Consider the following 129,495-nt stretch of genomic DNA (forward strand, 5'->3'; position numbering starts at 1 on the left):
AAGCTTATTTTCTTATGGGCAAGTGGGAACTGCTTTGTCCTTCATATTTATCAATGTGTAGATGGATTTCAACTTCTTCTACTGCAAAGTCCAATGTTTTTCTTTGTTGAAGTCGATCTAGACATTGATGAATATGGAAGGACAAAGCAGTTTTAACTTGGTTTGAGCAAAGCAATTCATTTTATAGCAAAATCCGAAATCGTGCAGAACTCAGGAAATCAGGCTTATACTCGGATTCCTGAAACTTTAGATTTGCTCTTTCTTTTACTGCAAAGTCCAATGTTTTTCTTTGTTGAAGTCGATCTAGACATGGTAAATATGAAGGACAAATCAGTTTTAACATAGTTTGAGTGAAGTAATGCATTTTATAAGCAAAATCCCAAATCATGCAGAACTCACGAAAAGCTTTTTCTCGCTTTTCACTGCTTTTTACAAACTTTGGTCGGATGTTCACACCTTCTTGCATCCGAACACCTCCGCTTCCGCTTTTGATGATGTATATTCGGGCATTCGAACCTTTTATTACCCGCTTTTTACAAACCATTGTCGGACTTTCACACCTTCTTGCAGCCGAACACCACCGCTCCCGCTTTTGATGATGTATGGTCCAGTATTCTTACCTTTTCTAACACATTTTTCAGCAATTATGGTCGGACACTCACACCTACTCAAAGCTGGACACCTCCGCTCCCGCTTTTGATCATACAATGTCGGGACATCGCTCCTTGTCTTACCAGCTTTTTACAAACTTTAGTCGAACATTCACACCTTCTTGAAGCTGAACACCTCCGCTCCCGCTTTTGATGATGTATAGTCGGGCTTTCGAGCCTTTTCTTACCCGGTTTTTACAAATTATGGTTGGACATTCAGACCTTGCAGCCGAACACCTCCGCTCTCACTTTTGATCATACATTGTCGGGCATTCGCACCTTGTCTTACCCGCTTTTTACAAACTATAGTCAGACATTCACACCTTGCAGCTGAACCTCCGCTCCCTGTTTTGATCATGTATGGTCTGGCAATACTACCTTTTCTTCCCCCGTTTGTGAGTAATTATGGCTGGACATTCACACCTACTTGCAGTCGAACAGCTCTGCTCCCGCTTTTGATTATGTTTGGTTGGATATTCGAACCTTTTCTTAACTGCTTTTTACAAACCATGGTCGGACTTTCACACCTTCTTGTAGCCGAACAACTCCGCTCCCGCTATTGATTTTGTACAGTCGGGTATTTTAACCTTTTCTTACCCGCTTTTTGCCAACTATGGTCGGACATTCACACCGTCTTACATCGGAACACCTCCGCTCCCGCTTTTTATGGTGTATAGTCGGGCATTCGAACCTTTTCTTACTCGCTATTTACAAACTATGGTAGGACATTCAAACTTTCGTGTATCCGAAAACCTCCGCTCTCTCTTTTGATCATACATTGTCGGACATTCGCACCTTTTCTTACCCGCTTTTTACAAACCATGGTCGGACTGTCACACCTTCTTGTAGCCGAACACATCCGCTCCCGCTATTGATTGTGTACAGTCGGGTATATTAACCTTTTCTTACCCGCTTTTTACAAAGTATGGTTGGACATTCACACCTTCGTACAGCGGAACACCTCCGCTCCCTCTTTTGATGGTGTATGTTCGGGCATTCAAACCTTTTCTTACCCGCTTTTTCCAAACTATGGTCGGCTATTCACAGCTTCCTCTCCACCATACTTGTATGGTGGGATATTCACACCCACTTGCATCCGAAGACCTCCGCCCCAAATTTTGTTGATATTTAGTCGGACATTCGCACCTTACCCGCTTTTGGCAAACTATGGCCTTCTTGCAGCCAAACAACTCTGATCTTGCTTTTGATGATGTAAGGTTGGGCATTCAGACCTTGCTTCACCTGCTTTTCACCAAATATAGTCGGACATTCACACCTTCTTGCAGCCGAACACTTCCGCTCCACCTTTTAGTGTTCTATCACACCTTTTTTTTCACCGCATTTTATACATTATGGTTGGAAATTTTCAACCACTCTCATCCGAAGACCTCTCCTCCCGCTTTTGTTAATATATTTGAACTTTAGTTTGACATTCAAACCTTCTTGAAGCTGAACCACCTCCGCTCCCTGTTTTGATCATATATGGTCTGGCTACTACCTTTTCTTACCCGTTTGTGAGTTATTATGGCTGGACATTCACACCTACTTGCAGTCGAACACCACCTCTCCCGCTTTTGATGATGTATGGTCCAGCATTCTTACCTTTTCTAACACATTCTTCAGCAATTATGGTCGGACATTCACACCTACTCAGAGCCGAACACCTCCGCTCCCGCATTTGATGGTGTATAGTCGGGCATTCTCACCCTTTCTCATCAGCTTTTTACAAATTATGATCTGACATTCACACCTGCTTTTGATAATGTATTGTTAGGCATTCGCACCTTTTTTTTTACCCATTTTTCATGAATTATGGGTGGACATTCACACCTTCTTTTAGCCGAACACCTCCTCTCCCGCTTATTTTCATGTGCGGTTTGATATTCGAAAATTTACTTTCTTGTTTTAAAGCAATTATTGATGGACATTCAGACCGTCTTGCAGCTGAACACCTCCGCTCCCACTTTTGATGATGTATAGTCGGGCATTCTCACCCTTTCTCATCAGCTTTTTGCAAATTGTGCAATGGTCGGAAATTTTGACATCTGCCTTACATGTAACAGATTAGCGGTTTAGCAGTTTTAATTTAGTTTGAGTGAAGGAATTCATTTTATAGCAAAATCCGAAATCGTGAAGAACTCATGAAAGTAAGCTTATTCTCGGATTCCTGAAACTTTAGATTTGCTATTTCTTTTACTGCAAAGTACAACGTTGGTTTTTTTGTTTAAATCTTTCAAGACATGGTAAATATGATTTTTATATATATAATAAATATATTTATTTCTGTTTACAATATATGACATGTAATAGAACTGAACCGGACCGGGGGACAAGGAAAGAAGAAGAAGAAGAAGAGGAAAGAAGAGAAAAACAGAACATACATCGCATACAACACAGCTGTGGATATAGATGACCTGAGACGACATGATAATACATCAACTGCTTAGCGACCATGCTACTGGACTAATGAATGTGGTTGTGTGTGTGTGAGAACATGCAACACCCATGGCACAGGACCTACATGATAACCGTGCTTAGTTATGAGTGTATAAGCGTAAAGGGCCACAATCCACAGCCCCCCCAAGCAATCAGAAGCAGGCAGAGAGGGCCACAAGACCCAGGCCACCAGCAGCCCCCACAGAGCACAGAACCCAGGAAGCCCACCGCAGGGGCAACCACGCATCCACCCAGAAGACTGCAGAGGAAGCCCCCGGAAAGAGCCCCCATAAGCATAGGGCAGAGGCCTTCCGGGAGCCAGGGGCAACAGCCCACCGACGTCGCCAGGCCCCAGCCGCCCAGACATGGGCCGTGCACTGGATCCGGGCCCCAGGAGCCCGAGCGCCCCCAAACCCCCCGGCAGAGGCCCCACCCAATACCCAGGAGGGCCAAGCGCCCCAGACAGCCACACAGTGGGTCAGTGCCTGCCCCAGCACCCCTGGCCAAGTGCCCTGGGAGTCAAGACGTGCCCACAGGTGGGTGAAGTCGCGAGCAGCGGAGAGAGGCCACGCCGCCCCCCCCATCGGGAGAAGCACAGGCAGGCCAGGCGACAGCAAGTCCAAGATCCAGGCCCAATCATTACCACACACACTTTCATGTCCCATACATCCACACGTCCTCCCTCCCTCGACTCCGCTGGGGTGTAGTGCAGCGGGCACACCAGGGGGCCAGCAGCCCCCCAGCCACCACAGACCCCAAACCAGCAGAACAATTAATTAATCCTCCTGGCCCCTCCCGCCCCGAGCAGCAACCAGGAAGCAGGGGTGTGCGAAGAAGACCCCTCCCCTCACCCTTCTGGCTCTTCAATATTTTCTAATAGTGAGCAATTAAAATTGAGGGGCAGCCAAACTTGTAGAACTGGGAGCGTGGCCCTCTGGGCAGCCTACATACCCAAAGAGCCCCGCCCACCAGATGCCACTCAGTGTAACCACCCCCCAAGACCTAATGTGTGTGTGTGAGTGTGTTTGATAAGTAGTAATGTCTAAGGTGTAATTAAAACAGGGGTGGGAACTGCAGAGGGCAACTACTGCAGAGTCCACTACACCCCACCGAACACACACGCCCCCAAAACCCTTCATGTGTGAGTGTGTGCTGTGTACAGGAGCCAGAAGGGAGAGGGGTATGGGGATATACACTGGGGGCAGCCAGGGACTGGCTGCAATAGGCATCCCCGCTACCAGGGAGCCAACACAGGACAGGAGGGCCTGATGTCCACCAGGCTCGGGGCCTGCAGCGACCATATTCTGGGAGCTACTGTACCCCCAGAAGGTACCCATCCCGCCCCACCCCACTCAACCCAACCCCACTCCGGAGGACCTCTACAAAAAACAAAAAAACAACAACAAAAAACAAACAAACAAACCACCCGGTCACACCAGTCGCAGCAGCCCGGGCCTGAGACGCACCATCACCCAGGCCCCCCCAGGCCCCCCCTCAACAGGTGCGCTCTTGTGAAAAAGCAAACAGCGGCAGCAACAAAAACACAACGGGAACACCGTATTGAGGCTTTGTTCTGACCGCTCATTTGGTATGGCATTTCTTTCAAGCAATTCTCCCGGTTAGCCCGCACTCGGCTCGCTCCCAGAGCCGTGTTAAAGTCTACTTCGCATTCACTCTCTTTTCTCAGCAGACTCTTGGGATTTTATCTATAAAATGAGTTCCTTCACTCAAACTATGTTAAAACTGCTTTGTCCTTCATATTTACCATGTCTAGAAAGATTTAAACAAAAAAAAAACAACGTTGTACTTTGCAGTAAAAGAAAGAGCAAATCTAAAGTTTCAGGAATCCGAGAATAAGCTTACTTTCATGAGTTCTTCACGATTTCGGATTTTGCTATAAAATGAATTCCTTCACTCAAACTAAATTAAAACTGCTAAACCGCTAATCTGTTACATGTAAGGCAGATGTCAAAATAGGATCTAAGGGTATTCGGCCAATCGAGCTGTAGCAGCTTTGGTAAAAGAGTATAAGTTGAAGAGTTTGTGAATAAAGGTGTGCGCACACATAGTGAGCTGTAGGAAAATAGGCAGGGAGCAATGCCGGCTGGGGTATATGTTCTTGTATGTTGTCTGACTGTTTGATTTGAATGTGTTGTGTAAGTGTCCTGTTGAATGTTACATGTTTGGGCTTTGACACTTCACTGTGGTTGTTAACTGTGTGGTGTGTCCTGAAATGTTATATGTTTGGGCTGTGTGACATGCTTAATGCTTGTCAGTAGCTACCCACTTATTCATATATAGCAACTGACAACATAAGAAGTCTGGACATACTTTGATAGTAGTTGTAGAAGTATCCTTATTGATAATAGATAAACTAATTCATAGTGATAGAACAGTAGATGAACAGGTGCCTGCACATGTCTCACGAAAATAAAATGGGTGTATGATTGCTGACGGCAGAGCAATACTGCCAAACTTATGAGTTCTTGTGGCAAACTTGATTCAGTGTCTTGACGTGTATACGCTGTTTCGCTGACTTGATTGTCACAAGAAACAAAGTGTGTTTGATAAGATCCGACCATTTTATTACGGGAGGATCAGTATGTATGGATTCTGATGTGACTGATAAACCCATTCGTATCGTAAGCACAATCTAATACGTGAGACAACGCCCTGGCACACAATCAAAAAAAAAAAGAGAGAGCGTATTTGTGTCCCCACAGTCCATAATGTAGAAAAGAGAGAAACAAGCCTTTCTGATTTGGTGTGTGTGCTCATAGTGCAGAGTGTAGAGAAAAGAAAGCCGTTTTGGTGTCACGGGTGTTGTGACTTACACACACACATTTCTAAATTGAGAAAGGAAATTATTTTAGAGGAAGCACTAGAGTTTAGATCCCACATTTGTTGATAGGCATTCATTTATTTCTTCACTTCTGATGAAGTTTCAACAATAAACAACAAACTTTGTATTATGAGAAAGAACCAGACTCATTCTTCAGGAATCCGAAAATAAGCTCTATTTTATGAGTTATGCACGAATTCGGATTCTCCTATAAAACGAATTCATTAACTCAAACCAAGTTAAGACTGCTTTGTCCTTCATATTTATTCATGTCTAATCAAGTTTCAACGATAAACAACGTTGTACTTTGTAGAATGAGAAAGAACTTCTTCAGCAATAAGCATCTCTCGACATATGACGAAATACAGATTTTGCTATAAAATTAATTCCTTCTATCAGCCTGACTTAAAACTGTTTGTCCTCCTTATTTATCCACTTCAAATCAAGTTTCAACAATTAAAAAAAAATTGTAGTTTGAGAAAGAACAACTTAATCTTCAGCAATCAGTATAAAAAGAGGTGCAAATGCCAACCATACATACCTAAAAGGTGGAGCGGAAGTATTCAGCTGCAAGTAGGTGTGAATGTTCGACCATAATTTGTAAAAAGCGGGTAAGAAAAGGTTCGAATGCCCGACTATATATTAACAAAAGCGGGAGGAGAGGTCTTCGGATGAGAGTGGGTGAGAATTTCCAACCATAATCTATAAAATACGGTGAAAAAAAATATGTGAATGCCTCATAGAACACTAAAAGCGGAAGTGTTCGGCTGCAAGAAGGTGTGAATGTTCGACCATAATTTGTAAAAAGCGGGTAAGAAAAGGTTCGAATGCCCGACTATATATTAACAAAAGCGGGAGGAGAGGTCTTCGGATGAGAGTGGGTGAGAATTTCCAACCATAATCTATAAAATACGGTGAAAAAAAATATGTGAATGCCTCATAGAACACTAAAAGCGGAAGTGTTCGGCTGCAAGAAGGTGTGAATGTCCGACTATATTTGGTGAAAAGCAGGTGAAGCAAGGTCTGAATGCCCAACCTTACATCATCAAAAGCGAGATCAGAGGTGTTTGGCTGCAAGAAGGCCATAGTTTGCCAAAAGCGGGTAAGGTGCGAATGACCGACTAAATATCAACAAAATTGGGGGCGGAGGTCTTCGGATGCAAGTGGGTGTGAATATCCCACCATACAAGTATGGTGGAGAGGAAGCTGTGAATGGCCGACCATAGTAAAAGGCGGGTGAGAGAAGGTGCGAATGTCAAACCATACATAATCAAAACAGGGAGCGGAGGTGTTCTGCTGTAAGAAGGTGTGAATGTCTACCCATAATTACTGAAAAATGGGTAAAAAAAGGTGAGAATGCCTAAACATACATCATCAAAAGAGGGAGCGGAGGTGTTCCGCTGTAAGACGGTGTGAATGTCCGACCATAGATGGTAAAAAGCGGGTAAGAAAAGGTTAAATTACCCGACTGTACACAATCAAAAGAGGGAGCGGAGTTGTTCAGCTGTGAGTAGGTGTGAATCTCCAACCATAATTGCTGAAAAATGTGTTAGAAAAGGTAAAAATGCCGGTCCATACATAATCAAAATCGGGAGAGGTGGTGTTCAGCTGCAAGAAGGTGTGAATGTCCACCCATAATACCTGAAAAATGGGTACAAAAAAAGGTGCGAATGCCCAACCATACATCATCAAAAGCAGGAGTGCATGTGTTCGGCTACAAGAAGGTGTGAACGTCCAACCAAAGTTTGTAAAAAGCAGTTAAGAAAAGGTTCGAATATCCAACCATACATAATCAAAAGCGGGAGCAGAGCTGTTCGACTGCAAGTAGGTGTGAATGTCACATCATAATTTGCAAAAAGCTGATGAGAAAGGGTGAGAATGCCCGACTATACACCATCAAATGCGGGAGCGGAGTTGTTTGGCTGTGAGTAGGTGTGAATCTCCGACCATAATTGCTGAAAAATGTGTTAGAAAAGGTAAGAATGCCGGTCAATACATCATCAAAAGCGAGAGAGGTTGTGTTCGGCTGCAAGTAGGTGTGAATGTCCAGCCATAATTACTCACAAACGGGTAAGAAAAGGTAGTATTGCCAGACCATATATGATCAAAACAGGGAGCTGAGGTGGTTCAGCTGCAAGAAGGTTTGAATGCCCGACTAAAGTTCAAATATATTAACAAAAGCGGGAGGAGAGGTCTTCGGATGAGAGTGGTTGAAAATTTCCAACCATAATGTATAAAATGCGGTGAAAAAAAGGTGTGATAGAACACTAAAAGGTGGAGCGGAAGTGTTCGGCTGCAAGAAGGTGTGAATGTCCGACTATATTTGGTGAAAAGCAGGTGAAGCAAGGTCTGAATGCCCAACCTTACATCATCAAAAGCGAGATCAGAGGTGTTTGGCTGCAAGAAGGCCATAGTTTGCCAAAAGCGGGTAAGGTGCGAATGTCCGACTAAATATCAACAAAATTTGGGGCGGAGGTCTTCGGATGCAAGTGGGTGTGAATGTCCGACTATATTTGGTGAAAAGAAGGTGAAGCAAGGTCTGAATGCCCAACCTTACATCATCAAAAGCGAGATCAGAGGTGTTTGGCTGCAAGAAGGCCATAGTTTGCCAAAAGCGGGTAAGGTGCGAATGACCGACTAAATATCAACAAAAGTGGGGGCGGAGGTCTTCGGATGCAGGTGGGTGTGAATATCCCACCATACAAGTATGGTGGAGAGGAAGCTGTGAATGGCCGACCATAGTAAAAGGCGGGTGAGAGAAGGTGCGAATGTCAAACCATACATAATCAAAACAGGGAGCGGAGGTGTTCTGCTGTAAGAAGGTGTGAATGTCCAACCATAGTTGGTAAAAAGCGGGTAAGAAAAGGTTAAAATACCTGATTGTACACAATCAATAGCGGGAGCGGAGTTGTTCGGCTACTAAAAGGTGTGAAAGTCCGACCATGGTTTGTAAAAAGCGGGTAAGAAAAGGTGCGAATGCCCGACAATGTATGATCAAAAGAGGGAGTGGAGGTTTTCGGCTGCAAGAAGGTCTGAATGTCCAACCATAATTTGTAAAAACCGGGGAAGAAAAGGCTCGAAAGCCCGACTATACACCATCAAAAGTGGGAGCGGAGGTGTTCAGCTGCAAGACGGTCTGAATGTCCATCAATAATTGCTAGAAAACATGAAAGAAAATGTTCGAATATCAAACTATACATGATCATAAGCGGGAGAGGAGGTGTTCAGCTGCAAGAAGGTGTGAATGTCTACCCATAATTACTGAAAAATGGGTAAGAAAAGGTGCGAATGCCTAACCATACATCATCAAAAGAGGGAGCGGAGGTGTTCCGCTGTAAGACGGTGGGAATGTCCGACCATAGATGGTAAAAAGCGGGTAAGAAAAGGTTAAATTACCCGACTGTACACAATCAAAAGAGGGAGCGGAGTTGTTCAGCTAAGAGAAGGTGTGAAAGTCCGACCTTGGTTTGTAAAAAGCGGGTAAGAAAAGGTTTGTATGCCCGAATATACACCATCAAAAGCGGAAGCGGAGGTGTTCGGCTGCAAGAAGGTGTGAACGTCCGACCAAAGTTTGTAAAAAAGCAGTTAAGAAAAGGTTCGAATATCTAACCAAACATAATCAAAAGCGGGAGCAGAGCTGTTCGACTGCAAGTAGGTGTGAATGTCAGAGAATAATTTGCAAAAAGCTGATGAGAAAGGGTGAGAAATCCCAACTATACACCATCAAATGCGGTAGCCTAGTTGTTCGGCTGTGAGTAGGTGTGAATCTCCAACCATAATTGCTGAAAAATGTGTTAGAAAAGGTAAAAATGCCGGTCCATACATCATCAAAATCGGGAGAGGTGGTGTTCAGCTGCAAGAAGGTCTAAATGTCCATCAATAATTGCTAGAAAACATGAAAGAAATTTTTCAAAAATCAAACCACACATGATCATAAGTGGGAGAGGAGGTGTTCAGCTGCAAGAAAGGTTTGAATGTCCACCCATAATACCTGAAAAAATGGTAAAAAAAAGGTGCGAATGCCCAACCATACATCATCAAAAGCAGGAGTGCATGTGTTCGGCTACAAGAAGGTGTGAACGTCCAACCAAAGTTTGTAAAAAGCAGTTAAGAAAAGGTTCGAATATCCAACCAAACATAATCAAAAGCAGGAGCAGAGCTTTTCGACTGCAAGTAGGTGTGAATGTCAGATCATAATTTGCAAAAAGCTGATGAGAAAGGGTGAGAATGCCCGACTATACACCATCAAATGCGGGAGCGGAGTTGTTCGGCTGTGAGTAGGTGTGAATCTCCGACCATAATTGCTGAAAAATGTGTTAGAAAAGGTAAGAATGCCGGTCCATACATCATCAAAAGCGAGAGAGGTTGTGTTCGGCTGCAAGTAGGTGTGACTGTTCGACTAAAGTTTGTAAAAAGTGGGTAAGACAAGGTGCGAATTCCTGACAATGTATGATCAAAAGCGGGAGCGGAAGTGTTCAACTGCAAGAAGGTCTACATGTCCATCAATAATTGCTAGAAAACATGAAAGAAACTTTTCGAAAATCAAACCGCACATGATCATAAGTGGGATAGGAGGTGTTCAGCTGCAAGGTGTGAATGTCCACCCATAATTCCTGAAAAATGGGCAAAAAAAAGGTGTGAATGCCCAACCATACATCATCAAAAGCAGGAGTGGAAGTGTTCGGCTACAAGAAGGTGTGAACGTCCAACATAAATATGTAAAAAGCAATTAAGAAAAGGTTCGAATATCCAACCAAACATAATCAAAAGCGGGAGCAGAGCTTTTCGACTGCAAGTAGGTGTGAATGTCAGATCATAATTTGCAAAAAGCTGATGAGAAAGGGTGAGAATGCCCGACTATACATCATCAAATGCGGGAGCGGAGTTGTTCGGCTGTGAGTAGGTGTGAATCTCCGACCATAATTGCTGAAAAATGTATTAGAAAAGGTAAAAATGCCGGTCCATACATCATCAAAAGCGAGAGGGGTTGTGTTCGGCTGCAAGTAGGTGTGAATGTCCAGCCATAATTACTCACAAACGGGTAAGAAAAGGTAGTATTGCCAGACCATATATGATCAAAACAGGGAGCGGAGGTGGTTCAGCTGCAAGAAGGTTTGAATGTCCGACTAAAGTTCAAATATATTAAAGAAAGCGGGAGGAGAGGTCTTCGGATGAGAGTGGTTGAAAATTTCCGACCATAATGTATAAAATGCGGTGAAAAAAAGGTGTGATAGAACACTAAAAGGTGGAGCGGAAGTGTTTGGCTGCAAGAAGGTGTGAATGTCCGACTATATTTGGTGAAAAGCAGGTGAAGCAAGGTCTGAATGCCAAACCTTACATCATCAAATGCGAGATCAGAGGTGTTTGGCTGCAAGAAGGCCATAGTTTGCCAGAAGCGGGTAAGGTGCGAATGTCCGACTAAATATCAAAAAAATTTGGGGCAGAGGTCTTCGGATGCAAGTGGGTGTGAATATCCAACCATACAAGTTTGGTGGAGAGGAAGCTGTGAATAGCCGACCATAGTTTGGAAAAAGCGGGTAAGAAAAGGTTTGAATACCCGAACATACACCATCAAAAGAGGGAGCGGAGGTGTTCCGCTGTACGAAGGTGTGAATGTCCGACCATAGTTGGTAAAAAGCGGGTAAGAAAAGGTTAAAATACCCGACTGTACACAATCAATAGCGGGAGCGGATGTGTTCGGCTACAAGAAGGTGTGAAAGTCCGACCATGGTTTGTAAAAAGCGGGTAAGAAAAGGTGCGAATGTCCGACAATGTATGATCAAAAGAGAGAGCGGAGGTTTTCGGATACAAGAAGGTTTGAATGTCCCACCATAGTTTGTAAAAAGCGGGTAAGAAAAGGTTCGAATGCCCGACTATACACCATCAAAAGCGGGAGCAGAGGTGTTCCGCTGTAAGACGGTGTGAATGTCCGACCATAGTTGGTAAAAAGTGGGTAAGAAAAGGTTAAAATACCCGACTGTACACAATCAATAGCAGGAGCGGAGTTGTTCGGCTACAAGAAGGTGTGAAAGTCCGACCATGGTTTGTAAAAACCGGGAAGAAAAGGCTCGAAAGCCCAACTATACACCATCAAAAAGAAGGTTTGAATGTCCATCAATAATTGCTTTAAAACAAGAAAGTAGATTTTCGAATATCAAACCGTACATGATCATAAGCGGGAGAGGAGGTGTTCCGCTGTAAGACGGTGTGAATGTCCGACCATAGTTGGTAAAAAGCGGGTAAGAAAAGGTTAAAATACCCGACTGTACACAATCAATAGCGGGAGCGGAGTTGTTCGGCTACTAAAAGGTGTGAAAGTCCGACCCTGGTTTGTAAAAAGCGGGTAAGAAAAGGTTCGAATGCCCGAACATACACCATCAAAAGAGGGAGCGGAGGTGTTCCGCTGTAAGACGGTGTGAATGTCCGATCATAGTTGGTAAAAACCGGGTAAGAAAAGGTTAAAATACCCGACTGTACACAATCAAAAGAGGGAGCGGAGTTGTTCAGCTAAGAGAAGGTGTGAAAGTCCGACCATGGTTTGTAAAAAGCGGGTAAGAAAAGGTTCGTATGCCCGAATATACACTATCAAAACCGGAAGTGTAGGTGTTCGGCTGCAAGAAGGTGTGAACGTCCGACCAAAGTTTGTAAAAAAGCAGTTAAGAAAAGGTTCGAATATCTAACCAAACATAATCAAAAGCGGGAGAAGAGCTGTTCGACTGCAAGTAGGTGTGAATGTCAGAGAATAATTTGCAAAAAGCTGATGAGAAAGGGTGAGAAATCCCGACTATACACCATCAAATGCGGTAGCCTAGTTGTTCGGCTGTGAGTAGGTGTGAATCTCCGACCATAATTGCTGAAAAATGTGTTAGAAAAGGTAAGAATGCCGGTCCATACATCATCAAAAGCGGGAGAGGTGGTGTTCAGCTGCAAGTAGGTGTGAATGTCCATTAATAATTGCTTTAAAACATGAAAGAAAATTTTCGAATATCAAACCTTACATGATCATTAGCGGGAGAGGAGGTTTTCAGCTGCAAGAAGATGTGAATATCCACCTATAATTACTGAAAAATGGGTAGGAAAAGATGCGAATGTCCAACCATAAATCATCAAAAGCAGGAGTGGAGTTGTTCAGCTACAAGAAGGTATGAAAGTCCAACCATGGTTTGTAAAAAGCGGGTAAGAGAAGGTTCGAATACCCGAATATATACCATCAAAAGCGGAAGCGGGGGTGTTCGGCTGCAAGAAGGTGTGAACGTCCGACCAAAGTTTGTAAAAAGCAGTTAAGAAAAGGTTTGAATATCCAACCGAACATAATCAAAAGCGGGAGCAGAGCTGTTCGACTGCAAGTAGGTGTGAATGTCAGATCATAATTGCTGAAAAATGTGATAGAAAAGACTAGAATGCCGGACAATACATCATCAAAAGCGGGAGAGGTGGTTTTTCGGCTGCAAGTAGGTGTGAATGTCCAGCCATAATTACTCACAAACGGGGGAAGAAAAGGTAGTATTTCCAGACCACACATGATCAAAACAGGGAATGGAGGTGGTTCAGCTGCAAGGTGTGAATGTCTGACTAAAGTTTGTAAAAACCGTGTAAGACAAGGGGCGAATGCCCGACAATGTATGATCAAAAGAGGGAGCGGAGGTTTTCGGCTGCAAGGTCTGAATGTCCAACCATAATTTGTAAAAATCGGGGAAGAAAAGGCTCGAAAGCCCGACTATACACCATCAAAAGCGGGAGCAGAGGTGTTCAGGTGCAAGAAGGTCTGAATGTCCGACCAATAATTACGAAAAAATGGGTAAGAAAAGGTGCGAATGCCAAATCATACATCATCAAAAGCAGGAGCGGATGTGTTCGGCTACAAGAAGGTTTGAATGTCCAACCATAGTAAGTAATAGGTGGGTAAGAAAAGGCTCGAATGCCCGACTATACACCATCAAAAGCGGAAGCGGAGGTGTTCGGCTGCAAGACGGTGTGAACGTCCGACCAATGTTTGTAAAAAGCATTAAGAAAATGTTCGAATATCCAACCATACATAATCAAAAGCGGGAGCAGAGCTGTTCGACTGCAAGTAGGTGTGAATGTCAGATCATAATTAGCAAAAAGCTGATGAGAAAGGGTGAGAATGCCCGACTATACACTATCAAATGTGGGAGCGGAGGTGTTCGTCTGTGAGTAGGTGTGAATGTCCGACCATAATTGCTGAAAAATGTGTTAGAAAAGGTAAGAAGGCCGGACCATATATCATCAAAAGCGGGAGAGGTTGTGTTTGGCTGCAAGAAGGTGTGAATGTCCAGCCATAATTACTCACAAACGGGTAAGAAAAGGTACTATTGCCAGACCATATATGATCAAAACAGGGAGCGGAGGTGGATCAGCTGCAAGAAGGTTTGAATGTCCGACTAAAGTTTGTAAAAAGCGGGTAAGACAAGGTGTGAATGCCCGACAATGTATGATCAAAAGAGGAGCGGAGGTTTTCGGCTGCAAGAAGGTCTGAATGTCCACCCATAGTTACTGAAAAATGGGTAAGAAAAGGTGCGAAAGCCCAACCGCACATGATCATAAGTGGATGAGAAGGTGTTCGACTGCAAGTAGGTGTGAATGTAATCAATGTCTAGATAGATTTCAACAAAAAACAACGTTGTACTTTGCAGTAAAAGAAAGTGCAAATCAAAAGTTTTAGGAATCCGAGAATAAGCTTATTTTCATGAGTTCTGCACGATTTCGGATTTTATGTATAAAATGAATTTCTTCACGCAAACTAAGTTAACACTGCTTTGTCCTTCATATGTACCCATTTCTACATATATTTCAAGCATAAACTTCCTCATATTACCCTGAATGAGAAAGAGCCACACTTGTGATTAAGCCAGAGGAGTTCTGCATGATTTAGGATTTTATCTATAAAATTAATTCCTTCACTCAAACTATGTTAAAACGGCTTTTACCTTCATATATATCAATGTCTCGATAGATTTAAACAAAAAAAAACAACGTTGTACTTTGCAATAAAAGAAAGAGCAAATCAAAAGTTTTAGGAATCCGACAATAAGCTTATTTTCATGAGTTCTGCACGATTTCGGATTTTATGTGTAAAATGAATTCATTCACTCAAACCAAGTTAAAACTGCTTTTTCCTTCATATTTATCAATGTCTAGATCGACTTCAACAAAGAACAACATTGTATTTTGCAGTAGAAGAAAGAGCAAAACTGAAGGATCAGGAATCCGAGAATAAGCTTCTTTTCATACGTTCTGCATGATTTGGGATTTTATGTATAAAATGAATTCCTTCACTCAAACTAAGTTAACACTGCTTTGTCCTTCATATGTACCCATTTCTACATATATTTCAAGCATAAACTTCCTCATATTACCCTGAATGAGAAAGAGCCACACTTGTGATTAAGCCATACCTCCCTTTTGAGGAGTTCTGCATGATTTAGGATTTTATCTATAAAATTAATTCCTTCACTCAAACTATGTTAAAACGGCTTTTACCTTCATATATATCATTGTCTCGATAGATTTAAACAAAGAAAACAACGTTGTACTTTGCAATAAAAGAAAGAGCAAATCAAAAGTTTTAGGAATCCGACAATAAGCTTATTTTCATGAGTTCTGCACGATTTCGGATTTTATGTATAAAATGAATTCATTCACTCAAACCAAGTTAAAACTGCTTTTTCCTTCATATTTATCAATGTCTAGATCGACTTCAACAAAGAACAACATTGTATTTTGCAGTAGAAGAAAGAGCAAAACTGAAGGATCAGGAATCCGAGAATAAGCTTCTTTTCATACGTTCTGCATGATTTGGGATTTTATGTATAAAATGAATTCCTTCACTCAAAGTAAGTTAACACTGCTTTGTCCTTCATATGTACCCATTTCTACATATATTTCAAGCATAAACTTCCTCATACTACCCTGAATGAGAAAGAACCACACTTGTGATTAAGCCATACGCCCCTTTTGAGGAGTTCTGCATGATTTGGGATTTTATCTATAAAATCAATTCCTTCACTCAAACTATGTTAAAACGGCTTTTACCTTCATATTTATCAATGTCTCGATATATTTAAACAAAAAAAACAACGTTGTACTTTGCAATAAAAGAAAGAGCCAATCAAAAGTTTTAGGAATCCGAGAATAAGCTTATTTTCATGAGTTCTGCACGATTTCGGATTTTATGTATAAAATGAATTAATTCACTCAAACCAAGTTAAAACTGCTTTTTCCTTCATATTTATCAATGTCTAGATCGACTTCAACAAAGAACAACATTGTATTTTGCAGTAGAAGAAAGAGCAACACTGAAGGATCAGGAATCCGAGAATAAGCTTATTTTCTTATGGGCAAGTGGGAACTGCTTTGTCCTTCATATTAATCAATGTGTAGATGGATTTCAACTTCTTCTACTGCAAAGTCCAATGTTTTTCTTTGTTGAAGTCGATCTAGACATTGATGAATATGGAAGGACAAAGCAGTTTTAACTTGGTTTGAGCAAAGCAATTCATTTTATAGCAAAATCCGAAATCGTGCAGAACTCATGAAAGCAGGCTTATACTCGGATTCCTGAAACTTTAGATTTGCTCTTTCTTTTACTGCAAAGTACAACGTTGTTTTTTTGTTTAAATCTTTGTAGACATGGTAAATATGAAGGACAAATCAGTTTTAGCATAGTTTGAGTGAAGTAATGCATTTTATAAGCAAAATCCCAAATCATGCAGAACTCACGAAATGCTTTTTCTCGCTTTTCACTGCTTTTTACAAACTTTGGTCGGACGTTCACACCTTCTTGCATCCGAACACCTCCGCTTCCGCTTTTGATGATGTATATTCGGGCATTTGAACCTTTTTTTACCCGCTTTTTACAAACCATTGTCGGACTTTCACACCTTCTTGCAGCCGAACACCACCTCTCCCGCTTTTGATGATGTATTGTCCAGTATTCTTACCTTTTCTAACACATTTTTCAGCAATTATGGTCGGACATTCACACCTACTCACAGCTGGACACCTCCGCTCCCGCTTTTGATCATACATTGTTAGGCATTCGCACCTTGTCTTACCCGCTTTTTACAAACTATAGTCAGACATTAACACCTTGCAGCTGAACCTCCGCTCCCTGTTTTGATCATGTATGGTCTGGCAATACTACCTTTTCTTCCCCCGTTTGTGAGTAATTATGGCTGGACATTCACACCTACTTGCAGTCGAACAGATCTGCTCCCGCTTTTGATTATGTTTGGTTGGATATTCGAACCTTTTCTTAACTGCTTTTTACAAATCATAGTTGGACTTTCACACCTTCTTGTAGCCGAACAACTCCGCTCCCGCTATTGATTGTGTACAGTCGGGTATTTTAACCTTTTCTTACCCGCTTTTTACCAACTATGGTCGGACATTCACACCGTCTTACAGCGGAACACCTCCGCTCCCACTTTTTACGGTGTATAGTCGGGCATTCGAACCTTTTCTTACCCGCTTTTTCCAAACTATGGTAGGACATTCAAACCTTCGTGTATCCGAAAACCTCCGCTCTCTCTTTTGATCATACATTGTCGGACATTCGCACCTTTTCTTACCCGCTTTTTACAAACCATGGTCGGACTGTCACACCTTCTTGTAGCCGAACACATCCGCTCCCGCTATTGATTGTGTACAGTCGGGTATTTTAACCTTTTCTTACCCGCTTTTTACCAACTATGGTTGGACATTCACACCTTCGTACAGCGGAACACCTCCGCACCCTATTTTGATGGTGTATGATCGGGCATTCAAACCTTTTCTTACCCGCTTTTTCCAAACTATGGTCGGCTATTCACAGCTTCCTCTCCACCATACTTGTATGGTGGGATATTCACACCCACTTGCATCCGAAAACCTCCGCCCCAAATTTTGTTGATATTTAGTCGGACATTCGCACCTTACCCGCTTTTGGCAAACTATGGCCTTCTTGCAGCCTAACAACTCTGATCTTGCTTTTGATGATGTAAGGTTGGGCATTCAGACCTTGCTTCACCTGCTTTTCACCAAATATAGTCGGACATTCACACCTTCTTGCAGCCGAACACTTCCGCTCCACCTTTTAGTGTTCTATCACACCTTTTTTTTCACCGCATTTTATACATTATGGTTGGAAATTTTCAACCACTTTCATCCGAAGACCTCTCCTCCCGCTTTTGTTAATATATTTGAACTTTAGTTTGACATTCAAACCTTCTTGCAGCTGAACCACCTCCGCTCCCTGTTTTGATCATATATGGTCTGGCAATACTACCTTTTCTTACCCGTTTGTGAGTAATTATGGCTTGACATTCACACCTACTTGCAGCCGAACACAACCTCTCTCGCTTTTGATGATGTATGGTCCGGCATTTTTACCTTTTCTAACACATTTTTCAGCAATTATGGTCGGAGATTCACACCTACTCACAGCCGAACAACTCCGCTCCCGCATTTGATGATGTATAGTCGGGCATTCTCACCCTTTCTCATCAGCTTTTTGCAAATTATGATCTGACATTCACACCTACTTGCAGTCGAACAGCTCTGCTCCCGCTTTTGATTATGTTTGGTTGGATATTCAAACCTTTTCTTAACTTCTTTTTACATATTTTGGTCGGACGTTCACACCTTCTTGTAGCCGAACACTTCCACTCCTGCTTTTGATGATGTATGGTTGGGCATTCACACCTTTTTTTTGCCCATTTTTCAGGAATTATGGGTGGACATTCACACCTTGCAGCTGAACACCTCCTATCCCACTTATGATCATGTGCGGTTTGATTTTCGAAAAGTTTCTTTCATGTTTTCTAGCAATTATTGATGGACATGTAGACCTTCTTGCAGCTGAACACCTCCGCTCCCGCTTTTGATCATACATTGTAAGGCATTCGCACCTTGTCTTACCCACTTTTTACAAACTTTAGTCGAACAGTCACACCTTTTTGCAGCCGAACACCACCTCTACCGCTTTTGATGATGTATGGTCCAGCATTCTTACCTTTTCTAACACATTCTTCAGCAATTATGGTCGGACATTCACACCTACTCAGAGCCGAACACCTCCGCTCCCGCATTTGATGGTCTATAGTCGGGCATTCTACAGCGGAAAAGACTCATTCTTATGTTTGGTTAGATATTCAAACCTTTTCTTAACTGCTTTTTACAAACTTTGGTCGGACGTTCACAATATCTTGCAGCCGAACACCTCCGCTTCCGCTTTTGATGGTGTATATTCGGGCATACGAACCTTTTCTTACCCGCTTTTTACAAACCAAGGTCGGACTTTCACACCTTCTCTTAGCTGAAAAACTCCGCTCCCTCTTTTGATTGTGTACAGTCGGGTAATTTAACCTTTTCTTACCCGCTTTTTACCATCTATGGTCGGACATTCACACCGTCTTACAGCGGAACACCTCCGCTCCCTCTTTTGATGATGTATGGTTAGGCATTCGCACCTTTTCTTACCCATTTTTCAGTAATTATGGGTAGACATTCACACCTTCTTGCAGCTGAACACCTCCTCTCCTGCTTATGATCATGTGCAGTTTGATATTCGAAAATTTTCTTTCATGTTTTCTAGCAATTATTGATGGACATTCAGACCGTCTTGAAGCTGAACACCGTCTTGAAGCTGAACACCTCCGCTCCCACTTTTGATGGTGTATAGTCGGGCTTTCGAGCCTTTTCTTCCCCGGTTTTTACAAATTATGGTTGGACATTCAGACCTTCTTGCAGCCGAAAACCTCCACTCCCTCTTTTGATCATACATTGTCGGGCATTCGCACCTTTTCTTACCCGCTTTTTACAAACCATGGTCGGACTTTCACACCTTCTTGTAGCCGAAAAACTCCGCTCCCGCTATTGATTGTGTACAGTCGGGTATTTTAACCTTTTCTTACCCGCTTTTTACCAACTATTGTTGGACATTCACACCGTCTTACAGCGGAACACCTCCGCTCCCTCTTTTGATGGTGTATGTTCGGGCACTCGAACCTTTTCTTACCCGCTTTTTACAAACTATGGTCAGACATTCAAACCTTCTTGTAGCCGAACACATCCACTCCTGCTTTTGATGATGGGTATTCAAACCTACTTGTTGCCCGCTTTTCATTAATTATGGGTGGACATACACAACTTGTCGCAGCCAAACACCTCCGCTCCCTGTTTTGATCATGTATGATTGGACATTCGCACCTTTTCTCACCCGCTTTTTACTATGGTCGGCCATTCACAGCTTCCTCTCCACCATACTTGTATGGTGGGATATTCACACCCACTTGCATCCGAAGACCTCCGCCCCCACTTTTGTTGATATTTAGTCGGTCATTCGCAGCTTACCCGCTTTTGGCAAACTATGGCCTTCTTGCAGCCAAACACCTCTGATCTCGTTTTTGATGATGTAAGGTTGGGCATTCAGACCTTGCTTCACCTGCTTTTCACCAAATATAGTCAAACAGTCACACCTTCTTGCAGCCGAACACTTCTGCTCTACCTTTTAGTGTTCTATGGGGTATTCACACCTTTTTTTTCACCGCATTTTATTGATTATGGTTGGAAATTCTCACCCACTCTTATCCGAAGACCTCTCCTCCTGCTTTTGTTAATATATAGTCGGGCATTCAAACCTTTTCTTACCCGCTTTTTACAAATTATGGTTGAACATTCACACCTACTTGCAGCCGAACACCTCCGCTCCCGCTTTTGATGGTGTATAGTCGGGCTTTCGAGCCTTTTCTTCCCCGGTTTTTACAAATTATGGTTGGACATTCAGACCTTGCAGCCGAAAACCTCCGCTCCCTCTTTTGATCATACATTGTCAGGCATTCGCACCTACTTGCAGCCGAATACTTCCGCTCCACCTTTTAGTGATGTATGGTTGGCATTTGCACCTTTTCTTACCCTTTCTTACCCTACTGATTGCTTAAGATGAAGTTGTTTTTTCTCAAACTACAACATTTTTTTAATTGTTGAAACTTGATTTGAAGTGGATAAATAAGGAGGACAAACAGTTTTAAGTCAGGCTGATAGAAGGAATTAATTTTATAGCAAAATCTGTATTTCGTCATATGTCGAGAGATGCTTATTGCTGAAGAAGTTCTTTCTCATTCTACAAAGTTTGTTGTTTATTGTTGAAACTTCATCAGAAGTGAAGAAATAAATGAATGCCTATCAACAAATGTGGGATCTAAACTCTAGTGCTTCCTCTAAAATAATTTCCTTTCTCAATTCAGAAATGTGTGTGTGTAAGTCACAACACCCGTGAAAACCAAAACGGCTTTCTTTTCTCTCTTTTCTCTACACTCTGCAGCACACACACCAAATCAGAAAGGCTTTTTTCTCTCTTTTCTACAATATGGACTGTGGGGACACAAAACCGCTCTCTCTTTTTTTTTTTGATTGTGTGCCAGGGCGTTGTCTCACGTATTAGATTATGCTTACGATACGAATGGGTTTATCAGTCACATCAGAATCCATACATACTGATCCTCCCGTAATAAAATGGTCGGATCTTATCAAACACACTTTGTTTCTTGTGACCATCAAGTCAGCGAAACAGCGTATACACGTCAAGACACTGAATCAAGTTTGCCACAAGAACTCATAAGTTTGGCAGTATTGCTCTGCCGTCAGCAATCATACACCCATTTTATTTTCGTGAGACATGTGCAGGCACCTGTTCATCTACTGTTCTATCACTATGAATTAGTTTATCCATTATCAATAAGGATACTTCTACAACTACTATCAAAGTATGTCCAGACTTCTTATGTTGTCAGTTGCTATATATGAATAAGTGGGTAGCTACTGACAAGCATTAAGCATGTCACACAGCCCAAACATATAACATTTCAGGACACACCACACAGTTAACAACCACAGTGAAGTGTCAAAGCCCAAACATGTAACATTCAACAGGACACTTACACAACACATTCAAATCAAAAAGTCAGACAATATACAAGAACATATACCCCAGCCGGCATTGCTCCCTGCCTATTTTCCTACAGCTCACTATGTGTGCGCACACCTTTATTCACAAACTCTTCAACTTATACTCTTTTACCAAAGCTGCTACAGCTCGATTGGCCGAATACCCTTAGATCCTATTTCGGTGAATTTGACATCTGCCTTACATGTAACAGATTAGCGGTTTAGCAGTTTTAATTTAGTTTGAATGAAGGAATTCATTTTATAGCAAAATCCGAAATCGTGAAGAACTCATGAAAGTAAGCTTATTCTCGGATTCCTGAAACTTTAGATTTGCTCTTTCTTTTACTGCAAAGTACAACATTGTTTTTTTTTTTGTTTAAATCTTTCTAGACATGGTAAATATGAAGGACAAAGCAGTTTTAACATAGTTTGAGTGAAGGAATTCATTTTATAGATAAAATCCCAAGAGTCTGCTGAGAAAAGAGAGTGAATGCGAAGTAGACTTTAACACGGCTCTGGGAGTGAGCCGAGTGTGGGCTAACCGGGAGAATTGCTTGAAAGAAACGCGACACCGAATGAGAGGTCAGAACAAAGCCTCAATACGGTGTTCCCGTGGTGTTTTTGTTGCTGCCTTGTCGATTGCACAGGGGCAAGCGTTTCAACCAAGCAACGCTCACCATGGGGAAGGTGGCTATGGCAACTAGCCTGATGCCCTGCTCCCGCAGTGACGGATAATCGTACTCTGGTTTCTCTTCATAACATACAAGTCTTTCGCCTTTTACTAAAGACTTTCGTGGAGAGCAGCACTAATGAGTTGTTTCTATTTTTGGCAGGCTTTACCTTTGCGGGTGAAGGCCTTTCTGTCTGTGCAAAAGAAATCTTGTTACTGTGCAAAGTGACTTCTCTGAGTAGAGTCGCCTTACTTGTTGCGATTGTGCCGATGTTCGAAGCTGGAGTGCAAAGTTGTTGCTTGAATGGTGCTTGCTGGAGCATGCGGGAGTGCAAAGTTATACCATTTAAAAGGGCTGAAGAGTGCTCAGTGCAGCGGGTGGGCGGAGGTGCAACGTGACACTCTGGCCACCTATGGCCATAAAAAGAACACTGCTACAAGTGCGCATTGTGCCAGCAAGGGCCCTCGGACCTGAAACAGTGGACAGTTATCGCTTCTCGGCCTTTTGGCTAAGATCAAGTGTAGTATCTGTTCTTATCAGTTTAATATGTCCTCTATACGAGGACTACATATTAAATGGATTTTTAAGAATAGGAGTTGAAAAAGAAGCTTGCTCCGTTCACTCCAAGCATCGACCCAGTACTGCAGTGCCGCTGGGAACGGTGCGCTCTTCTCTGCTCTTGTGAAAAAGCAAACAGCGGTGCAGGATGGAAGTTTCAGGGAGCCCAAGATTAAACTTTCTTTTAATCTGCTGAGAAAAGAGAGTGAATGCGAAGTAGACTTTAACACAGCTCTGGGAGCGAGCCGAGTGTGGGCTAACCGGGAGAATTGCTTTAAAGAAACGCAACACCGAATGAGTGGTCAGAACAAAGCCTCAATACGGTGTTCCCGTGGTGTTTGTGGCTGCCTTGTCTTTTGCACAGAGTAAAAGACAAGGCAGCCATCGAATAGGGCCCGATTGTTCCTACTTGGTCAGCCGAGGAGCAAGGGGGGGGAGCAAGCGTCTCAACCAAGCAAATCTCACCAAGTAGGAGCAATCGGGCCCTATTCGATGGCTGCAACACCTGAAAGAGATATTGATGCGAGACCCGATCAAAAGCTTTTTCAAAGTCTAAATTTAAGATGACAAGCCGGGTGTTTCTGTCTCTAGCGTAATCAATGATGTCTCGAATCAGTACGAGGCTGTCGATGAGTTGTCTCTCTGAGATGGCACAAGCCTGGTCTGGGTGAATTATCTCCTCTAAAACAGAGGACATCCGTGTCGTTAAAACCTTGCTAAAAAGTTTACAGTCAAAGTTTAAAAGTGTGATGGGCCTCCAATTCTTTACGTCAGTCTTATCATTTTTATCAGAAGTGAAGAAATAAATGAATGCCTATCAACAAATGTGGGATCTAAACTCTAGTGCTTCCTCTAAAATAATTTCCTTTCTCAATTTAGAAATGTGTGTGTGTAAGTCACAACACCCGTGACACCAAAACGGCTTTCTTTTCTCTACACTCTGCACTATGAGCACACACACCAAATCAGAAAGGGTTTTTTCTCTCTTTTCTACATTATGGACTGTGGGGACACAAAACCGCTCTCTCTTTTTTTTTTATCGTGTGCCAGGGCGTTGTCTGACGTATTAGATTGTGCTTAAGATACGAATGGGTTTATCAGTCACATCAGAATCCATACATACTGATCCTCCCGTAATAAAATGGTCGGATCTTATCAAACACACTTTGTTTCTTGTGACAATCAAGTCAGCGAAACAGCGTATACACGTCAAGACACTGAATCAAGTTTGCCACAAGAACTCATAAGTTTGGCAGTATTGCTCTGCCGTCAGCAATCATACATCCATTTTATTTTCGTGAGACATGTGCAGGCACCTGTTCATCTACTGTTCTATCACTATGAATTAGTTTATCTATTATCAATAAGGATACTTCTACAACTACTCTATCAAAGTATGTCCGGACTTCTTACGTTGTCAGTTGCTATATATGAATAAGTGGGTAGCTACTGACAAGCATTAAGCATGTCACACAGCCCAAACATATAACATTTCAGGACACACCACACAGTTAACAACCACAGTGAAGTGTCAAAGCCCAAACATGTAACATTCAACAGGACACTTACACAACACATTCAAATCAAAAAGTCAGACAATATACAAGAACATATACCCCAGCCGGCATTGCTCCCTGCCTATTTTCCTACAGCTCACTATGTGTGCGCACACCTTTATTCACAAACTCTTCAACTTATACTCTTTTACCAAAGCTGCTACAGCTCGATTGGCCGAATACCCTTAGATCCTATTTCGGTGAATTTGACATCTGCCTTACATGTAACAGATTAGCGGTTTAGCAGTGTTAATTTAGTTTGAATGAAGGAATTCATTTTATAGCAAAATCCGAAATCGTGAAGAACTCATGAAAGTAAGCTTATTCTCGGATTCCTGAAACTTTCGATTTGCTCTTTCTTTTCCTGCAAAGTACAACATTGTTTTTTTTTTTGTTTAAATCTTTCTAGACATGGTAAATATGAAGGACAAAGCAGTTTTAACATAGTTTGATTGAAGGAATTCATTTTATAGATAAAATCCCAAGAGTCTGCTGAGAAAAGAGAGTGAATGCGAAGTAGACTTTAACACGGCTCTGGGAGCGAGCCGAGTGTGGGCTAACCGGGAGAATTGCTTGAAAGAAACGCGACACCGAATGAGAGGTCAGAACAAAGCCTCAATACGGTGTTCCCGTGGTGTTTTTGTTGCTGCCTTGTCGATTGCACAGGGGCAAGCGTTTCAACCAAGCAACGCTCACCATGGGGAAGGTGGCTATGGCAACTAGCCTGATGCCCTGCTCCCGCAGTGACGGATAATCGTACTCTGGTTTCTCTTCATAACATACAAGTCTTTCGCCTTTTACTAAAGACTTTCGTGGAGAGCAGCACTAATGAGTTGTTTCTATTTTTGGCAGGCTTTACCTTTGCGGGTGAAGCCCTTTCTGTCTGTGCAAAAGAAATCTTGTTACTGTGCAAAGTGACTTCTCTGAGTAGAGTCGCCTTACTTGTTGCGATTGTGCCGATGTTCGAAGCTGGAGTGCAAAGTTGTTGCTTGAATGGTGCTTGCTGGAGCATGCGGGAGTGCAAAGTTATACCATTTAAAAGGGCTGAAGAGTGCTCAGTGCAGCGGGTGGGCGGAGGTGCAACGTGACACTCTGGCCACCTATGGCCATAAAAAGTACACTGCTACAAGTGGGCATTGTGCCAGCAAGGGCCCTCGGACCTGAAACAGTGGACAGTTATCGCTTCTCGGCCTTTTGGCTAAGATCAAGTGTAGTATCTGTTCTTATCAGTTTAATATGTCCTCTATACGAGGACTACATATTAAATGGATTTTTAAGAATAGGAGTTGAAAAAGAAGCTTGCTCCGTTCACTCCAAGCATCGACCCAGTACTGCAGTGCCGCTGGGAACGGTGCGCTCTTCTCTGCTCTTGTGAAAAAGCAAACAGCGGTGCAGGATGGAAGTTTCAGGGAGCCCAAGATGAAACTTTCTTTTAATCTGCTGAGAAAAGAGAGTGAATGCGAAGTAGACTTTAACACAGCTCTGGGAGCGAGCCGAGTGTGGGCTAACCGGGAGAATTGCTTGAAAGAAACGCGACACCGAATGAGTGGTCAGAACAAAGCCTCAATACGGTGTTCCCGTGGTGTTTGTGGCTGCCTTGTCTTTTGCACAGAGTAAAAGACAAGGCAGCCATCGAATAGGGCCCGATTGTTCCTACTTGGTCAGCCGAGGAGCAAGGGGGGGGAGCAAGCGTCTCAACCAAGCAAATCTCACCAAGTAGGAACAATCGGGCCCTATTCGATGGCTGCAACACCTGAAAGAGATATTGATGCGAGACCCGATCAAAACCTTTTTCAAAGTCTAAATTTAAGATGACAAGCCGGGTGTTTCTGTCTCTAGCGTAATCAATGATGTCTCGAATCAGTACGAGGCTGTCGATGAGTTGTCTCTCTGAGATGGCCCAAGCCTGGTCTGGGTGAATTATCTCCTCTAAAACAGAGGACATCCGTGTCGTTAAAACCTTGCTAAAAAGTTTACAGTCAAAGTTTAAAAGTGTGATGGGCCTCCAATTCTTTACGTCAGTCTTATCATTTTTATCAGAAGTGAAGAAATAAATGAATGCCTATCAACAAATGTGGGATCTAAACTCTAGTGCTTCCTCTAAAATAATTTCCTTTCTCAATTTAGAAATGTGTGTGTGTAAGGCACAACACCCGTGACACCAAAACGGCTTTCTTTTCTCTACACTCTGCACTATGAGCACACACACCAAATCAGAAAGGGTTTTTTCTCTCTTTTCTACATTATGGACTGTGGGGACACAAAACCGCTCTCTTTTTTTTTTTTATCGTGTGCCAGGGCGTTGTCTGACGTATTAGATTGTGCTTAAGATACGAATGGGTTTATCAGTCACATCAGAATCCATACATACTGATCCTCCCGTAATAAAATGGTCGGATCTTATCAAACACACTTTGTTTCTTGTGACAATCAAGTCAGCGAAACAGCGTATACACGTCAAGACACTGAATCAAGTTTGCCACAAGAACTCATAAGTTTGGCAGCAATCATACATCCATTTTATTTTCGTGAGACATGTGCAGGCACCTGTTCATCTACTGTTCTATCACTATGAATTAGTTTATCTATTATCAATAAGGATACTTCTACAACTACTCTATCAAAGTATGTCCGGACTTCTTACGTTGTCAGTTGCTATATATGAATAAGTGGGTAGCTACTGACAAGCATTAAGCATGTCACACAGCCCAAACATATAACATTTCAGGACACACCACACAGTTAACAACCACAGTGAAGCGTGTCAAAGCCCAAACATGTAACATTCAACAGGACACTTACACAACACATTCAAATCAAACAGTCAGACAACATACAAGAACATATACCCCAGCCGGCATTGCTCCCTGCCTATTTTCCTACAGCTCACTATGTGTGCGCACACCTTTATTCACAAACTCTTCAACTTATACTCTTTTACTGAAGCTGCTACAGCTCGATTGGCCGAATACCGAATAATCCTAATTCGGTGAATTTGACATCTGCCTTACATGTAACAGATTAGCGGTTTAGCAGTTTTAATTTAGTTTGAGTGAAGGAATTCATTTTATAGCAAAATCCGAAATCGTGAAGAACTCATGAAAGTAAGCTTATTCTCGGATTCCTGAAACTTTAGATTTGCTATTTCTTTTACTGCAAAGTACAACGTAGGTTTTTTTGTTTAAATCTTTCAAGACATGGTAAATATGAAGGACAAAGCAGTTTTAACATAGTTTGAGTGAAGGAATTCATTTTATTGATAAAATCCCAAGAGTCTGCTGAGAAAAGAGAGTGAATGCGAAGTAGACTTTAACACGGCTCTGGGAGCGAGCCGAGTGCGGGCTAACCGGGAGAATTGCTTGAAAGAAACGCCATACCAAATGAGCGGTCAGAACAAAGCCTCAATACGGTGTTCCCGTTGTGTTTTTGTTGCTGCCGCTGTTTTCTTTTTCACAAGAGCGCACCTGTTGAGGGGGGGCCTGGGGGGGCCTGGGTGATGGTGGGTCTCAGGCCCGGGCTGCTGCGACTGGTGTGACCGGGTGGTTTGTTTGTTTGTTTTTTGTTGTTGTTTGTTTGTTTTTTGTAGAGGTCCTCCGGAGTGGGGTTGGGTTGAGTGGGGTGGGGCGGGATGGGTACCTTCTGGGGGTACAGTAGCTCCCAGAATATGGTCGCTGCAGGCCCCTGGCCTGGTGGACATCAGGCCCTCCTGTCCTGTGTTGGCTCCCTGGTAGCGGGGATGCCTATTGCAGCCAGTCCCTGGCTGCCCCCAGTGTATATCCCCATACCCCTCTCCCTTCTGGCTCCTGTACACAGCACACACTCACACATGAAGGGTTTTTGGGGCGTGTGTGTTCGGTGGGGTGTAGTGGACTCTGCAGTAGTTGCACTCTGCAGTTCCCACCCCTGTTTTAATTACACCTTAGACATTACTACTTATCAAAAACACTCACACACACACATTAGGTCTTGGGGGGTGGTTACACTGAGTGGCATCTGGTGGGCGGGGCTCTTTGGGTATGTAGGCTGCCCAGAGGGCCACGCTCCCAGTTCTACAAGTTTGGCTGCCCCTCAATTTTAATTGCTCACTATTAGAAAATATTGAAGAGCCAGAAGGGTGAGGGGAGGGGTCTTCTTCGCACACCCCTGCTTCCTGGTTGCTGCTCGGGGCGGGAGGGGCCAGGAGGATTAATTAATTGTTCTGCTGGTTTGGGGTCTGTGGTGGCTGGGGGGCTGCTGGCCCCCTGGTGTGCCCGCTGCACTACACCCCAGCGGAGTCGAGGGAGGGAGGACGTGTGGATGTATGGGACATGAAAGTGTGTGTGGTAATGATTGGGCCTGGATCTTGGACTTGCTGTCGCCTGGCCTGCCTGTGCTTCTCCCGATGGGGGGGGCGGCGTGGCCTCTCTCCGCTGCTCGCGACTTCACCCACCTGTGGGCACGTCTTGACTCCCAGGGCACTTGGCCAGGGGTGCTGGGGCAGGCACTGACCCACTGTGTGGCTGTCTGGGGCGCTTGGCCCTCCTGGGTATTGGGTGGGGCCTCTGCCGGGGGGTTTGGGGGCGCTCGGGCTCCTGGGGCCCGGATCCAGTGCACGGCCCATGTCTGGGCGGCTGGGGCCTGGCGACGTCGGTGGGCTGTTGCCCCTGGCTCCCGGAGGGCCTCTGCCCTATGCTTATGGGGGCTCTTTCCGGGGGCTTCCTCTGCAGTCTTCTGGGTGGATGCGTGGTTGCCCCTGCGGTGGGCTTCCTGGGTTCTGTGCTCTGTGGGGGAACCGTTTCTTAACTGCTTTTTTACAAACTTTGGTCGGACGTTCACACCTTCTTGCAGCCGAACACCTACACTTCCGGTTTTGATAGTGTATATTCGGGCATACGAACCTTTTCTTACCCGCTTTTTACAAACCAGGGTCGGACTTTCACACCTTTTAGTAGCCGAACAACTCCGCTCCCGCTATTGATTGTGTACAGTCGGGTATTTTAACCTTTTCTTACCCGCTTTTTACCAACTATGGTCGGACATTCACACCGTCTTACAGCGGAACACCTCCTCTCCCGCTTATGATCATGTACGGTTTGATATTCGAAAATTTACTTTCTTGTTTTAAAGCAATTATTGATGGACATTCAAACCTTCTTTTTGATGGTGTATAGTCGGGCTTTCGAGCCTTTTCTTCCCGGTTTTTACAAACCATGGTCGGACTTTCACACCTTCTTGTAGCCGAACAACTCCACTCCTGCTATTGATTGTGTACAGTCGGGTATTTTAACCTTTTCTTACCCGCTTTTTACCAACTATGGTCGGACATTCACACCGTCTTACAGCGGAACACCTCTGCTCCCGCTTTTGATGGTGTATAGTCGGGCATTCGAACCTTTTCTTACCCGCTTTTTACAAACTATGGTGGGACATTCAAACCTTCTTGTATCCGAAAACCTCCGCTCTCTCTTTTGATCATACATTAACGGACATTCGCACCTTTTCTTACCCGCTTTTTACAAACCATGGTCGGACTTTCACACCTTCTTGTAGCCGAACACATCCGCTCCCGCTATTGATTGTGTACAGTCGGGTATTTTAACCTTTTCTTACCCGCCTTTTACCAACTATGGTCGGACATTCACACCTTCGTACAGCGGAACACCTCCGCTCCCTCTTTTGATGGTGTATGTTCGGGTATTCAAACCTTTTCTTACCCGCTTTTTCCAAACTATGGTCGGCTATTCACAGCTTCCTCTCCACCATACTTGTATGGTTGGATATTCACACCCACTTGCATCCGAAGACCTCTGCCCCAAATTTTTTTGATATTTAGTCGGACATTCGCACCTTACCCGCTTTTGGCAAACTATGGCCTTCTTGCAGCCAAACATCTCTGATCTCGCATTTGATGATGTAAGGTTTGGCATTCAGACCTTGCTTCACCTGCTTTTCACCAAATATAGTCGGACATTCACACCTTCTTGCAGCCGAACACTTCCGCTCCACCTTTTAGTGTTCTATCACACCTTTTTTTCACCGCATTTTATACATTATGGTCGGAAATTTTCAACCACTCTCATCCGAAGACCTCTCCTCCCGCTTTCTTTAATATATTTGAACTTTAGTCGGACATTCAAACCTTCTTGCAGCTGAACCACCTCCGCTCCCTGTTTTGATCATATATGGTCTGGCAATACTACCTTTTCTTACCCGTTTGTGAGTAATTATGGCTGGACATTCACACCTACTCACAGCCGAACAACTCCGCTCCCGCATTTGATGATGTATAGTCGGGCATTCTCACCCTTTCTCATCAGCTTTTTGCAAATTATGATCTGACATTCACACCTACTTGCAGTCGAAAAGCTCTGCTCCCGCTTTTGATTATGTTTGGTTGGATATTCGAACCTTTTCTTAACTGCTTTTTACATATTTTGGTTGGACGTTCACACCTTCTTGTAGCCGAACACTTCCACTCCTGCTTTTGATGATGTATGGTTGGGCATTCACACCTTTTTTTTGCCCATTTTTCAGGAATTATGGGTGGACATTCACACCTTGCAGCTGAACACCTCCTATCCCACTTATGATCATGAGCGGTTTGATTTTCGAAAAGTTTCTTTCATGTTTTCTAGCAATTATTGATGGACATTTAGACCTTCTTGCAGCTGAACACCACCTCTCCCGATTTTGATTATGTATGGACCGGCATTTTTACCTTTTCTAACACATTTCTAAATTGAGAAAGGAAATTATTTTAGAGGAAGCACTAGAGTTTAGATCCCACATTTGTTGATAGGCATTCATTTATTTCTTCACTTCTGATAAAAATGATAAGACTGACGTAAAGAATTGGAGGCCCATCACACTTTTAAACTTTGACTGTAAACTTTTTAGCAAGGTTTTAACGACACGGATGTCCTCTGTTTTAGAGGAGGTAATTCACCCAGACCAGGCTTGTGCCATCTCAGAGAGACAACTCACCGACAGCCTCGTACTGATTCGAGACATCATTGATTACGCTAGAGACAGAAACACCCGGCTTGTCATCTTAAATTTAGACTTTGAAAAAGCTTTTGATCGGGTCTCGCATCAATATCTCTTTCAGGTGTTGCAGCCATCGAATAGGGCCCGATTGTTCCTACTTGGTGAGATTTGCTTGGTTGAGACGGTTGCTCCCCCCCCTTGCTCCTCGGCTGACCAAGTAGGAACAATCGGGCCCTATTCGATGGCTGCCTTGTCTTTTACTCTGTGCAAAAGACAAGGCAGCCACAAACACCACGGGAACACCGTATTGAGGCTTTGTTCTGACCACTCATTCGGTGTTGCGTTTCTTTAAAGCAATTCTCCCGGTTAGCCCACACTCGGCTCGCTCCCAGAGCTGTGTTAAAGTCTACTTCGCATTCACTCTCTTTTCTCAGCAGATTAAAAGAAAGTTTCATCTTGGGCTCCCTGAAACTTCCATCCTGCACCGCTGTTTGCTTTTTCACAAGAGCAGAGAAGAGCGCACCGTTCCCAGCGGCACTGCAGTACTGGGTCGATGCTTGGAGTGAACGGAGCAAGCTTCTTTTTCAACTCCTATTCTTAAAAATCCATTTAATATGTAGTCCTCGTATAGAGGACATATTAAACTGATAAGAACAGATACTACACTTGATCTTAGCCAAAAGGCCGAGAAGCGATAACTGTCCACTGTTTCAGGTCCGAGGGCCCTTGCTGGCACAATGCGCACTTGTAGCAGTGTTCTTTTTATGGCCATAGGTGGCCAGAGTGTCACGTTGCACCTCCGCCCACCCGCTGCACTGAGCACTCTTCAGCCCTTTTAAATGGTATAACTTTGCACTCCCGCATGCTCCAGCAAGCACCATTCAAGCAACAACTTTGCACTCCAGCTTCGAACATCGGCACAATCGCAACAAGTAAGGCGACTCTACTCAGAGAAGTCACTCTGCACAGTAACAAGATTTCTTTTGCACAGACAGAAAGGGCTTCACCCGCAAAGGTAAAGCCTGCCAAAAATAGAAACAACTCATTAGTGCTGCTCTCCACGAAAGTCTTTAGTAAAAGGCGAAAGACTTGTATGTTATGAAGAGAAACCAGAGTACGATTATCCATCACTGCGGGAGCAGGGCATCAGGCTAGTTGCCATAGCCACCTTCCCCATGGTGAGCGTTGCTTGGTTGAAACGCTTGCCCCTGTGCAATCGACAAGGCAGCAACAAAAACACCACGGGAACACCGTATTGAGGCTTTGTTCTGACCGCTCATTTGGTGTCGCGTTTCTTTCAAGCAATTCTCCCGGTTAGCCCACACTCGGCTCGCTCCCAGAGCCGTGTTAAAGTCTACTTCGCATTCACTCTCTTTTCTCAGCAGACTCTTGGGATTTTATCTATAAAATGAATTCCTTCACTCAAACTATGTTAAAACTGCTTTGTCCTTCATATTTACCATGTCTAGAAATATTTAAACAAAAAAAAACAACGTTGTACTTTGCAGTAAAAGAAATAGCAAATCTAAAGTTTCAGGAATCCGAGAATAAGCTTACTTTCATGAGTTCTTCACGATTTCGGATTTTGCTATAAAATGAATTCCTTCACTCAAACTAAATTAAAACTGCTAAACCGCTAATCTGTTACATGTAAGGCAGACTTCAAATTCACCGAAATAGGATCTAAGGGTATTCGGCCAATCGAGCTGTAGCAGCTTCGGTAAAAGAGTATAAGTTGAAGAGTTTGTGAATAAAGGTGTGCGCACACATAGTGAGCTGTAGGAAAATAGGCAGGGAGCAATGCCGGCTGGGGTATATGTTCTTGTATGTTGTCTGACTGTTTGATTTGAATGTGTTGTGTAAGTGTCCTGTTGAATGTTACATGTTTGGGCTTTGACACTTCACTGTGGTTGTTAACTGTGTGGTGTGTCCTGAAATGTTATATGTTTGGGCTGTGTGACATGCTTAATGCTTGTCAGTAGCTACCCACTTATTCATATATAGCAACTGACAACATAAGAAGTCTGGACATACTTTGATAGTAGTTGTAGAAGTATCCTTATTGATAATAGATAAACTAATTCATAGTGATAGAACAGTAGATGAACAGGTGCCTGCACATGTCTCACGAAAATAAAATGGGTGTATGATTGCTGACGGCAGAGCAATACTGCCAAACTTATGAGTTCTTGTGGCAAACTTGATTCAGTGTCTTGACGTGTATACGCTGTTTCGCTGACTTGATTGTCACAAGAAACAAAGTGTGTTTGATAAGATCCGACCATTTTATTACGGGAGGATCAGTATGTATGGATTCTGATGTGACTGATAAACCCATTCGTATCGTAAGCATAATCTAATACGTGAGACAACGCCCTGGCACACAATCAAAAAAAAAAAGAGAGAGCGGTTTTGTGTCCCCACAGTCCATAATGTAGAAAAGAGAGAAAAAAGCCTTTCTGATTTGGTGTGTGTGCTCACAGTGCAGAGTGTAGAGAAAAGAGAGAAAAGAAAGCCGTTTTGGTGTCACGGGTGTTGTGACTTACACACACACATTTCTGAATTGAGAAAGGAAATTATTTTAGAGGAAGCACTAGAGTTTAGATCCCACATTTGTTGATAGGCATTCATTTATTTCTTCACTTCTGATGAAGTTTCAACAATAAACAACAAACTTTGTATTATGAGAAAGAACCAGACTCATTCTTCAGGAATCCGAAAATAAGCTCTATTTTATGAGTTATGCACGAATTCGGATTCTCCTATAAAACGAATTCCTTAACTCTAACCAAGTTAAGACTGCTTTGTCCTTCATATTTATTCATGTCTAATCAAGTTTCAACGATAAATAACGTTGTACTTTGTAGAATGAGAAAGAACTTCTTCAGCAATAAGCATCTCTCGACATATGACGAAATACAGATTTTGCTATAAAATTAATTCCTTCTATCAGCCTGACTTAAAACTGTTTGTCCTCCTTATTTATCCACTTCAAATCAAGTTTCAACAATTAAAAAAATGTTGTAGTTTGAGAAAAAACAACTTAATCTTAAGCAATCAGTAGGGTAAGAAAGGGTAAGAAAAGGTGCAAATGCCAACCATACATACCTAAAAGGTGGAGCGGAAGTATTCGGCTGCAAGTAGGTGCGAATGCCTGACAATGTATGATCAAAAGAGGGAGCGGAGGTTTTCGGCTGCAAGGTCTGAATGTCCAACCATAATTTGTAAAAACCGGGGAAGAAAAGGCTCGAAAGCCCGACTATACACCATCAAAAGCGGGAGCGGAGGTGTTCGGCTGCAAGTAGGTGTGAATGTTCGACCATAATTTGTAAAAAGCGGGTAAGAAAAGGTTCGAATGCCCGACTATATATTAACCAAAGCAGGAGGAGAGGTCTTCGGATAAGAGTGGGTGAGAATTTACAACCATAATCTATAAAATGCGGTGAAAAAAAAGGTGTGAATACCCCATAGAACACTAAAAGGTAGAGCGGAAGTGTTCGGCTGCAAGAAGGTGTGAATGTCTGACCATAGTTTGTAAAAAGCGGGTAAGAAAAGGTTCGAATGCCCGAACATACACCATCAAAGGAGGGAGCGGAGGTGTTCCGCTGTAAGAAGGTGTGAATGTCCGACCATAGTTGGCAAAAAGCAGGTAAGAAAAGGTTAAAATACCCGATTGTACACAATCAATAGCGGGAGCAGAGTTGTTCCGCTACTAAAAGGTGTGAAAGTCCGACCATGGTTTGTAAAAAGCGGGTAAGAAAAGGTGCGAATGCCCGACAATGTATGATCAAAAAAGGGAGCGGAGGTTTTCGGCTGAAACAAGGTCTGAATGTCCATCCATATTTTGTAAAAATCTGGGAAGAAAAGGCTCGAAAGCCCGACTATACACCATCAACAGCTGGAGCGGAGGTGTTCAGCTGCAAGAAGGTCTGAATGTCCATCAATAATTGCTAGAAAACATGGAAGAGAATTTTCGAATATCAAACCGCACATGATCATAAGCGGGAGAGGAGGTGTTCAAATGCAAGAAGGTGTGAATGTCCACCCATAATTACTGCAAAATGGGTAAGAAAAGGTACGAATGCCCAACCATACATGATCCTCACAGGGAGCGGAGGTGTTTGGCTGCGACAAGGTGTGTATGTCCACCCATAATTAATGAAAAGCGGGCAACAAGTAGGTTTGAATACCCATCATCAAAAGCAGGAGTGGATGTGTTCGGCTACAAGAAGGTTTGAATGTCTGACCATAGTTTGTAAAAAGCGGGTAAGAAAAGGTTCGAATGCCCGAACATACACCATCAAAGGAGGGAGTGGAGGTGTTCCGCTGTAAGAAGGTGTGAATGTCCAACCATAATTGGCAAAAAGCAGGTAAGAAAAGGTTAAAATACCCTATTGTACACAATCAATAGCGGGAGCAGAGTTGTTCCGCTATTAAAAGGTGTGAAAGTCCGACCATGAATTGTAAAAAGCGGGTAAGAAAAGGTGCGAATGCCCGACAATGTATGATCAAAAGAGGGAGCGGAGGTTTTCGGCTGAAAGAAGGTCTGAATGTCCATCCATAATTTGTAAAAATCGGGGAAGAAAAGGCTCGAAAGCCCGACTATACACCATCAACAGCTGGAGCGGAGGTGTTCAGCTGCAAGAAGGTCTGAATGTCCATCAATAATTGCTAGAAAACATGGAAGAGAATTTTCGAATATCAAACCGCACATGATCATAAGCGGGAGAGGAGGTGTTAAAATGCAAAAAGGTGTGAATGTCCACCCATAATTACTGCAAAATGTGTAAGAAAAGGTACGAATGCCCAACCATACATCATCAAAAGCAGGAGTGGATGTGTTCGGCTACAAGAAGGTTTTAATGTCCGACCATAGTTTGTAAAAAGCGGGTAAGAAAAGGTTCGAATGCCCGAACATACACCATCAAAAGAGGGAGCGGAGGTGTTCCACTGTAAGAAGGTGTGAATGTCTGACCATAGTTGGTAAAAAGCGGGTAAGAAAAGGTGAAAATACCCGACTGTACACAATCAATAGCGGGAGCGGAGTTGTTCGGCTACTAAAAGGTGTGAAAGTCCGACCCTGGTTTGTAAAAAGCGGGTAAGAGAAGGTGCGAATGCCCGACAATGTATGATCAAAAGAGGGAGCGGAGGTTTTCGGCTGCAAGAAGGTCTGAATGTCCAACAATAATTTTGTAAAATCCGGGGAAGAAAAGGCTCGAAAGCCCGACTATACATCATCAAAAGCGGGAGCGGAGGTGTTCAGCTGCAAGAAGGTCTGAATGTCCATCAATAATTGCTAGAAAACATGAAAGAAAATTTTCGAATATCAAACCACACATCATCATAAGCGGGAGAGGAGGTGTTCAGCTGCAAGAAGGTGTGAATGTCCGACCATAGTTTGTAAAAAATGGGTAAGAAAAGGTGCGAATGCTCAACCATAAATCATCAAAAGCAGGAGTGGATGTGTTCGGCTAAAAGAAGGTTTGAATGTCCGACCATAGTTCGTAAAATGCGGGTAAGAAAAGGTTCGAATGCCCGAACATACACCATCAAAAGAGGGAGCGGAGTTGTTCGGCTACAAGAAGGTGTGAAAGTCCGACCATGGTTTGTAAAAAGCGGGTAAGAAAAGGTTCGTATGCCCGAATATATACCATCAAAAGCGGAAGCGGAGGTGTTCGGCTACAAGAAGGTGTGAACGTCCGACCAAAGTTTGTAAAAAGCAGTGAAGAAAAGTTTCGAATATCCAACCAAACATAATCAAAAGCGGGAGCAGAGCTGTTCGACTGCAAGTAGGTGTGAATGTCAGATCATAATTTGCAAAAAGCTGATGAGAAAGGGTGAGAATGCCCGACTATACACCATCAAATCCGCATTTGATCGGAAGCGGAAGTGTTCGGCTGTGAGTAGGTGTGAATATCAAACCATAATTGCTGAAAAATGTGTTAGAAAAGACTAGAATCCTGGACCATACATCATCAAAGGTGGGAAAAGTGGTGTTCGGCTGCAAGTAGGTGTGAATGTCCAGCCATAATTACTCACAAACAGGTAAGAAAAGGTAGTATTGCCAGACCATACATTATCAAAACAGGGAGCGGAGGTGGTTCAGCTGCAAGGTGTGAATGTCTGACTAAAGTTTATAAAAAGCGGGTAAGACAAGGTGCGAATGCCTGACAATGTATGATCAAATGAGGGAGCGGAGGTTTTCGGCTGCAAGGTCTGAATGTACAACCATAATTTGTAAACACCGGGGAAGAAAAGGCTCGAAAGCCCGACTACACACCATCAAAAGCGGGAGCGGAGGTGTTCGGCTGCAAGTAGGTGTGAATGTTCGACCATAATTTGTAAAAAGCGGGTAAGAAAAGGTTTGAATGCCCGACTATATATTAACAAAAGCAGGAAGAGAGGTCTTCGGATAAGAGTGGGTGAGAATTTCCAACCATAATCAATAAAATAAGGTGAAAAAAAAGGTGTGAATACCCCATAGAACACTAAAAGGTGGAGCAGAAGTGTTCGGCTGCAAGAAGGTGTGACTGTTCGACTATATTTGGTGAAAAGCAGGTGAAGCAAGGTCTGAATGCCCAACCTTACATCATCAAAAACGAGATCAGAGGTGTATGGCTGAAAGAAGGCCATAGTTTGCCAAAAGCGGGTAAGCTGCGAATGACCGACTAAATATCAACAAAAGTGGGGGCGGAGGTCTTCGGATGCAAGTGGGTGTGAATATCCCTCCATACAAGTATGGTGGAGAGGAAGCTGTGAATGGCCGACCATAGTAAAAAGCGGGTGAGAAAAGGTGCGAATGTCCAATCATACATGATCAAAACAGGAAGCGGAGGTGTTTGGCTGCGACAAGGTGTGTATGTCCACCCATAATTAATGAAAAGCGGGCAACAAGTAGGTTTGAATACCCATCATCAAAAGCAGGAGTGGATGTGTTCGGCTACAAGAAGGTTTGAATGTCTGACCATAGTTTGTAAAAAGCGGGTAAGAAAAGGTTCGAGTGCCCGAACATACACCATCAAAAGAGGGAGCGGAGGTGTTCCGCTGTAAGAAGGTGTGAATGTCCAACAATAGTTGGTAAAAAGCGGGTAAGAAAAGGTTAAAATACCCGACTGTACACAATCAATAGCGGGAGCGGAGTTGTTCGGCTACAAGAAGGTGTGAAAGTCCGACCATGGTTTGTAAAAAGCGGGTAAGAAAAGGTGCGAATGCCCGACAATGTATGATCAAAAGAGGGAGTGGAGGTTTTCGGCTGCAAGGTCTGAATGTCCAACCATAATTTGTAAAAACCGGGGAAGAAAAGGCTCGAAAGCCCGACTATACACCATCAAAAGTGGGAGCGGAGGTGTTCAGCTTCAAGACGGTCTGAATGTCCATCAATAATTGCTAGAAAACATGAAAGAAAATTTTCGAATATCAAACTGCACATGATCAGAAGCGGGAGAGGAGGTGTTCAGCTGCAAGAAGGTGTGAATGTCTACCCATAATTACTGAAAAATGGGTAAGAAAAGGTGCGAATGCCTAACCATACATCATCAAAAGAGGGAGCGGAGGTGTTCCGCTGTAAGACGGTGTGAATGTCCGACCATAGATGGTAAAAAGCGGGTAAGAAAAGGTTAAATTACCCGACTGTACACAATCAAAAGAGGGAGCGGAGTTTTTCAGCTAAGAGAAGGTGTGAAAGTCCGACCTTGGTTTGTAAAAAGCGGGTAAGAAAAGGTTCGTATGCCCGAATATACACCATCAAAAGCGGAAGCGGAGGTGTTCGGCTGCAAGATATTGTGAACGTCCGACCAAAGTTTGTAAAAAGCAGTTAAGAAAAGGTTCGAATATCTAACCAAACATAAGAATGAGTCTTTTCCGCTGTAGAATGCCCGACTACACACCATCAAATGCGGGAGCGGAGGTGTTCGGCTCTGAGTAGGTGTGAATGTCCGACCATAATTGCTGAAGAATGTGTTAGAAAAGGTAAGAATGCTGGACCATACATCATCAAAAGCGGTAGAGGTGGTGTTCGGCTGCAAAAAGGTGTGACTGTTCGACTAAAGTTTGTAAAAAGTGGGTAAGACAAGGTGCGAATGCCTGACAATGTATGATCAAAAGCGGGAGCGGAGGTGTTCAGCTGCAAGGTCTACATGTCCATCAATAATTGCTAGAAAACATGAAAGAAACTTTTCGAAAATCAAACCGCACATGATCATAAGTGGGATAGGAGGTGTTCAGCTGCGAGGTGTGAATGTCCACCCATAATTCCTGAAAAATGGGCAAAAAAAAGGTGTGAATGCCCAACCATACATCATCAAAAGCAGGAGTGGAAGTGTTCGGCTACAAGAAGGTGTGAACGTCCAACCAAAATATGTAAAAAGAAGTGAAGAAAAGGTTCGAATATCCAACCAAACATAATCAAAAGCGGGAGCAGAGCTGTTCGACTGCAAGTAGGTGTGAATGTCAGATCATAATTTGCAAAAAGCTGATGAGAAAGGGTGAGAATGCCCGACTATACATCATCAAATGCGGGAGCGGAGTTGTTCGGCTGTGAGTAGGTGTGAATCTCCGACCATAATTTCTGAAAAATGTGTTAGAAAAGGTAAAAATGCCGGTCCATACATCATCAAAAGCGAGAGAGGTTGTGTTCGACTGCAAGTAGGTGTGAATGTCCAGCCATAATTACTCACAAACGGGTAAGAAAAGGTAGTAGCCAGACCATATATGATCAAAACAGGGAGCGGAGGTGGTTCAGCTTCAAGAAGGTTTGAATGTCAAACTAAAGTTCAAATATATTAACAAAAGCGGGAGGAGAGGTCTTCGGATGAGAGTGGTTGAAAATTTCCAACCATAATGTATAAAATGCGGTGAAAAAAAAAGGTGTGATAGAACACTAAAAGGTGGAGCGGAAGTGTTCGGCTGCAAGAAGGTGTGAATGTCCGACTATATTTGGTGAAAAGCAGGTGAAGCAAGGTCTGAATGCCAAACCTTACATCATCAAAAGCAAGATCAGAGTTGTTTGGCTGCAAGAAGGCCATAGAAGCCAAGAAGGTTTGAATGTCTGACCATAGTTTGTAAAAAGCGGGTAAGAAAAGGTTCGAGTGCCCGAACATACACCATCAAAAGAGGGAGCGGAGGTGTTCCGCTGTAAGAAGGTGTGAATGTCCAACAATAGTTGGTAAAAAGCGGGTAAGAAAAGGTTAAAATACCCGACTGTACACAATCAATAGCGGGAGCGGAGTTGTTCGGCTACAAGAAGGTGTGAAAGTCCGACCATGGTTTGTAAAAAGCGGGTAAGAAAAGGTGCGAATGCCCGACAATGTATGATCAAAAGAGGGAGTGGAGGTTTTCGGCTGCAAGAAGGTCTGAATGTCCAACCATAATTTGTAAAAACCGGGGAAGAAAAGGCTCGAAAGCCCGACTATACACCATCAAAAGTGGGAGCGGAGATGTTCAGCTTCAAGACGGTCTGAATGTCCATCAATTATTGCTAGAAAACATGAAAGAAAATTTTCGAATATCAAACTGCACATGATCATAAGCGGGAGAGGAGGTGTTCAGCTGCAAGAAGGTGTGAATGTCTACCCATAATTACTGAAAAATGGGTAAGAAAAGGTGCGAATGCCTAACCATACATCATCAAAAGAGGGAGCGGAGGTGTTCCGCTGTAAGACGGTGTGAATGTCCGACCATAGATGGTAAAAAGCGGGTAAGAAAAGGTTAAATTACCCGACTGTACACAATCAAAAGAGGGAGCGGAGTTTTTCAGCTAAGAGAAGGTGTGAAAGTCCGACCTCGGTTTGTAAAAAGCGGGTAAGAAAAGGTTCGTATGCCCGAATATACACCATCAAAAGCGGAAACGGAGGTGTTCGGCTGCAAGATATTGTGAACGTCCGACCAAAGTTTGTAAAAAGCAGTGAAAAGCGAGAAAAAGCATTTCGTGAGTTCTGCATGATTTGGGATTTTGCTTATAAAATGCATTACTTCACTCAAACTATGTTAAAACTGATTTGTCCTTCATATTTACCATGTCTAGAAATATTTAAACAAAAAAACAACGTTGTACTTTGCAGTAAAAGAAAGAGCAAATCTAAAGTTTCAGGAATCCGAGTATAAGCCTGCTTTCATGAGTTCTGCACGATTTCGGATTTTGCTATAAAATGAATTGCTTTGCTCAAACCAAGTTAAAACTGCTTTGTCCTTCCATATTCATCAATGTCTAGATCGACTTCTACAAAGAAAAACATTGGACTTTGCAGTAGAAGAAGTTGAAATCCATCTACACATTGATAAATATGAAGGACAAAGCAGTTCCCACTTGCCCATAAGAAAATAAGCTTATTCTCGGATTCCTGATCCTTCAGTGTTGCTCTTTCTTCTACTGCAAAATACAATGTTGTTCTTTGTTGAAGTCGATCTAGACATTGATAAATATGAAGGAAAAGGCAGTTTTAACTTGGTTTGAGTGAATGAATTCATTTTATACATAAAATCCGAAATCGTGCAGAACTCATGAAAATAAGCTTATTCTCGGATTCCTAAAACATTTGATTGGCTCTTTCTTTTACTGCAAAGTACAACGTTGTTTTTTTGTTTAAATCTATCGAGACATTGATAAATATGAAGGTAAAAGCCGTTTTAACATAGTTTGAGTGAAGGAATTGATTTTATAGATAAAATCCCAAATCATGCAGAACTCCTCAAAAGGGGCGTATGGCTTAATCACAAGTGTGGTTCTTTCTCATTCAGGGTAGTATGAGGAAGTTTATGCTTGAAATATATGTAGAAATGGGTACATATGAAGGACAAAGCAGTGTTAACTTAGTTTGAGTGAAGGAATTCATTTTATACATAAAATCCCAAATCATGCAGAACGTATGAAAAGAAGCTTATTCTCGGATTCCTGATCCTTCAGTTTTGGTCTTTCTTCTACTGCAAAATACAATGTTGTTCTTTGTTGAAGTCGATCTAGACATTGATAAATATGAAGGAAAAAGCAGTTTTAACTTGGTTTGAGTGAATGAATTCATTTTATACATAAAATCCGAAATCGGGCAGAACTCATGAAAATAAGCTTATTCTCGGATTCCTAAAACTTTTGATTTGCTCTTTCTTTTATTGCAAAGTACAACGTTGTTTTTTTGTTTAAATCTATCGAGACATTGATAAATATGAAGGTAAAAGCCGTTTTAACATAGTTTGAGTGAAGGAATTAATTTTATAGATAAAATCCCAAATCATGCAGAACTCCTCAAAAGGGAGGTATGGCTTAATCACAAGTGTGGCTCTTTCTCATTCAGGGTAATATGAGGAAGTTTATGCTTGAAATATATGTAGAAATGGGTACATATGAAGGACAAAGCAGTGTTAACTTAGTTTGCGTGAAGAAATTCATTTTATACATAAAATCCAAAATCGTGCAGAACTCATGAAAATAAGCTTATTCTCGGATTCCTAAAACTTTTGATTTGCACTTTCTTTTACTGCAAAGTACAACGTTGTTTTTTGTTGAAATCTATCTAGACATTGAAAAATACCAGCCGAAACTCTGCTGCCGCTTTTGATAATCTATGGTTGGGCATTCTTACCTTTTCTTACCCGCTTTTTACAAATTATGATCTTACATTCACACCTACTTGCAGTCGAACACCTTCTCATCCACTTATGATCATGTGCGGTTGGGCTTTCGCAACTTTTTTTACCCATTTTTCAGTAATTATGGGTGGACATTCAGACCTTCTTGCAGCCGAAAACCTCCGCTCCTTTTTTGATCATACATTGTCGGGCATTCACACCTTGTCTTACCCGCTTTTTACAAACTTTAGTCGGACATTCAAACCTTCTTGCAGCTGAACCACCTCCGCTCCCTGTTTTGATCATATATGGTCTGGCAATAGTACCTTTTCTTACCCGTTTGTGAGTAATTATGGCTGGACATTCACACCTTCTTGCAGCCGAACACAACCTCTCCCGCTTTTGATGATATATGGTCCGGCATTCTTACCTTTTCTAACACATTTTTCAGCAATTATGGTCGGACATTCACACCTACTCACAGACGAACACCTCCGCTCCCACATTTGACAGTGTATAGTCGGGCATTCTCACCCTTTCTCATCAGCTTTTTGCAAATTATGATCTGATATTCACACCTACTTGCAGTCGAACAGCTCTGCTCCCGCTTTTGATTATGTTTGGTTGGATATTCGAACATTTTCTTAATGCTTTTTACAAACTTTGGTTGGACGTTCACACCGTCTTGCAGCCGAACACCTCCGCTTCCGCTTTTGATGGTGTATAGTTGGGCATTCGCACCTTTTCTTACCCATTTTTCAGTAATTATTGGTCGGACATTCAGACCTTCTTGCACCTGAACACCTCTGCTCCCGCTTTTGATGGTGTATAGACGGACTTTCGAGCCTTTTCTTCCCCGATTTTTACTATTTGTGGTTGGACATTCAGACCTTGCAGCCGAAAACCTCCGCTCCCTCTTTTGATCATACTTTGTCGGGCATTCGCCCCTTGTCTTACACGGTTTTTACAAACTTTAGTCAGACATTCACACCTTGCAGCTGAACCACCTCCATTCCCTGTTTTGATCATGTGTGGTCTGGAAATACTACCTTTTCTTCCCCCGTTTGTGAGTAATTATGGCTGGACATTCACACCTACTTGCAGCCGAAAAACCACCTCTCCCGCTTTTGATGATGTATTGTCCGGCATTCTGGTCTTTTCTATCACATTTTTCAGCAATTATGATCTGACATTCACACCTACTTGCAGTCGAACAACTCTGCTCCCGCTTTTGATTATGTTCGGTTGGATATTCAAACCTTTTCTTAACTGCTTTTTACAAACTATGGTCGGACGTTCACACGTTCTTGCAGCCGAACACCCCCGCTTCCGCTTTTGATGGTATATATTCGGGTATTCGAACATTGGTTGGGCATTCACACCTTTTTTTTACCCATTTTTCAGGTATTATGGGTGGACATTCACACCTTCTTGCAGCTGAACACCTCCTCTCCCACTTATGATCATGTGTGGTTTGATTTTCGAAAATTTTCTTTCATGTTTTCTAGCAATTATTGATGGACATTTAGACCTTCTTGCAGCTGAACAACACCTCTCCCGATTTTGATTATGTATGGACCGGCATTTTTACCTTTTCTAACACATTTTTCAGCAATTATGGTTGGAGATTCACACCGAAATTCACAGCCGAATAACTCCGCTACCGCATTTGATGGTGTATAGTCGGGCATTCTCACCCTTTCTCATCAGCTTTTTGCAAATTATGATCTGACATTCACACCTAGTTCCAGTCGAACAGCTCTGCTCCCGCTTTTGATTATGTTTGGTTAGATATTCGAACCTTTTCTTAACTGGTTTTTACAAACTTTGGTCGGACGTTCACAATATCTTGCAGCCGAACACCTTCGCTTCCGCTTTTGATGGTGTATATTCGGGCATACGAACCTTTTCTTACCCGCTTTTTACAAACCAAGGTCGGACTTTCACACCTTCTCTTAGCTGAACAACTCCGCTCCCTCTTTTGATTGTGTACAGTCGGGTAATTTAACCTTTTCTTACCCGCTTTTTACCATCTATGGTCGGACATTCACACCGTCTTACAGTGGAACACCTCCGCTCCCTCTTTTGATGATGTATGGTTAGGCATTCGAACCTTTTCTTACCCATTTTTCAGTAATTATGGGTAGACATTCACACCTTCTTGCAGCTGAACACCTCCTCTCCTGCTTATGATCATGTGCAGTTTGATATTCGAAAATTTTCTTTCATGTTTTCTAGCAATTATTGATGGACATTCAGACCGTCTTGCAGCTGAACACCTCCGCTCCCACTTTTGATGGTGTATAGTCGGGCTTTCGAGCCTTTTCTTCCCCGGTTTTTACAAATTATGGTTGGACATTCAGACCTTCTTGCAGCCGAAAACCTCCACTCCCTCTTTTGATCATACATTGTCGGGCATTCGCACCTTTTCTTACCCGCTTTTTACAAACCATGGTCGGACTTTCACACCTTTTAGTAGCCGAACAACTCCGCTCCCGCTATTGATTGTGTACAGTCGGGTATTTTAACCTTTTCTTACCCGCTTTTTACCAACTATGGTTGGACATTCACACCTTCTTACAGCAGAACACCTCCGCTCCCTGTTTTGATTATGTATGGTTTGACATTCACACCTTCTCTCACCCGCCTTTTACTATGGTCGGCCATTCACAGCTTCCTCTCCACCATACTTGTATGGTGGGATATTCACACCCACTTGCATCCGAAGACCTCCGCCCCCACTTTTGTTGATATTTAGTCGGTCATTCGCACCTTACCCGCTTTTGGCAAACTATGGCCTTCTTGCAGCCAAACACCTCTGATCTCGCTTTTGATGATGTAAGGTTGGGCATTCAGACCTTGCTTCACCTGCTTTTCACCAAATATAGTCGGACATTCACACCTTCTTGCAGCCGAACACTTCCGCTCCACCTTTTAGTGTTCTATCACACCTTTTTTTCACCGCATTTTATACATTATGGTTGGAAATTTTCAACCACTCTCATCCGAAGACCTCTCCTCCCGCTTTTGTTAATATATTTGAACTTTAGTCAGACATTCAAACCTTCTTGCAGCTGAACCACCTCCGCTCCCTGTTTTGATCATATATGGTCTGGCAATACTACCTTTTCTTACCCGTTTGTGAGTAATTATGGCTGGACATTCACACCTACTTGCAGCCGAACACAACCTCTCTCGCTTTTGATGATGTATGGACCGGCATTCTTACCTTTTCTAACACATTTTTCAGCAATTATGGTCGGAGATTCACACCTACTCACAGCCGAACAACTCCGCTCCCGCATTTGATGGTGTATAGTCGGGCATTCTCACCCTTTCTCATCAGCTTTTTGCAAATTATGATCTGACATTCACACCTACTTGCAGTCGAACAGCTCTGCTCCCGCTTTTTATTATGTATGGTTGGATATTCGAACCTTTTCTTAACTGCTTTTTACATATTTTGGTTGGACGTTCACACCTTCTTGAAGCTGAACACCTCCTCTCCCACTTATGATCATGTGTGGTTTGATTTTCGAAAATTTTCTGTCATGTTTTCTAGCAATTATTGATGGACATTTAGACCTTCTTGCAGCTGAACACCACCTCTCCCGATTTTGATGATGTATGGACCGGCATTTTTACCTTTTCTAACACATTTTTCAGCAATTATGGTTGGAGATTCACACCTACTCCCAGCCGAACAACTCCGCTACCGCATTTGATGGTGTATAGTCGGGCATTCTCACCCTTTCTCATCAGCTTTTTGCAAATTATGATCTGACATTCACACCTACTTCCAGTCGAACAGCTCTGCTCCCGCTTTTGATTATGTTTGGTTAGATATTCGAACCTTTTCTTAACTGCTTTTTACAAACTTTGGTCGGACGTTCACAATATCTTGCAGCCGAACACCTCCGCTTCCGCTTTCGATGGTGTATATTCGGGCATACGAACCTTTGCTTACCCGCTTTTTACAAACCAAGGTCGGACTTTCACACCTTCTCTTAGCTGAACAACTCCGCTCCCTCTTTTGATTGTGTACAGTCGGGTAATTTAACCTTTTCTTACCCGCTTTTTACCATCTATGGTCGGACATTCACACCGTCTTACAGCGGAACACCTCCGCTCCCTCTTTTGATGATGTATGGTTAGGCATTCGCACCTTTTCTTACCCATTTTTCAGTAATTATGGGTAGACATTCACACCTTCTTGCAGCTGAACACCTCCTCTCCCGCTTATGATCATGTGCAGTTTGATATTCGAAAATTTTCTTTCATGTTTTCTAGCAATTATTGATGGACATTCAGACCGTCTTGCAGCTGAACACCTCCGCTCCCACTTTTGATGGTGTATAGTCGGGCTTTTGAGCCTTTTCTTCCCCGGTTTTTACAAATTATGGTTGGACATTCAGACCTTCTTGCAGCCGAAAACCTCCACTCCCTCTTTTGATCATACATTGTCGGGCATTCGCACCTTTTCTTACCCGCTTTTTACAAACCATGGTCGGACTTTCACACCTTTTAGTAGCCGAACAACTCCGCTCCCGCTATTGATTGTGTACAGTCGGGTATTTTAACCTTTTCTTACCCGCTTTTTACCAACTATGGTTGGACATTCACACCTTCTTACAGCAGAACACCTCCGCTCCCTGTTTTGATTATGTATGGTTTGACATTCGCACCTTCTCTCACCCGCCTTTTACTATGGTCGGCCATTCACAGCTTCCTCTCCACCATACTTGTATGGTGGGATATTCACACCCACTTGCATCCGAAGACCTCCGCCCCCACTTTTGTTGATATTTAGTCGGTCATTCGCACCTTACCCGCTTTTGGCAAACTATGGCCTTCTTGCAGCCAAACACCTCTGATCTCGCTTTTGATGATGTAAGGTTGGGCATTCAGACCTTGCTTCACCTGCTTTTCACCAAATATAGTCGGACATTCACACCTTCTTGCAGCCGAACACTTCCGCTTTTAGTGTTCTATGAGGCATTCACATATTTTTTTTCACCATATTTTATAGATTATGGTTGGAAATTCTCACCCACTCTCATCCGAAGACCTCTCCTCCCGCTTTTGTTAATATATAGTCGGGCATTCGAACCTTTTCTTACCCGCTTTTTACAAATTATGGTCGAACATTCACACCTACTTGCAGCTGAATACTTCCGCTCCACCTTTTAGGTATGTATGGTTGGCATTTGCACCTCTTTTTATACTGATTGCTGAAGATTAAGTTGTTCTTTCTCAAACTACAATTTTTTTTTAATTGTTGAAACTTGATTTGAAGTGGATAAATAAGGAGGACAAACAGTTTTAAGTCAGGCTGATCGAAGGAATTAATTTTATAGCAAAATCTGTATTTCGTCATATGTCGAGAGATGCTTATTGCTGAAGAAGTTCTTTCTCATTCTACAAAGTACAACGTTGTTTATCGTTGAAACTTGATTAGACATGAATAAATATGAAGGACAAAGCAGTCTTAACTTGGTTTGAGTTAATGAATTCGTTTTATAGGAGAATCCGAATTCGTGCATAACTCATAAAATAGAGCTTATTTTCGGATTCCTGAAGAATGAGTCTGGTTCTTTCTCATAATACAAAGTTTGTTGTTTATTGTTGAAACTTCATCAGAAGTGAAGAAATAAATGAATGCCTATCAACAAATGTGGGATCTAAACTCTAGTGCTTCCTCTAAAATAATTTCCTTTCTCAATTTAGAAATGTGTGTGTGTAAGTCACAACACCCGTGACACCAAAACGGCTTTCTTTTCTCTACACTCTGCACTATGAGCACACACACCAAATCAGAAAGGCTTTTTTCTCTCTTTTCTACATTATGTACTGTGGGGACACAAAACCGCTCTCTCTCTTTTTTTTTTTTTATCGTGTGCCAGGGCGTTGTCTCACGTATTAGATTATGCTTAAGATACGAATGGGTTTATCAGTCACATCAGAATCCATACATACTGATCCTCCCGTAATAAAATGGTCGGATCTTATCAAACACACTTTGTTTCTTGTGACAATCAAGTCAGCGAAACAGCGTATACACGTCAAGACACTGAATCAAGTTTGCCACAAGAACTCATAAGTTTGGCAGTATTGCTCTGCCGTCAGCAATCATACACCCATTTTATTTTCGTGAGACATGTGCAAGCACCTGTTCATCTACTGTTCTATCACTATGAATTAGTGATCTATTATCAATAAGGATACTTCTACAACTACTATCAAAGTATGTCCGGACTTCTTATGTTGTCAGTTGCTATATATGAATAAGTGGGTAGCTACTGACAAGCATTAAGCATGTCACACAGCCCAAACATATAACATTTCAGGACACACCACACAGTTAACAACCACAGTGAAGCGTGTCAAAGCCCAAACATGTAACATTCAACAGGACACTTACACAACACATTCAAATCAAACAGTCAGACAACATACAAGAACATATACCCCAGCCGGCATTGCTCTCTGCCTATTTTCGTACAGCACACTATGTGTGCGCACACCTTTATTCACAAACTCTTCAACTTATACTCTTTTACCGAAGCTGCTACAGCTCGATTGGCCGAATACCCTTTGATCCTATTTCGGTGAATTTGACATCTGCCTTACAAATAACAGATTAGCGGTTTAGCAGTTTTAATTTAGTTTGAGTGAAGGAATTCATTTTATAGCAAAATCCGAAATCGTGAAGAACTCATGAAAGTAAGCTTATTCTCGGATTCCTGAAACTTTAGATTTGCTCTTTCTTTTACTGCAAAGTACAACGTTGTTTTTTTTTGTTTAAATCTTTCTAGACATGGTAAATATTAAGGACAAAGCAGTTTTCACATAGTTTGAGTGAAGGAATTCATTTTATAGATAAAATCCCAAGAGTCTGCTGAGAAAAGAGAGTGAATGCGAAGTAGACTTTAACACGGCTCTGGGAGCGAGCCGAGTGTGGGCTAACCGGGAGAATTGCTTGAAAGAAACGCGACACCGAATGAGCGATCAGAACAAAGCCTCAATACGGGATTCTCGTGGTGTTTTTGTTGCTGCCTTGTCTTTTGCACAGAGTAAAAGACAAGGCAGCCATCGATTGTTCCTAGTTGGTCAGCCGAGGAGCAAGGGGGGGGGGGGGGAGCAAGCGTCTCAACCAAGCAAAGCTCACCATGGGGAAGGTGGCTATGCCAACTAGCCTGATGCCCTGCTCCCGCAGTGACGGATAATCGTACTCTGGTTTCTCTTCATAACGTACAAGTCTTTCGCCTTTTACTAAAGATTTCTGTGGAGAGCAGCACTAATGAGTTGTTTCTATTTTTGGCAGGCTTTACCTTTGCGGGTGAAGCCCTTTCTGTCTGTGCAAAAGAAATCTTCTTACTGTGCAGAGTGACTTCTCTGAGTAGAGTCGCCTTACTTGTTGCGACTGTGCCGATGTTCGAAGCTGGAGTGCAAAGTTATTGCTTGAATGGTGCTTGCTGGAGCGTGCGGGAGTGCAAAGTTATACCATTTAAAAGGGCTGAAGAGTGCTCAGTGCAGCGGGTGGGCGACACTCTGGCCACCTTGAAAACCGAGGTTACATCCACTACCAGGGGCAGCCCAAGTTCTGCTGCAAGTGTGGTGAGCATGGACACCTGGTTGAGGCTTGTACCAAGGTGTTATGTGGGAAGAGCAGAGAAATTGGGCAAACTTTTGGAGAGTGTCCAAATGGCAGGAAATGTAATCTCTGTGGAGAATTAAATCACCTCTTCAGAGATTGCCCTAAATCTTTTGCCAACAAATTAAAGACGGTAAAGCCACAGTCAAGCCAACAAAGAGAAGGACCAAAGGTGGCAGTTGGTGAACAAAGTGAAGAGGTTGACCCAATAAATTCAAACTTCCCGCCAAAAGCTTGGATTGAAAGTGAGGAGCAAAAAGGGGAGGGGCCTGTAGAGGCCTCACCACTCAGTGTTGAAGTCTGTGAGAATTCACAGGCAGAGGGTGGAGCTACGCTAAATGAGGAGGAAGAGCAGACAGGTGAGTCTAGTGAAGATACTCACCTCCCCGAAGGTCAACAGCCGGAGGACGGCATCTGAGCCTCTGATTCCCCAGTGGTATCAGAGATGAGGGGAAGGGTTAGGTCCCTTTCAGACAGTTCTTCAGTGGAAGAACCTAGAGTCTTCCCCTCCGACTCACCAAATGAGGTCTCCTTTTTAACTTCAGCTCTGCAATCAACCCTCAGGGACTCAAAGTTAAATGCAACATTGCGTCAGAGGCCAACACCGAGAGTCCGAAAAGGAAATATAGATCACCCTACTCACTTTTCACCTAAAGAAATGAAGGAAGAGCTAGTTTCCCAAGAAATAACCTGTGTGTAATTTGTTTTGATAACTTAGAAAAACGAAAATGACATACCTACTTTCCTTTATGCTTTTAATGGTTCTCACCTTCTCAACACTAAATGTGAGAAGTGTGAAATCAAAGACAAGAGCCCAGAGTATTTTATCCTTCTTAGACTCCATAAAATCAGATGTGTTTTTAATACAAGAATGTGGACTACCTTTTTTAAAAAACCATAGACAATGGGAGGAAATGTGGCCCCATTTATCGATATGGAGTGGCTCAAATCAAAATAAAAATGATGGTGTGGCCATTCTAATTAAAAATCCGCATGTTCTGGTGAAAGGTAGCACAGTGGTGAGAGACGGACGGGCACTTTTAGCACACTTGAATTTTATGGGGCAAGACTTTAACCTCTTAAATATTTATGGTTTCAATGGAAAAAATGAAAGGTATGACCTTTTAGAAGATATACAGCTTTACATGCTAGGGCAAGTACCTTTAGTTGTAGGAGGGGATTTTAACTGTATCTTGAGCAGGAAAGATAGAAAAAGAGCAGGGGTAGATTTTAAAGTGGATAAGACTTCGATTTTACTTCAGGGCATATGCAGGGATTTTAAGCTTACTGACTGTTTTAAAACCATGCATCCCAGAGAGGAGGGCTTCACCTGGTTTAGTCATGATGGCACCAGAGCCTCTCGCATTGATTATTTCTTTACTAGAGATTGCCCACCCACTGATGTTAGATTAACCCCTGTTTTCTTTTCAGACCACCTTATGCTCTCCTGCACCCTTTCACCCCCTTCTGGTGTGACGGTAGGAAGTGGTCTGTGGAAACTCAACTGTTCCCTGTTGGAGGATGAAATCATAGTCAGTCAGTACAGGGAATGTTATAAAGAGTGGCAGACCCTTCAAGACCTCTACGAAACACATGCACAATGGTGGGAAATGGTGAAGGAAACGACCCAGACTTTTTTTAAACAGCAAGGTAAACGTAAAAAAAGGAAAGAGAATAGATGTATGATGGGACTACATAAACGCTTACAGCGCTACTTTAAACTAAATCAGTGTGGCATAGACTTTAAAGAAGAAATCAAAGATGTCAAAAAGGAAATGTCAGTTTTAGCAGAAATAAAGAGTAAAGGAATTTTTGTAAGAAGCAGGGAGCAGGAAATTGAGGAAGGTGAAAAAGAAAGAAAGTTATAAATAAAAAGGAGTGTATTCAAAATCTAAAAACAGAAGATGGGTTTTTAACAAAATCCACACAAGAGATGATTGAAACTGTACATACCTTTTATAGTAACATGTACAAAGAGAAACCAGTGCACTTGGAAACATCGGCAGAAATCTTAAAATTCGTTGACAAAACCGTAAAAGAGAATACACACTTGACACAGAATTTTACTGCTTTAGAGTTAAAAAAATGCCTAACAGGTTTTAAGAGAAGTCGAGCTCCGGGTTTAGACGGGCTTCCTGCAGAATTCTATCTGACCTATTGGGACCTTTTATCATCAGACATTTTAGATGTTTTTAAAGATTTTGAAAAACTCGACCGACTGCCTGACAGTTTTAGAGTGGGAATAGTGACTCTACTTTATAAAAAAAATGATAAGACTGACCTAAAGAATTGGAGGCCCATCACACTTTTAAACTTTGACTGTAAACTTTTTAGCAAGGTTTTAGCGACACGGATGTCCTCTGTTTTAGAGGAGGTAATTCACCCAGACCAAGCTTGTGCCATCTCAGGGAGACAACTCACCGACAGCCTCGTACTGATTCGAGACATCATTGATTACGCTAGAGACAGAAACACCCGGCTTGTCATCTTAAATTTAGACTTTGAAAAAGCATTTGATCGGGTCTCGCATCAATATCTCTTTCAGGTGTTGCAGCCATCGAAAAGGGCCCGATTGTTCCTACTTGGTGAGCTTTGCTTGGTTGAGACGCTTGCCCCCCCCCCCCTGATCCTCGGCTGACCAAGTAGAAACAATCTATTCGATGGCTGCCTTGTCTTTTACTCTGTGCAAAAGACAAGTCAGCCACAAACACCACGGGAACACCGTATTGAGGCTTTGTTCTGACCACTCATTCGGTGTCGCGTTTCTTTCAAGCAATTCTCCCGGTTAACCCGCACTCGGCTCGCTCCCAGAGCCGTGTTAAAGTCCACTTCGCATTCACTCTCTTTTCTCAGCAGATTAAAAGAAAGTTTCATCTTGGGCTCCCTGAAACTTCCATCCTGCACCGCTGTTTGCTTTTTCACAAGAGCAGAGGAGAGCGCACCGTTCCCAGCGGCACTGCAGTACCGGGTCGAGGCTTGGAGTAAACGGAGCAAGCTTCTTTTTCAACTCCTATTCTTAAAAATCCATTTAATATGTTGTCCTCGTATAGAGGACATATTAAACTGATAAGAACAGATACTACACTTGATCTTAGCCAAAAGGCCGAGAAGCGATAACTGTCCACTGTTTCAGGTCCGAGGGCCCTTGCTGGCACAATGCGCACTTGTAGCAGTGTTCTTTTTATGGCCATAGGTGGCCAGAGTGTCACGTTGCACCTCCGCCCACCCGCTGCACTGAGCACTCTTCAGCCCTTTTAAATGGTATAACTTTGCACTCCCGCATGCTCCAGCAAGCACCATTCAAGCAACAACTTTGCACTCCAGCTTCGAACATCGGCACAGTCGCAACAAGTAAGGCGACTCTACTCAGAGAAGTCACTCTGCAAAGTAGCAAGATTTCTTTTGCACAGACAGAAAGGGCTTCACCCGCAAAGATAAAGCCTGCCAATAATAGAAACAACTCATTAGTGCTGCTCTCCACGGAAGTCTTTAGTAAAAGGCGAAAGACTTGTATGTTATGAAGAGAAACCAGAGTACGATTATCCGTCACTGCGGGAGCAGGGCATCAGGCTAGTGGGTATAGCCACCTTCCCCATGGTGAGCTTTGCTTGGTTGAGACGTTTGCCCCCCCCCCCCCCTTGCTCCTCGGCTGACCAAGTAGGAACAATCGGGCCCTATTCGATGGCTGCCTTGTCTTTTACTCTATGCAAAAGACAAGGCAGCAACAAAAACACCACGAGAATCCCGTATTGAGGCTTTGTTCTGATCGCTCATTCGGTGTCGCGTTTCTTTCAAGCAATTCTCCCGGTTAGCCGACACTCGGCTCGCTCCCATAGCCGTGTTAAAGTCTACTTCGCATTCACTCCCTTTTCTCTGCAGACTCTTGGGATTTTATCTATAAAATGAATTCCTTCACTCAAACTATGTTAAAACTGCTTTGTCGTTCATATTTACCATGTCTAGAAAGATTTAAACAAAAAAAACAACGTTGTACTTTGCAGTAAAAGAAAGAGCAAATCTAAAGTTTCAGGAATCCGAGAATAAGCTTACTTTCATGAGTGCTTCACGATTTCGGATTTTGCTATAAAATGAATTCCTTCACTCAAACTAAATTAAAACTGCTAAACCGCTAATCTGTTACATGTAAGGCAGATGTCAAATTCACCGAAATAGGATCTAAGGGTATTCGGCCAATTGAGCTGTAGCAGCTTCGGTAAAAGAGTATAAGTTGAAGAGTTTGTGAATAAAGGTGTGCGCACACATAGTGAGCTGTAGGAAAATAGGCAGTGAGCAATGCCGGCTGGGGTATATGTTCTTGTATGTTGTCTGACTGTTTGATTTGAATGTGTTGTGTAAGTGTCCTGTTGAATGTTTGGGCTTTGACACTTCACTGTGGTTGTTAACTGTGTGGTGTGTCCTGAAATGTTATATGTTTGGGCTGTGTGACATGCTTAATGCTTGTCAGTAGCTACCCACTTATTCATATATAGCAACTGACAACATAAGAAGTCTGGACATACTTTGATAGTAGTTGTAGAAGTATCCTTATTGATAATAGATAAACTAATTCATAGTGATAGAACAGTAGATGAACAGGTGCCTGCACGTCTCACGAAAATAAAATGGGTGTATGATTGCTGACGGCAGAGCAATACTGCCAAACTTATGAGTTCTTGTGGCAAACTTGATTCAGTGTCTTGACGTGTATACGCTGTTTCGCTGACTTGATTGTCACAAGAAACAAAGTGTGTTTGATAAGATCCGACCATTTTATTACGGGAGGATCAGTATGTATGGATTCTGATGTGACTGATAAACCCATTCGTATCTTAAGCATAATCTAATACGTGAGACAACGCCCTGGCACACAATCAAAAAAAAAAAAGAGAGAGCGGTTTTGTGTCCCCACAGTCCATAATGTAGAAAAGAGAGAAAAAAGCCTTTCTGATTTGGTGTGTGTGCTCATAGTGCAGAGTGTAGAGAAAAGAGAGAAAAGAAAGCCGTTTTGGTGTCACGGGTGTTGTGACTTACACACACACATTTCTGAATTGAGAAAAGAAATTATTTTAGAGGAAGCAGTAGAGTTTAGATCCCACATTTGTTGATAGGCATTCATTTATTTCTTCACTTCTGATGAAGTTTCAACAATAAACAACAAACTTTGTATTATGAGAAAGAACCAGACTCATTCTTCAGGAATCCGAAAATAAGCACGAATTCGGATTCTCCTATAAAACGAATTAATTAACTCAAACCAAGTTAAGACTGCTTTGTCCTTCATATTTATTCATGTCTAATCAAGTTTCAACGATAAACAACGTTGTACTTTGTAGAATGAGAAAGAACTTCTTCAGCAATAAGCATCTCTCGACATATGACGAAATACAGATTTTGCTATAAAATTAATTTCTTCTATCAGCGTGACTTAAAACTGTTTGTCCTCCTTATTTATCCACTTCAAATCAAGTTTCAACAATTAAAAAAAAATTGTAGTTTGAGAAAGAACAACTTAATCTTCAGCAATCAGTATAAAAAGAGGGTAACAAAAGGTGCAAATGCATACATCACTAAAAGGTGGAGCGGAAGTATTCAGCTGCAAGTAGGTGTGAATGTTCGACCATAATTTGTAAAAAGTGGGTAAGAAAAGGTTCGAATGCCCGACTAAATATTAACAAAAGCGGGAGGAGAGGTCTTCGGATGAGAGTGGGTGAGAATTTCCTACCATACAAGTATGGTGGAGAGGAAGCTGTGATTGGCCGACAATAGTAAAAAGCAGGTGAGAAAAGGTGCGAATGTCAAAACATACATGATCAAAACAGGGAGCGGAGGTGTTTGGCTGCGACAAGGTGTGAATGTCCACCCATAATTAATTAAAAACGGGCAACAAGTAGGTTCGAATGCCCAACCATACATCATCAAAAGCAGGAGTGGATGTGTTCGGCTTCAAGAAGGTATGAATGTCCATCAATAATTGCTATAAAACATGAAAGAAAATTTTCGAATATCAAACCGCACATAATCATAAGCGGGAGAGGAGGTGTTCCGCTGCAAGAAGGTGTGAATATCCACCCATAATTACTGAAAAATGGGTAAGAAAAGGTGCGAATGCCCAACCATACATCATCAAAAGCAGGAGTGGATGTGTTCGGCTACAAGAAGGTTTGAATTTCCGACCATAGTTTGTAAAAAGCGGGTAAGAACAGGTTTGTATGCCCGACTGTACACAATCAAAAGAGGGAGCGGAGTTGTTCAGCTACAAGAAGGTGTGAAAGTCCGACCATGGTTTGTAAAAAGCGGGTAAGAACAGGTTCGTATGCCCGAATATACACCATCAAATGCGGGAGCGGAGGTGTTCGGCTGTGAGTAGGTGTGAATCTCCAACCATAATTGCTGAAAAATGTGTTAGAAAAGGTAAGAATGCCGGTCCATACATCATCAAAAGCGGGAGAGGTGGTGTTCGGCTGCAAGTAGGTGTGAATGTCCAGCCATAATTACTCACAAATGGGTAAGAAAAGGTAGTATTGCCAGACCATACATGATCAAAACAGGGAGCGGAGGTGGTTAAGCTGCAAGAAGGTGTTAATGTCCGACTAAAGTTTGTAAAAAGCGGGTAAGAAAAGGTGCGAATGCCCGACAATGTATGATCAAAAGAGGGAGCGGAGGTTTTCGGCTGAAAGAAGGTCTGAATGTCCAACCATAATTTGTAAAAACCGGGGAAGAAAAGGCTCGAAAGCCCGACTATACACCATCAAAAGCTGGAGCGGAGGTGTTCAGCTGCAAGAAGGTCTGAATGTCCATCAATAATTGCTAGAAAACATGAAAGAGAATTTTCGAATATCAAACCGCACATGATAATAAGCGGGAGAGGAGGTGTTCAGCTGCAAGGTGTGAATGTCCACCCATAATTACTGAAAAATGGGTAGAAAAGGTGCGAATTCCCAACCATACATCATCAAATGCACGAGTGGATGTGTTCGGCTACAAGAAGGTTTGAATGTCCGACCATAGTTTGTAAAAAGCGGGTAAGAAAAGGTTTGAATGCCCAAACATACACCATCAAAAGAGGGAGCGGAGATGTTCCGCTGTAAGAAGGTGTGAACGTCCGACCATAGTTGGTAAAAAGCGAGTAAGAAAAGGTTAAAATACCCGACTGTACACAATCAATAGCGGGAGCGGAGTTGTTCAGCTAAGAAAAGTTGTGAAAGTCCGACCATGGTTTGTAAAAAGCGGGTAAGAAAAGGTTCGTATGCCCGAATATACACTATCAAAACCGGAAGCGTAGGTGTTCGGCTGCAAGAAGGTGTGAACGTCCGACCAAAGTTTTTGAAAAAGCAGTTAAGAAAAGGTTCGAATATCGAACCAAACATAATCAAAAGCGGGAGCAGAGCTGTTCGACTGCAAGTAGGTGTGAATGTCAGAGAATAATTTGCAAAAAGCTGATGAGAAAGGGTGAGAAATCCCGACTATACACCATCAAATGCGGTAGCGGAGTTGTTCTGCTGTGAGTAGGTGTGATTCTCCAACTATAATTGCTGAAAAATGTGTTAGAAAAGGTAAGAATGCCGGTCCATACATCATCAAAAGCAAGAGAGGTTGTGTTCGGCTGCAAGTAGGTGTGAATGTCCAGCCATAATTACTCACAAACGGGTAAGAAAAGGTAGTATTGCCAGACCATATATGATCAAAACAGGGAGCGGAGGTGGTTCAGCTGCAAGAAGGTTTGAATGTCCGACTAAAGTTCAAATATATTAACAAAAGCGGGAGGAGAGGTCTTCGGATGAGAGTGGTTGAAAATTTCCGACCATAATGTATAAAATGCGGTGAAAAAAAGGTGTGATAGAACACTAAAAGGTGGAGCGGAAGTGTTCGGCTGCAAGAAGGTGTGAATGTCCGACTATATTTGGTGAAAAGCAGGTGAAGCAAGGTCTGAACGCCCAACCTTACATCATCAAAAGCGAGATCAGAGGTGTTTGGCTGCAAGAAGGCCATACTTTGCCAAAAGCGGGTAAGGTGCGAATGTCCGACTAAATATCAACAAAATTTGGGGCGGAGGTCTTCGGATGCAAGTGGGTGTGAATATCCCACCATACAAGTATGGTGGAGAGGAAGCTGTGAATAGCCGACCATAGTTTGGAAAAAGCGGGTAAGAAAAGGTTTGAATGCCCGAACATACACAATCAAAAGAGGGAGCGTAGGTGTTCTGCTGTACGAAGGTGTGAATGTCCGACCATACTTGGTAAAAAGCGGGTAAGAAAAGGTTAAAATACCCGACTGTACACAATCAATAGCGGGAGCGGATGTTTTCGGCTACAAGAAGATGTGAAAGTCCGACCATGGTTTGTAAAAAGCGGGTAAGAAAAGGTGCGAATGTCAGACAATGTATGATCAAAAGAGAGAGCGGAGGTTTTCGGATACAAAAATGTTTGAATGTCCCACCATAGTTTGTAAAAAGCGGGTAAGAAAAGGTTCGAATGCCCGACTATACACCATCAAAAGCGGGAGCAGAGGTGTTCTGCTGTAAGACGGTGTGAATGTCCGACCATAGTTGGTAAAAAGCGGGTAAGAAAAAGTTAAAATACCCGACTGTACACAATCAATAGCGGGAGCGGAGTTGTTCGGCTACAAGAAGGTGTGAAAGTCCGACCATGGTTTGTAAAAACCGGGAAGAAAAGGCTCGAAAGCCCGAGTATACACCATCAAAAGTGGGAGCGGAGGTGTTCAGCTGCAAGACGGTCTGAATGTCCATCAATAATTGCTTTAAAACAAGAAAGTAAATTTTCGAATATCAAACCGCACATGATCATAAGCGGGAGAGGAGGTGTTCGGCTGCAAGAAGGTGTGAATGTCCACCCATAATTCATGAAAAATGGGTAAAAAAAAAGGTGCGAATGCCTAACAATACATTATCAAAAGCAGGTGTGAATGTCAGATCATAATTTGTAAAAAGCTGATGAGAAAGGGTGAGAATGCCCGACTATACACCATCAAATGCGGGAGCGGAGGTCTTCGGCTCTGAGTAGGTGTGAATGTCCGACCATAATTGCTGAAGAATGTGTTAGAAAAGGTAAGAATGCTGGACCATACATCATCAAAAGCGGGAGAGGTGGTGTTCGACTGCAAGTAGGTGTGAATGTCCAGCCATAATTACTCACAAACGGGTAAGAAAAGGTAGTAGCCAGACCATATATGATCAAAACAGGGAGCGGAGGTGGTTCAGCTTCAAGAAGGTTTGAATGTCAAACTAAACTTCAAATATATTAACAAAAGCGGGAGGAGAGGTCTTCGGATGAGAGTGGTTGAAAATTTCCAACCATAATGTATAAAATGCGGTGAAAAAAAAAGTGTGATAGAACACTAAAAGGTGGAGCGGAAGTGTTCGGCTGCAAGAAGGTGTGAATGTCCGACTATATTTGGTGAAAAGCAGGTGAAGCAAGGTCTGAATGCCCAACCTTACATCATCAAAAGCAAGATCAGAGTTGTTTGGCTGCAAGAAGGCCATAGTTTGCCAAAAGCGGGTAAGGTGCGAATGTCCGACTAAATATCAACAAAATTTGGGGCGGAGGTCTTCAGATGCAAGTGGGTGTGAATATCCCACCATACAAGTATGGTGGAGAGGAAGCTGTGAATAGCCGACCATAGTTTGGAAAAAGCGGGTAAGAAAAGGTTTGAATGCCCGAACATACACCATCAAAAGAGGGAGCGGAGGTGTTCCGCTGTACGAAGGTGTGAATGTCCAACCATACTTGGTAAAAAGCGGGTAAGAAAAGGTTAATATACCCGACTGTACACAATCAATAGCGGGAGCGGATGTGTTCGGCTACAAGAAGGTGTGACAGTCCGACCATGGTTTGTAAAAAGCGGGTAAGAAAAGGTGCGAATGTCCGACAATGTATGATCAAAAGAGAGAGCGGAGGTTTTCGGATACACGAAAGTTTGAATGTCCTACCATAGTTTGTAAATAGCGGGTAAGAAAAGGTTCGAATGCCCGACTATACACCATAAAAAGCGGGAGCGGAGGTGTTCCGCTGTAAGACGGTTTGAATGTCCGACCATAGTTGGCAAAAAGCGGGTAAGAAAAGGTTAAAATACCCGACTGTACAAAATCAATAGCGGGAGCGGAGTTGTTCGGCTACAAGAAGGTGTGAAAGTCCGACCATGGTTTGTAAAAAGCAGTTAAGAAAAGGTTCGAATATCCAACCAAACATAATCAAAAGCGGGAGCAGAGCTGTTCGACTGCAAGTAGGTGTGAATGTCCAGCCATAATTACTCACAAACGGGGGAAGAAAAGGTAGTATTGCCAGACCATACATGATCAAAACAGGGAGCGGAGGTTCAGCTGCAAGGTGTGAATGTCTGACTATAGTTTGTAAAAAGCGGGTAAAAAAAGGTTCGAATGCCCGAATATACATCATCAAAAGCGGAAGCGGAGGTGTTCGGATGCAAGAAGGTGTGAACGTCCGACCAAAGTTTGTAAAAAGCAGTGAAAAGCGAGAAAAAGCTTTTCGTGAGTTCTGCATGATTTGGGATTTTGCTTATAAAATGCATTACTTCACTCAAACTATGTTAAAACTGATTTGTCCTTCATATTTACCATGTCTAGAAATATTTAAACAAAAAAACAACATTGTACTTTGCAGTAAAAGAAAGAGCAAATCTAAAGTTTCAGGAATCCGAGTATAAGCCTGCTTTCATGAGTTCTGCACGATTTCGGATTTTGCTATAAAATGAATTGCTTTGCTCAAACCAAGTTAAAACTGCTTTGTCCTTCCATATTCATCAATGTCTAGATCGACTTCTACAAAGAAAAACATTGGACTTTGCAGTAGAAGAAGTTGAAATCCATCTACACATTGATAAATATGAAGGACAAAGCAGTTCCCACTTGCCCATAAGAAAATAAGCTTATTCTCGGATTCCTGATCCTTCAGTTTTGCTCTTTCTTCTACTGCAAAATACAATGTTGTTCTTTGTTGAAGTCGATCTAGACATTGATAAATATGAATGAAAAAGCAGTTTTAACTTGGTTTGAGTGAATGAATTCATTTTATACATAAAATCCGAAATCGTGCAGAACTCATGAAAATAAGCTTATTCTCGGATTCCTAAAACTTTTGATTGGCTCTTTCTTTTACTGCAAAGTACAACGTTGTTTTTTTGTTTAAATCTATCGAGACATTGATAAATATGAAGGTAAAAGCCGGTTTAACATAGTTTGAGTGAAGGAATTGATTTTATAGATAAAATCCCAAATCATGCAGAACTCCTCAAAAGGGGCGTATGGCTTAATCACAAGTGTGGCTCTTTCTCATTCAGGGTAGTATGAGGAAGTTTATGCTTGAAATATATGTAGAAATGGGTACATATGAAGGACAAAGCAGTGTTAACTTAGTTTGAGTGAAGGAATTCATTTTATACATATAATCCGAAATCGTGCAGAACGTATGAAAAGAAGCTTATTCTCGGATTCCTGATCCTTCAGTTTTGCTCTTTCTTCTACTGCAAAACACAATGTTGTTCTTTGTTGAAGTCGATCTAGACATTGATAAATATGAAGGAAAAAGCAGTTTTAACTTGGTTTGAGTGAATGAATTCATTTTATACATACAATCCGAAATCGTGCAGAACTCATGAAAATAAGCTTATTCTCGGATTCCTAAAACTTTTGATTTGCTCTTTCTTTTATTGCAAAGTACAACGTTGTTTTTTGTTTAAATCTATCGAGACATTGATAAATATGAAGGTAAAAGCCGTTTTAACATAGTTTGAGTGAAGAAATTAATTTTATAGATAAAATCCCAAACCATGCAGAACTCCTCAAAAGGGGCGTATGGCTTAATCACAAGTGTGGCTCTTTCTCATTCAGGGTAGTATGAGGAAGTTTATGCTTGAAATATATGTAGAAATGGGTACATATGAAGGACAAAGCAGTGTTAACTTAGTTTGCGTGAAGGAATTCATTTTATACATAAAATCCGAAATCGTGCAGAACTCATGAAAATAAGCTTATTCTCGGATTCCTAAAACTTTTGATTTGCACTTTCTTTTACTGCAAAGTACAACGTTGTTTTTTGTTGAAATCTATCTAGACATTGATAAATACCAGCCGAAACTCTGCTGCCGCTTTTGATAATTTATGGTTGGGCATTCTTACCTTTTCTTACCCGCTTTTTACAAATTATGATCTTACATTCACATCTACTTGCAGTCGAGCACCTTCTCATCCACTTATGATCATGTGCGGTTGGGCTTTCGCACCTTTTCTTACCCATTTTTCAGTAATTATGGGTGGACATTCAGACCTTCTTGCAGCCAAAAACCTCCGCTCCTCTTTTGATCATACATTGTCGGGTATTCACACCTTGTCATACCCGCTTTTTACAAACTTTAGTCGGACATTCAAACCTTCTTGCAGCTGAACCACCTCCGCTCCCTGTTTTGATCATATATGGTCTGGCAATAGTACCTTTTCTTACCCGTTTGTGAGTAATTATGGCTGGACATTCACACCTACTTGCAGCCGAACACAACCTCTCCCGCTTTTGATGATATATGGTCCGGCATTCTTACTTTTTCTAACACATTTTTCAGCAATTATGGTCGGACATTCACACCTACTCACAGACGAACACCTCCGCTCCCACATTTGATAGTGTATAGTCGGGCATTCTCACCCTTTCTCAACAGCTTTTTGCAAATTATGATCTGATATTCACACCTACTTGCAGTCGAACAGCTCTGCTCCCGCTTTTGATTATGTTTGGTTGGATATTCGAACATTTTCTTAACTGCTTTTTACAAACTTTGGTTGGACGTTCACACCGTCTTGCAGCCGAACACCTCCGCTTCCGCTTTTGATGGTATATAGTCGGGCAAACGAACCTTTTCTTACCCGCTTTTTACAAACCAAGGTCGGACTTTCACACCTTCTCTTAGCTGAACAACTCCGCTCCCTCTTTTGATTGTGTACAGTCGGGTATTCGAACCTTCTCTTACCCGCTTTTTACAAACCATGGTTGGATATTCACACCTTCTTGCAGCTGAACACCTCCTCTCCCGCTAATGATCATGTAAGGTTTGATATTCGAAAATTTTCTTTCATGTTTTAAAGCAATTATTAATGGACATTCACACCTACTTGCAGTCGAACAGCTCTGCTCCCGCTTTTGATTATGTTTGGTTAGATATTGGAACCTTTTCTTAACTGCTTTTTCACAAACTTTGGTCGGACGTTCACACCTTCTTGCAGCCGAACACCTACGCTTCCGTTTTTGATAGTGTATATTCGGGCATACGAACCTTTTCTTACCCGCTTTTTACAAACCATGGTCGGACTTTCACACCTTCTCTTAGCTGAACAACTCCGCTCCCTCTTTTGATTGTGTACAGTCGGGTATTTTAACCTTTTCTTACCCGCTTTTTACTAACTATGGTCGGACATTCACACCTTCTTACAGCGGAACACCTCCGCTCCCTCTTTTGATGGTGTATGTTTGGGCATTCGAACCTTGTCATACCCGCTTTTTACAAACTTTAGTCGGACATTCAAACCTTCTTGCAGCTGAACCACCTCCGCTCCCTGTTTTGATCATATATGGTCTGGCAATACTACCTTTTCTTACCCGTTTGTGAGTAATTATGGCTGGACATTCACACCTACTTGCAGCCGAACACCACCTCTCCTGCTTTTGATGATGTATGGACCGGCATTCTTACCTTTTCTAACACATTTTTCAGCAATTATGGTTGGAGATTCACACCTACTCACAGCCGAACACCTCCGCTCCCGCATTTGATGGTGTATATTCGGGCATACGAACCTGTTCTTACCCGCTTTTTACAAACCATGGTCGGACTTTCACACCTTCTTGTAGCTGAACAACTCCGCTCCCTCTTTTGATTGTGTACAGTCGGGCATACAAACCTGTTCTTACCCGCTTTTTACAAACTATGGTCGGACATTCAAACCTTCTTGTAGCCGAACACATCCACTCCTGCTTTTGATGATGTATGGTTGGGCATTCGCACCTTTTCTTACCCATTTTTCAGTAATTATGGGTGGATATTCACACCTTCTTGCAGCGGAACACCTCCTCTCCCGCTTATGATTATGTGCGGTTTGATATTCGAAAATTTTCTTTCATGTTTTATAGCAATTATTGATGGACATTCATACCTTCTTGAAGCCGAACACATCCACTCCTGCTTTTGATGATGTATGGTTGGGCATTCGAACCTACTTGTTGCCCGTTTTTCATTAATTATGGGTGGACATTCACACCTTGTCGCAGCCAAACACCTCCGCTCCCTGTTTTGATCATGTATGTTTTGACATTCGCACCTTTTTTCACCTGCTTTTTACTATTGTCGGCCAATCACAGCTTCCTCTCCACCATACTTGTATGGTAGGAAATTCTCACCCACTCTCATCCGAAGACCTCTCCTCCCGCTTTTGTTAATATTTAGTCGGGTATTCGAACCTTTTCTTACGAACATTCACACCTACTTGCAGCTGAATACTTCCGCTCCACCTTTTAGTGATGTATGGTTGGCATTTGCACCTTTTGTTACCCTCTTTTTATACTGATTGCTGAAGATTAAGTTGTTCTTTCTCAAACTACAATTTTTTTTTAATTGTTGAAACTTGATTTGAAGTGGATAAATAAGGAGCCCTTCAGCCCTTTTAAATGGTATAACTTTGCACTCCCGCACGCTCCAGCAAGCACCATTCAAGCAACAACTTTGCACTCCAGCTTCGAACATCGGCACAGTCGCAACAAGTAAGGCGACTCTACTCAGAGAAGTCACTCTGCACAGTAAGAAGATTTCTTTTGCACAGACAGAAAGGGCTTCACCTGCAAAGGTAAAGCCTGCCAAAAATAGAAACAACTCATTAGTGCTGCTCTCCACAGAAATCTTTAGTAAAAGGCGAAAGACTTGTACGTTATGAAGAAAAACCAGAGTACGATTATCCGTCACTGCGGGAGCAGGGCATCAGGCTAGTTGGCATAGCCACCTTCCCCATGGTGAGCTTTGCTTGGTTGAGACGCTTGCTCCCCCCCCCCCCTTGCTCCTCGGCTGACCAACTAGGAACAATCGGGCCCTATTCGATGGCTGCCTTGTCTTTTACTCTGTGCAAAAGACAAGGCAGCAACAAAAACACCACGAGAATCCCGTATTGAGGCTTTGTTCTGATCGCTCATTCGGTGTCGCGTTTCTTTCAAGCAATTCTCCCGGTTAGCCCACACTCGGCTCGCTCCCATAGCTGTGTTAAAGTCTACTTCGCATTCACTCTCTTTTCTCAGCAGACTCTTGGGATTTTATCTATAAAATGAATTCCTTCACTCAAACTATGTTAAAACTGCTTTGTCCTTAATATTTACCATGTCTAGAAAGATTTAAACAAAAAAACAACGTTGTACTTTGCAGTAAAAGAAAGAGCAAATCTAAAGTTTCAGGAATCCGAGAATAAGCTTACTTTCATGAGTTCTTCACGATTTCGGATTTTGCTATAAAATGAATTCCTTCACTCAAACTAAATTAAAACTGCTAAACCGCTAATCTGTTACATGTAAGGCAGATGTCAAAATTTCCGACCATAATGTATAAAATGCGGTGAAAAAAAGGTGTGATAGAACACTAAAAGGTGGAGCGGAAGTGTTCGGCTGCAAGAAGGTGTGAATGTCCGACTATATTTGGTGAAAAGCAGGTGAAGCAAGGTCTGAATGCCAAACCTTACATCATCAAATGCGAGATCAGAGGTGTTTGGCTGCAAGAAGGCCATAGTTTGCCAAAAGCGGGTAAGGTGCGAATGTCCGACTAAATATAAAAAAAATTTGGGGCAGAGGTCTTAGGATGCAAGTGGGTGTGAATATCCAACCATACAAGTATGGTGGAGAGGAAGCTGTGAATAGCCGACCATAGTTTGGAAAAAGCGGGTAAGAAAAGGTTTGAATACCCGAACATACACCATCAAAAGAGGGAGCGGAGGTTTTCGGATACAAGAAGGTTTGAATGTCCCACCATAGTTTGTAAAAAGCGGGTAAGAAAAGGTTCGAATGCCCGACTATACACCATCAAAAGCGGGAGCAGAGGTGTTCCGCTGTAAGACGGTGTGAATGTCCGACCATAGTTGGTAAAAAGCGGGTAAGAAAAGGTTAAAATACCCGACTGTACACAATCAATAGCAGGAGCGGAGTTGTTCGGCTACAAGAAGGTGTGAAAGTCCGACCATGGTTTGTAAAAACCGGGAAGAAAAGGCTCGAAAGCCCGACTATACACCATCAAAAAGAAGGTTTGAATGTCCATCAATAATTGCTTTAAAACAAGAAAGTAAATTTTCGAATATCAAACCGTACATGATCATAAGCGGGAGAGGAGGTGTTCCGCTGTAAGACGGTGTGAATGTCCGACCATAGTTGGTAAAAAGCGGGTAAGAAAAGGTTAAAATACCCGACTGTACACAATCAATAGCGGGAGCGGAGTTGTTCGGCTACTAAAAGGTGTGAAAGTCCGACCCTGGTTTGTAAAAAGCGGGTAAGAAAAGGTTCGAATGCCCGAACATACACCATCAAAAGAGGGAGCGGAGGTGTTCCGCTGTAAGACGGTGTGAATGTCCGATCATAGTTGGTAAAAAGCGGGTAAGAAAACCTTAAAATACCCGACTGTACACAATCAAAAGAGGGAGCGGAGTTGTTCAGCTAAGAGAAGGTGTGAAAGTCCGACCATGGTTTGTAAAAAGCGGGTAAGAAAAGGTTCGTATGCCCGAATATACACTATCAAAACCGGAAGTGTAGGTGTTCGGCTGCAAGAAGGTGTGAACGTCCGACCAAAGTTTGTAAAAAAGAAGTTAAGAAAAGGTTCGAATATCTAACCAAACATAATCAAAAGCGGGAGCAGAGCTGTTCGACTGCAAGTAGGTGTGAATGTGAGAGAATAATTTGCAAAAAGCTGATGAGAAAGGGTGAGAAATCCCGACCATACACCATCAAATGCGGTAGCCTAGTTGTTCGGCTGTGAGTAGGTGTGAATCTCCAACCATAATTGCTGAAAAATGTGTTAGAAAAGGTAAAAATGCCGGTCCATACATCATCAAAATCGGGAGAGGTGGTGTTCAGCTGCAAGAAGGTCTAAATGTCCATCAATAATTGCTAGAAAACATGAAAGAAAATTTTCGAAAATCAAACCACACATGATCATAAGTGGGAGAGGAGGTGTTCAGCTGCAAGAAGGTGTGAATGTCCACCCATAATACCTGAAAAATGGGTAAAAAAAAGGTGCGAATGCCCAACCATACATCATCAAAAGCAGGAGTGCATGTGTTCGGCTACAAGAAGGTGTGAACGTCCAACCAAAGTTTGTAAAAAGCAGTTAAGAAAAGGTTTGAATATCCAACCATACATAATCAAAAGCGGGAGCAGAGCTGTTCGACTGCAAGAAGTGTGAATGTCAGATCATAATTTGCAAAAAGCTGATGAGAAAGGGTGAGAATTGCCCGACTATACACCATCAAATGCGGGAGCGGAGTTGTTCGGCTGTGAGTAGGTGTGAATCTCCGACCATAATTGCTGAAAAATGTGTTAGAAAAGGTAAGAATGCCGGTCCATACATCATCAAAAGCGAGAGAGGTTGTGTTCGGCTGCAAGTAGGTGTGAATGTCCAGCCATAATTACTCACAAACGGGTAAGAAAAGGTAGTATTGCCAGACCATATATGATCAAAACAGGGAGCGGAGGTGGTTCAGCTGCAAGAAGGTTTGAATGTCCGACTAAAGTTCAAATATATTAAAGAAAGCGGGAGGAGAGGTCTTCGGATGAGAGTGGTTGAAAATTTCCGACCATAATGTATAAAATGCGGTGAAAAAAAGATGTGATAGAACACTAAAAGGTGGAGCGGAAGTGTTCGGCTGCAAGAAGGTGTGAATGTCCGACTATATTTGGTGAAAAACAGGTGAAGCAAGGTCTGAATGCCAAACCTTACATCATCAAATGCGAGATCAGAGGTGTTTGGCTGCAAGAAGGCCATAGTTTGCCAAAAGCGGGTAAGGTGCGAATGTCCGACTAAATATCAACAAAATTTGGGGCAGAGGTCTTCAGATGCAAGTGGGTGTGAATATCCAACCATACAAGTATGGTGGAGAGGAAGCTGTGAATAGCCGACCATAGTTTGGAAAAAGCGGGTAAGAAAAGGTTTGAATACCCGACTGTACACAATCAATAGCGGGAGCGGATGTGTTCGGCTACAAGAAGGTGTGAAAGTCCAACCATGGTTTGTAAAAAGCGGGTAAGAAAAGGTGCGAATGTCCGACAATGTATGATCAAAAGAGAGAGCGGAGGTTTTCGGATACAAGAAGGTGTGAATGTCCCACCATAGTTTGTAAAAAGCGGGTAAGAAAAGGTTCGAATGCCCGACTATACACCATCAAAAGCGGGAGCAGAGGTGTTCCGCTGTAAGACGGTGTGAATGTCCGACCATAGTTGGTAAAAAGCGGGTAAGAAAAGGTTAAAATACCCGACTGTACACAATCAATAGCAGGAGCGGAGTTGTTCGGCTACAAGAAGGTGTGAAAGTCCGACCATGGTTTGTAAAAACCGGGAAGAAAAGGCTCGAAAGCCCGACTATACACCATCAAAAAGAAGGTTTGAATGTCCATCAATAATTGCTTTAAAACAAGAAAGTAAATTTTCGAATATCAAACCGTACATGATCATAAGCGGGAGAGGAGGTGTTCCGCTGTAAGACGGTGTGAATGTCCGACCATAGTTGGTAAAAAGCGGGTAAGAAAAGGTTAAAATACCCGACTGTACACAATCAATAGCGGGAGCGGAGTTGTTCGGCTACTAAAAGGTGTGAAAGTCCGACCCTGGTTTGTAAAAAGCGGGTAAGAAAAGGTTCGAATGCCCGAACATACACCATCAAAAGAGGGAGCGGAGGTGTTCCGCTGTAAGACGGTGTGAATGTCCGATCATAGTTGGTAAAAAGCGGGTAAGAAAACCTTAAAATACCCGACTGTACACAATCAAAAGAGGGAGCGGAGTTGTTCAGCTAAGAGAAGGTGTGAAAGTCCGACCATGGTTTGTAAAAAGCGGGTAAGAAAAGGTTCGTATGCCCGAATATACACTATCAAAACCGGAAGTGTAGGTGTTCGGCTGCAAGAAGGTGTGAACGTCCGACCAAAGTTTGTAAAAAAGAAGTTAAGAAAAGGTTCGAATATCTAACCAAACATAATCAAAAGCGGGAGCAGAGCTGTTCGACTGCAAGTAGGTGTGAATATCAGAGAATAATTTGCAAAAAGCTGATGAGAAAGGGTGAGAAATCCCGACCATACACCATCAAATGCGGTAGCCTAGTTGTTCGGCTGTGAGTAGGTGTGAATCTCCAACCATAATTGCTGAAAAATGTGTTAGAAAAGGTAAAAATGCCGGTCCATACATCATCAAAATCGGGAGAGGTGGTGTTCAGCTGCAAGAAGGTCTAAATGTCCATCAATAATTGCTAGAAAACATGAAAGAAAATTTTCGAAAATCAAACCACACATGATCATAAGTGGGAGAGGAGGTGTTCAGCTGCAAGAAGGTGTGAATGTCCACCCATAATACCTGAAAAATGGGTAAAAAAAAGGTGCGAATGCCCAACCATACATCATCAAAAGCAGGAGTGCATGTGTTCGGCTACAAGAAGGTGTGAACGTCCAACCAAAGTTTGTAAAAAGCAGTTAAGAAAAGGTTCGAATATCCAACCAAACATAATCAAAAGCAGGAGCAGAGCTGTTCGACTGCAAGTAGGTGTGAATGTCAGATCATAATTTGCAAAAAGCTGATGAGAAAGGGTGAGAATGCCCGACTATACACCATCAAATGCGGGAGCGGAGTTGTTCGGCTGTGAGTAGGTGTGAATCTCCAACCATAATTGCTGAAAAATGTGTTAGAAAAGGTAAAAATGCCGGTCCATACATCATCAAAATCGGGAGAGGTGGTGTTCAGCTGCAAGAAGGTCTAAATGTCCATCAATAATTGCTAGAAAACATGAAAGAAAATTTTCGAAAATCAAACCACACATGATCATAAGTGGGAGAGGAGGTGTTCAGCTGCAAGAAGGTGTGAATGTCCACCCATAATACCTGAAAAATGGGTAAAAAAAAGGTGCGAATGCCCAACCATACATCATCAAAAGCAGGAGTGCATGTGTTCGGCTACAAGAAGGTGTGAACGTCCAACCAAAGTTTGTAAAAAGCAGTTAAGAAAAGGTTCGAATATCCAACCAAACATAATCAAAGGCAGGAGCAGAGCTGTTCGACTGCAAGTAGGTGTGAATGTCAGATCATAATTTGCAAAAAGCTGATGAGAAAGGGTGAGAATGCCCGACTATACACCATCAAATGCGGGAGCGGAGTTGTTCGGCTGTGAGTAGGTGTGAATCTCCGACCATAATTGCTGAAAAATGTGTTAGAAAAGGTAAGAATGCCGGTCCATACATCATCAAAAACGAGAGAGGTTGTGTTCGGCTGCAAGTAGGTGTGACTGTTCGACTAAAGTTTGTAAAAAGTGGGTAAGACAAGGTGCGAATGCCTGACAATGTATGATCAAAAGCGGGAGCGGAGGTGTTCAGCTGCAAGAAGGTCTAAATGTCCATCAATAATTGCTAGAAAACATGAAAGAAACTTTTCGAAAATCAAACCGCACATGATCATAAGTGGGATAGGAGGTGTTCAGCTGCAAGGTGTGAATGTCCACCCATAATTCCTGAAAAATGGGCAAAAAAAAGGTGTGAATGCCCAACCATACATCATCAAAAGCAGGAGTGGAAGTGTTCGGCTACAAGAAGGTGTGAACGTCCAACCAAAATATGTAAAAAGCAGTTAAGAAAAGGTTCGAATATCCAACCAAACATAATCAAAAGCGGGAGCAGAGCTTTTCGACTGCAAGTAGGTGTGAATGTCAGATCATAATTTGCAAAAAGCTGATGAGAAAGGGTGAGAATGCCCGACTATACATGATCAAATGCGGGAGCGGAGTTGTTCGGCTGTGAGTAGGTGTGAATCTCCGACCATAATTGCTGAAAAATGTGTTAGAAAAGGTAAGAATGCCGGTCCATACATCATCAAAAGCGAGAGGGGTTGTGTTCGGCTGCAAGTAGGTGTGAATGTCCAGCCATAATTACTCACAAACGGGTAAGAAAAGGTAGTATTGCCAGACCATATATGATCAAAACAGGGAGCGGAGGTGGTTCAGCTGCAAGAAGGTTTGAATGTCCGACTAAAGTTCAAATATATTAAAGAAAGCGGGAGGAGAGGTCTTCGGATGAGAGTGGTTGAAAATTTCCGACCATAATGTATAAAATGCGGTGAAAAAAAGATGTGATAGAACACTAAAAGGTGGAGCGGAAGTGTTCGGCTGCAAGAAGGTGTGAATGTCCGACTATATTTGGTGAAAAACAGGTGAAGCAAGGTCTGAATGCCAAACCTTACATCATCAAATGCGAGATCAGAGGTGTTTGGCTGCAAGAAGGCCATAGTTTGCCAAAAGCGGGTAAGGTGCGAATGTCCGACTAAATATCAACAAAATTTGGGGCAGAGGTCTTCGGATGCAAGTGGGTGTGAATATCCAACCATACAAGTATGGTGGAGAGGAAGCTGTGAATAGCCGACCATAGTTTGGAAAAAGCGGGTAAGAAAAGGTTTGAATACCCGACTGTACACAATCAATAGCGGGAGCGGATGTGTTCGGCTACAAGAAGGTGTGAAAGTCCAACCATGGTTTGTAAAAAGCGGGTAAGAAAAGGTGCGAATGTCCGACAATGTATGATCAAAAGAGAGAGCGGAGGTTTTCGGATACAAGAAGGTGTGAATGTCCCACCATAGTTTGTAAAAAGCGGGTAAGAAAAGGTTCGAATGCCCGACTATACACCATCAAAAGCGGGAGCAGAGGTGTTCCGCTGTAAGACGGTGTGAATGTCCGACCATAGTTGGTAAAAAGCGGGTAAGAAAAGGTTAAAATACCCGACTGTACACAATCAATAGCAGGAGCGGAGTTGTTCGGCTACAAGAAGGTGTGAAAGTCCGACCATGGTTTGTAAAAACCGGGAAGAAAAGGCTCGAAAGCCCGACTATACACCATCAAAAAGAAGGTTTGAATGTCCATCAATAATTGCTTTAAAACAAGAAAGTAAATTTTCGAATATCAAACCGTACATGATCATAAGCGGGAGAGGAGGTGTTCCGCTGTAAGACGGTGTGAATGTCCGACCATAGTTGGTAAAAAGCGGGTAAGAAAAGGTTAAAATACCCGACTGTACACAATCAATAGCGGGAGCGGAGTTGTTCGGCTACTAAAAGGTGTGAAAGTCCGACCCTGGTTTGTAAAAAGCGGGTAAGAAAAGGTTCGAATGCCCGAACATACACCATCAAAAGAGGGAGCGGAGGTGTTCCGCTGTAAGACGGTGTGAATGTCCGATCATAGTTGGTAAAAAGCGGGTAAGAAAAGGTTAAAATACCCGACTGTACACAATCAAAAGAGGGAGCGGAGTTGTTCAGCTAAGAGAAGGTGTGAAAGTCCGACCATGGTTTGTAAAAAGCGGGTAAGAAAAGGTTCGTATGCCCGAATATACACTATCAAAACCGGAAGTGTAAGTGTTCGGCTGCAAGAAGGTGTGAACGTCCGACCAAAGTTTGTAAAAAAGCAGTTAAGAAAAGGTTCGAATATCTAACCAAACATAATCAAAAGCGGGAGCAGAGCTGTTCGACTGCAATTAGGTGTGAATGTCAGAGAATAATTTGCAAAAAGCTGATGAAAAAGGGTGAGAAATCCCGACTATACACCATCAAATGCGGTAGCGGAGTTGGTCGGCTGTGAGTAGGTGTGATTCTCCAACCATAATTGCTGAAAAATGTGTTAGAAAAGGTAAGAATGCCGGTCCATACATCATCAAAAGCGGGAGAGGTGGTGTTCGGCTGCAAGTAGGTGTGAATGTCCATTAATAATTGCTTTAAAACATGAAAGAAAATTTTCGAATATCAAACCTTACATGATCATTAGCGGGAGAGGAGGTGTTCAGCTGCAAGAAGATGTGAATATCCACCCATAATTACTGAAAAATGGGTAGGAAAAGATGCGAATGTCCAACCATAAATCATCAAAAGCAGGAGTGGAGTTGTTCAGCTACAAGAAGGTATGAAAGTCCAACCATGGTTTGTAAAAAGCGGGTAAGAGAAGGTTCGAATACCCGAATATATACCATCAAAAGCGGAAGCGGGGGTGTTTGGCTGCAAGAAGGTGTGAACGTCCGACCAAAGTTTGTAAAAAGCAGTTAAGAAAAGGTTTGAATATCCAACCGAACATAATCAAAAGCGGGAGCAGAGCTGTTCGACTGCAAGTAGGTGTGAATGTCAGATCATAATTGCTGAAAAATGTGATAGAAAAGACTAGAATGCCGGACAATACATCATCAAAAGCGGGAGAGGTGGTTTTTCGGCTGCAAGTAGGTGTGAATGTCCAGCCATAATTACTCACAAACGGGGGAAGAAAAGGTAGTATTTCCAGACCACACATGATCAAAACAGGGAATGGAGGTGGTTCAGCTGCAAGGTGTGAATGTCTGACTAAAGTTTGTAAAAACCGTGTAAGACAAGGGGCGAATGCCCGACAATGTATGATCAAAAGAGGGAGCGGAGGTTTTCGGCTGCAAGGTCTGAATGTCCAACCATAATTTGTAAAAATTGGGGAAGAAAAGGCTCGAAAGCCCGACTATACACCATCAAAAGCGGGAGCAGAGGTGTTCAGGTGCAAGAAGGTCTGAATGTCCGACCAATAATTACTGAAAAATGGGTAAGAAAAGGTGCGAATGCCAAATCATACATCATCAAAAGCAGGAGCGGATGTGTTCGGCTACAAGAAGGTTTGAATGTCCAACCATAGTAAGTAATAGGTGGGTAAGAAAAGGCTCGAATGCCCGACTATAAACCATCAAAAGCGGAAGCGGAGGTGTTCGGCTGCAAGACGGTGTGAACGTCCGACCAAAGTTTGTAAAAAGCATTAAGAAAAGGTTCGAATATCCAACCAAACTTAATCAAAAGCGGGAGCAGAGCTGTTCGACTTCAAGTAGGTGTGAATATCAGATCATAATTTGCAAAAAGCTGATGAGAAAGGGTGAGAATGCCCGACTATACACTATCAAATGTGGGAGCGGAGGTGTTCGTCTGTGAGTAGGTGTGAATGTCCGACCATAATTGCTGAAAAATGTGTTAGAAAAGGTAAGAAGGCCGGACCATATATCATCAAAAGCAGGAGAGGTTGTGTTCAGCTGCAAGAAGGTGTGAATGTCCAGCCATAATTACTCACAAACGGGTAAGAAAAGGTACTATTGCCAGACCATATATGATCAAAACAGGGAGCGGAGGTGGTTCAGCTGCAAGAAGGTTTGAATGTCCGACTAAAGTTTGTAAAAAGCGGGTAAGACAAGGTGTGAATGCCCGACAATGTATGATCAAAAGAGGAGCGGAGGTTTTCGGCTGCAAGAAGGTCTGAATGTCCACCCATAATTACTGAAAAATGGGTAAGAAAAGGTGCGAAAGCCCAACCGCACATGATCATAAGTGGATGAGAAGGTGTTCGACTGCAAGTAGGTGTGAATGTAATCAATGTCTAGATAGATTTCAACAAAAAACAACGTTGTACTTTGCAGTAAAAGAAAGTGCAAATCAAAAGTTTTAGGAATCCGAGAATAAGCTTATTTTCATGAGTTCTGCACGATTTCGGATTTTATGTATAAAATGAATTCATTCACAAACCAAGTTAAAACTGCTTTTTCCTTCATATTTATCAATGTCTAGATCGACTTCAACAAAGAACAACATTGTATTTTGCAGTAGAAGAAAGAGCAAAACTGAAGGATCAGGAATCCGAGAATAAGCTTCTTTTCATACGTTCTGCATGATTTGGGATTTTATGTATAAAATGAATTCCTTCACTCAAACTAAGTTAACACTGCTTTGTCCTTCATATGTACCCATTTCTACATATATTTCAAGCATAAACTTCCTCATACTACCCTGAATGAGAAAGAACCACACTTGTGATTAAGCCATACGCCCCTTTTGAGGAGTTCTGCACGATTTGGGATTTTATCTATAAAATCAATTCCTTCACTCAAACTATGTTAAAACGGCTTTTACCTTCATATTTATCAATGTCTCGATAGATTTAAACAAAAAAAACAACGTTGTACTTTGCAGTAAAAGAAAGAGCCAATCAAAAGTTTTAGGAATCCGAGAATAAGCTTATTTTCATGAGTTCTGCACGATTTCGGATTTTATGTATAAAATGAATTCATTCACTCAAACCAAGTTAAAACTGCTTTTTCCTTCATATTTATCAATGTCTAGATCGACTTCAACAAAGAACAACATTGTATTTTGCAGTAGAAGAAAGAGCAACACTGAAGGATCAGGAATCCGAGAATAAGCTTATTTTCTTATGGGCAAGTGGGAACTGCTTTGTCCTTCATATTTATCAATGTGTAGATGGATTTCAACTTCTTCTACTGCAAAGTCCAATGTTTTTCTTTGTTGAAGTCGATCTAGACATTGATGAATATGGAAGGACAAAGCAGTTTTAACTTGGTTTGAGCAAAGCAATTCATTTTATAGCAAAATCCGAAATCGTGCAGAACTCATGAAAGCAGGCTTATACTCGGATTCCTGAAACTTTAGATTTGCTCTTTCTTTTACTGCAAAGTACAACGTTGTTTTTTTGTTTAAATATTTCTAGACATGGTAAATATGAAGGACAAATCAGTTTTAACATAGTTTGAGTGAAGTAATGCATTTTATAAGCAAAATCCCAAATCATGCAGAACTCACGAAATGCTTTTTCTCGCTTTTCACTGCTTTTTACAAACTTTGGTCGGACGTTCACACCTTCTTGCATCCGAACACCTCCGCTTCCGCTTTTGATGATGTATATTCGGGCATTTGAACCTTTTTTTACCCGCTTTTTACAAACCATTGTCGGACTTTCACACCTTCTTGCAGCCGAACACCACCTCTCCCGCTTTTGATGATGTATGGTCCAGTATTCTTACCTTTTCTAACACATTTTTCAGCAATTATGGTCGGACATTCACACCTACTCACAGCTGGACACCTCCGCTCCCGCTTTTGATCATACAATGTCGGGACATCGCTCCTTGTCTTACCAGCTTTTTACAAACTTTAGTCGAACATTCACACCTTCTTGCAGCTGAACACCTCCGCTCCCGCTTTTGATGATGTATAGTCGGGCTTTCGAGCCTTTTCTTACCCGGTTTTTACAAATTATGGTTGGACATTCAGACCTTGCAGCCGAACACCTCCGCTCTCTCTTTTGATCATACATTGTTGGGCATTCGCACCTTGTCTTACCCGCTTTTTACAAACTATAGTCAGACATTAACACCTTGCAGCAAACCTCCGCTCCCTGTTTTGATCATGTATGGTCTGGCAATACTACCTTTTCTTCCCCCGTTTGTGAGTAATTATGGCTGGACATTCACACCTACTTGCAGTCGAACAGCTCTGCTCCCGCTTTTGATTATGTTTGGTTGGATATTCGAACCTTTTCTAAACTGCTTTTTACAAACCATGGTCGGACTTTCACAACTTCTTGTAGCCGAACAACTCCGCTCCCGCTATTGATTGTGTACAGTCGGGTATTTTAACCTTTTCTTACCCGCTTTTTACCAACTATGGTCGGACATTCACACCGTCTTACAGCGGAACACCTCCGCTCCCGCTTTTTATGGTGTATAGTCGGGCATTCGAACCTTTTCTTACCCGCTTTTTACAAACTATGGTAGGACATTCAAACTTTCGTGTATCCGAAAACCTCCGCTCTCTCTTTTGATCATACATTGTCGGACATTCGCACCTTTTCTTACCCGCTTTTTACAAACTATAGTCAGACATTAACACCTTGCAGCAAACCTCCGCTCCCTGTTTTGATCATGTATGGTCTGGCAATACTACCTTTTCTTCCCCCGTTTGTGAGTAATTATGGCTGGACATTCACACCTACTTGCAGTCGAACAGCTCTGCTCCCGCTTTTGATTATGTTTGGTTGGATATTCGAACCTTTTCTTAACTGCTTTTTACAAACCATGGTCGGACTTTCACACCTTCTTGTAGCCGAACAACTCCGCTCCCGCTATTGATTGTGTACAGTCGGGTATTTTAACCTTTTCTTACCCGCTTTTTACCAACTATTGTCGGACATTCACACCGTCTTACAGCGGAACACCTCCGCTCCCGCTTTTTATGGTGTATAGTCGGGCATTCGAACCTTTTCTTACCCGCTTTTTACAAACTATGGTAGGACATTCAAACCTTCGTGTATCCGAAAACCTCCTCTCTCTCTTTTGATCATACATTGTAGGACATTCGCACCTTTTCTTACCCGCTTTTTACAAACCATGGTCGGACTGTCACACCTTCTTGTAGCCGAACACATCCGCTCCCGCTATTGATTGTGTACAGTCGGGTATTTTAACCTTTTCTTACCCGCTTTTTACCAAGTATGGTCGGACATTCACACCTTCGTACAGCGGAACACCTCCGCTCCCTCTTTTGATGGTGTATGTTCGGGCATTCAAACCTTTTCTTACCCGCTTTTTCCAAACTATGGTCGGCTATTCACAGCTTCCTCTCCACCATACTTGTATGGTGGGATATTCACACCCACTTGCATCCGAAAACCTCCGCCCCAAATTTTGTTGATATTTAGTCGGACATTCGCACCTTACCCGCTTTTGGCAAACTATGGCCGTCTTGCAGCCTAACAACTCTGATCTTGCTTTTGATGATGTAAGGTTGGGCATTCAGACCTTGCTTCACCTGCTTTTCACCAAATATAGTCGGACATTCACACCTTCTTGCAGCCGAACACTTCCGCTCCACCTTTTAGTGTTCTATCACACCTTTTTTTTCACCGCATTTTATACATTATGGTTGGAAATTTTCAACCACTTTCATCCGAAGACCTCTCCTCCCGCTTTTGTTAATATATTTGAACTTTAGTTTGACATTCAAACCTTCTTGCAGCTGAACCACCTCCGCTCCCTGTTTTGATCATATATGGTCTGGCAATACTACCTTTTCTTACCCGTTTGTGAGTAATTATGGCTGGACATTCACACCTACTTGCAGCCGAACACAACCTATCTCGCTTTTGATAATGTATGGACCGGCATTTTTACCTTTTCTAACACATTTTTCAGCAATTATGGTCGGAGATTCACACCTACTCACAGCCGAACAACTCCGCTCCCGCATTTGATGATGTATAGTCGGGCATTCTCACCCTTTCTCATCAGCTTTTTGCAAATTATGATCTGACATTCACACCTACTTGCAGTCGAACAGCTCTGCTCCCGCTTTTGATTATGTTTGGTTGGATATTCGAACCTTTTCTTAACTTCTTTTTACATATTTTGGTTGGACGTTCACACCTTCTTGTAGCCGAACACTTCCACTCCTGCTTTTGATGATGTATGGTTGGGCATTCACACCTTTTTTTTGCCCATTTTTCAGGAATTATGGGTGGACATTCACACCTTGCAGCTGAACACCTCCTATCCCACTTATGATCATGTGCGGTTTGATTTTCGAAAATTTTCTTTCATGTTTTCTAGCATTATTGATGGACATGTAGACCTTCTTGCAGCTGAACACCTCCGCTCCCGCTTTTGATCATACATTGTCAGGCATTCGCACCTTGTCTTACCCACTTTTTACAAACTTTAGTCGAACAGTCACACCTTTTTGCAGCCGAACACCACCTCTACCGCTTTTGATGATGTATGGTCCAGCATTCTTACCTTTTCTAACACATTCTTCAGCAATTATGGTCGGACATTCACACCTACTCAGAGCCGAACACCTCCGCTCCCGCATTTGATGGTCTATAGTCGGGCATTCTACAGCGGAAAAGACTCATTCTTATGTTTGGTTAGATATTCAAACCTTTTCTTAACTGCTTTTTACAAACTTTGGTCGGACGTTCACAATATCTTGCAGCCGAACACCTCCGCTTCCGCTTTTGATGGTTTATATTCGGGCATACGAACCTTTTCTTACCCGCTTTTTACAAACCAAGGTCGGACTTTCACACCTTCTCTTAGCTGAACAACTCCGCTCCCTCTTTTGATTGTGTACAGTCGGGTAATTTAACCTTTTATTACCCGCTTTTTACCATCTATGGTCGGACATTCACACCGTCTTACAGCGGAACACCTCCGCTCCCTCTTTTGATGATGTATGGTTAGGCATTCGCACTTTTTCTTACCCATTTTTCAGTAATTATGGGTAGACATTCACACCTTCTTGCAGCTGAACACCTCCTCTCCTGCTTATGATCATGTGCAGTTTGATATTCAAAAATTTTCTTTCATGTTTTCTAGCAATTATTGATGGACATTCAGACCGTCTTGAAGCTGAACACCGTCTTGAAGCTGAACACCTCCGCTCCCACTTTTGATGGTGTATAGTCGGGCTTTCGAGCCTTTTCTTCCCCGGTTTTTACAAATTATGGTTGGACATTCAGACCTTCTTGCAGCCGAAAACCTCCACTCCCTCTTTTGATCATACATTGTCGGGCATTCGCACCTTTTCTTACCCGCTTTTTACAAACCATGGTCGGACTTTCACACCTTCTTGTAGCCGAACAACTCCGCTCCCGCTATTGATTGTGTACAGTCGGGTATTTTAACCTTTTCTTACCCGCTTTTTACCAACTATTGTTGGACATTCACACCGTCTTACAGCGGAACACCTCCGCTCCCTCTTTTGATGGTGTATGTTCGGGCACTCGAACCTTTTCTTACCCGCTTTTTACAAACTATGGTCAGACATTCAAACCTTCTTGTAGCCGAACACATCCACTCCTGCTTTTGATGATGGGTATTCAAACCTACTTGTTGCCCGCTTTTCATTAATTATGGGTGGACATACACACCTTGTCGCAGCCAAACACCTCCGCTCCCTGTTTTGATCATGTATGATTGGACATTCGCACCTTTTCTCACCCGCTTTTTACTATGGTCGGCCATTCACAGCTTCCTCTCCACCATACTTGTATGGTGGGATATTCACACCCACTTGCATCCGAAGACCTCCGCCCCCACTTTTGTTGATATTTAGTCGGTCATTCGCAGCTTACCCGCTTTTGGCAAACTATGGCCTTCTTGCAGCCAAACACCTCTGATCTCGTTTTTGATGATTTAAGGTTGGGCATTCAGACCTTGCTTCACCTGCTTTTCACTAAATATAGTCGAACAGTCACACCTTCTTGCAGCCGAACACTTCTGCTCCACCTTTTAGTGTTCTATGGGGTATTCACACCTTTTTTTTCACCGCATTTTATTGATTATGGTTGGAAATTCTCACCCACTCTTATCCGAAGACCTCTCCTCCTGCTTTTGTTAATATATAGTCGGGCATTCAAACCTTTTCTTACCCGCTTTTTACAAATTATGGTCGAACATTCACACCTACTTGCAGCCGAACACCTCCGCTCCCGCTTTTGATGGTGTATAGTCGGGCTTTCGAGCCTTTTCTTCCCCGGTTTTTACAAATTATGGTTGTACATTCAGACCTTGCAGCCGAAAACCTCCGCTCCCTCATTTGATCATACATTGTCAGGCATTCGCACCTTGTCTTACCCGCTTTTTATAAACTTTAGTCAGACATTCACACCTTGCAGCTGAACCACCTCCGCTCCCTGTTTTGATAATGTATGGTCTGGCAATACTACCTTTTCTTACCGGTTTGTGAGTAATTATGGCTGGACATTCACACCTACTTGCAGCCGAACACCACTTTTCCCGCTTTTGATGATGTATGGTCCGGCATTCTAGTCTTTTCTAACACATTTTTCAGCAATTATGGTTTGACATTCACACCTACTCACAGCCGAACACTTCCGCTCCCGCTTTTGATTATGTTTGGTTGGATATTCGAAACTTTTCTTCACTGCTTTTTACAAACTTTGGTCGGACATTCACACCTTCTTGCAGACGAACACCTCCGCTTCCGCTTTTGATGGTATATATTCTGGCATTCGAACCTTTTCTTACCCGCTTTTTACAAACCATGGTCGGACTTTCACACCTTCTTGTAGCCGAACAACTCCGCTCCCGCTATTGATTGTGTACAGTCGGGTATTTTAACCTTTTCTTACCCACTTTATACCAACTATTGTTGGACATTCACACCGTCTTACAGCGGAACACCTCCGCTCCCTCTTTTGATGGTGTATGTTTGGGCATTCGAACCTTTTCTTACCCGCATTTTACGAACTATGGTCGGACATTCAAACCTTCATTTAGCCGAACACATCCACTCCTGCTTTTGATGATGTATGGTTGAGCATTCGCACCTTTTCTTACCCATTTTTTAAAAACTATGGTCGGACATTCACACCTTCTTGCAGCTGAACACCTCCTCTCCCGCTTATGATGATGTGTGGTTTGATATTCGAAAATTTTCTTTCATGTTTTCTAGCAATTATTGATGGACATTCAGACCTTCTTGCAGCTGAACACCTCCGCTCCAGCTGTTGATGGTGTATAGTCGGGCTTTCGAGCCTTTTCTTCCCAGATTTTTACAAAATATGGATGGACATTCAGACCTTGTTTCAGCCGAAAACCTCCTCTCCCTCTTTTGATCATACATTGTCGGGCATTCACACCTTTTCTTACCCGCTTTTTACAAACCATGGTCGGACTTTCACACCTTTTAGTAGTGGAACAACTCTGCTCCCGCTATTGATTGTGTACAATCGGGTATTTTAACCTTTTCTTACCTGCTTTTTGCCAACTATGGTCGGACATTCACACCTTCTTACAGCGGAACACCTCCGCTCCCTCCTTTGATGGTGTATGTTCGGGCATTCGAACCTTTTCTTACCCGCTTTTTACAAACTATGGTCAGACATTCACACCTTCTTGCAGCCGAACACTTCCGCTCTACCTTTTAGTGTTCTATGGGGTATTCACACCTTTTTTTTCACCGCATTTTATAGATTATGGTTGTAAATTCTCACCCACTCGTATCCGAAGACCTCTCCTCCTGCTTTGGTTAATATATAGTCGGGCATTCGAACCTTTTCTTACCCGCTTTTTACAAATTATGGTCGAACATTCACACCTACTTGCAGCCGAACACCTCCGCTCCCGCTTTTGATGGTGTATAGTCGGGCTTTCGAGCCTTTTCTTCCCCGGTTTTTACAAATTATGGTTGGACATTCAGACCTGGCAGCCGAAAACCTCCGCTCCCTCTTTTGATGGTGTATAGTCGGGCTTTCGAGCCTTTTCTTCCCCGGTTTTTACAAATTATGGTTGGACATTCAGACCTTGCAGCCGAAAACCTCCGCTCCCTCTTTTGATCATACATTGTCAGGCATTCGCACCTACTTGCAGCCGAATACTTCCGCTCCACCTTTTAGTGATGTATGGTTGGCATTTGCACCTTTTCTTACCCTTTCTTACCCTACTGATTGCTTAAGATGAAGTTGTTTTTTCTCAAACTACAACATTTTTTTAATTGTTGAAACTTGATTTGAAGTGGATAAATAAGGAGGACAAACAGTTTTAAGTCAGGCTGATAGAAGGAATTAATTTTATAGCAAAATCTGTATTTCGTCATATGTCGAGAGATGCTTATTGCTGAAGAAGTTCTTTCTCATTCTACAAAGTACAACGTTGTTTATCGTTGAAACTTGATTAGACATGAATAAATATGAAGGACAAAGCAGTCTTAACTTGGTTAGAGTTAAGGAATTCGTTTTATAGGAGAATCCGAATTCGTGCATAACACGTAAAATAGAGCTTATTTTCGGATTCCTGAAGAATGAGTCTGGTTCTTTCTCATAATACAAAGTTTGTTGTTTATTGTTGAAACTTCATCAGAAGTGAAGAAATAAATGAATGCCTATCAACAAATGTGGGATCTAAACTCTAGTGCTTCCTCTAAAATAATTTCCTTTCTCAATTCAGAAATGTGTGTGTGTAAGTCACAACACCCGTGACACCAAAACGGCTTTCTTTTCTCTCTTTTCTCTACACTCTGGACTGTGAGCACACACACCAAATCAGAAAGGCTTTTTTCTCTCTTTTCTACATTATGGACTGTGGGGACACAAAACCGCTCTCTCTTTTTTTTTTTGATTGTGTGCCAGGGCGTTGTCTCACGTATTAGATTATGCTTAAGATACGAATGGGTTTATCAGTCACATCAGAATCCATACATACTGATCCTCCCGTAATAAAATGGTCGGATCTTATCAAACACACTTTATTTCTTGTGACAATCAAGTCAGCGAAACAGCGTATACACGTCAAGACACTGAATCAAGTTTGCCATAAGAACTCATAAGTTTGGCAGTATTGCTCTGCCGTCAGCAATCATACACCCATTTTATTTTCGTGAGACATGTGCAGGCACCTGTTCATCTACTGTTCTATCACTATGAATTAGTTTATCTATTATCAATAAGGATACTTCTACAACTACTATCAAAGTATGTCCAGACTTCTTATGTTGTCAGTTGCTATATATGAATAAGTGGGTAGCTACTGACAAGCATTAAGCATGTCACACAGCCCAAACATATAACATTTCAGGACACACCACACAGTTAACAACCACAGTGAAGTGTCAAAGCCCAAACATGTAACATTCAACAGGACACTTACACAACACATTCAAATCAAACAGTCAGACAACATACAAGAACATATACCCCAGCCGGCATTGCTCCCTGCCTATTTTCCTACAGCTCACTATGTGTGCGCACACCTTTATTCACAAACTCTTCAACTTATACTCTTTTACCAAAGCTGCTACAGCTCGATTGGCCGAATACCCTTAGATCCTATTTCGGTGAATTTGACATCTGCCTTACATGTAACAGATTAGCGGTTTAGCAGTTTTAATTTAGTTTGAGTGAAGGAATTCATTTTATAGCAAAATCCGAAATCGTGAAGAACTCATGAAAGTAAGCTTATTCTCGGATTCCTGAAACTTTAGATTTGCTCTTTCTTTTACTGCAAAGTACAACGTTGGTTTTTTTTTTGTTTAAATCTTTCTAGACATGGTAAATATGAAGGACAAAGCAGTTTTAACATAGTTTGAGTGAAGGAATTCCTTTTATAGATAAAATCCCAAGAGTCTGCTGAGAAAAGAGAGTGAATGCGAAGTAGACTTTAACACGGCTCTGGGAGCGAAGTCAGAGAAGTCACTCTGCACAGTAACAAGATTTCTTTTGCACAGACAGAAAGGGCTTCACCCGCAAAGGTAAAGCCTGCCAAAAATAGAAACAACTCATTAGTGCTGCTCTCCACAGAAGTCTTTAGTAAAAGGCGAAAGACTTGTACGTTATGAAGAGAAACCAGAGTACGATTATCCGTCACTGCGGGAGCAGGGCATCAGGCTAGTTGGCATAGCCACCTTCCCCATGGTGAGCTTTGCTTGGTTGAGACGCTTGCCCCCCCCACCCTTGCTCCTCGGCTGACCAAGTAGGAACAATCGTGCCCTATTCGATGGCTGCCTTGTCTTTTACTCTGTGCAAAAGACAAGGCAGCAACAAAAACACCACGGGAAAACCGTAGTGAGGCTTTGTTCTGACCGCTCATTCGGTGTCGCGTTTCTTTCAAGCAATTCTCCCGGTTAGCCCGCACTCGGCTCGCTCCCAGAGCCGTGTTAAAGTCTACTTCGCATTCACTCTCTTTTCTCAGCAGACTCTTGGGATTTTATCAATAAAATGAATTCCTTCACTCAAACTATGTTAAAACTGCTTTGTCCTTCATATTTACCATGTCTTGAAAGATTTAAACAAAAAAACCAACGTTGTACTTTGCAGTAAAAGAAATAGCAAATCTAAAGTTTCAGGAATCCGAGAATAAGCTTACTTTCATGAGTTCTTCACGATTTCGGATTTTGCTATAAAATGAATTCCTTCACTCAAACTAAATTAAAACTGCTAAACCGCTAATCTGTTACATGTAAGGCAGATGTCAAATTCACCGAATTAGGATTATTCGGTATTCGGCCAATCGAGCTGTAGCAGCTTCGGTAAAAGAGTATAAGTTGAAGAGTTTGTGAATAAAGGTGTGCGCACACATAGTGAGCTGTAGGAAAATAGGCAGGGAGCAATGCCGGCTGGGGTATATGTTCTTGTATGTTGTCTGACTGTTTGATTTGAATGTGTTGTGTAAGTGTCCTGTTGAATGTTACATGTTTGGGCTTTGACACACTTCACTGTGGTTGTTAACTGTGTGGTGTGTCCTGAAATGTTATATGTTTGGGCTGTGTGACATGCTTAATGCTTGTCAGTAGCTACCCACTTATTCATATATAGCAACTGACAACGTAAGAAGTCCGGACATACTTTGATAGAGTAGTTGTAGAAGTATCCTTATTGATAATAGATAAACTAATTCATAGTGATAGAACAGTAGATGAACAGGTGCCTGCACATGTCTCACGAAAATAAAATGGATGTATGATTGCTGACGGCAGAGCAATACTGCCAAACTTATGAGTTCTTGTGGCAAACTTGATTCAGTGTCTTGACGTGTATACGCTGTTTCGCTGACTTGATTGTCACAAGAAACAAAGTGTGTTTGATAAGATCCGACCATTTTATTACGGGAGGATCAGTATGTATGGATTCTGATGTGACTGATAAACCCATTCGTATCTTAAGCACAATCTAATACGTCAGACAACGCCCTGGCACACGATAAAAAAAAAAAGAGAGAGCGGTTTTGTGTCCCCACAGTCCATAATGTAGGAAAGAGAGAAAAAACCCTTTCTGATTTCGTGTGTGTGCTCATAGTGCAGAGTGTAGAGAAAAGAAAGCCGTTTTGGTGTCACGGGTGTTGTGACTTACACACACACATTTCTAAATTGAGAAAGGAAATTATTTTAGAGGAAGCACTAGAGTTTAGATCCCACATTTGTTGATAGGCATTCATTTATTTCTTCACTTCTGATAAAAATGATAAGACTGACCTAAAGAATTGGAGGCCCATCACACTTTTAAACTTTGACTGTAAACTTTTTAGCAAGGTTTTAACGACACGGATGTCCTCTGTTTTAGAGGAGGTAATTCACCCAGACCAGGCTTGTGCCATCTCAGAGAGACAACTCACCGACAGCCTCGTACTGATTCGAGACATCATTGATTACGCTAGAGACAGATACACCCGGCTTGTCATCTTAAATTTAGACTTTGAAAAAGCTTTTGATCGGGTCTCGCATCAATATCTCTTTCAGGTGTTGCAGCCATCGAATAGGGCCCGATTGTTCCTACTTGGTGAGATTTGCTTGGTTGAGACGCTTTCTCCCCCCCCTTGCTCCTCGGCTGACCAAGTAGGAACAATTGGGCCCTATTCGATGGCTGCCTTGTCTTTTACTCTGTGCAAAAGACAAGGCAGCCACAAACACCACGGGAACACCGTATTGAGGCTTTGTTCTGACCACTCATTCGGTGTCGCGTTTCTTTCAAGCAATTCTCCCGGTTAGCCCACACTCGGCTCGCTCCCAGAGCTGTGTTAAAGTCTACTTCGCATTCACTCTCTTTTCTCAGCAGATTAAAAGAAAGTTTCATCTTGGGCTCCCTGAAACTTCCATCCTGCACCGCTGTTTGCTTTTTCACAAGAGCAGAGAAGAGCGCACCGTTCCCAGCGGCACTGCAGTACTGGGTCAATGCTTGGAGTGAACGGAGCAAGCTTCTTTTTCAACTCCTATTCTTAAAAATCCATTTAATATGTAGTCCTCGTATAGAGGACATATTAAACTGATAAGAACAGATACTACACTTGATCTTAGCCAAAAGGCCGAGAAGCGATAACTGTCCACTGTTTCAGGTCCGAGGGCCCTTGCTGGCACAATGCGCACTTGTAGCAGTGTTCTTTTTATGGCCATAGGTGGCCAGAGTGTCACGTTGCACCTCCGCCCACCCGCTGCACTGAGCACTCTTCAGCCCTTTTAAATGGTATAACTTTGCACTCCCGCATGCTCCAGCAAGCACCATTCAAGCAACAACTTTGCACTCCAGCTTCGAACATCGGCACAATCGCAACAAGTAAGGCGACTCTACTCAGAGAAGTCACTCTGCACAGTAACAAGATTTCTTTTGAACAGACAGAAAGGGCTTCACCCGCAAAGGTAAAGCCTGCCAAAAATAGAAACAACTCATTAGTGCTGCTCTCCACGAAAGTCTTTAGTAAAAGGCGAAAGACTTGTATGTTATGAAGAGAAACCAGAGTACGATTATCCGTCACTGCGGGAGCAGGGCATCAGGCTAGTTGCCATAGCCACCTTCCCCATGGTGAGCGTTGCTTGGTTGAAACGCTTGCCCCTGTGCAATCGACAAGGCAGCAACAAAAACACCACGGGAACACCGTATTGAGGCTTTGTTCTGACCGCTCATTCGGTGTCGCGTTTCTTTCAAGCAATTCTCCCGGTTAGCCCACACTCGGCTCGCTCCCAGAGCCGTGTTAAAGTCTACTTCGCATTCACTCTCTTTTCTCAGCAGACTCTTGGGATTTTATCTATAAAATGAATTCCTTCACTCAAACTATGTTAAAACTGCTTTGTCCTTCATATTTACCATGTCTAGAAAGATTTAAACAAAAAAAAAAACAACGTTGTACTTTGCAGTAAAAGAAAGAGCAAATCTAAAGTTTCAGGAATCCGAGAATAAGCTTACTTTCATGAGTTCTTCAAGATTTCGGATTTTGCTATAAAATGAATTCCTTCACTCAAACTAAATTAAAACTGCTAAACCGCTAATCTGTTACATGTAAGGCAGATGTCAAATTCACCGAAATAGGATCTAAGGGTATTCGGCCAATCGAGCTGTAGCAGCTTTGGTAAAAGAGTATAAGTTGAAGAGTTTGTGAATAAAGGTGTGCGCACACATAGTGAGCTGTAGGAAAATAGGCAGGGAGCAATGCCGGCTGGGGTATATGTTCTTGTATGTTGTCTGACTGTTTGATTTGAATGTGTTGTGTAAGTGTCCTGTTGAATGTTACATGTTTGGGCTTTGACACTTCACTGTGGTTGTTAACTGTGTGGTGTGTCCTGAAATGTTATATGTTTGGGCTGTGTGACATGCTTAATGCTTGTCAGTAGCTACCCACTTATTCATATATAGCAACTGACAACATAAGAAGTCTGGACATACTTTGATAGTAGTTGTAGAAGTATCCTTATTGATAATAGATAAACTAATTCATAGTGATAGAACAGTAGATGAACAGGTGCCTGCACATGTCTCACGAAAATAAAATGGGTGTATGATTGCTGACGGCAGAGCAATACTGCCAAACTTATGAGTTCTTGTGGCAAACTTGATTCAGTGTCTTGACGTGTATACGCTGTTTCGCTGACTTGATTGTCACAAGAAACAAAGTGTGTTTGATAAGATCCGACCATTTTATTACGGGAGGATCAGTATGTATGGATTCTGATGTGACTGATAAACCCATTCGTATTGTAAGCATAATCTAATACGTGAGACAACGCCCTGGCACACAATCAAAAAAAAAAAAAAGAGAGAGCGGTTTTGTGTCCCCACAGTCCATAATGTAGAAAAGAGAGAAAAAAGCCTTTCTGATTTGGTGTGTGTGCTCACAGTGCAGAGTGTAGAGAAAAGAGAGAAAAGAAAGCCGTTTTGGTGTCACGGGTGTTGTGACTTACACACACACATTTCTGAATTGAGAAAGGAAATTATTTTAGAGGAAGCACTAGAGTTTAGATCCCACATTTGTTGATAGGCATTCATTTATTTCTTCACTTCTGATGAAGTTTCAACAATAAACAACAAACTTTGTATTATGAGAAAGAACCAGACTCATTCTTCAGGAATCCGAAAATAAGCTCTATTTTACGAGTTATGCACGAATTCGGATTCTCCTATAAAACGAATTCCTTAACTCTAACCAAGTTAAGACTGCTTTGTCCTTCATATTCATTCATGTCTAATCAAGTTTCAACGATAAACAACGTTGTACTTTGTAGAATGAGAAAGAACTTCTTCAGCAATAAGCATCTCTCGACATATGACGAAATACAGATTTTGCTATAAAATTAATTCCTTCTATCAGCCTGACTTAAAACTGTTTGTCCTCCTTATTTATCCACTTCAAATCAAGTTTCAACAATTAAAAAAATGTTGTAGTTTGAGAAAAAACAACTTCATCTTAAGCAATCAGTAGGGTAAGAAAGGGTAAGAAAAGGTGCAAATGCTTACCATACATCACTAAAAGGTGGAGCGGAAGTATTCGGCTGCAAGTAGGTGCGAATGCCTGACAATGTATGATCAAAAGAGGGAGCGGAGGTTTTCGGCTGCAAGGTCTGAATGTCCAAACATAATTTGTAAAAACCGGGGAAGAAAAGGCTCGAAAGCCCGACTATACACCATCAAAAGCGGGAGCGGAGGTGTTCGGCTGCAAGTAGGTGTGAATGTTCGACCATAATTTGTAAAAAGCGGGTAAGAAAAGGTTCGAATGCCCGACTATATATTAACCAAAGCAGGAGGAGAGGTCTTCGGATACGAGTGGGTGAGAATTTACAACCATAATCTATAAAATGCGGTGAAAAAAAAGGTGTGAATACCCCATAGAACACTAAAAGGTAGAGCGGAAGTGTTCGGCTGCAAGAAGGTGTGAATGTCTGACCATAGTTTGTAAAAACCGGGGAAGAAAAGGCTCGAAAGCCCGACTATACACCATCAAAAGCTGGAGCGGAGGTGTTCAGCTGCAAGAAGGTCTGAATGTCCATCAATAATTGCTAGAAAACATGGAAGAGAATTTTCGAATATCAAACCGCACATGATCATAAGCGGGAGAGGAGGTGTTCAAATGCAAGAAGGTGTGAATGTCCACCCATAATTACTGCAAAATGGGTAAGAAAAGGTACGAATGCCCAACCATACATGATCCTAACAGGGAGCGGAGGTTTTTGGCTGCGACAAGGTGTGTATGTACACCCATAATTAATGAAAAGGGGGCAACAAGTAGGTTTGAATACCCATCATCAAAAGCAGGAGTGGATGTGTTCGGCTAAAAGAAGGTTTGAATGTCTGACCATAGTTTGTAAAAAGCGGGTAAGAAAAGGTTCGAATGCCCGAACATACACCATCAAAGGAGGGAGCGGAGGTGTTCCGCTGTAAGAAGGTGTGAATGTCCAACCATAATTGGCAAAAAGCAGGTAAGAAAAGGTTAAAATACCCTATTGTACACAATCAATAGCGGGAGCAGAGTTGTTCCGCTACTAAAAGGTGTGAAAGTCCGACCATGAATTGTAAAAAGCGGGTAAGAAAAGGTGCGAATGCCCGACAATGTATGATCAAAAAAGGGAGCGGAGGTTTTCGGCTGAAAGAAGGTCTGAATGTCCATCCATAATTTGTAAAAATCGGGGAAGAAAAGGCTCGAAAGCCCGACTATACACCATCAACAGCTGGAGCGGAGGTGTTCAGCTGCAAGAAGGTCTGAATGTCCATCAATAATTGCTAGAAAACATGGAAGAGAATTTTCGAATATCAAACCGCACATGATCATAAGCGGGAGAGGAGGTGTTCAAATGCAAGAAGGTGTGAATGTCCACCCATAATTACTGCAAAATGGGTAAGAAAAGGTACGAATGCCCAACCACACATGATCCTAACAGGGAGCGGAGGTGTGTGGCTGCAACAAGATGTGTATGTACACCCATAATTAATGAAAAGCGGGCAACAAGTAGGTTTGAATACCCATCATCAAAAGCAGGAGTGGATGTGTTCGGCTACAAGGTTTTAATGTCCGACCATAGATTGTAAAAAACGGGTAAGAAAAGGTTCGAAGGCCCGAACATACACTATCAAAAGAGGGAGCGGAGGTGTTCCACTGTAAGAAGGTGTGAATGTCTGACCATAGTTGGTAAAAAGCGGGTAAGAAAAGGTGAAAATACCCGACTGTACACAATCAATAGCGGGAGCAGAGTTGTTCAGCTACTAAAAGGTGTGAAAGTCAGACCCTGGTTTGTAAAAAGCGGGTAAGAGAAGGTGCGAATGCCCGACAATGTATGATCAAAAGAGGGAGCGGAGGTTTTCGGCTGCAAGAAGGTCTGAATGTCCAACAATAATTTTGTAAAAACCGGGGAAGAAAAGGCTCGAAAGCCCGACTATACATCATCAAAAGCGGGAGCGGAGGTGTTCAGCTGCAAGAAGGTGTGAATGTCCGACCATAGTTTGTAAAAAATGGGTAAGAAAAGGTGCGAATGCTCAACCATACATCATCAAAAGCAGGAGTGGATGTGTTCGGCTAAAAGAAGGTTTGAATGTCCGACCGTAGTTCGTAAAATGCGGGTAAGAAAAGGTTCGAATGCCCGAACATACACCATCAAAAGAGGGAGCGGAGGTGTTCCGCTGTAAGACGGTGTGAATGTCCAACAATAGTTGGTATAAAGCAGGTCAGAAAAGGTTAAAATATCCGACTGTACACAATCAATAGCGGGAGCGGAGTTGTTCGGCTACAAGAAGGTGTGAAAGTCCGACCATGGTTTGTAAAAAGTGGGTAAGAAAAGGTTCGAATGCCCGAATATATACCATCAAAAGCGGAAGCGGAGGTGTTCGGCTGCAAGAAGGTGTGAATGTCCGACCAAAGTTTGTAAAAAGCAGTGAAGAAAAGTTTCGAATATCCAACCAAACATAATCAAAAGCAGGAGCGGAAGTGTTCGGCTGTGAGTAGGTGTGAATGTCAAACCATAATTGCTGAAAAATGTGTTAGCAAAGACTAGAATGCCGGACCATACATCATCAAAAGCGGGAAAAGTGGTGTTCGGCTGCAAGTAGGTGTGAATGTCCAGCCATAATTACTCACAAACCGGTAAGAAAAGGTAGTATTGCCAGACCATACATTATCAAAACAGGGAGCGGAGGTTCAGCTGCAAGGTGTTAATGTCTGACTATAGTTTGTAAAAAGCGGGTAAGACAAGGTGCGAATGCCCAACAATGTATGATCAAAAGAGAGAGCGGAGGTGTTCGGCTGCAAGGTCTGAATGTCCAACCATAATTTGTAAAAACCGGGTAAGAAAAGGCTCGAAAGCCCGACTATACATCATCAAAAGCGGGAGCGGAGGTGTTCAGCTGCAAGAAGGTGTGAATGTTCGACTAAAGTTTGTAAAAAGCTGGTAAGACAAGGAGCGATGTCCCGACATTGTATGATCAAAAGCGGGAGCGGAGGTGTCCAGCTGTGAGTAGGTGTGAATGTCCGACCATAATTGCTGAAAAATGTGTTAGAAAAGGTAAGAATACTGGACCATACATCATCAAAAGCGGGAGAGGTGGTGTTCGGCTGCAAGAAGGTGTGAAAGTCTGACAATGGTTTGTAAAAAGCGGGTAAAAAAAGGTTCAAATGCCCGAATATACATCATCAAAAGCGGAAGCGGAGGTGTTCGGATGCAAGAAGGTGTGAACGTCCGACCAAAGTTTGTAAAAAGCAGTGAAAAGCGAGAAAAAGCATTTCGTGAGTTCTGCATTATTTGGGATTTTGCTTATAAAATGCATTACTTCACTTAAACTATGTTAAAACTGATTTGTCCTTCATATTTACCATGTCTAGAAATATTTAAACAAAAAAACAACGTTGTACTTTGCAGTAAAAGAAAGAGCAAATCTAAAGTTTCAGGAATCCGAGTATAAGCCTGCTTTCATGAGTTCTGCACGATTTCGGATTTTGCTATAAAATGAATTGCTTTGCTCAAACCAAGTTAAAACTGCTTTGTCCTTCCATATTCATCAATGTCTAGATCGACTTCAACAAAGAAAAACATTGGACTTTGCAGTAGAAGAAGTTGAAATCTTTCTACACATTGATAAATATGAAGGACAAAGCAGTTCCCACTTGCCCATAAGAAAATAAGCTTATTCTCGGATTCCTGATCCTTCAGTGTTGCTCTTTCTTCTACTGCAAAATACAATGTTGTTCTTTGTTGAAGTCGATCTAGACATTGATAAATATGAAGGAATAAGCAGTTTTAACTTGGTTTGAGTGAATTAATTCATTTTATACATAAAATCCGAAATCGGGCAGAACTCATGAAAATAAGCTTATTCTCGGATTCCTAAAACTTTTGATTGGCTCTTTCTTTTACTGCAAAGTACAACGTTGTTTTTTTTGTTTAAATATATCGAGACATTGATAAAAATGAAGGTAAAAGCCGTTTTAACATAGTTTGAGTGAAGGAATTGATTTTATAGATAAAATCCCAAATCATGCAGAACTCCTCAAAAGGGGCGTATGGCTTAATCACAAGTGTGGTTCTTTCTCATTCAGGGTAGTATGAGGAAGTTTATGCTTGAAATATATGTAGAAATGGGTACATATGAAGGACAAAGCAGTGTTAACTTAGTTTGAGTGAATGAATTCATTTTATACATAAAATCCCAAATCATGCAGAACGTATGAAAAGAAGCTTATTCTCGGATTCCTTTTGATTTGCTCTTACTTTTATTGCAAAGTACGTTGTTTTTTTGTTTAAATCTATCGAGACATTGATATATATGAAGGTAAAAGCCGTTTTAACATAGTTTGAGTGAAGGAATTAATTTTATAGATAAAATCCCAAATCATGCAGAACTCCTCAAAAGGGAGGTATGGCTTAATCACAAGTGTGGCTCTTTCTCATTCAGGGTAATATGAGGAAGTTTATGCTTGAAATATATGTAGAAATGGGTACATATGAAGGACAAAGCAGTGTTAACTTAGTTTGCGTGAAGAAATTCATTTTATACATAAAATCCGAAATCGTGCAGAACTCATGAAAATAAGCTTATTCTCGGATTCCTAAAACTTTTGATTTGCACTTTCTTTTACTGCAAAGTACAACGTTGTTTTTTGTTGAAATCTATCTAGACATTGATTACATTCACACCTACTTGCAGTCGAACACCTTCTCATCCACTTATGATCATGTGCGGTTGGGCTTTCGCACCTTTTCTTACCCATTTTTCAGTAATTATGGGTGGACATTCAGACCTTCTTGCAGCCGAAAACCTCCGCTCCTCTTTTGATCATACATTGTCGGGCATTCACACCTTGTCTTACCCGCTTTTTACAAACTTTAGTTTGACATTCAAACCTTCTTGCAGCTGAACCACCTCCGCTCCCTGTTTTGATCATATATGGTCTGGCAATAGTACCTTTTCTTACCCGTTTGTGAGTAATTATGGCTGGACATTCACACCTTCTTGCAGCCGAACACAACCTCTCCCGCTTTTGATGATATATGGTCCGGCCTTCTTACCTTTTCTAACACATTTTTCAGCAATTATGGTCGGACATTCACACCTACTCACAGACGAACACCTCCGCTCCCACATTTGATGGTGTATAGTCGGGCATTCTCACCCTTTCTCATCAGCTTTTTGCAAATTATGATCTGATATTCACACCTACTTGAAGTCGAACAGCTCTTCTCCCGCTTTTGATTATGTTTGGTTGGATATTCGAACATTTTCTTAATGCTTTTTACAAACTTTGGTTGGACGTTCACACCGTCTTGCAGCCGAACACCTCCGCTTCCGCTTTTGATGGTGTATAGTCGGGCATTCGAGCCTTTTCTTACCCACCTATTACTTACTATGGTTGGACATTCAAACCTTCTTGTAGCCGAACACATCCGCTCCTGCTTTTGATGATGTATGATTTGGCATTCGCACCTTTTCTTACCCATTTTTCAGTAATTATTGGTCGGACATTCAGACCTTCTTGCACCTGAACACCTCTGCTCCCGCTTTTGATGGTGTAAAGTCCGGCTTTCAAGCCTTTTCTTCCCCGATTTTTACAAATTATGGTTGGACATTCAGACCTTGCAGCCGAAAACCTCCGCTCCCTCTTTTGATCATACATTGTCGGGCATTCGCCCCTTGTCTTACACGGTTTTTACAAACTTTAGTCAGACATTCACACCTTGCAGCTGAACCACCTCCATTCCCTGTTTTGATCATGTGTGGTCTGGAAATACTACCTTTTCTTCCCCCGTTTGTGAGTAATTATGGCTGGACATTCACACCTACTTGCAGCCGAAAAACCACCTCTCCCGCTTTTGATGATGTATTGTCCGGCATTCTAGTCTTTTCTATCACATTTTTCAGCAATTATGATCTGACATTCACACCTACTTGCAGTCGAACAGCTCTGCTCCCGCTTTTGATTATGTTCGGTTGGATATTCAAACCTTTTCTTAACTGCTTTTTTACAAACTTTGGTCGGACGTTCACACCTTCTTGCAGCCGAACACCTACACTTCCGGTTTTGATAGTGTATATTCGGGCATACGAACCTTTTCTTACCCGCTTTTTACAAACCATGGTCGGACTTTCACACCTTTTAGTAGCCGAACAACTCCGCTCCCGCTATTGATTGTGTACAGTCGGGTATTTTAACCTTTTCTTACCCGCTTTTTACCAACTATGGTCGGACATTCACACCGTCTTACAGCGGAACACCTCTGCTCCCGCTTTTGATGGTGTATAGTCGGGCATTCGAACCTTTTCTTACCCGCTTTTTACAAACTATGGTGGGACATTCAAACCTTCTTGTATCCGAAAACCTCCGCTCTCTCTTTTGATCATACATTGTCGGACATTCGCACCTTTTCTTACCCGCTTTTTACAAACCATGGTCGGACTTTCACACCCTCTTGTAGCCGAACACATCCGCTCCCGCTATTCATTGTGTACAGTCGGGTATTTTTCTTACCCGCTTTTTACCAACTATGGTCGGACATTCACACCTTCGTACAGCGGAACACCTCCGCTCCCTGTTTTGATTATGTATGGTTTGACATTCGCACCTTCTCTCACCCGCCTTTTACTATGGTCGGCTATTCACAGCTTCCTCTCCACCATACTTGTATGGTGGGATATTCACACCCACCTGCATCCGAAGACCTCCGCCCCCACTTTTGTTGATATTTAGTCGGTCATTCGCACCTTACCCGCTTTTGGCAAACTATGGCCTTTTTGCAGCCAAACACCTCTGATCTCGCTTTTGATGATGTAAGGTTGGGCATTCAGACCTTGCTTCACCTGCTTTTCACCAAATATAGTCGGACATTCACACCCACTTGCATCCGAAGACCTCCGCCCCAAATTTTGTTGATATTTAGTCGGACATTCGCACCTTACCCGCTTTTGGCAAACTATGGCCTTCTTGCAGCCAAACACCTCTGATCTCGCTTTTGATGATGTAAGGTTGGGCATTCAGACCTTGCTTCACCTGCTTTTCACCAAATATAGTCGGACATTCACACATTCTTGCAGCCGAACACTTCCGCTCCACCTTTTAGTGTTCTATCACACCTTTTTTTCACCGCATTTTATACATTATGGTTGGAAATTTTCAACCACTCTCATCCGAAGACCTCTCCTCCCGCTTTTGTTAATATATTTGAACTTTAGTCGTGCATTCAAACCTTCTTGCTGCTGAACCACCTCCGCTCCCTGTTTTGATCATATATGGTCTGGCAATACTACCTTTTCTTACCCGTTTGTGAGTAATTATGGCTGGACATTCACACCTACTTGCAGCCGAACACAACCTCTCTCCCTTTTGATGATGTATGGACCGGCATTCTTACCTTTTCTAACACATTTTTCAGCAATTATGGTCGGAGATTCACACCTACTCACAGCCGAACAACTCCGCTCCCGCATTTGATGGTGTATAGTCGGGCATTCTCACCCTTTCTCATCAGCTTTTTGCAAATTATGATCTGACATTCACACCTACTTGCAGTCGAACAGCTCTGCTCCCGCTTTTGATTATGTATGGTTGGATATTCGAACCTTTTCTTAACTGCTTTTTACAAACTTTGGTTGGACGTTCACACCTTCTTGTAGCCGAACACATGCACTCCTGCTTTTGATGATGTATGGTTGGGCATTCGCACCTTTTTTTTTACCCATTTTTCAGGTATTATGGGTGGACATTCACACCTTCTTGCAGCTGAACACCACCTCTCCCGATTTTGATTATGTATGGACCGGCATTTTTACCTTTTCTAACACATTTTTCAGCAATTATGGTTGGAGATTCACACCTACTCACAGCCGAACAACTCCGCTTCCGCTTTTGATGGTGTATATTCGGGCATACGAACCTTTTCTTACCCGCTTTTTACAAACCAAGGTCGGACTTTCACACCTTCTCTTCGCTGAACAACTCCGCTCCCTCTTTTGATTGTGTACAGTCGGGTAATTTAACCTTTTCTTACCCGCTTTTTACCATCTATGATCTGACATTCACACCGTCTTACAGCGGAACACCTCCACTCCCTCTTTTGATGATGTATGGTTAGGCATTCGCACCTTTTCTTACCCATTTTTCAGTAATTATGGGTAGACATTCACACCTTCTTGCAGCTGAACACCTCCTCTCCCGCTTATGATCATGTGCAGTTTGATATTCGAAAATTTTCTTTCATGTTTTCTAGCAATTATTGATGGACATTCAGACCGTCTTGCAGCTGAACACCTCCGCTCCCACTTTTGATGGTGTATAGTCGGGCTTTCGAGCCTTTTCTTCCCCGGTTTTTACAAATTATGGTTGGACATTCAGACCTTCTTGCAGCCGAAAACCTCCACTCCCTCTTTTGATCATACATTGTCGGGCATTCGCACCTTTTCTTACCCGCTTTTTACAAACCATGGTCGGACTTTCACACCTTTTAGTAGCCGAACAACTCCGCTCCCGCTATTGATTGTGTACAGTCGGGTATTTTAACCTTTTCTTACCCGCTTTTTAGCAACTATGGTTGGACATTCACACCTTCTTACAGCAGAACACCTCCGCTCCCTGTTTTGATTATGTATGGTTTGACATTCGCACCTTCTCTCACCCGCCTTTTACTATGGTCGGCCATTCACAGCTTCCTCTCCACCATACTTGTATGGTGGGATATTCACACCCACTTGCATCCGAAGACCTCCGCCCCCACTTTTGTTGATATTTAGTCGGTCATTCGCACCTTACCCGCTTTTGGCAAACTATGGCCTTCTTGCAGCCAAACACCTCTGATCTCGCTTTTGATGATGTAAGGTTGGGCATTCAGACCTTGCTTCACCTGCTTTTCACCAAATATAGTCGGACATTCACACCCACTTGCATCCGAAGACCTCCGCCCCAAATTTTGTTGATATTTAGTCGGACATTCGCACCTTACCTGCTTTTGGCAAACTATGGCCTTCTTGCACCCAAACACCTCTGATCTCGCTTTTGATGATGTAAGGTTGGGCATTCAGACCTTCCTTCACCTGCTTTTCACCAAATATAGTCGGACATTCACACCTTCTTGCAGCCGAACACTTCCGCTCCACCTTTTAGTGTTCTATCACACCTTTTTTTCACTGCATTTTATACATTATGGTTGGAAATTTTCAACAACTCTCATCCGAAGACCTCTCCTCCCGCTTTTGTTAATATATTTGAACTTTAGTCGGACATTCAAACCTTCTTGCAGCTGAACCACCTCCGCTCCCTGTTTTGATCATATATGGTCTGGCAATACTACCTTTTCTTACCCGTTTGTGAGTAATTATGGCTGGACATTCACACCTACTTGCAGCCGAACACAACCTCTCTCGCTTTTGATGATGTATGGACCGGCATTCTTACCTTTTCTAACACATTTTTCAGCAATTATGGTCGGAGATTCACACCTACTCACAGCCGAACAACTCCGCTCCCGCATTTGATGGTGTATAGTCGGGCATTCTCACCCTTTCTCATCAGCTTTTTGCAAATTATGATCTGACATTCACACCTACTTGCAGTCGAACAGCTCTGCTCCCGCTTTTGATTATGTATGGTTGGATATTCGAACCTTTTCTTAACTGCTTTTTACAAACTTTGGTTGGACGTTCACACCTTCTTGTAGCCGAACACATGCACTCCTGCTTTTGATGATGTATGGTTGGGCATTCGCACCTTTTTTTTACCCATTTTTCAGGTATTATGGGTGGACATTCACACCTTCTTGCAGCTGAACACCTCCTCTCCCACTTATGATCATGTGTGGTTTGATTTTCGAAAATTTTCTTTCATGTTTTTTAGCAATTATTGATGGACATTTAGACCTTCTTGCAGCTGAACACCACCTCTCCCGATTTTGATTATGTATGGACCGGCATTTTTACCTTTTCTAACACATTTTTCAGCATTTATGGTTGGAGATTCACACCTACTCACAGCCGAACAACTCCGCTACCGCATTTGATGGTGTATAGTCGGGCATTCTCACCCTTTCTCATCAGCTTTTTGCAAATTATGATCTGACATTCACACCTACTTGCAGTCGAACAGCTCTGCTCCCGCTTTTGATTATGTATGGTTGGATATTCGAACCTTTTCTTAACTGCTTTTTACAAACTTTGGTTGGACGTTCACACCTTCTTGTAGCCGAACACATGCACTCCTGCTTTTGATGATGTATGGTTGGGCATTCGCACCTTTTTTTTACCCATTTTTCAGGTATTATGGGTGGACATTCACACCTTCTTGCAGCTGAACACCTCCTCTCCCACTTATGATCATGTGTGGTTTGATTTTCGAAAATTTTCTTTCATGTTTTATAGCAATTATTGATGAACATTTAGACCTTCTTGCAGCTGAACACCACCTCTCCCGATTTTGATTATGTATGGACCGGCATTTTTACCTTTTCTAACACATTTTTCAGCAATTATGGTTGGAGATTCACACCTACTCACAGCCGAACAACTCCGCTACCGCATTTGATGGTGTATAGTCGGGCATTCTCACCCTTTCTCATCAGCTTTTTGCAAATTATGATCTGACATTCACACCTACTTCCAGTCGAACAGCTCTGCTCCCGCTTTTGATTATGTTTGGTTAGATATTCTAACCTTTTCTTAACTGCTTTTTACAAACTTTGGTCGGACGTTCACAATATCTTGCAGCCGAACACCTCCGCTTCCGCTTTTGATGGTGTATATTCGGGCATACGAACCTTTTCTTACCCGCTTTTTACAAACCAAGGTCGGACTTTCACACCTCTTAGCTGAACAACTCCGCTCCCTCTTTTGATTGTGTACAGTCGGGTAATTTAACCTTTTCTTACCCGCTTTTTACCATGTATTGTCGGACATTCACACCGTCTTACAGCGGAACACCTCCGCTCCTTCTTTTGATGAGGTATGGTTAGGCATTCGCACCTTTTCTTACCCATTTTTCAGTAATTATGGGTAGACATTCACACCTTCTTGCAGCTGAACACCTCCTCTCCCGCTTATGATCATGTGCAGTTTGATATTCGAAAATTTTCTTTCATGTTTTCTAGCAATTATTGATGGACATTCAGACCGTCTTGCAGCTGAACTCCTCCGCTCCCACTTTTGATGGTGTATAGTCGGGCTTTCGAGCCTTTTCTTCCCCGGTTTTTACAAATTATGGTTGGACATTCAGACCTTCTTGCAGCCGAAAACCTCCACTCCCTCTTTTGATCATACATTGTCGGGCATTCGCACCTTTTCTTACCCGCTTTTTACAAACCATGGTCGGACTTTTAGTAGCCGAACAACTCCGCTCCCGCTATTGATTGTGTACAGTCGGGTATTTTAACCTTTTCTTACCCGCTTTTTACCAACTATGGTTGGACATTCACACCTTCTTACAGCAGAACACCTCCGCTCCCTGTTTTGATTATGTATGGTTTGACATTCGCACCTTCTCTCACCCGCCTTTTACTATGGTCGGCCATTCACAGCTTCCTCTCCACCATACTTGTATGGTGGGATATTCACACCCACCTGCATCCGAAGACCTCCGCCCCCACTTTTGTTGATATTTAGTCGGTCATTCGCACCTTACCAGCTTTTGGCAAACTATGGCCTTCTTGCAGCCAAACACCTCTGATCTCGCTTTTGATGATGTAAGGTTGGGCATTCAGACCTTGCTTCACCTGCTTTTCACCAAATATAGTCGGACATTCACACCTTCTTGCAGCCGAACACTTCCGCTTTTAGTGTTCTATGAGGCATTCACATATTTTTTTTCACCGTATTTTATAGATTATGGTTGGAAATTCTCACCCACTCTCATCCGAAGACCTCTCCTCCCGCTTTTGTTATATAGTCGGGCATTCGAACCTTTTCTTACCCGCTTTTTACAAATTATGGTCGAACATTCACACCTACTTGCAGCTGAATACTTCCGCTCCACCTTTTAGGTATGTATGGTTGGCATTTGCACCTCTTTTTATACTGATTGCTGAAGATTAAGTTGTTCTTTCTCAAACTACAATTTTTTTTTAATTGTTGAAACTTGATTTGAAGTGGATAAATAAGGAGGACAAACAGTTTTAAGTCAGGCTGATAGAAGGAATTAATTTTATAGCAAAATCTGTATTTCGTCATATGTCGAGAGATGCTTATTGCTGAAGAAGTTCTTTCTCATTCTACAAAGTACAACGTTGTTTATCGTTGAAACTTGATTAGACATGAATAAATATGAAGGACAAAGCAGTCTTAACTTGGTTTGAGTTAATGAATTCGTTTTATAGGAGAATCCGAATTCGTGCATAACTCATAAAATAGAGCTTATTTTCGGATTCCTGAAGAATGAGTCTGGTTCTTTCTCATAATACAAAGTTTGTTGTTTATTGTTGAAACTTCATCAGAAGTGAAGAAATAAATGAATGCCTATCAACAAATGTGGGATCTAAACTCTAGTGCTTCCTTTAAAATAATTTCCTTTCTCAATTTAGAAATGTGTGTGTGTAAGTCACAACACCCGTGACACCAAAACGGCTTTCTTTTCTCTACACTCTGCACTATGAGCACACACACCAAATCAGAAAGGCTTTTTTCTCTCTTTTCTACATAATGGACTGTGGGGACACAAAACCGCTCTCTCTTTTTTTTTTTTGATTGTGTGCCAGGGCGTTTTCTCACATATTAGATTATGCTTAAGATACGAATGGGTTTATCAGTCACATCAGAATCCATACATACTGATCCTCCCGTAATAAAATGGTCGGATCTTATCAAACACACTTTGTTTCTTGTGACAATCAAGTCAGCGAAACAGCGTATACACGTCAAGACACTGAATCAAGTTTGCCACAAGAACTCATAAGTTTGGCAGTATTGCTCTGCCGTCAGCAATCATACACCCATTTTATTTTCGTGAGACGTGCAGGCACCTGTTCATCTACTGTTCTATCACTATGTATTAGTTTATCTATTATCAATAAGGATACTTCTACAACTACTATCAAAGTATGTCCAGACTTCTTATGTTGTCAGTTGCTATATATGAATAAGTGGGTAGCTACTGACAAGCATTAAGCATGTCACACAGCCCAAACATATAACATTTCAGGACACACCACACAGTTAACAACCACAATGAAGTGTCAAAGCCCAAACATTCAACAGGACACTTACACAACACATTCAAATCAAACAGTCAGACAACATACAAGAACATATACCCCAGCCGGCATTGCTCCCTGCCTATTTTCCTACAGCTCACTATGTGTGCGCACACCTTTATTCACAAACTCTTCAACTTATACTCTTTTACCAAAGCTGCTACAGCTCGATTGGCCGAATACCCTTAGATCCTATTTCGGTGAATTTGACATCTGCCTTACATGTAACAGATTAGCGGTTTAGCAGTTTTAATTTAGTTTGAGTGAAGGAATTCATTTTATAGCAAAATCCGAAATCGTGAAGCACTCATGAAAGTAAGCTTATTCTCGGATTCCTGAAACTTTAGATTTGCTCTTTCTTTTACTGCAAAGTACAACGTTGTTTTTTTTGTTTAAATCTTTCTAGACATGGTAAATATGAACGACAAAGCAGTTTTAACATAGTTTGAGTGAAGGAATTCATTTTATAGATAAAATCCCAAGAGTCTGCAGAGAAAAGAGAGTGAATGCGAAGTAGACTTTAACACGGCTATGGGAGCGAGCCGAGTGTCGGCTAACCGGGAGAATTGCTTGAAAGAAACGCGACACCGAATGAGCGGTCAGAACAAAGCCTCAATACGGGATTCTCGTGGTGTTTTTGTTGCTGCCTTGTCTTTTGCATAGAGTAAAAGACAAGGCAGCCATCGAATAGGGCCCGATTGTTCCTACTTGGTCAGCCGAGGAGCAAGGGGGGGGGGGGGGGGGGGGGGCAAGCGTCTCAACCAAGCAAAGCTCACCATGGGGAAGGTGGCTATACCAACTAGCCTGATGCCCTGCTCCCGCAGTGACGGATAATCGTACTCTGGTTTCTCTTCATAACATACAAGTCTTTCGCCTTTTACTAAAGACTTCCGTGGAGAGCAGCACTAATGAGTTGTTTCTATTATTGGCAGGCTTTACCTTTGCGGGTGAAGCCCTTTCTGTCTGTGCAAAAGAAATCTTGCTACTTTGCAGAGTGACTTCTCTGAGTAGAGTCGCCTTACTTGTTGCGACTGTGCCGATGTTCGAAGCTGGAGTGCAAAGTTGTTGCTTGAATGGTGCTTGCTGGAGCATGCGGGAGTGCAAAGTTATACCATTTAAAAGGGCTGAAGAGTGCTCAGTGCAGCGGGTGGGCGGAGGTGCAACGTGACACTCTGGCCACCTATGGCCATAAAAAGAACACTGCTACAAGTGCGCATTGTGCCAGCAAGGGCCCTCGGACCTGAAACAGTGGACAGTTATCGCTTCTCGGCCTTTTGGCTAAGATCAAGTGTAGTATCTGTTCTTATCAGTTTAATATGTCCTCTATACGAGGACAACATATTAAATGGATTTTTAAGAATAGGAGTTGAAAAAGAAGCTTGCTCCGTTCACTCCAAGCCTCGACCCGGTACTGCAGTGCCGCTGGGAACGGTGCGCTCTCCTCTGCTCTTGTGAAAAAGCAAACAGCGGTGCAGGATGGAAGTTTCAGGGAGCCCAAGATGAAACTTTCTTTTAATCTGCTGAGAAAAGAGAGTGAATGCGAAGTGGACTTTAACACGGCTCTGGGAGCGAGCCGAGTGCGGGCTAACCGGGAGAATTGCTTGAAAGAAACGCGACACCGAATGAATGGTCAGAACAAAGCCTCAATACGGTGTTCCCGTGGTGTTTGTGGCTGCCTTGTCTTTTGCACAGAGTAAAAGACAAGGCAGCCATCGAATAGATTGTTTCTACTTGGTCAGCCGAGGAGCGGGGGGGGGGGGGGCAAGCGTCTCAACCAAGCAAAGCTCACCAAGTAGGAACAATCGGGCCCTTTTCGATGGCTGCAACACCTGAAAGAGATATTGATGCGAGACCCGATCAAATGCTTTTTCAAAGTCTAAATTTAAGATGACAAGCCGGGTGTTTCTGTCTCTAGCGTAATCAATGATGTCTCGAATCAGTACGAGGCTGTAGGTGAGTTGTCTCCCTGAGATGGCACAAGCTTGGTCTGGGTGAATTACCTCCTCTAAAACAGAGGACATCCGTGTCGCTAAAACCTTGCTAAAAAGTTTACAGTCAAAGTTTAAAAGTGTGATGGGCCTCCAATTCTTTAGGTCAGTCTTATCATTTTTTTTATAAAGTAGAGTCACTATTCCCACTCTAAAACTGTCAGGCAGTCGGTCGAGTTTTTCAAAATCTTTAAAAACATCTAAAATGTCTGATGATAAAAGGTCCCAATAGGTCAGATAGAATTCTGCAGGAAGCCCGTCTAAACCCGGAGCTCGACTTCTCTTAAAACCTGTTAGGCATTTTTTTAACTCTAAAGCAGTAAAATTCTGTGTCAAGTGTGCATTCTCTTTTACGGTTTTGTCAACGAATTTTAAGATTTCTGCCGATGTTTCCAAGTGCACTGGTTTCTCTTTGTACATGTTACTATAAAAGGTATGTACAGTTTCAATCATCTCTTGTGTGGATTTTGTTAAAAACCCATCTTCTCTTTTTAGATTTTGAATACACTCCTTTTTATTTATAACTTTCTTTCTTTTTCACCTTCCTCAATTTCCTGCTCCCTGCTTCTTACAAAAATTCCTTTACTCTTTATTTCTGCTAAAACTGACATTTCCTTTTTGACATCTTTGATTTCTTCTTCAAAGTCTATGCCACACTGATTTAGTTTAAAGTAGCGCTGTAAGCGTTTATGTAGTCCCATCATACATCTATTCTCTTTCCTTTTTTTACGTTTACCTTGCTGTTTAAAAAAAGTCTGGGTCGTTTCCTTCACCATTTCCCACCATTGTGCATGTGTTTCGTAGAGGTCTTGAAGGGTCTGCCACTCTTTATAACATTCCCTGTACTGACTGACTATGATTTCATCCTCCAACAGGGAACAGTTGAGTTTCCACAGACCACTTCCTACCGTCACACCAGAAGGGGGTGAAAGGGTGCAGGAGAGCATAAGGTGGTCTGAAAAGAAAACAGGGGTTAATCTAACATCAGTGGGTGGGCAATCTCTAGTAAAGAAATAATCAATGCGAGAGGCTCTGGTGCCATCATGACTAAACCAGGTGAAGCCCTCCTCTCTGGGATGCATGGTTTTAAAACAGTCAGTAAGCTTAAAATCCCTGCATATGCCCTGAAGTAAAATCGAAGTCTTATCCACTTTAAAATCTACCCCTGCTCTTTTTCTATCTTTCCTGCTCAAGATACAGTTAAAATCCCCTCCTACAACTAAAGGTACTTGCCCTAGCATGTAAAGCTCTATATCTTCTAAAAGGTCATACCTTTCATTTTTTCCATTGAAACCATAAATATTTAAGAGGTTAAAGTCTTGCCCCATAAAATTCAAGTGTGCTAAAAGTGCCCGTCCGTCTCTCACCACTGTGCTACCTTTCACCAGAACATGCGGATTTTTAATTAGAATGGCCACACCATCATTTTTATTTTGATTTGAGCCACTCCATATCGATAAATGGGGCCACATTTCCTCCCATTGTCTATGGTTTTTTTAAAAAGGTAGTTCACATTCTTGTATTAAAAACACATCTGATTTTATGGAGTCTAAGAAGGATAAAATACTCTGGGCTCTTGTCTTTGATTTCACACTTCTCACATTTAGTGTTGAGAAGGTGAGAACCATTAAAAGCATAAAGGAAAGTAGGTATGTCATTTTCGTTTTTCTAAGTTATCAAAACAAATTACACACAGGTTATTTCTTGGGAAACTAGCTCTTCCTTCATTTCTTTAGGTGAAAAGTGAGTAGGGTGATCTATATTTCCTTTTCGGACTCTCGGTGTTGGCCTCTGACGCAATGTTGAATTTAACTTTGAGTCCCTGGGGGTTGATTGCAGAGCTGAAGTTAAAAAGGAGACCTCATTTGGTGAGTCGGAGGGGAAGACTCTAGGTTCTTCCACTGAAGAACTGTCTGAAAGGGACCTAACCCTTCCCCTCTTCTCTGATACCACTGGGGAATCAGAGGCTCAGATGCCGTCCTCTTCGGCTGTTGACCTTCGGGGAGGTGAGTATCTTCACTAGACTCACCTGTCTGCTCTTCCTCCTCATTTAGCGTAGCTCCACCCTCTGCCTGTGAATTCTCACAGACTTCAACACTGAGTGGTGAGGCCTCTACAGGCCCCTCCCCTTTTTGCTCCTCACTTCCAATCCAAGCTTTTGGCGGGAAGTTTGAATTTATTGGGTCAACCTCTTCACTTTGTTCACCAACTGCCACCTTTGGTCCTTCTCTTTGTTGGCTTGACTGTGGCTTTACCGTCTTTAATTTGTTGGCAAAAGAACATCGGCACATTCGCAACAGGTAAGGCGACTCTACTCAGAGAAGTCACTCTGCACAGTAAGAAGATTTCTTTTGCACAGACAGAAAGGGCTTCACCCGCAAAGGTAAAGCCTGCCAAAAATAGAAACAACTCATTAGTGCTGCTCTCCACAGAAATCTTTAGTAAAAGGCGAAAGACTTGTACGTTATGAAGAGAAACCAGAGTACGATTATCCGTCACTGCGGGAGCAGGGCATCAGGCTAGTTGGCATAGCCACCTTCCCCATGGTGAGCTTTGCTTGGTTGAGACGCTTGCTCCCCCCCCCCCCCCTTGCTCCTCGGCTGACCAACTAGGAACAATCGATGGCTGCCTTGTCTTTTACTCTGTGCAAAAGACAAGGCAGCAACAAAAACACCACGAGAATCCCGTATTGAGGCTTTGTTCTGATCGCTCATTCGGTGTCGCGTTTCTTTCAAGCAATTCTCCCGGTTAGCCCACACTCGGCTTGCTCCCATAGCCGTGTTAAAGTCTACTTCGCATTCACTCTCTTTTCTCAGCAGACTCTTGGGATTTTATCTATAAAATGAATTCCTTCACTCAAACTATGTGAAAACTGCTTTGTCCTTAATATTTACCATGTCTAGAAAGACTTAAACAAAAAAAACAACGTTGTACTTTGCAGTAAAAGAAAGAGCAAATCTAAAGTTTCAGGAATCCGAGAATAAGCTTACTTTCATGAGTTCTTCACGATTTCGGATTTTGCTATAAAATGAATTCCTTCACTCAAACTAAATTAAAACTGCTAAACTGCTAATCTGTTATTTGTAAGGCAGATGTCAAATTCACCGAAATAGGATCAAAGGGTATTCGGCCAATCGAGCTGTAGCAGCTTCGGTAAAAGAGTATAAGTTGAAGAGTTTGTGAATAAAGGTGTGCGCACACATAGTGTGCTGTACGAAAATAGGCAGAGAGCAATGCCGGCTGGGGTATATGTTCTTGTATGTTGTCTGACTGTTTGATTTGAATGTGTTGTGTAAGTGTCCTGTTGAATGTTACATGTTTGGGCTTTGACACGCTTCACTGTGGTTGTTAACTGTGTGGGGTGTCCTGAAATGTTATATGTTTGGGCTGTGTGACATGCTTAATGCTTGTCAGTAGCTACCCACTTATTCATATATAGCAACTGACAACATAAGAAGTCCGGACATACTTTGATAGTAGTTGTAGAAGTATCCTTATTGATAATAGATCACTAATTCATAGTGATAGAACAGTAGATGAACAGGTGCTTGCACATGTCTCACGAAAATAAAATGGGTGTATGATTGCTGACGGCAGAGCAATACTGCCAAACTTATGAGTTCTTGTGGCAAACTTGATTCAGTGTCTTGACGTGTATACGCTGTTTCGCTGACTTGATTGTCACAAGAAACAAAGTGTGTTTGATAAGATCCGACCATTTTATTACGGGAGGATCAGTATGTATGGATTCTGATGTGACTGATAAACCCATTCGTATCTTAAGCATAATCTAATACGTGAGACAACGCCCTGGCACACGATAAAAAAAAAAAAAGAGAGAGAGCGGTTTTGTGTCCCCACAGTCCATAATGTAGAAAAGAGAGAAAAAAGCCTTTCTGATTTGGTGTGTGTACTCATAGTGCAGAGTGTAGAGAAAAGAAAGCCGTTTTGGTGTCACGGGTGTTGTGACTTACACACACACATTTCTAAATTGAGAAAGGAAATTATTTTAGAGGAAGCACTAGAGTTTAGATCCCACATTTGTTGATAGGCATTCATTTATTTCTTCACTTCTGATGAAGTTTCAACAATAAACAGGATCTTAAAACTGTTTGTCCTCCTTATTTATCCACTTCAAATCAAGTTTCAACAATTAAAAAAAATTTGTAGTTTGAGAAAGAACAACTTAATCTTCAGCAATCAGTATAAAAAGAGGTGCAAATGCCAACCATACATACCTAAAAGGTGGAGCGGAAGTATTCAGCTGCAAGTAGGTGTGAATGTTCGACCATAATTTGTAAAAAGCGGGTAAGAAAAGGTTCGAATGCCCGACTATATATTAACAAAAGCGGGAGGAGAGGTCTTCGGATGAGAGTGGGTGAGAATTTCCAACCATAATCTATAAAATATGGTGAAAAAAAATATGTGAATGCCTCATAGAACACTAAAAGCGGAAGTGTTCGGCTGCAAGAAGGTGTGAATGTCCGACTATATTTGGTGAAAAGCAGGTGAAGCAAGGTCTGAATGCCCAACCTTACATCATCAAAAGCGAGATCAGAGGTGTTTGGCTGCAAGAAGGCCATAGTTTGCCAAAAGCGGGTAAGGTGCGAATGACCGACTAAATATCAACAAAATTGGGGGCGGAGGTCTTCGGATGCAAGTGGGTGTGAATATCCCACCATACAAGTATAGTGGAGAGGAAGCTGTGAATGGCCGACCATAGTAAAAGGCGGGTGAGAGAAGGTGCGAATGTCAAACCATACATAATCAAAACAGGGAGCGGAGGTGTTCTGCTGTAAGAAGGTGTGAATGTCCAACCATAGTTGGTAAAAAGCGGGTAAGAAAAGGTTAAAATACCCGACTGTACACAATCAATAGCGGGAGCGGAGTTGTTCGGCTACTAAAAGGTGTGAAAGTCCGACCATGGTTTGTAAAAAGCGGGTAAGAAAAGGTGCGAATGCCCGACAATGTATGATCAAAAGAGGGAGTGGAAGTTTTCGGCTGCAAGAAGGTCTGAATGTCCAACTATAATTTGTAAAAACCGGGGAAGAAAAGGCTCGAAAGCCCGACTATACACCATCAAAAGTGGGAGCGGAGGTGTTCAGCTGCAAGACGGTCTGAATGTCCATCAATAATTGCTAGAAAACATGAAAGAAAATTTTCGAATATCAAACTGCACATGATCATAAGCGGGAGAGGAGGTGTTCAGCTGCAAGAAGGTGTGAATGTCTACCCATAATTACTGAAAAATGGGTAAGAAAAGGTGCGAATGCCTAAACATACATCATCAAAAGAGGGAGCGGAGGTGTTCCGCTGTAAGACGGTGTGAATGTCCGACCATAGATGGTAAAAAGCGGGTAAGAAAAGGTTAAATTACCCGACTGTACACAATCAAAAGAGGGAGCGGAGTTGTTCAGCTAAGAGAAGGTGTGAAAGTCCGACCTTGGTTTGTAAAAAGCGGGTAAGAAAAGGTTCGTATGCCCGAATATATACCATCAAAAGCGGAAGCGGAGGTGTTCGGCTGCAAGATATTGTGAACGTCCGACCAAAGTTTGTAAAAAGCAGTTAAGAAAAGGTTCGAATATCTAACCAAACATAATCAAAAGCGGGAGCAGAGCTTTTCGACTGGAAGTAGGTGTGAATGTCAGATCATAATTTGCAAAAAGCTGATGAGAAAGGGTGAGAATGCCCGACTATACACCATCAAATGCGGTAGCGGAGTTGTTCGGCTGTGAGTAGGTGTGAATCTCCAACCATAATTGCTGAAAAATGTGTTAGAAAAGGTAAGAATGCCGGTCCATACATCATCAAAAGCGAGAGAGGTTGTGTTCGGCTGTAAGTAGGTGTGACTGTTCGACTAAAGTTTGTAAAAAGTGGGTAAGACAAGGTGCGAATGCCTGACAATGTATGATCAAAAGCGGGAGCGGAGGTGTTCAGCTGCAAGAAGGTCTACATGTCCATCAATAATTGCTAGAAAACATGAAAGAAACTTTTCGAAAATCAAACCACACATGATCATAAGTGGGATAGGAGGTGTTCAGCTGCAAGGTGTGAATGTCCACCCATAATACCTGAAAAATGGGTAAAAAAAAGGTGCGAATGCCCAACCATACATCATCAAAAGCAGGAGTGCATGTGTTCGGCTACAAGAAGGTGTGAACGTCCAACCAAAGTTTGTAAAAAGCAGTTAAGAAAAGGTTCGAATATCCAACCATACATAATCAAAAGCGGGAGCAGAGCTTTTCGACTGCAAGTAGGTGTGAATGTCAGAGAATAATTTGCAAAAAGCTGATGAGAAAGGGTGAGAAATCCCGACTATACACCATCAAATGCGGTAGCGGAGTTTTTCGGCTGTGAGTAGGTGTGATTCTCCAACCATAATTGCTGAAAAATGTGTTAGAAAAGGTAAAAATGCCGGTCCATACATCATCAAAAGCGGGAGAGGTGGTGTTCGGCTGCAAGTAGGTGTGAATGTCCATTAATAATTGCTTTAAAACATGAAAGAAAATTTTCGAATATCAAACCTTACATGATCATTAGCGGGAGAGGAGGTGTTCAGCTGCAAGAAGATGTGAATATCCACCCATAATTACTGAAAAATGGGTAGGAAAAGATGCGAATGTCCAACCATAAATCATCAAAAGCAGGAGTGGAGTTGTTCAGCTACAAGAAGGTATGAAAGTCCAACCATGGTTTGTAAAAAGCGGGTAAGAGAAGGTTCGAATACCCGAATATATACCATCAAAAGCGGAAGCGGGGGTGTTCGGCTGCAAGAAGGTGTGAACGTCCGACCAAAGTTTGTAAAAAGCAGTTAAGAAAAGGTTTGAATCTCCAACCGAACATAATCAAAAGCGGGGCAGAGCTGTTCGACTGCAAGTAGGTGTGAATGTCAGATCATAATTGCTGAAAAATGTGATAGAAAAGACTAGAATGCCGGACAATACATCATCAAAAGCGGGAGAGGTGGTTTTTCGGCTGCAAGTAGGTGTGAATGTCCAGCCATAATTACTCACAAACGGGGGAAGAAAAGGTAGTATTTCCAGACCACACATGATCAAAACAGGGAATGGAGTTGGTTCAGCTGCAAGGTGTGAATGTCTGACTAAAGTTTGTAAAAACCGTGTAAGACAAGGGGCGAATGCCCGACAATGTATGATCAAAAGAGGGAGCGGAGGTTTTCGGCTGCAAGGTCTGAATGTCCAACCATAATTTGTAAAAATCGGGGAAGAAAAGGCTCGAAAGCCCGACTATACACCATCAAAAGCGGGAGCAGAGGTGTTCAGGTGCAAGAAGGTCTGAATGTCCGACCAATAATTACTGAAAAATGGGTAAGAAAAGGTGCGAATGCCAAGTCATACATCATCAAAAGCAGGAGCGGATGTGTTCGGCTACAAGAAGGTTTGAATGTCCAACCATAGTAAGTAATAGGTGGGTAAGAAAAGGCTCGAATGCCCGACTATACACCATCAAAAGCGGAAGCGGAGGTGTTCGGCTGCAAGACGGTGTGAACGTCCGACCAAAGTTTGTAAAAAGCATTAAGAATATGTTCGAATATCCAACCAAACATAATCAAAAGCGGGAGCAGAGCTGTTCGACTGCAAGTAGGTGTGAATATCAGATCATAATTTGCAAAAAGCTGATGAGAAAGGGTGAGAATGCCCGACTATACACTATCAAATGTGGGAGCGGAGTTGTTCGTCTGTGAGTAGGTGTGAATGTCCGACCATAATTGCTGAAAAATGTGTTAGAAAAGGTAAGAAGGCCGGACCATATATCATCAAAAGCGGGAGAGGTTGTGTTCGGCTGCAAGAAGGTGTGAATGTCCAGCCATAATTACTCACAAATGGGTAAGAAAAAGTACTATTGCCAGACCATATATGATCAAAACAGGGAGCGGAGGTGGTTCAGCTGCAAGAAGGTTTGAATGTCCGACTAAAGTTTGTAAAAAGCGGGTAAGACAAGGTGTGAATGCCCGACAATGTATGATCAAAAGAGGAGCGGAGGTTTTCGGCTGCAAGAAGGTCTGAATGTCCACCCATAATTACTGAAAAATGGGTAAGAAAAGGTGCGAAAGCCCAACCGCACATGATCATAAGTGGATGAGAAGGTGTTCGACTGCAAGTAGGTGTGAATGTAAGATCATAATTTGTAAAAAGTGGGCAAGAAAAGGTAAGAATGCCCAACCATAAATTATCAAAAGCGGCAGCAGAGTTTCGGCTGGTATTTATCAATGTCTAGATAGATTTCAACAAAAAACAATGTTGTACTTTGCAGTAAAAGAAAGTGCATATCAAAAGTTTTAGGAATCCGAGAATAAGCTTATTTTCATGAGTTCTGCACGATTTCGGATTTTATGTATAAAATGAATTTCTTCACGCAAACTAAGTTAACACTGCTTTGTCCTTCATATGTACCCATTTCTACATATATTTCAAGCATAAACTTCCTCATATTACCCTGAATGAGAAAGAGCCACACTTGTGATTAAGCCATACCTCCCTTTTGAGGAGTTCTGCATGATTTGGGATTTTATCTATAAAATTAATTCCTTCACTCAAACTATGTTAAAACGGCTTTTACCTTCATATTTATCAATGTCTCGATAGATTTAAACAAAAAAAACAACGTTGTACTTTGCAATAAAAGAAAGAGCAAATCAAAAGTTTTAGGAATCCGAGAATAAGCTTATTTTCATGAGTTCTGCCCGATTTCGGATTTTATGTATAAAATGAATTCATTCACTCAAACCAAGTTAAAACTGCTTTTTCCTTCATATTTATCAATGTCTAGATCGACTTCAACAAAGAACAACATTGTATTTTGCAGTAGAAGAAAGAGCAACACTGAAGGATCAGGAATCCGAGAATAAGCTTATTTTCTTATGGGCAAGTGGGAACTGCTTTGTCCTTCATATTTATCAATGGATGGATTTCAACTTCTTCTACTGCAAAGTCCAATGTTTTTCTTTGTTGAAGTCGATCTAGACATTGATGAATATGGAAGGACAAAGCAGTTTTAACTTGGTTTGAGCAAAGCAATTCATTTTATAGCAAAATCCGAAATCGTGCAGAACTCATGAAAGCAGGCTTATACTCGGATTCCTGAAACTTTAGATTTGCTCTTTCTTTTACTGCAAAGTACAACGTTGTTTTTTTGTTTAAATATTTCTACACATGGTAAATAAGAAGGACAAATCAGTTTTAACATAGTTTGAGTGAAGTAATGCATTTTATAAGCAAAATCCCAAATCATGCAGAACTCACGAAATGCTTTTTCTGGCTTTTCACTGCTTTTTACAAACTTTGGTCGGACGTTCACACCTTCTTGCATCCGAACACCTCCGCTTCCGCTTTTGATGATGTATATTCGGGCATTCGAACCTTTTTTTACCCACTTTTTACAAACCATTGTCGGACTTTCACACCTTCTTGCAGCCGAACACCACCTCTCCCGCTTTTGATGATGTATGGTCAAGTATTCTTACCTTTTCTAACACATTTTTCAGCAATTATGGTCGGACATTCACACCTACTCACAGCTGGACACCTCCGCTCCCGCTTTTGATCATACAATGTCAGGACATCGCTCCTTGTCTTACCAGCTTTTTACAAACTTTAGTCGAACATTCACACCTTCTTGCAGCTGAACACCTCCGCTCCCGCTTTTGATGATGTATAGTCGGGCTTTCGAGCCTTTTCTTACCCGGTTTTTACAAATTATGGTTGGACATTCAGACCTTGCAGCCGAACACCTCCGCTCTCTCTTTTGATCATACATTGTTGGGCATTCGCACCTTGTCTTACCCGCTTTTTACAAACTATAGTCAGACATTCACACCTTGCAGCTGAACCTCCGCTCCCTGTTTTGATCATGTATGGTCTGGCAATACTACCTTTTCTTCCCCCGTTTGTGAGTAATTATGGCTGGACATTCACACCTACTTGCAGTCAAACAGCTCTGCTCCCGCTTTTGATTATGTTTGGTTGGATATTCGAACCTTTTCTTAACTGCTTTTTACAAACCATGGTCGGACTTTCACACCTTCTTGTAGCCGAACAACTCCGCTCCCGCTATTCATTGTGTACAGTCGGGTATTTTAACCTTTTCTTACCCGCTTTTTACCAACTATGGTCAGACATTCACACCGTCTTACAGCGGAACACCTCCGCTCCCGCTTTTTATGGTGTATAGTCGGGCATTTGAACCTTTTCTTACCCGCTATTTACAAACTATGGTAGGACATTCAAACCTTCGTGTATCCGAAAACCTCCGCTCTCTCTTTTGATCATACATTGTCGGACATTCGCACCTTTTCTTACCCGCTTTTTACAAACCATGGTCGGACTGTCACACCTTCTTGTAGCCGAACACATCCGCTCCCGCAATTGATTGTGTACAGTCGGGTATTTTAACCTTTTCTTACCCACTTTTTACCAAGTATGGTCGGACATTCACACCTTCGTACAGCGGAACACCTCCGCTCCCTCTTTTGATGGTGTATGTTCGGGCATTCAAACCTTTTCTTACCCGCTTTTTCCAAACTATGGTCGGCTATTCACAGCTTCCTCTCCACCATACTTGTATGGTGGGATATTCACACCCACTTGCATCCGAAAACCTCCGCCCCAAATTTTGTTGATATTTAGTCGGACATTCGCACCTTACCCGCTTTTGGCAAACTATGGCCTTCTTGCAGCCAAACACCTCTGATCTCGCTTTTGATGATGTAAGGTTGGGCATTCAGACCTTGCTTCACCTGCTTTTCACCAAATATAGTCGGACATTCACACCTTCTTGCAGCCGAACACTTCCGCTCCACCTTTTAGTGTTCTATCACACCTTTTTTTCACCGCATTTTATACATTATGGTCGGAAATTTTCAACCACTCTCATCCGAAGACCTCTCCTCCCACTTTCTTTAATATATTTGAACTTTAGTCGGACATTCAAACCTTCTTGCAGCTGAACCACCTCCGCTCCCTGTTTTGATTATATATGGTCTGGCAATACTACCTTTTCTTACCCGTTTGTGAGTAATTATGGCTGGACATTCACACCTACTTGCAGCCGAACACAACCTCTCTCGCTTTTGATGATGTATGGACCGGCATTTTTACCTTTTCTAACACATTTTTCAGCAATTATGGTCGGAGATTCACACCTACTCACAGCCGAACAACTCCGCTCCCGCATTTGATGATGTATAGTCGGGCATTCTCACCCTTTCTCATCAGCTTTTTGCAAATTATGATCTGACATTCACACCTACTTGCAGTCGAAAAGCTCTGCTCCCGCTTTATATTATGTTTGGTTGGATATTCAAACCTTTTCTTAACTGCTTTTTACAAACTTTGGTTGGACGTTCACACCTTCTTGTAGCCGAACACTTCCACTCCTGCTTTTGATGATGTATGGTTGGGCATTCACACCTTTTTTTTGCCCATTTTTCAGGAATTATGGGTGGACATTCACACCTTGCAGCTGAACACCTCCTATCCCACTTATGATCATGTGTGGTTTGATTTTCGAAAATTTTCTTTCATGTTTTCTAGCAATTATTGATGGACATTTAGACCTTCTTGAAGCTGAACACCACCTCTCCCGATTTTGATTATGTATGGACCGGCATTTTTACCTTTTCTAACACATTTTTCAGCAATTATGGTTGGAGATTCACACCTACTCACAGCCGAACAACTCCGCTACCGCATTTGATGGTGTATAGTCGGGCATTCTCACCCTTTCTCATCAGCTTTTTGCAAATTATGATCTGACATTGACACCTACTTGCAGTCGAACAGCTCTGCTCCCGCTTTTGATTATGTTTGGTTGGATATTCAAACCTTTTCTTAACTGCTTTTTACAAACTTTGGTTGGACGTTCACACCTTCTTGTAGCCGAACACATGCACTCCTGCTTTTGATGATGTATGGTTGGGCATTCGCACCTTTTTTTTACCCATTTTTCAGGTATTATGGGTGGACATTCACACCTTCTTACAGCTGAACACCTCCTCTCCCACTTATGATCATGTGTGGTTTGATTTTCGAAATTTTTCTTTCATGTTTTCTAGCAATTATTGATGGACATTTAGACCTTCTTGCAGCTGAACACCACCTCTCCCGATTTTGATGATGTATGGACCGGCATTTTTACCTTTTCTAACACATTTTTCAGCAATTATGGTTGGAGATTCACACCTACTCACAGCCGAACAACTCCGCTACCGCTTTTGATGGTGTATAGTCGGGCATTCTCACCCTTTCTCATCAGCTTTTTGCAAATTATGATCTGACATTCACACCTACTTCCAGTCGAACAGCTCTGCTCCCGCTTTTGATTATGTTTGGTTAGATATTCGAACCTTTTCTTAACTGCTTTTTACAAACTTTGGTCGGACGTTCACAATATCTTGCAGCCGAACACCTCCGCTTCCGCTTTTGATGGTGTATATTCGGGCATACGAACCTTTTCTTACCCGCTTTTTACAAACCAAGGTCGGACTTTCACACCTTCTCTTAGCTGAACAACTGCGCTCCCTCTTTTGATTGTGTACAGTCGGGTAATTTAACCTTTTCTTACCCGCTTTTTACCATCTATGGTCGGACATTCACACCGTCTTACAGCGGAACACCTCCGCTCCCTCTTTTGATGATGTATGGTTAGGCATTCGCACCTTTTCTTACCCATTTTTCAGTAATTATGGGTAGACATTCACACCTTCTTGCAGCTGAACACCTCCTCTCCCGCTTATGATCATGTGCAGTTTGATATTCGAAAATTTTCTTTAATGTTTTCTAGCAATTATTGATGGACATTCAGACCGTCTTGCAGCTGAACACCTCCGCTCCCACTTTTGATGGTGTATAGTCGGGCTTTCGAGCCTTTTCTTCCCCGGTTTTTACAAATTATGGTTGGACATTCAGACCTTCTTGCAGCCGAAAACCTCCACTCCCTCTTTTGATCATACATTGTCGGGCATTCGCACCTTTTCTTACCCGCTTTTTACAAACCATGGTCGGACTTTCACACCTTTTAGTAGCCGAACAACTCCGCTCCCGCTATTGATTGTGTACAGTCGGGTATTTTAACCTTTTCTTACCCGCTTTTTACCAACTATGGTTGGACATTCACACCTTCTTACAGCAGAACACCTCCGCTCCCTGTTTTGATTATGTATGGTTTGACATTCGCACCTTCTCTCACCTGCCTTTTACTATGGTCGGCCATTCACAGCTTCCTCTCCACCATACTTGTATGGTGGGATATTCACACCCACTTGCATCCGAAGACCTCCGCCCCCACTTTTGTTGATATTTAGTCGGTCATTCGCACCTTACCCGCTTTTGGCAAACTATGGCCTTCTTGCAGCCAAACACCTCTGATCTCGCTTTTGATGATGTAAGGTTGGGCATTCAGACCTTGCTTCACCTGCTTTTCACCAAATATAGTCGGACATTCACACCCACTTGCATCCGAAGACCTCCGCCCCAAATTTTGTTGATATTTAGTCGGACATTCGCACCTTACCCTCTTTTGGCAAACTATGGCCTTCTTGCAGCCAAACACCTCTGATCTCGCTTTTGATGATGTAAGGTTGGGCATTCAGACCTTGCTTCACCTGCTTTTCACCAAATATAGTCGGACATTCACACCTTCTTGCAGCCGAACACTTCCGCTCCACCTTTTAGTGTTCTATCACACCTTTTTTTCACCGCATTTTATACATTATGGTTGGAAATTTTCAACCACTCTCATCCGAAGACCTCTCCTCCCGCTTTTGTTAATATATTTGAACTTTAGTCGGACATTCAAACCTTCTTGCAGCTGAACCACCTCCGCTCCCTGTTTTGATCATATATGGTCTGGCAATACTACCTTTTCTTACCCGTTTGTGAGTAATTATGGCTGGACATTCACACCTACTTGCAGCCGAACACAACCTCTCTCGCTTTTGATGATGTATGGACCGGCATTCTTACCTTTTCTAACACATTTTTCAGCAATTATGGTCGGAGATTCACACCTACTCACAGCCGAACAACTCCGCTCCCGCATTTGATGGTGTATAGTCGGGCATTCTCACCCTTTCTCATCAGCTTTTTGCAAATTATGATCTGACATTGACACCTACTTGCAGTCGAACAGCTCTGCTCCCGCTTTTGATTATGTATGGTTGGATATTCGAACCTTTTCTTAACTGCTTTTTACAAACTTTGGATGGACGTTCACACCTTCTTGTAGCCGAACACATGCACTCCTGCTTTTGATGATGTATGGTTGGGCATTCGCACCTTTTTTTTACCCATTTTTCAGGTATTATGGGTGGACATTCACACCTTCTTGCAGCTGAACACCTCCTCTCCCACTTATGATCATGTGTGGTTTGATTTTCGAAAATTTTCTTTCATGTTTTCTAGCAATTATTGATGGACATTTAGACCTTCTTCCAGCTGAACACCACCTCTCCCGATTTTGATCATGTATGGACCGGCATTTTTACCTTTTCTAACACATTTTTCAGCAATTATGGTTGGAGATTCACACCTACTCACAGTCAAACAACTCCGCTACCGCATTTGATGGTGTATAGTCGGGCATTCTCACCCTTTCTCATCAGCTTTTTGCAAATTATGATCTGAAATTCTCACCTACTTGCAGTCGAACAGCTCTGCTCCCGCTTTTGATTATGTATGGTTGGATATTCTAACCTTTTCTTAACTGCTTTTTACAAACTTTGGTTGGACGTTCACACCTTCTTGTAGCCGAACACATGCACTCCTGCTTTTGATGATGTATGGTTGGGCATTCGCACCTTTTTTTTACCCATTTTTCAGGTATTATGGGTGGACATTCACACCTTCTTGCAGCTGAACACCTCCTCTCCCACTTATGATCATGTGTGGTTTGATTTTCGAAAATTTTCTTTCATGTTTTTTAGCAATTATTGATGGACATTTAGACCTTCTTGCAGCTGAACACCACCTCTCCCGATTTTGATTATGTATGGACCGGCATTTTTACCTTTTCTAACACATTTTTTCAGCAATTATGGTTGGAGATTCACACCTACTTACAGCCGAACAACTCCGCTACCGCATTTGATGGTGTATAGTCGGGCATTCTCACCCTTTCTCATCAGCTTTTTGCAAATTATGATCTGATATTCACACCTACTTCCAGTCGAACAGCTCTGCTCCCGCTTTTGATCATGTTTGGCTAGATATTCGAACCTTTTCTTAACTGCTTTTTACAAACTTTGGTCGGACGTTCACAATATCTTGCAGCTGAACACCTCCTCTCCCACTTATGATCATGTGTGGTTTGATTTTCGAAAATTTTCTTTCATGTTTTCTAGCAATTATTGATGGACATTTAGACCTTCTTCCAGCTGAACACCACCTCTCCCGATTTTGATCATGTATGGACCGGCATTTTTACCTTTTCTAACACATTTTTCAGCAATTATGGTTGGAGATTCACACCTACTCACAGTCAAACAACTCCGCTACCGCATTTGATGGTGTATAGTCGGGCATTCTCACCCTTTCTCATCAGCTTTTTGCAAATTATGATCTGAAATTCTCACCTACTTGCAGTCGAACAGCTCTGCTCCCGCTTTTGATTATGTATGGTTGGATATTCTAACCTTTTCTTAACTGCTTTTTACAAACTTTGGTTGGACGTTCACACCTTCTTGTAGCCGAACACATGCACTCCTGCTTTTGATGATGTATGGTTGGGCATTCGCACCTTTTTTTTACCCATTTTTCAGGTATTATGGGTGGACATTCACACCTTCTTGCAGCTGAACACCTCCTCTCCCACTTATGATCATGTGTGGTTTGATTTTCGAAAATTTTCTTTCATGTTTTTTAGCAATTATTGATGGACATTTAGACCTTCTTGCAGCTGAACACCACCTCTCCCGATTTTGATTATGTATGGACCGGCATTTTTACCTTTTCTAACACATTTTTCAGCAATTATGGTTGGAGATTCACACCTACTTACAGCCGAACAACTCCGCTACCGCATTTGATGGTGTATAGTCGGGCATTCTCACCCTTTCTCATCAGCTTTTTGCAAATTATGATCTGACATTCACACCTACTTCCAGTCGAACAGCTCTGCTCCCGCTTTTGATTATGTTTGGTTAGATATTCTAACCTTTTCTTAACTGCTTTTTACAAACTTTGGTCGGACGTTCACAATATCTTGCAGCTGAACACCTCCTCTCCCACTTATGATCATGTGTGGTTTGATTTTCGAAAATTTTCTTTCATGTTTTCTAGCAATTATTGATGGACATTTAGACCTTCTTGCAGCTGAACACCACCTCTCCCGATTTTGATTATGTATGGACCGGCATTTTTACCTTTTCTAACACATTTTTCAGCAATTATGGTTGGAGATTCACACCTACTCACAGCCGAACAACTCCGCTACCGCATTTGATGGTGTATAGTCGGGCATTCTCACCCTTTCTCATCAGCTTTTTGCAAATTATGATCTGACATTGACACCTACTTGCAGTCGAACAGCTCTGCTCCCGCTTTTGATTATGTATGGTTGGATATTCAAACCTTTTCTTAACTGCTTTTTACAAACTTTGGTTGGACGTTCACACCTTCTTGTAGCCGAACACATGCACTCCTGCTTTTGATGATGTATGGTTGGGCATTCGCACCTTTTTTTTACCCATTTTTCAGGTATTATGGGTGGACATTCACACCTTCTTACAGCTGAACACCTCCTCTCCCACTTATGATCATGTGTGGTTTGATTTTCGAAAATTTTCTTTCATGTTTTCTAGCAATTATTGATGGACATTTAGACCTTCTTGCAGCTGAACACCACCTCTCCCGATTTTGATGATGTATGGACCGGCATTTTTACCTTTTCTAACACATTTTTCAGCAATTATGGTTGGAGATTCACACCTACTCACAGCCGAACAACTCCGCTACCGCTTTTGATGGTGTATAGTCGGGCATTCTCACCCTTTCTCATCAGCTTTTTGCAAATTATGATCTGACATTCACACCTACTTCCAGTCGAACAGCTCTGCTCCCGCTTTTGATTATGTTTGGTTAGATATTCGAACCTTTTCTTAACTGCTTTTTACAAACTTTGGTCGGACGTTCACAATATCTTGCAGCCGAACACCTCCGCTTCCGCTTTTGATGGTGTATATTCGGGCATACGAACCTTTTCTTACCCGCTTTTTACAAACCAAGGTCGGACTTTCACACCTTCTCTTAGCTGAACAACTGCGCTCCCTCTTTTGATTGTGTACAGTCGGGTAATTTAACCTTTTCTTACCCGCTTTTTACCATCTATGGTCGGACATTCACACCGTCTTACAGCGGAACACCTCCGCTCCCTCTTTTGATGATGTATGGTTAGGCATTCGCACCTTTTCTTACCCATTTTTCAGTAATTATGGGTAGACATTCACACCTTCTTGCAGCTGAACACCTCCTCTCCCGCTTATGATCATGTGCAGTTTGATATTCGAAAATTTTCTTTAATGTTTTCTAGCAATTATTGATGGACATTCAGACCGTCTTGCAGCTGAACACCTCCGCTCCCACTTTTGATGGTGTATAGTCGGGCTTTCGAGCCTTTTCTTCCCCGGTTTTTACAAATTATGGTTGGACATTCAGACCTTCTTGCAGCCGAAAACCTCCACTCCCTCTTTTGATCATACATTGTCGGGCATTCGCACCTTTTCTTACCCGCTTTTTACAAACCATGGTCGGACTTTCACACCTTTTAGTAGCCGAACAACTCCGCTCCCGCTATTGATTGTGTACAGTCGGGTATTTTAACCTTTTCTTACCCGCTTTTTACCAACTATGGTTGGACATTCACACCTTCTTACAGCAGAACACCTCCGCTCCCTGTTTTGATTATGTATGGTTTGACATTCGCACCTTCTCTCACCTGCCTTTTACTATGGTCGGCCATTCACAGCTTCCTCTCCACCATACTTGTATGGTGGGATATTCACACCCACTTGCATCCGAAGACCTCCGCCCCCACTTTTGTTGATATTTAGTCGGTCATTCGCACCTTACCCGCTTTTGGCAAACTATGGCCTTCTTGCAGCCAAACACCTCTGATCTCGCTTTTGATGATGTAAGGTTGGGCATTCAGACCTTGCTTCACCTGCTTTTCACCAAATATAGTCGGACATTCACACCCACTTACATCCGAAGACCTCCGCCCCAAATTTTGTTGATATTTAGTCGGACATTCGCACCTTACCCTCTTTTGGCAAACTATGGCCTTCTTGCAGCCAAACACCTCTGATCTCGCTTTTGATGATGTAAGGTTGGGCATTCAGACCTTGCTTCACCTGCTTTTCACCAAATATAGTCGGACATTCACACCTTCTTGCAGCCGAACACTTCCGCTCCACCTTTTAGTGTTCTATCACACCTTTTTTTCACCGCATTTTATACATTATGGTTGGAAATTTTCAACCACTCTCATCCGAAGACCTCTCCTCCCGCTTTTGTTAATATATTTGAACTTTAGTCGGACATTCAAACCTTCTTGCAGCTGAACCACCTCCGCTCCCTGTTTTGATCATATATGGTCTGGCAATACTACCTTTTCTTACCCGTTTGTGAGTAATTATGGCTGGACATTCACACCTACTTGCAGCCGAACACAACCTCTCTCGCTTTTGATGATGTATGGACCGGCATTCTTACCTTTTCTAACACATTTTTCAGCAATTATGGTCGGAGAATCACACCTACTCACAGCCGAACAACTCCGCTCCCGCATTTGATGGTGTATAGTCGGGCATTCTCACCCTTTCTCATCAGCTTTTTGCAAATTATGATCTGACATTGACACCTACTTGCAGTCGAACAGCTCTGCTCCCGCTTTTGATTATGTATGGTTGGATATTCGAACCTTTTCTTAACTGCTTTTTACAAACTTTGGATGGACGTTCACACCTTCTTGTAGCCGAACACATGCACTCCTGCTTTTGATGATGTATGGTTGGGCATTCGCACCTTTTTTTTACCCATTTTTCAGGTATTATGGGTGGACATTCACACCTTCTTGCAGCTGAACACCTCCTCTCCCACTTATGATCATGTGTGGTTTGATTTTCGAAAATTTTCTTTCATGTTTTCTAGCAATTATTGATGGACATTTAGACCTTCTTCCAGCTGAACACCACCTCTCCCGATTTTGATCATGTATGGACCGGCATTTTTACCTTTTCTAACACATTTTTCAGCAATTATGGTTGGAGATTCACACCTACTCACAGTCAAACAACTCCGCTACCGCATTTGATGGTGTATAGTCGGGCATTCTCACCCTTTCTCATCAGCTTTTTGCAAATTATGATCTGAAATTCTCACCTACTTGCAGTCGAACAGCTCTGCTCCCGCTTTTGATTATGTATGGTTGGATATTCTAACCTTTTCTTAACTGCTTTTTACAAACTTTGGTTGGACGTTCACACCTTCTTGTAGCCGAACACATGCACTCCTGCTTTTGATGATGTATGGTTGGGCATTCGCACCTTTTTTTTACCCATTTTTCAGGTATTATGGGTGGACATTCACACCTTCTTGCAGCTGAACACCTCCTCTCCCACTTATGATCATGTGTGGTTTGATTTTCGAAAATTTTCTTTCATGTTTTTTAGCAATTATTGATGGACATTTAGACCTTCTTGCAGCTGAACACCACCTCTCCCGATTTTGATTATGTATGGACCGGCATTTTTACCTTTTCTAACACATTTTTTCAGCAATTATGGTTGGAGATTCACACCTACTTACAGCCGAACAACTCCGCTACCGCATTTGATGGTGTATAGTCGGGCATTCTCACCCTTTCTCATCAGCTTTTTGCAAATTATGATCTGACATTCACACCTACTTCCAGTCGAACAGCTCTGCTCCCGCTTTTGATCATGTTTGGTTAGATATTCGAACCTTTTCTTAACTGCTTTTTACAAACTTTGGTCGGACGTTCACAATATCTTGCAGCTGAACACCTCCTCTCCCACTTATGATCATGTGTGGTTTGATTTTCGAAAATTTTCTTTCATGTTTTCTAGCAATTATTGATGGACATTTAGACCTTCTTGCAGCTGAACACCACCTCTCCCGATTTTGATTATGTATGGACCGGCATTTTTACCTTTTCTAACACATTTTTCAGCAATTATGGTTGGAGATTCACACCTACTCACAGCCGAATAACTCCGCTACCGCATTTGATGGTGTATAGTCGGGCATGCTCACCCTTTCTCATCAGCTTTTTGCAAATTATGATCTGACATTCACACCTACTTCCAGTCGAACAGCTCTGCTCCCGCTTTTGACTATGTTTGGTTAGATATTCGAACCTTTTCTTAACTGCTTTTTACAAACTTTGGTCGGACGTTCACAATATCTTGCAGCCGAACACCTCCGCTTCCGCTTTTGATGGTGTATATTCGGGCATACGAACCTTTTCTTACCCGCTTTTTACAAACCAAGGTCGGACTTTCACACCTTCTCTTAGCTGAACAACTCCGCTCCCTCTTTTGATTGTGTACAGTCGGGTAATTTAACCTTTTCTTACCCGCTTTTTACCATCTATGGTCGGACATTCACACCGTCTTACAGCGGAACACCTCCGCTCCCTCTTTTGATGATGTATGGTTCGGCATTCGCACCTTTTCTTACCCATTTTTCAGTAATTATGGGTAGACATTCACACCTTCTTGCAGCTGAACACCTCCTCTCCCGCTTATGATCATGTGCAGTTTGATATTCGAAAATTTTCTTTCATGTTTTCTAGCAATTATTGATGGACATTCAGACCGTCTTGCAGCTGAACACCTCCGCTCCCACTTTTGATGGTGTATAGTCGGGCTTTCGAGCCTTTTCTTCCCCGGTTTTTACAAATTATGGTTGGACATTCAGACCTTCTTGCAGCCGAAAACCTCCACTCCCTCTTTTGATCATACATTGTCGGGCATTCGCACCTTTTCTTACCCGCTTTTTACAAACCATGGTCGGACTTTCACACCTTTTAGTAGCCGAACAACTCCGCTCCCGCTATTGATTGTGTACAGTCGGGTATTTTAACCTTTTCTTACCCGCTTTTTACCAACTATGGTTGGACATTCACACCTTCTTACAGCAGAACACCTCCGCTCCCTGTTTTGATTATGTATGGTTTGACATTCGCACCTTCTCTCACCCGCCTTTTACTATGGTCGGCCATTCACAGCTTCCTCTCCACCATACTTGTATGGTGGGATATTCACACCCACTTGCATCCGAAGACCTCCGCCCCCACTTTTGTTGATATTTAGTCGGACATTCGCACCTTACCCGCTTTTGGCAAACTATGGCCTTCTTGCAGCCAAACACCTCTGATCTCGCTTTTGATGATGTAAGGTTGGGCATTCAGACCTTGCTTCACCTGCTTTTCACCAAATATAGTCGGACATTCACACCTTCTTGCAGCCGAACACTTCCGCTTTTAGTGTTCTATGAGGCATTCACATATTTTTTTTCACCGTATTTTATAGATTATGGTTGGAAATTCTCACCCACTCTCATCCGAAGACCTCTCCTCCCGCTTTTGTTAATATATAGTCGGGCATTCGAACCTTTTCTTACCCGCTTTTTACAAATTATGGTCGAACATTCACACCTACTTGCAGCTGAATACTTCCGCTCCACCTTTTAGGTATGTATGGTTGGCATTTGCACCTCTTTTTATACTGATTGCTGAAGATTAAGTTGTTCTTTCTCAAACTACAAATTTTTTTTAATTGTTGAAACTTGATTTGAAGTGGATAAATAAGGAGGACAAACAGTTTTAAGTCAGGCTGATAGAAGGAATTAATTTTATAGCAAAATCTGTATTTCGTCATATGTCGAGAGATGCTTATTGCTGAAGAAGTTCTTTCTCATTCTACAAAGTACAACGTTGTTTATCGTTGAAACTTGATTAGACATGAATAAATATGAAGGACAAAGCAGTCTTAACTTGGTTTGAGTTAATGAATTCGTTTTATAGGAGAATCCGAATTCGTGCATAACTCATAAAATAGAGCTTATTTTCGGAAAACGGCTTTCTTTTCTCTATACTCTGCACTATGAGCACACACACCAAATCAGAAAGGCTTTTTTCTCTCTTTTCTACATTATGGACTGTGGGGACACAAAACCGCTCTCTCTCTTTTTTTTTTTTTATCGTGTGCCAGGGCGTTGTCTCACGTATTAGATTATGCTTAAGATACGAATGGGTTTATCAGTCACATCAGAATCCATACATACTGATCCTCCCGTAATAAAATGGTCGGATCTTATCAAACACACTTTGTTTCTTGTGACAATCAAGTCAGCGAAACAGCGTATACACGTCAAGACACTGAATCAAGTTTGCCACAAGAACTCATAAGTTTGGCAGTATTGCTCTGCCGTCAGCAATCATACACCCATTTTATTTTCGTGAGACATGTGCAAGCACCTGTTCATCTACTGTTCTATCACTATGAATTAGTGATCTATTATCAATAAGGATACTTCTACAACTACTATCAAAGTATGTCCGTACTTCTTATGTTGTCAGTTGCTATATATGAATAAGTGGGTAGCTACTGACAAGCATTAAGCATGTCACACAGCCCAAACATATAACATTTCAGGACACACCACACAGTTAACAACCACAGTGAAGCGTGTCAAAGCCCATGTAACATTCAACAGGACACTTACACAACACATTCAAATCAAACAGTCAGACAACATACAAGAACATATACCCCAGCCGGCATTGCTCCCTGCCTATTTTCGTACAGCACACTATGTGTGCGCACACCTTTATTCACAAACTCTTCAACTTATACTCTTTTACCGAAGCTGCTACAGCTCGATTGGCCGAATACCCTTTGATCCTATTTCGGTGAATTTGACATCTGCCTTACATATAACAGATTAGCGGTTTAGCAGTTTTAATTTAGTATGAGTGAAGGAATTCATTTTATAGCAAAATCCGAAATCATGAAGAACTCATGAAAGTAAGCTTATTCTCGGATTCCTGAAACTTTAGATTTGCTCTTTCTTTTACTGCAAAGTACAACGTTGTTTTTTTTGTTTAAATCTTTCTAGACATGGTAAATATTAAGGACAAAGCAGTTTTAACATAGTTTGAGTGAAGGAATTCATTTTATAGATAAAATCCCAAGAGTCTGCTGAGAAAAGAGAGTGAATGCGAAGTAGACTTTAACACGGCTATGGGAGCGAGCCGAGTGTGGGCTAACCGGGAGAATTGCTTGAAAGAAACGCGACACCGAATGAGCGATCAGAACAAAGCCTCAATACGGGATTCTCGTGGTGTTTTTGTTGCTGCCTTGTCTTTTGCACAGAGTAAAAGACAAGGCAGCCATCGAATAGGGCCCGATTGTTCCTAGTTGGTCAGCCGAGGAGCAAGGGGGGGGGGAGCAAGCGTCTCAACCAAGCAAAGCTCACCATGGGGAAGGTGGCTATGCCAACTGGCCTGATGCCCTGCTCCCGCAGTGACGGATAATCGTACTCTGGTTTCTCTTCATAACGTACAAGTCTTTCGCCTTTTACTAAAGATTTCTGTGGAGAGCAGCACTAATGAGTTGTTTCTATTTTTGGCAGGCTTTACCTTTGCAGGTGAAGCCCTTTCTGTCTGTGCAAAAGAAATCTTCTTACTGTGCAGAGTGACTTCTCTGAGTAGAGTCGCCTTACTTGTTGCGACTGTGCCGATGTTCGAAGCTGGAGTGCAAAGTTGTTGCTTGAATGGTGCTTGCTGGAGCGTGCGGGAGTGCAAAGTTATACCATTTAAAAGGGCTGAAGAGTGCTCAGTGCAGCGGGTGGGCGACACTCTGGCCACCTTGAAAACCGAGGTTACATCCACTACCAGGGGCAGCCCAAGTTCTGCCGCAAGTGTGGTGAGCATGGGCACCTGGTTGAGGCTTGTACCAAGGTGTTATGTGGGAAGAGCAGAGAAATTGGGCAAACTTTTCGAGAGTGTCCAAATGGCAGGAAATGTAATCTCTGTGGAGAATTAAATCACCTCTTCAGAGATTGCCCTAAATCTTTTGCCAACAAATTAAAGACGGTAAAGCCACAGTCAAGCCAACAAAGAGAAGGAGACAACTCAGGGAGACAACTCACCGACAGCCTCG

The 129,495-nt window shown here is 42.3% G+C and overlaps 17 non-coding genes across 17 annotated transcripts; 8 read left to right on the forward strand and 9 right to left on the reverse strand.

The window, feature by feature from the left end:
• The first annotated feature begins 22,610 nt into the window (after window positions 1-22,610).
• Window positions 22,611-22,724, forward strand: LOC140280661 (U5 spliceosomal RNA). The gene has a single exon (XR_011909597.1). It is a non-coding gene; the product is annotated as a U5 spliceosomal RNA (small nuclear RNA).
• Window positions 22,725-23,032: 308 nt separating this feature from the next.
• LOC140280448 (U2 spliceosomal RNA) lies at window positions 23,033-23,216 on the forward strand. Its single transcript, XR_011909415.1, has one exon. It is a non-coding gene; the product is annotated as a U2 spliceosomal RNA (small nuclear RNA).
• A 2,198-nt stretch (window positions 23,217-25,414) lies between these two features.
• LOC140280662 (U5 spliceosomal RNA) lies at window positions 25,415-25,528 on the forward strand. Its single transcript, XR_011909598.1, has one exon. It is a non-coding gene; the product is annotated as a U5 spliceosomal RNA (small nuclear RNA).
• Window positions 25,529-25,836: 308 nt separating this feature from the next.
• On the forward strand, window positions 25,837-26,020 carry LOC140280449 (U2 spliceosomal RNA). The gene has a single exon (XR_011909416.1). It is a non-coding gene; the product is annotated as a U2 spliceosomal RNA (small nuclear RNA).
• Window positions 26,021-32,136: 6,116 nt separating this feature from the next.
• Window positions 32,137-32,320, reverse strand: LOC140280450 (U2 spliceosomal RNA). The gene has a single exon (XR_011909417.1). It is a non-coding gene; the product is annotated as a U2 spliceosomal RNA (small nuclear RNA).
• A 308-nt stretch (window positions 32,321-32,628) lies between these two features.
• On the reverse strand, window positions 32,629-32,742 carry LOC140280663 (U5 spliceosomal RNA). The gene has a single exon (XR_011909599.1). It is a non-coding gene; the product is annotated as a U5 spliceosomal RNA (small nuclear RNA).
• A 17,669-nt stretch (window positions 32,743-50,411) lies between these two features.
• Window positions 50,412-50,525, forward strand: LOC140280634 (U5 spliceosomal RNA). Its single transcript, XR_011909572.1, has one exon. It is a non-coding gene; the product is annotated as a U5 spliceosomal RNA (small nuclear RNA).
• A 3,243-nt stretch (window positions 50,526-53,768) lies between these two features.
• Window positions 53,769-53,952, reverse strand: LOC140280503 (U2 spliceosomal RNA). Its single transcript, XR_011909464.1, has one exon. It is a non-coding gene; the product is annotated as a U2 spliceosomal RNA (small nuclear RNA).
• A 308-nt stretch (window positions 53,953-54,260) lies between these two features.
• LOC140280606 (U5 spliceosomal RNA) lies at window positions 54,261-54,374 on the reverse strand. The gene has a single exon (XR_011909547.1). It is a non-coding gene; the product is annotated as a U5 spliceosomal RNA (small nuclear RNA).
• An 11,312-nt stretch (window positions 54,375-65,686) lies between these two features.
• Window positions 65,687-65,800, reverse strand: LOC140280708 (U5 spliceosomal RNA). Its single transcript, XR_011909640.1, has one exon. It is a non-coding gene; the product is annotated as a U5 spliceosomal RNA (small nuclear RNA).
• Window positions 65,801-85,144: 19,344 nt separating this feature from the next.
• LOC140280580 (U5 spliceosomal RNA) lies at window positions 85,145-85,258 on the reverse strand. Its single transcript, XR_011909522.1, has one exon. It is a non-coding gene; the product is annotated as a U5 spliceosomal RNA (small nuclear RNA).
• A 2,271-nt stretch (window positions 85,259-87,529) lies between these two features.
• Window positions 87,530-87,713, reverse strand: LOC140280465 (U2 spliceosomal RNA). The gene has a single exon (XR_011909431.1). It is a non-coding gene; the product is annotated as a U2 spliceosomal RNA (small nuclear RNA).
• A 308-nt stretch (window positions 87,714-88,021) lies between these two features.
• Window positions 88,022-88,135, reverse strand: LOC140280664 (U5 spliceosomal RNA). Its single transcript, XR_011909600.1, has one exon. It is a non-coding gene; the product is annotated as a U5 spliceosomal RNA (small nuclear RNA).
• A 16,006-nt stretch (window positions 88,136-104,141) lies between these two features.
• On the forward strand, window positions 104,142-104,255 carry LOC140280613 (U5 spliceosomal RNA). Its single transcript, XR_011909553.1, has one exon. It is a non-coding gene; the product is annotated as a U5 spliceosomal RNA (small nuclear RNA).
• Window positions 104,256-104,563: 308 nt separating this feature from the next.
• Window positions 104,564-104,747, forward strand: LOC140280506 (U2 spliceosomal RNA). Its single transcript, XR_011909467.1, has one exon. It is a non-coding gene; the product is annotated as a U2 spliceosomal RNA (small nuclear RNA).
• Window positions 104,748-107,665: 2,918 nt separating this feature from the next.
• LOC140280635 (U5 spliceosomal RNA) lies at window positions 107,666-107,779 on the reverse strand. The gene has a single exon (XR_011909573.1). It is a non-coding gene; the product is annotated as a U5 spliceosomal RNA (small nuclear RNA).
• Window positions 107,780-128,869: 21,090 nt separating this feature from the next.
• On the forward strand, window positions 128,870-128,983 carry LOC140280602 (U5 spliceosomal RNA). The gene has a single exon (XR_011909542.1). It is a non-coding gene; the product is annotated as a U5 spliceosomal RNA (small nuclear RNA).
• Window positions 128,984-129,495: the final 512 nt, after the last annotated feature.

The sequence above is a fragment of the Leuresthes tenuis genome, unplaced genomic scaffold, assembly GCF_036924035.1.
Source record: "Leuresthes tenuis unplaced genomic scaffold, fLeuTen1.0.hap1 SCAF_21, whole genome shotgun sequence".
NCBI classification, from domain to species: domain Eukaryota; kingdom Metazoa; phylum Chordata; class Actinopteri; order Atheriniformes; family Atherinopsidae; genus Leuresthes; species Leuresthes tenuis.